This window comes from Cupressus sempervirens, chromosome 9 (assembly GCF_028749045.1).
Source record: "Cupressus sempervirens isolate cs-2001-9-10 chromosome 9, ASM2874904v1, whole genome shotgun sequence".
In the NCBI taxonomy this organism is placed as follows: Eukaryota; Viridiplantae; Streptophyta; class Pinopsida; order Cupressales; family Cupressaceae; genus Cupressus; species Cupressus sempervirens.
In genome coordinates this window covers 507,981,038-508,125,216 of record NC_143126.1, presented here as the reverse complement: position 1 = coordinate 508,125,216, position 144,179 = coordinate 507,981,038, and the positions used below count along the sequence as shown (strand labels likewise).

General features: G+C 33.9%; 2 protein-coding genes and 2 pseudogenes across 2 annotated transcripts; all 4 read right to left on the bottom strand.

Moving 5' to 3' along the window:
* Positions 1 to 101,173: 101,173 nt before the first annotated feature.
* On the bottom strand, positions 101,174 to 102,016 carry LOC149539575 (replication protein A 70 kDa DNA-binding subunit A-like). The gene is made up of 2 exons (XM_089802592.1): positions 101,413 to 102,016; positions 101,174 to 101,265 (listed from the first exon to the last, which is right to left on the bottom strand). Exons 1-2 carry the CDS (start codon positions 102,014 to 102,016, stop codon positions 101,174 to 101,176), a joined length of 696 nt encoding a protein of 231 aa, XP_089658718.1.
* A 1,006-nt stretch (positions 102,017 to 103,022) lies between these two features.
* Positions 103,023 to 108,217, bottom strand: LOC149539574 (uncharacterized). Its single transcript, XM_089802591.1, has 4 exons — positions 107,933 to 108,217; positions 107,753 to 107,849; positions 103,398 to 103,408; positions 103,023 to 103,083 (listed from the first exon to the last, which is right to left on the bottom strand). Exons 1-4 carry the CDS (start codon positions 108,157 to 108,159, stop codon positions 103,023 to 103,025), a joined length of 396 nt encoding a protein of 131 aa, XP_089658717.1. The 5' UTR covers positions 108,160 to 108,217.
* Positions 108,218 to 114,334: 6,117 nt separating this feature from the next.
* Positions 114,335 to 115,443, bottom strand: LOC149539573 (uncharacterized; annotated as a pseudogene).
* Positions 115,444 to 123,716: 8,273 nt separating this feature from the next.
* Positions 123,717 to 140,858, bottom strand: LOC149539572 (uncharacterized; annotated as a pseudogene).
* Between the last annotated feature and the right edge of the window lie 3,321 nt (positions 140,859 to 144,179).

The window sequence follows — 144,179 nt, the reverse complement described above, 5'->3', positions numbered from 1 at the left end:
TTCCTATAACCAGTTTCCACTGCCATTCTGAAAGTGAAAAGAGCATCAATAGCCTCTACTTTATAGCTAGTTGAATGACCAATAGGGATCACCACAACATTTACCACTCTACTATAATGGTCCCTCAAGACTCCTCCACACCCAACTCTTCCAACATCCCCTTTAGTTGAACCATCAAAATTAGCTTTTAGCCAACCCAAAGGAGGAAACTGCCAAATCACACCCTCTCTGTGGTCATTGTGTTTAGTCCTATTTCTTGTTATTTTCATTGGGTTGCTAATATGCACATTATCAATATTTTTATTTTGAGATATAAAGTTTTCTTTGATTGCCTTGGTAATATTCTTGCCCAAACCCATTCAAAATCTTCTTTATTTCTGAATATTCTATTGTTCCTTTCTTTCTAGATGCCCCAATATAGATGAGGAGAGAGATATTCTACAAGAAACCAATATTAGAGCTTCTCATAGGACATTTCCAATTCTAAAAATAATCAACAATATTACTAGGTTGGACCCACAAAATATTCCAATATTGGAGGAGGGATCCCCAACCATTATGGTTGTAACTACAATTTATGAAAAGGTGGTATATGTCTTAAGTTTCCATCTTCCATAGAGTCCATCTGCTCACTATATAAATACCTCTTTTTTGCAGATTATCTAGAGTTAAAATGTTATTTTGAAGCATAGTCCAAAAAAAATATTAATTTTAGGGATACAACCTTTCATCTAAGCTCTGGCCCATGGGGGGATTGTCCTTCTCCTAAGATCTAAACACAGATGAAACCTTGAAATAACCACTCGGTTCTATCCCTTGCACCATAGTGTCCTCCATGTTAGGATAAAGATTACATAAATTAAGAGAAATTTGAATACTGAACTATGACAAATATCAACAATATTTACCCAACCATTAATAGTCTAGTAGTTGTCCACATAATCTCCAAAAACCTGTTTACATCTTTCTATAGGAATGATATCCTCAAAGTCATCCAACAAAGGATGATCCAATAACCACACATCTTCCCAACACCTAACCTTTCTTCCATCCCCAACTTTCCACTTACAACCTTTATTTAGAATATATTTAGTCCCTTGAACCACTCCCCAAATAGCAGAGGAATTAGAAATATTAGGGTAGGACATAAAATCAGATAAAGATGAAGCATTATAAAGGTATTTGTATTTCCAGATACAAATCCATTCTTTATCACCATGGTACACCCTCCATCCTTGTTTAGCCAAGAGGTCTTTATTCATACTTCTAATTGATCTGATTCCCAATCCTCCTTCAATCTTGGGTTTACAAACCCTTTCCCAAGCTATCAGAGCCATTCTCTTTTTTTCTTTGGTACCCGACCACAACAAGTTTCTTTGAATTTTGTCAATAGCATCTACAAATTTAGCTAGAATTTTTAAGAGGCTAAGAGCATAGGTAGGGAGACTTTGAAGACAAGCCTTTAGTAAAGTCACTTTGCTTGCCTGACTTAGCATATTTCCTTTCCAACTAGCTTATTTCTTGTTGAGTTTCTCCACTAAATGCCCCCCAAAAGAATTTAGAAGGACTAAACCATAAAGGGAGACCAAGGTAAGTGCTTGAAAAGGAACCTATTGATCAACCCAGAATGTTAGCAATTTTTCGTTGCCTATGAACATGAGTTTTGATAAAAAAAGAGATAACTCTTATCCTAATTAATCAATTACCTAGTGACTGTAGAATATAAATTCAAAACCTTTTAAAGACTCCTTGCCTCCCTAACATCATCTTTTCCCATGAAAATAGTATCATCCACAAATTGTTCATGAGAATAGAGAAGCGGTTGGGAAGTAGGCCTAACACCTTGAATTCCCCCTTTCAAAACCAATCTGCCAATATACCTCCCAAGACTATCATCCAAAATAGTATCATCCAAAATAGTAAAAAGAATAGGAGATAATGGATCACCTTGCCTCAAACCCCTTGATGGTTAAAAAAAGTCAGAAGAACTCCCATTAACTAAGACATGTAGAGAATAAGTAGTAACAAGGTGCATTATAATCATAAGACTTTGCACACTAAAACCAAAGTTTAGTAAAATATTTTGAAGAAAACTCCAGTCAACTCTCTCATATGCTTTCGCCATGTCCACCTTCATCACAAAACCCTACAAGTTAGATAGAGATGAATAATAAATATTTTCATGAACAACAATGATTGAATTTAGAATTTTCCTTCCAAGGATGAAACCATTCTGTTGATCAGAAATCATATGAGGAAGGATAGTCAATAAATGAAGAGTTAGAACTTTAGAAATTATTTTGTAAATTGAATTACATAGACTAATAGGACTAAAATGTTTAGGGGAGTTGGCACCACGCTTCTTTGGGATAAGAAAAAGGAAAGTAGAATTAATCTTCTTTAGCATAATTTTAGCCCCAAAAAATTCTTTCATTGCATCACATACATCTTTACCAACCACTTCCAAAAGCTTCTGGAAGAAAATAATTGGAAACCATCCAAATTAGGTGGTTTATCTCCTTCAAATAAATAGATAGCTTTAAATTTCATCCCTAGAAGGAATAACTATTACCATTTTATTTTGTTCATTAGTAATAACTTGAGGAATAGCTTCAAGGAGCTCCATTTGTCTAGTTTCATCAACATTTGGATCAATAGAGAGGAGGGATGAGAAATAGGAAACCATTTCTCTAGATATTCCTTTTCATTAGTGATTTTATCCCTTCCCCTAGATAGGTTAGAAATACGATTCTTAGCCCTATGTTTCATAATAATAAGATGATTTTTTTTTGTATTTTGATGACCTACTTCAAGCCAGATAGACCTTGATCTCTGCCTTCAAAAGGTTTCTTCTTTAGATATAATATCATGGTACTTTGCCAACTTTCCAATTTCTTCCTTAACCAACCCCTTTGAATAACCATCTAAATGAATTCTATCTTGGATAATTTGGAGCTCAACTTTCAAATTAGATTTACTCTCAAAGATGTCACCAAAAGAATTATTATTCTATTCTTTGACCCCTTTTTTTAACATTCTTGAGTTTATTAGCAACACGAAATAGAGCAAAGCCTTCAATTTTGATATTCCATCACTTTTTTAATAAAGAGATAAAATTTGGATGTTGCATCCATATTTTCTCAAACCTAAATGGAAACTTCTTCCTAGCTTGAAAATGCTAAGCCTTAAATAGAAGTAGAAGGTAGTCAAAGAAAATCTTTAGAATAGCAGAGAGGGTACAAACAAAATCATTATTCCAATCTAGAGAGATAAAGACTTTGTCTAGTCCAGCTTGAATGCAGTCATCTCCAGCTCTTTAATTACTACAAGTAAAATTAATACCTTGGAGGTCCATATCCAGTAATCATTCTTTATTAATTAAATCCATAAGAACCAATCTACCTTCCAATTGGCTAGTATTACCTCCTTTTTTTCCATGTTCATAGAGAGGAACATTAAAACCCCCCAATAGAATCTATTTGCCATTATAATCTAAGCTCTTAAGCTTGGATAGAGAGTCCCAAAACTTTTTTGTAGTATTTTTATTATTAGGAGCATATATATTAACTACATACCCGTAGGTTCCCTAAGATAAATTTTGAATCTTGACTTGAGAACATTTATTTCTTCCACATGACCAATGTACCTCCTAAGGCTCCTTTAGAACTACTAGCCTAAGACCATAGTTATTGAAAGATTTCATACTTTCAACTTTCCATTTCTCCATCTTCATTTCCTGGATCACCATAATATCAAGTTTATGATCCCGAAAAAAAATTCTAACTACATTTCATTTATGGATTCTATTCATCCCCCTTACATTCCAAGATATAATATTCATTGTTTTTTGGGGGTAAAGTCCAGAATAGTCGCTTGCTTTCCATCAAATATATTTTGCATACTTTCTATTTCTCTCTTGTTTTTTATTGTCTTTCTACCTATTTTTCTTGGGGTTCCAACATCTGACTTTAATTTTGGTGAGCACATCTCTAATTTTCTTCATCCAGTAGCTACTCCTATCAAGTCAAGTGATGAAATTTTCTTTTCAACCTTCTTTCTTTGCCCCATTTTCTGTTTTAATTCTTCCTTACCTACTTTGTATTCCATATGGTTAGAAGAACCAAGTTCAAGAACAACCAAGGACATTTCTTAAAAAGAGGTTCCGAAAGAGGGAAATTTCCTCCATCCAAAGAATCCTCCACATAGTTATTCAAGATCTCTTCTAGCTCTCCTTTACCTTCCTCTTAAACTTCTCCTTCCTCAAACTCACCTAGCCCATCCATACTAGCCATTTCCTTATCATTACTCTAATAAATGACTATCTGGTTTTGTATCCTTCCTGATTCCTCATTTTCCTATGTGAAGGATAAAATAATAACCTCTTCATTCATTGTCTTATTTCCTTCATCCTCTTGCATCCCATTCTTATCATCTTTAGTCTAAGAGCTAAGGATTTCTACAATTTTATGTCCTTTAGGTAAAGATTCTCTAGTTAAAACATTAGGTAACCAAACCCTTTTTGAAGCCTTCTTTTCCATAGGTTCCACCTTTTAATTCTTGGTTTATAGTTTCAAAGGACAATTTTTTTGCTCAATGGCCTACTTTCTTATAGAAAAAAAGCATTAAGGAGATCTTCAAAAATAATCTCTTGTGCCCATTTCCCCAATTTTGTGTTAATCTCCACCTTTTGAGGAAGATCCTTCAGATGTTCAAATTTAACATAGATCCTAGAAAACAAAAGTTTGGATCTAGAAGTAGTCATATTATCAATAGTAATAAGCTCTTCAGAGGATCCAAATATCCCTTTAAAACTATCTTCATGCCAAAACTCCAGAGGGAGTCCCAAGACTCTTACCCACACAGGAGTAGTAAGAAATAATGCATCTAAGAGGTCCATATTAGGTTCCCATTTTTTTTTATTTTTAAGGAACTATTGCCAAATAACCATGGTCCACCACATAAGACCATATTCAGGTCCTCCTTCCAACACAATGTAAATAAAAAGGAGAAACAACATTTTGGACATCAAAGTAATGTCAACCTGACCTAAAGGGCCCATTTCCTTTTAATCATATTTCTTAAGGCTTTAATATTTGGTCAGGCCCCCATAAATTTCCCAATTAGGGTTAAGTCCATAGAATAAATATAAAAAACCAACTATCGAGTCTAGGACAAAAATTTGGAACTCATTTTTTTCCCAACATGATTTTAACCACTTTCTTTGTCCAACTTCATCTGTCTCCTTCTTTTTCTCCTCATCACATGATCCCTTGATATTCTTATAAACCATAGAGGAAGGGTCTCCCTTTTCAATATTCTCGAGTGTGTCCCTTAGAGGGGCTAGGAGAATGGTCAAAGGATCAAACTAAAGAAATTTAGAATCCCCATGCCTAACCAAAGCCCAACAATTTTTTTTCTTCTTCTTGCTCCCAGAATCCACCTAAAGTAGCATTCTCAATATTTCCATTACCAATATCTGCATCCACATTTCTTGCAACTCCATCGTCAACCCTCATAGCCAAATGCCCACCCAAAACTTCTACCATTCCTACAAACTAACCAAGCATCTTTCATTCCAACTATTACCCATAAGGTACAACAATTGCATTCTTTATTACTAAGAATTGAATGGATATAATGATATAAATTTTAATGGTGAAAATTAATATTAATCCTAATGATTATGATCATATGTATGAGGCTATTGAAATCAATCATGATTTATCTACCAAATTTTCATAAATGTTATTCCAAGATCATAGTAATAAACGTATTCATCATTAGAGCACAATCCTTGTTTGGAAATTGTGATGGCCCCATTCATCATGCTTGCCATTAATCCTCTTGAATTTTTCCCACCTTCTTTATTAAATGATGATCACTATGGGTGGGGAAGTAATATTATTGACTAGCTCCTTTTTCATGATAGATTATTTCATGCATTTTCTTATTTTTTAATGTGTTTCCCTATGATATGTTTCTTGTTACATGTTTTATTTAAATTTCTCTAGATGATCCATGTTTTTCAACAAATGCAAGGCGATAAAGGGATTGATCATATAATCACATAATTCTATTTTTGTCTCAATTATTCTATATGTTGTGTAAATTTTATTTCGTACATGTTATTTTTTTTAATGTTTCTTTATGCTGTTTGATTGGGGACAATGCAAAGTGGTAGCAACAATCTATTTCTTTTTGGTACCCAATTTCTAACCCAAAATTACTTTTTTGTATATATCTTATGTGTTCTATTTCTCTCATAGTTCTACTATTTTTGGGGTTAATGCCAATTCAATTTGTAATAATTTTTGACATACATGAGGTATTGATCATCATATTGACACTAGATTTAGTAGATCCCTTTGTGCTCTTTTTTTTGTCAAGTGTTTTATTTCCTTATTTTGTCCTTTCTTATGAAATATCATAGTGGAAATGTATTTTGGATGCATGTATGCTCCATTAAAGGATATTTCAATTAGTTTAATATGATGGCATACACTCCACTCCGCATTACACATTTCAAACACACACACACACACACACACACACACACACACACACACACACAACAAGTCACCACTTTCTCCTATTCATTTTTTAGTGGGTTCAATTGGAGAAAATGATTTCCTTAGACCTAATCCTCCTATGGAAAATTTATTGGTGGACAATTTTTCACTTGGTTATCCTTTTGATTTATTTACTAGCATAAATGCAACTTGTTAGACTATCAATTCCTTCTTTTACACATATTTATCTCTTTACATGATTGATTGTTAGTCAAACCTTAGCCTTTTCACACCCTCTTTATATTTTTCAATTATTTCTTCATTATATCTTTATTTTGGATTTCACGAGGACCTAGGTCACTTGGGGGCTTTTTGTCTTCAACTTTACAAAAAAATTCAATATTTTTGTCTACTTGACTATGAGTGTTGCATACTCCAACCCAAACTTTTATTTTTATTTTGACATCCACTTTTCAATGAGGACCCATGTTCCAATTCTAGTCAACCTATTCCTAGGAATGGGTTAACCCAATTAGCCTAATCCTCTATTTTTCTCATAAATTTGAACCACACAATATTCTTGATGCTAGAGTGGGAAAATCAAAATCATGTCAACTTTCTTTGAACTTTGAGCTCTAACTCTCTTATAGGGGCATATAATAAATCCACTTTAATTGATTTGGATAACACATTATATGAGATCAAATCTTGACCTTGAGTGCAACTTCAAGATCTTTGGATCTGAAATGTACTAAATCATATTTCTAGCACCTGAGAAATTTTTAATGATAATATTTTTAATAGAAGAAATATTATCTTTTGCATTAGAGGCCAAGAAGAGGAAACCCCAACCACATAATAATATCATTCTTTCAAGAACTTGAATATCAAAGTGAATTAATTCCTTATTAGGGAAAGTGACATCAAGCACAACAACATTGGAGACTTGAGGAGTACTTACAAATATGCACATTTTTTAAAGGTGTCTTTGATTTTTCTCAACAATTGAAGATACTAAAAAAACAATAAAGACCCCTTCAATCATCTTCATAGACATCATGACTTTGAGTCCATTTGAGAAGGTATAAGCAATGCATCTTTAGATTTATCCTCTTCCTTGTACCAAAAATATTTTAATTTAGGTTTATTTTGTTTCAATTTTAAGGGTTAATCTAAAAAAAGGTTTGATTATTGAATACTTTCTCAAAACTGTGTTCATGAACATGTGGTTCCATTTGCAAAACAAGATCTAAAAAGCACACAATCTTGGCTACATTTTGAAACTAGGAGTAGTAAAAAGTATAAGGAATAGGTTGAACCATTTATCCTAGTCCCAAATATGTTCACCTAGTCCCTCCATATCAGCACCAATTGAATTTGTGGAACAATGCACCAACTTAAACTAGAAGCACTTAAATTTGATGACGGTTTAGCACCTATATAGTGAGATTTAATGTTAGGCTTGCATTTAATTTTCACTCTTCCCTTTCATTTTATCTCTTTATTTCTTCTAGGAAGAATTAGGGTAGGACCTAATAGATCCTCCTTGGCATTCCTCTTTCATGGTGTAAAGCTTGATGTAGGAAATATCCACTTGGGTCCTCCCTTCTCTTCCTTCAATCACTCAAAATCTCTTTTTTGCTCTAAAATTGAATTTTCTCAAGATTTGCACCCGATTTCCCAAAATCGTGACTTGTTGTGGGATCTTGAGGGGTTCTCAAATATTTTGGGACCTAGTTAGCAAGGACACATTGCGTTCTTGTGAGGAACCCATTTTTTAAGGTTTCCTCCTTTGGCCCTGTATTAGGATTAATCTGAGGTGTTAATTGAAGTCTACAGTTGGCGAAAGAAAGTTTATTCTGAGCCCTTTGTAAGCCCATACATTTTCCTCATATTGCATTCCAAGCATACATGATCTATCATCTAAGAAATAAAACAATCCATTCAAGCATTCAAGCAATTTTCAAAAGCACTTAAGGAGATCCTTTTGAAAGCCATTGGAGACGAGATCTCTTGCATTCAAGGTGGTTTCATGAAGTTCATTTGGGGGTGTTACCATTTATTTATTAGTTATGCCACGACCTTTCAAGATCTAGCCTCCTTCATTGGTGATATTGGATATTATCATCAAGGAAGGGCCTCTACATTCATCCTTCTACCTCCAAATCCTCTTGATCCATTCAATTTGTAAAGTGAGTTCATTACATCTGATTTGAGAATACCCACTATTTTTAGGTGAATTCATGCATTTATTTTACATTTCCAACATGTTAGTTATTTCAATTTCAAGGTTAATTCCTAAACTAGGATTTGACCAAGGGAAAACCCCCCAACATCAAAACAAAACCATTATTCTTGAAAGTTGTGGATCTTGTAAGGAAAAACAAAGCACATATCTAGATACCCTTTAGTATAACTTTAAAGATTTAGAACTTGTTCTGGATTCTGACACTACCAAGCAAGGATGCATTGCAACCCTACCAAGTTGACCCTATTGGCTTAGGTCAACTTTGTTAGAAAGATAAAGGATTTATAGATCTCAAGATGTCACTCTTTTAGGTTCGAGGCACAAACTATTTATTATTTGTAGTTGCACAAAAAGAAAAAAAACTAGATCACATATTCCACATCACTTTTTGAGGTAAGTCATTTATTTTCTTACTTAATTTCAACACTTCTACTTCTACATCATATATATATATATATATATTGTCCTAATTACATTTCATAATTCTTTATACATTAGGGTTTTAAGGGTCTTTCATTCTTTTTCCAATTCCATAATCATTAGATCTTTGATTATATTAGTACTCCATCATTTGGTTAGCACTAATCTTCTTAGATTTGGTTACCTTAGAGTTGAAATTGAATAGATCAATTTTCTTAACTCCTCTTTAAGGTATAAAAAGCTATAAACCCCCCATGAAATGTGAAGTAAATAAGGCCTATTTTGATTTCTTCACATTTTACTTTAGATAAACAATTATTGGGGTTTTATTTCTGATAAAAAATTATCTATTAGATATTTGTCAACCTATGTATGCTAAAGTAAATATTTTCCTCTATTTTGTCCTAAATATTGCATCCATCCATCAATTTTGCATTCATACATCACCTCCTCATATTCATGACAGTAAAGGAACCATTGCATCTACTTGGTGCTTCAATCTCTTTTTGAGCATAAGTGCATCATATTTCTTCCAATCTAATGTAAAAACAAATAGGGCCTAGTTTATTAGCTTATGTGGACTTACATTCCCTCACACCACCCTTATTTTCTATTATGTTACACTTGGTAGCGAGCCTAAAAAAATATTATAATACTCATTTCATATTTTATGGGATAACTCTCAATCTGATTTTTCCCATCTCAACTTTTCCACATAAACTTGGTGTTCTCTTGTGTAGGTTGTTATTTTGTCTATCTTCTTTATGCTACAAATTGTAAGGACTAATTTACTTTTGAAATTAGATTAAGAGTTAAATATATTTGGTTTAACATTGATTCCCTCCCTTCCTAGTCTCAAGGTGCATTCAACAATTTGTATAAAATCAAAGTACCTTCAAAATAATCTTATCACTTGAAGAAAGGTCTAGGATGGAACACCATGGATCTTGCAAGATTCCTAAGTTTAACAAGAAAAACTACTCTTCTAGAATATTTGGATGTAGTCACATTTGGTGTCTATGGGTTATGGTATCTAGAATCTTGTAGATGATCACACTCGCCCCAAAATTCCTTTTAATGCTAAGGTTGGGATTATATTATATGAGAATAATAGAAATGAAAGGAATTTAAAAATCAACAATTATGCTAATATTTAATTCTAGAAGGTGATGAACTCAAAGTTTTCTAAATATGTTTGGGAAAATTTAACTAGTATCTATGAAGAAAACCAAAAGGTAAATCATGTCAAATTTTAGGAGCCCAAGACAATATTTGAGAGCCTAAGAATGACTAAATAAGACAATGTTGAAATCTATATACATCAAGAAAATCAAGTGATAATTGTGTTGATCTCTAAGCCTAAGTTGCCTACTAGTGTCTAACAATTAGTCATTTCCAAGACAATGTTAGATGGTCATCACTACGATTGAGCCATCTAGAGAAGATTGAGCTAGGAAAATATTTGTTTATTTATCAACACATGCTGAGCATTTCAAAGGTTGCCAAGCACACTAGTTGAGACCGAGAAAGAATATAAATCGAGTAATTTAGTTAAGAATGAGAAAAAAAGAAGTTATTTATTACCAAGTGAACATAATATGTGGAGGTTGAGTGACAACATGAATGTTAGTTATGATTGAGTGTCAAAATATTCAAGTGTTGAGTAAACAAGTGTTGACATATGAGTTTGTAATTGCACAAAAACTTATGTAATTCATTCTATCCAACCTCTACATGACATTTAAGGATCAAAGATATAATTCAGGAAGAAATTACACTTTTTGTTAGAAGGTATTTATCCCTAGGCAAACAGATTGACTAATTAGATAATCAGAATGGAAATTGAAAAAAGGATGAAATATGGATCACTGATTCTAATCTAGAACCTTTGAGGATTATCTATTTAGGAAGGGTTCCTAACCTAAAATAAAAAGAAGAGTATGTGAATCATATACAAAAGCATGTATGCAAAGAAAAGAAAAGTGAAGAAGTAAACAAGCTAAGTATAGAGAAAAGGAATTCATATAGTACAACTAGAAGTGAAGGCCAAAAAAAATATATCAGATAAGGAGATCCTATTTTTGGAGAGAGGAGATCCATAGTTAGCTTTCGGAGAAGAACAAAGGGTTAGGTAGTGAATCAGTTCTAATAGACTGAGTGAGGGAAAATCTCTCAATTGAGTGGTTCTCACAAACCTATTTCAAATCTCCTAATAGAGTCCTTACTTAATTTTAAGTGTAAAATCCTTTCATAGGGTAAGACCTAAAAATCTTAAATTCTTTTAATAGAGAAGAACTCTCATAGGGTAGATCATTTGATATGATCAAATTATAACCCTTAAAGGTTAACTTTGTTGTTGCAATAGTGAAGATTTGTGGGTTTCATCCCCACCCTAGTTTCACTTTCATATTGAAGACTTTTTGGTAACCAAAATGATAGTGTTATGTGTTGATGATTTTCATAAATATTATACTTAGATTTATTTTATTTTAGCATTACCTCTTCATCTGTATATGGTATAATATTTGAGAAATGAGATGGATTAGGTGTGAATTGTTTTAGTAGTGAAAAGTGTTATAGATTCAAATTCACCCCCACCCTCCCCCCTACCACACACACACACACACACTCAGTATCTTACTTCCCATTAAAATTTCCAACAATTAGTATTAGATCTTAGCTCTCTTGTAAAATTCTAACAACTCGAGAGGATCAAATCTTGAAGATGGAGGAATACAAGATAGTAAAAATTATTGAGAATTAGATGATTGAAATTGAGATTATATTGCAACAACTTGAAGGAGAAAAATAATAGTTGAGGAAATCCTTAAAGAAGGGGAAAGAAATGGCCATTCAGAAAAATGATACACAATAAAAGGAAGTTGATACACAAGGATTGCTTAATAGTGAGAATACTAATGACAATGATGCAACAATAGTGGCGCTACTAGAGAAGAACAACATTCTAAGTAAAGAAGTCAAAGAACTCAAGAGAGAACAAGAAATTCAATTAGTAAGATTATGTAAAGTGACTAAAGAAAAGAAGAAATTAGAAGAAGAAAAAGCCATGACTGAGGAAGACAAAAGACAAATGACTGTCAAACTTGAAGAAAGATCATTTGAGGTGCAGAAGATCACAAAAAATTAGTTGGACATTATGAACTAATTGCTAATTACAAATTAGGAGTTGAACAGAAAGGACATGGAGATCAAAAATCTGAGATTACAAAGTGACCAAATAAGAAGTGAGTTAAGGTCTAAGAAATAAATAATGGAAAGAATGAACAAAACAAGTGAAGCTATCAAATACTTTGAATAACTAATGAGATCACCAAGGTCATCCAATGATACTTCTAGTCTAGGACATGAAAGTCACTCTTCATCTACTAAGGTAGGAGAGTCATCAAAGAGTGGAGAGCAAATAAATGCAAAATCAAAAGGCAAGCCTACTTGTCATCATTGTGGTAAACTTGGACACATTTCCAACATATACAAGAGAAAAAATGGTATGCAAAACCCTAAACCTAAGTTTATTGGTTACTATTTTAATTTCAAGAAACAAGGAAACCAATCACATGAATGCATATCAAAGAAATGTGATGCACCCACTTCATCTAGATTTAAAATACATTGTTATATCTGTCAGAAATATGGATATAGAGCTCATGAATGTAGATCCAAGGGAAAATCTAACTAGACATCTAAAATGAAAACACATGCACCTAAGTAGGGCAACTCTTACAATTGGGATTACAATGCATGGTATAATTGTCATAATTGTGGATAGTATGGGCACATTCCAAAGAATTGCATAAAGACACATTTCATAGTAGGGTTCACTATAGTGGCAAATAATGACAAAATGATGATTGTTGCCTAGCGACCAACATCAATTTGGTGAAGTTCTTACACATATGCAGGTTGGCACATCACCTCAAGTTTACCAAATATAAGTCAAACCCCTAGGCCCATCACCAAAGGATTTATGTCATTGAATCACATTTTGGAATGAAATAGCCAATCATAAATTTTTTTGGCACATGGAAAATTAAGCACTTTCGCCTATGATTTCCCACGATATTTTTGGATCACCTCAATTCACCCTTGGTTTTAAAAAATGTTTTAGGAGAGGTATGACATTTGCCACCCAAATATATAGACATGTGTGCACACAAATTCAATTTTGCCATCTGTATTATGCATGGCAGTATAATGGATGAACCATATTCGCCTTGGAAATTTCAAAATACATTTTTTATTATGCAAGCTTTGACAAATATTTGGTACACCCTATAATATTACCATAGATTTTGCCACAAAAGAGTGGTATAAATAATTTCATAGATAAGTAGGTTGTCTCAATTCCAATTAGTATTTAGTTGTGAAGTATCAATTTCTCGTATAGTAGAGATCATTGTCGAGTGAGCTGGAAGTGCAATGACTAGATTTTAACCAAAGGTAAGTAACTCAAACCCCTATTTGTCTATTCACTATAATTTTAGGTCATTCTTATATGTAGTAGATACAAGTTTAACTGTTAGTGGTCAATTATCAAATGGGACTACTATAGTAACCAAAGAGACTTAGGAAATCTATATTTTAAAGTGTAGGTTGTACAACCAATGAATACTTTTTAGATAAATATATGTAATAGACTATAGTCAATTGTAAATTTTTGAATAACTTGAATTTTATGGCAGCCTATATTTCTTTAGAGATGTCGAACATGAATAAGGGTAAGAGTCCTACATGTGATGAAAGTCAAGAAAGGTCATCCTAGTGCACTCACACCTTGGCATCATATTTTGGTAGAAATATTAGGAAGCAACATCATCACAACTGCATTTACAAGATTCCAAACCACTACCACTACCAGTTCCATTCACACATATTGAAGAAGTTGACAAACTTGATATATTTGATCACAATGAACTTGAAGAAGATAATAAGGCAAATAGCTAGAGTAGCCAAGATTTGTAGGTCAATAGCCAAAGTAGCTAGAATAATATAATATACTTGGATGATAATTTAGATGGTGATGGTGCATGAATAGGGAAGGGAAAAAGAAAATACAATACAAAAACTAGTGCGAAATCCAACAGAAATCAGCATTGGGATGTATCAATCATGAATTTTCAAATAGAGTGGGCCTTAAAGCATCCTTTCATTGAACTTTTACGCAATCCAAAAGAAGTTGAGCCTCCAATAGAATACAGATGTACGATATGCTCAAGGATAAATAAAAAGGAAAAGAGTTTGCAGCTAAAAATTGATACCATAGGAAACTATATGGGTAAAGTTTATGAGAAGCAAATCATAGATGTAGTGGAAAAATCAATTACAAGATGGAAAACCAAGGAGGAATGTCAACATATTAAGAATGAAAAAATCTTAAAATTTTAGGAGAAGATACAGACATAGCCTACTGAAGTAAAGGGCTCCATGGAATTTCTTACTGGAAAAGCAATGGAAGTTCAAGAAATGGGTAAAGTTCTTCAGTTAAATGTTGTCTTTTATATTTTAAGAAAAGGGTGTGCCATGATAGAGTACCCATCATTGAGTACTTTATTACACTTTACAAAAGTTCATTATCATGTGAGGAGTCACTAATCAATAAACAATAGATGGGAATGGGAAAGTTGTCTTGTTGAGGTTGAAAAGAAAGATATTAGAGAAAAAATTAAAGAATCAAATTTCATTTCATTATCTTTAGATGAGGTGACAACAATAGACAATACTTCCTAGGTATGCATGCATGTCTATACTATACACGATTTTGTCCACCAAACCAATCTTGTAATTGTTAAAATGAAGGATAATTCAATGGTGGAAAACATATCTGAACTGGTAAAGAGTTCCTTGATTGAATATAGAAATATAGATGAAATAACGATTGTCCAAAAGTTGGTAGCAGATGGAGCTTCAATAATGCAAGGCCACAAGAATAGTATTTTCACAAAGTTAAGAGAATTTGTTGCACCTTAAATTGTTGGCATTCACTTCATGGCCCACAGAATGAATCTAGCTTTTGGAATTGTCAACAACTCTCCACAAATATAGAGAATTGAAGTTTTAATCAAAGAGGTCTATAAGAACTTTGGTTGAAGTCCTAAATGATTGAGGTTTGTTGAGGGCCTAACTAATGGGAGAAATTTGCTTAAGGATAATGGTACCAGATGGATCTCTTTGGATGGACCAACTCATCAAGTTTTTTCTAAATATCCATCGTTTGTCTGTATAATGGAATCAACTTGCAATGATCAAGGTGGTCAATGGAAGTATGGTGATCTTCTTGAAAGGTTAAGTAATGTAAAGTCACTCTTAACATTAGCATCCATTCTCCCCATGCTAGAGGAAATGCAAAATATAGTGAAGAAGATCCAACAAAGATATACATATATTACAGAATATAATACACTATGTAAAATAACATGTGTGGCCCTCGATAATCTCTATATAAATTTAGATTCATTTTCTTTGGATGAGAAATTTTTAGGGTGGATGAGAATCACAAATTTGGATAATACTTATAAATTTTTAAAGATTGATGAAAATGGGGAATTATGTGCCAATATATGAGGTGTTGAGATGCCAATGCACTACTATAAAAAGGAAAGAAACCCACACAACAAAAATTAACTATTATAAAGGAAGTGTTTGAACAGATTATTGAGTTTATAATGAATTCTATGAAGAATATTTCTTATAATATTTCCTCAAAAATTAGAGAAAGATTGCCTCAATACAAATTGATTGAATCAATGTGTGTTGCATTTCCCCATTATTGGAGTTTAAGAAGTGCTAAATATTTTTGAGATAAGTTAATGGTTTCGATAGATCAATTTTGCAAAAGAAAAGAAATCAATGGGGTGATTGTAAAAGGAGTTTTAGATGAATCTCATTTGAGAGAGAAGTCACGCCATTTTTCCTATACAATGATGGAACAATATGATCTTATACAAAACCCCAGAGAAGAAGGATCAATAACCAAACTTTGGACAAATCTAGCTCAAAGCGAAGTGTTGTGAGATTCAATATCAAAAAAATTCAAGATTTTTGAATTATGTTTGATCATGATATTGGGATATGTGGAGGAAAAAAGAATTTTCAGTTCTTTGGGGTTCCTAAAATCAAAGGTAAGAAATAAACTAGACCAGAATTTGGAAAGCTGTCTGAGGCTGTATACATCCAAATATGAAATCAATACTTTTCCTTATGAAAGGGCATTAAAATTGTGGACAAGGAAATGCCAAAGAAGAGGTTTGGGCATTGTTTCAAATAATGAGATTAGTAACTTAGGTAATGGTGCTACTACTGGTAGTGGTAGAATTGATGTTGAAGTTGAGGATTACAGTCGGGATGACAAAAAGGTATGCCTATTGGAGAAAACATGGAGCATGATGGACTGTTTGAACTTGAAGCTAAGGAATCAAAAGATTCAGATGATGAGATGATGTGGCAAGTTTAATAGTTATGGTATGACGTGTGTCAATATTGAATTATTATCTAAATCTAATGATGATTCATCTATCATGCATAATAAGTTATATCATTTTGTAAATATCTAATGTCAAACAAACAAGTACATTTTAATTTAGATGATGCCATGATTCATGAATCAAGATTCATTCAAATTTTACCATTGCTATTGTTTTTTATTTGCATTATTATGCTTATATGATACGTTGTTATGGTACAATGACAATCCTTGATAATTTTTGTGAAAATATAGCAAATCAAATGATAAAATTCAATGATTTCAATTTGATAAAGTAAAATTTGAATACCCAATTTCATAATCACGAGTTAAATGTACTAAATTTACAACTATAACATTTAGCAAATGACCTTGAATTCCCTTCTATACAAATATAGAAATAAGGGAGCAACAACAACTTCAGGTTATTTTGTCTCATGGAAAGAGTCTTAGACTCTTAGATTAGCATTAAATTCAATATCAATTACTTTTTCTGCCTTTACATTTGATAGGCCTCTATGTGGTAAGAAAAATAACATTTTAATTCTGCTACATTTATCCTATTCAAGAAATAAAGTTCAAACTTCAAAATCATATTAAACAATTACAAATAGAAATAAAGTAAACACTACAAAGATGATTAAAATCACTTTCCAAGTGTCCCATTATACATACTCTGATGCTTGATGGATGTCTTATGATATGACTAAAGATTTGGTCGACTTTTTAGGATGTTGAAGTCTACTTTGTTTAGTGTTTTAAGATTTGTTACATTATAGTAGATGACCTTTAACTTCGTTAGACTTCCATATTTGGAAGATTTACTTGAAAGTAATGCTACATCCAATGGTGCATGTAGATTCACCAATGGTTTGATGCAATTCAAAATGTCTTTAGGAGTTGAATCCTGAGGAAACTTGACTACTTCAGATATCATTTTAGCCTGCAACTCTTTTTGGTAAGCTTCCCTTCCAACGAATGTCATTGATGAATTACTAGAGCAAGGGGTAGGCAAACCAAAACTTATCATTAATTATTCTCTATCATCCATCTTGGTGAGTTTCTCCCAATTGAGTTCAAATATTCCTCTCCTTCCCTTATACTCTAGCATTTTTTAATGATAGGTAATGTCTTTACTGATGCACTAATGTAGTCATGAACTCCTTGGCTAGCCAAATACCTGTCACAATGTGTGTTGATTATGTGTATAATCTGTCTTGCAGTATTCTCAAGCTTAACAAGGTCATTGTTCTTCTCAATCTACTCTTTAATACTCCCACAAAAATCTCAAAAACTTTGATGCAATTCAAACCGATCACACAACCTATCGGTATTTGCAATCATTCCCCGCCACATTTTTTCTTTAATTAGCTTGATTAAATTTTTTAATTTTTTTTTCATTTGACTCAGAGAAGTTATTCTCCAAGGTTTTGATTGTTTTATTAGCCTTATGTACCTGTTGCACCATTTGTAAAAACTAATTTTTAGTTTGTTTCTTTATTCCTTTTCTTTCTCTTCCCACTATTTTGTTTTTTTTCCTTCTCATTGTCCAATTCCTTATTTCTACTGATTTTATGTCCACTAGACTCCATTTTTTTGAAAATATCTACTACAGATGCTCTTTCATCCTCAAGTTTTTTATTTGTTTCTTGCAATTTTCCCCAAGTTCTTTGATTTTTTCATCGGCTTCCATATTAACATGGTTCAGAGTATCATTGAGTTTCTTATTGCTTTGTTCCAATTCTTCATTCAAAATTTTCATTTTTGCCTCCATATTTTTTGGCTGAGGCTGTGCACTTAGTCCTTGAGAGGAAGCACTTGTAATCCTTTTTTCTATTTCTTTGCACCTGCTATCTGTTGCTTTCTTCTTTTCCTTTGCATTTGCTAGGTCTTCTTTTAACTTTTCAATTGCCTTCTCCAACCCTTCTCTCTCTCTCTCTCTCTCTCTCTCTCTCTCTCTCTCTCTCTCTCCCCACCTTGAATAGTGAATTGTAGAAGATAGAATTGGTATTTTTGGATACACTGACTTTGTCCACATTTTGTATTGTTAAGTTTCAGGATTTGCACCCAATACTGAACTGAAAAAGTTTAGCAATCTTGACCTAACATGGGAATCATTTCACTATGTGAGACATGCAAATGAAATGAGACCTCTAGGTTATGCAAATGAAATGAGACCTCTAGGTTCTAGGCCAAGGAGAGAAACTGCTGAAAGTAAACCTAAAACCTACAACTTAAATCAAGAAAAAGAAGTGATACACCAAAATTGATTACGAAAACTCAATTACACTTGATAGAGAGGACTATATACCTATTTGAAATGCAAGCAAAGAACATATTCCTATAAATATTTGCACAAATAATTTATAATAAGGTTTCAATAATGAAACTACAAAAGGAGGAACATGGACGTCTCACTTTAATCAATTTCACCTTTAAAAACACATATTATAACCTACAAATAAACTTACTTTCCTACAAACAAGTGCTAGAATGAGATAGGAAGATAAGGAATAATGAAAATTCTCAAGTTATTCTATCATATCACTCAAAAATGCACACAAAACTTGCAAAAAGAAAGAAGGCTTAACAGTGAACACAAAAAATAGCATAATCACACTACTGTCACTTGTATTATATTTCCAAAAGATGAATTACAAATTCTGCAACAAATTTTAGGATTTAGAAAAGAAGTCACAAAACTTTCTCATCAAATCAAAACTCTTGAATAATGAGTTACAAAACTTATTAAGTACAAACCCAATTCTTGGGTCGAATGCACAAGAAAAGCCTCAAAATCAGGGCTTAGAAACTTCTAAAAATGAAGTATTTTTCTCATATGACTCCACTAACTCATTATGAAGCCTATGACTCATCTTAAACTACCCAAAAAAGTCTCTAACTGGTCATCAAGACACCCAAACTGACTTGATAAAGACAAATCCGACCCAAAAAGCCTATATTCCCACCTAGAAGAAATCCTAATGTCTGCATAATGACTTTCTTACTTAAAGACTATGACATGAGAATAAAATGACTCATCTTTTTTGCATTTAAAATAGGAAAAATATTTAAATGATTTATAATTTATCATTAAAGACTCTTCCTTTACAATGATCTAATGCAAAAAGAAAACCAAAAAAAAAAACCTTCTTATATTTGCATTTAAATTAACAAAACATTAAAATGATTAATCATTCCAAATATTTTTTTTTAAAAATAAAAACATATGCAAATATAAAACCCTTCTCACAAAAAATCCTAAGATAAAAACATAAACCCCCTTTTTCACAATAAAAACAATAAAATTTTAAAATAAAAAATAAAATCCCATCTCTACTTGTGGACTCCAAAGAATATGAAATGTGAAAAAGGCATAAATGCCTTTGTAAACCTAAAAGAGATATTCATTTTATTTCATTTGGCATTTGGACATGAGGGTTTTCTGGTCTATTTGCTGCCAATGTTTTCTTGCTGGAGCTACCATGGTTATTTGCTAGAAAGGTATGCCATTTTTTGTTTAACAAAAAGTTTTACTATTTCTAGGTCATTATTTTGGCCACCATTGTTGAACTTGAGCTTTGAATTTTGTCTTCACCAGTATAAGCTGTGGGTATTTGTTGGGTACCATTGATGAACTTGCTGAAGAACTTTGAAGGGCTTGTTGTTTTGAGTTTCTATGTCTATTGATGCTATTGGAATCTTCTTCATATTTCCATGTATTTGATAACAACAATCTAGAGTTTTAAAAGCCATCATGAAAGATATTGTTGGAAGTTTATGCTATTGCTTGTATTGTGTTTTGTTGGCCACCATTGTGTTCATGTTAATGTTATTAAAAAATGGATGAGCTTTGACTTTTGTTGCTCCCATTTTACCCAGCCAATTGCAAAATTTGTCTATCTCCTGTACATTGGTATGCAGGAAGAGCACATTCATTGAATTTGTTAATAATCTTATCACTGAAGCAGAACATTCAGGGTAGTACCATTCTCCTATTGGTAGTGTCCTCCCTAACCCAACACAATATGTATGCATTGTCGTATCACATAAATCACAAAGAAGCAAAAGGCTATCATCCTCTCTGCCATTACATTTAGTAAAGAATACATCTTGATAGGGATCCCTAATTGCTTCATTGTCATCATTTTGGCTTGGGTATCAAGCCTGGAAATGACTACATCCAAACTAGAGGCCAATTGCATGTAGTTTAATTGCTCACTGATGAAGTTTTCTACATAGATGTGAGCTCCACGCATGTTTCCTTTCTCTATTTTCTATTTTTAAATGGTTGACATGGTCAGAATCTCTACAAACTCTAACTTGTAGGAATGTCTGGATCTACTTGACAACATATTCCACTTGCATTGCAAGAATTGCTGTTGTGATGAATTCTCCGAGGGAGTCTTGCATAATTGTTAACACATCCACATATTGTTTGTAACTATCCTTCAATTGCTGTTGAAAAACATTAACTATTATGGACTTCATCATTGTACTAGTACAGGTCCAACAAAGTCAAGCCAACTCAATATCTTGCACCACTAGCATGTATAAAGCTTGCCTCGGATGTTTCCATGAAAATCACTCCTAAAAAGTCATCTTTTTCGCATTTGCATTGTGATAAAAGAGCCTAGGCCTTCAATTCAAGAAAATTTTTAGAATTTGGGCTGGTTAAAAGAAAGGAATTTGATGCATCTTTTAAATTTTGTTGTAGTTAGTAGCCTTACTACTTGAACCGTCCTCTCTTCCACTTATGGTTTTTCTTTTGTTACTGTTGTATTGCCTTCCATTTTCATGATATTTGAACTAGCATATTATGGGGTTCGAGCCATGAGTTTGAATGCATTCATAAAGACAAGCTGTGTCTCTTTTGTCTCCTTTGTTAAGTCCATTTGACTATGCAGTAAGATTCAATGGTTCATATCTGTTGAGCATCTTTTGTAAACTTAGCAATCTATCTTTTGCATTTTCTTCATTCAGCCCTTTCCTCAAATTCAATAAGTGCATCTCGGGCTTCTTGTTCCTTCTTTAACAGGGCATTTTTTCCTTTCTTCTCTTAAAGTTGCAACATCTTTTTAATGAGATTGTTATTAAACCCCTTTAAGGGGGATAACTTATCATCTTTGTTCAGAAGAGCAATAGAGTTGTTGCTTGTTGGCACAATTTCTCCATTTTCAGCAAGTGGACATCTATCCCAAGTTTTATTTTTGTCCTAGTATTGATTTCCCTATACCAAAGGTATAAGTATATCTTGGTGTGATAGATTATTTTCTGAGGTCGGAAGGGAAGAATTTTTTATTCTTGTATTTGATGGATTTGATGGATTCCAAGAAGAGATATTATCTTCATAGTATGATAAAAGATTGCCATCTATGCTTAACTCCTTGGTGAGATGAGTAGCTTCATTGCTGAAAACTTGGATTATCTTTCCCAAGGGTATAATAGCAGTGCAAAGCATCTGTATTACCTGCCTTCAACCATTCATGTCCACACACATCCCAAAGCTCTATAAAAATTTCTCTATCTTTTTCATCATTGTTGCTTGTAGATGAAGGACCATTGTAAGTCATGAGCTTAATACCAACTTTACATCCCACTATCTGTTGGATATTGGAAACAGGTACACCATTAACTATGGACTAAACAATTGATGATTTCTCCACACCTTATGTTTGGCAATGTAGTTTGAATGGCTTGCATTTTTTGTATTTTGTTTTGTAAAACTGGTATCCTTACATTATACCATTGTTTTTGTTTTCTCTTTTGATATTCATGCTGCTGTTTTGATATTTGAAAGAGTATTTTGTAAGGTTCGAGCATAGGCTCATGACACTTAGAATACACTTTGCTATTTTTATATGTATTCAGAATAGGAAAAATATGGCATGTGTAGGTATGTAGTTATAAGTGTACAGTCATTGCTTAGATCTTTAAATATCTAACCCCACTCTTTCTTATGCAGGAGAATGAAGATTAAGATCTAACAAATCGAGGGCTGGAAACTATGAGCGAAAACAAAGAAAATTTAACCAGTCAAAGGCTAAAAGGCAATGACTGGTTATTTTTGACTCTTCCTCCTTGTGCTATGTTTTTCTTATTTTAAATATGTATAGAAGTAGTAGTCAGACTCACGGCTTGTGTGAGATTTTCATTTCCAACATTCTTTATATTCATTCCATTCTATGTAAAACTAAAGATTGTACATATTAGTTGTATATTCGAGAAATGAATATTACAAGGACATTCTTTTATGAAATGAATGACATTCATGTATTTTCCTTGTTTGAATACTTAAATTTTACACATGTGCAAAATTTTAGTAACATGTACTTTGGAGAAATCCATAGATAGTGTGCTAACATGAAAATATGATGGATTTATCTCACTCTCTGGTGGATTATTATCTAGCTATGGGAGACAAACAATAATAAACTCCATTATTTCTTTATTGGTGTTATCTATTGGAAATATCCTACTTGATGTAGGTTCTTGAGATCGAACCACCTCAAGTACATCCTTCTTGAATGCCTTATTAATTTTTCTATTCATCTTTGTGGTTTCTTAAAAATTTGATACAAAATTATTGAATTCAAAATTTGGGTCTGCTAATACAATACAATGCTTGAAAGGAGAAAGAGCACTTGCAACATTGTACTTATATCTACCAATGCCTGAGGTTATAATAATTAGATTTTGAGGATTTTCAATACCAATGACATCACCCCTTGCTAATCCTACCCCACCACCACTAAAAACTATAGTTTTTGGACTAATCTGAAGGATCTTTGTTGACGGAGTTGAGACTGGCATTGTACCAGTATCAGTATCCAAAACCTTTAGTTTCTTTGCATACTAAACTTAACTCTAGGGGCAACGATCTTGTCAAATTTTAGTCGCATCATACCTTTTGCAGAGGAAAAAACTTGGGAGGTTATATATCCACTTGGGATGAAAATTTTCTTAGGGTCACCTTTTTTTTGAATCTAATGGGTCATATGACTCATCTTTGATGTTTGGTTTTGACCATTTTTTGGTACATCTGGTACTGGGAGTGGAAACCAATTTCCTTGACCTATTATGTCTAGCCCACCATCACTTGTATAACCCATTTTTTCTATCATATTTTCCCCTATGCTATATTTTCCCCTTGTCTAATAATTAAGTACAACATATTGTCCAATTGTTGTTGAATCAAATGTACTACTACTTGGAGCAGTGGATTTAATGGAACTAGTGGCAGTGCTTGTGGCCATGGATGAAGGATCCTTAAAAACCTCATACTCATTGCCTTCATCAGATGCATCACATTGTGTTATTGCTACATTTGAATGCTCATTATCCCATAATTTGCTAAATGTTTCATCCTCAGGAAAGTATTCAAAATCACAGAGGTGTTTGGTTCACCGAGATTCTTTCTCATTTCCCAAAACACATTAATTTTTTATCGACACCACTTTGCAGTTGCACAATCATGATTTATGGCATCTCGAAGATACTTTTTACTTGGATGATCTACTTTCTAGTAGAAATTATAAGATGTCATGGGCTACACTTTTGCCTTTTATCTATGCAATTCTTTAATTTATGCTAACAATTCATGTATTGAAATCTTTTTTTCATTAGAGCGTTTTTCCTTCTCTATTTTGACCTCTTCCCATGATTCCATATTTTTGATCTTTCAATCAATGGCACACTCTCATGTTGACATTTGCTTGTAGAGTTTCTATTATGTACAAGCTTTGTACCAATTATGTTTAGTGGATCATGCTACCAATGCCTAACAACATCAAATTTAAAAAATACAAAAACTTCTTGTAATACATTAAATGCTCTCCTCTCAAATGTGAACCATCCACATCCAACAAGCAAGGAAGGAAAAATGGCTTTCTTTTGCTGACCATAAAATAATACATTTGTGCTTTCCATCTATTGTACATATTCCAATGCAAATACCCTCTCTATCACATGTATAGGGATTTTGTTGGGTTCTACAACTAAACCATAAAATCTTAATACAATGCACTCTTCCATAAAGTACTAGTCGGCCAATTGAATTTTACTTCCTAATTGAATTAACTATTTATAAGACACATGCAATCTAGGCATTGAAGTGCTTATAATTTTATGATAAAGTGGTGCTCAAAAGAAGTCTATAAAGTGATTGTAGTTCCCTTGGGGATCACCCATCCTAATCATAGTTTTCCATTCGAATATTGGTTTACCAAAATTAAGTCGAAGCTTGTTTATTTCAAAAATTTGATGATGTTTTGATAACAGAACATAGCACAAGTAGGTCATGTATCTAAATGTCTTCTGTGATAGTGGGTCTACCCCTCTTTTAATCATTAACAATTGTTCATTCATGTGATGTACAGTGGGTCTGCCCCTCTTTTAATCATTAACAATTGTTCATTCATGTGATGTACAATGTGTCCAATATAATTATATCTTAGGGGTTTTTTAGACAATGAATATTGAAAATCATTTCCAAAACACTAGCACCCACTTTCTTGTTACTTTTCAAACCTAAACACATTGATAGGTAAGATACAATATCCTAAACCCACCAAAAAAAATATTCAATTCATAAGGAGGCTTATGATCATGAGGCAGATTGAATGCCTCTGCTAATCCTATAATATAACAATGATTTATATCTGAACCTAACCTATCATATGTTTCTACTAGTTTTTCCTAGTCAATGTGGGTTCGGTTTTGTTCTTCAAACCCTAGGTCCAATAGTCTACCAAATTCACTCTATGTGATAGACAAAATTACCTCTTGTGTTTCAATTCACAATTACCTTTATGTTTTCATCATAGTTTTCAGCACAAATTATTACAAATTCTAGACAAGGGAATACTTGAGGGAACTCCAAGTGGGCAATTCCACCAGTCCACATTGCAACTTTGTTTACAGTGGTCCCTATCATGGTGTTCAATTTAATATATTTTGATTCTTTTGTGCATCATTCCACTTATCTTCAATTGCATATCTAATTGCCTTAATACTCCTTCCATATATAACAAGATCCAAAATATCATGGAATTCATCAGTAAAACCTAGCATTTTAACAAGTTTGTGCATGTCAAAAACTAGTTTTTGTGTCCCCTATATTTTCTTTTGGGTTGCAATTCCACTGTTAGTACCACTCCTTTTGTATGTTTTTGTCATCATTGAAAAATTTACAAAATTATACACAAATGAAAATTACAATTTACAGACATGAATAACATTTAAACCCTAAATTGTATTTGTAATTTTTAACTTTTTGTGTTACCTAGCCACTAAAAAGTAAACAATTTAGGCTTACAATGCATGATAAATTAGAAATTAAACCTTGAATTTTATAGCTGATACTAGTTACTAAACTATCAGTAAAAAATGTGTTCAGGAATTAGGATCTTAGTTCTTTCCCAGAAATTTGAAACTATAATTGATAACTATTTTCTATGATGTTGCGAGTTGTCAAAGAAGACTAGGTTTCTGATGCTCACATCTCCACTACCTTTAGTGAATCTTGGTCCTTAGATTGGTAATTTCTGCACATAGTAGAAATCCAAGTTTGAATAATGAAAACTAAACCTTATAATATGCACAAAAGCAAATTACTAGAGCATGTGTTTGACTTTAATTCTAATGTACATTGTACATTGGACAACTACTATTATAATTATTCATGAAACCATAAACATATGACCATTATAGTGTAATTCAGGATTAACTCGAATAGTTATCGCTAATTTATGAAGACTTCTTTTTGAAGACTTATTTTCGATGGAAATTTTGAAACACAAAATAAATCTTGAGAGGTTGATATTTGATGCTCCAATGGTGTTATTCATCAATCTTTACATGTCTCATTACCACACCATAGTCTAGATCAATGTCACATGTCTTCTTTCCATGACATTTGAGAAAGCAAGACTACTCTAGCTGAAATTGGCTTTAAATACGACTAGGGCCATTCAATCTTTGTTAATCGAACAATGTGTATTGCTATAAAGGATTTGGATGCTACAATAGATATTACATCAAGTATGCCACATGTCCTCTTCCCAGGGAATAGGTGAATACAAGTCGACTATTACTGAAATTGGCCCAAAATTCATTTGGAATCATTGATCTAAGCTGATTAAATGGTGGTCGACTTGATTCCATGCCTTGCTTGTCAGTATGATATCCACCATCCTTGTCAAAATTACATGTATGCCACATGTCTTCTCTCTGGATTGATTTGAGAAAATGAGTTGAGTGTTGTCCAAATCGGCCCAAAATACATCTTGAGCCATTGATCCTTGCTCATCCAACAGTAGTGGTGGCATCCCCTTTATTATATTAACACTTGCATCATCATATTAAATTATAATTACAATATTAACTATTATTATATTATAATAAAAATAAGATTCTATTAACACTTATGCATTTGTGCAATGTGCATTGAATTTCAAACTAAACCATTTACATTAAAAAAATATTTATCTTATTTTATGCTTTTGAAGATTCTTAAAATATAATTAACTTTAAGGATCTAATACAATATAGTTAAATTATTCTAATTCATATAGCATACTTAAAGTTTTAATTAAAAAGTGATTACAATATAAATAGTTGAGCATTCTTATATAGCATATTTATTAGTTATTATAGACTAGAGATGACACATGTCTTTTTTTGGTTGCATTTATAAAATATGTTGAGCATTCTGCACATTTGCCTAAAAATAATCTCTAGTCATTAATCTAATTGATCAAATGGTGCTACTATGCACATAGTGATTTCATACTTGATCATGTTTGTCACATGTCTTCTTTCTAGGGATTTTGGAAAAGTTAGGTGGCTATTACTGAATTCAACCCAAAAATCATCTAAAGTCATTGATCTTTGTTCATCCAATGGTTATTGTGGCATGACCTTTTAACTTTATAATATCAGTAACATAATTCTTAAATATATTAGAATATTTTTAATTTTAAAAATGAAATAGTTTTTCAATGATACTTTAAATTTGATTGTAAAATAAGCCTATCCAATGGAGAGCTAACCCTGATTGTAAAAGTAATTATCGACTAAATTGATTTTTAAATGTGAAACCTCAATAATTTAATTTTAATTCAATGTTAAATGTTATATTTTTTTCTTAATAATTTGATAGAAAAATTAGAAAATGACAAAATATTGCATAAGTAAGCATAACAATGGAATACAATTTTATATGGAACTTTGGAAATTTCATTGATATTCATTGTTACTTGAAAATTAAAATCTAAAGTAGAGTCTAGAGATTCTAAAGGTATATATAGTGATTGCAATTTGATAAAACAAAATGGAAAGTGAAACCAAACTTCAGGGGAAAACCCTAGTACTACTATACTAGTTAGTGTAGAAAGCACAAGACTAGACTAAGGTTGTGAATTCTTCTATCCATGGGTTGTACTATGCCACTTTGCGTAGGTTATACTATTTTTAGAGAAATTCCAAGCCAATTTATGCCCATTTCTTATGGTGCTTCAACTGCCCAGCAGTCAAACCCAACAGAAATGGTTGTAGGGACACATTCTGGCTAGGTTCCAAAAGCTTATGGATTTCACTCACCCAAGGGATCCCCACCCCTAATTCTACATGAGCAACAATATCAATGTCATCACCCAAGTATTCTACTTTAAAAGTCTTCCTTAAGAGCAATAAAATGTCGACCCTTTCTTCTTCGAGGTCAAGAAGAGAGGATAGAAAATGGGACGTAATGTTAGTGTTGACATGGTACCTATTCTTATTCTCCAAAAACTGACACCCCAGAACCATTTTCATAGCATGAATAATTTATTTCACAATAGTAGTTGTGGTAGGAACAACCTCATTGTAGATTGACAAGAGGTTTTCATCAGGGACTTCACTTAAAAAGGCCTTATGTTCCTCTTCCAACTTGCATATCAAGTAAAATAGAGTGGCCATATTGGCTACAGAGCAAGACCCGCCACTCTACCAGACTACCACCAAGTAAACTAGAATAGAATTGAACGAGCACTAAAAGTATATACCTATTATAAAACTATTGACTACCAAAAATGAGATGAGCAATGATGAAAGAAGCAACTCAATTGCCCATAAATAAGCTGAGTGGCTACGAAATGGTCTTGACTCCCTACATATTTGTCCATTTAGCTTCTAGTTCATTTATTTTAAATTATTAAATCTTCTTAACTATTCAACATAAATTCAAGTTCGTGCCAAACAAGTTATTATGCATGTGAAGCCGATGGAAGAGGGAATGCCACTAATAGTGACAAAGACATGTATGTACTATCTACTGCAAGTGGTATAGCCTAGAAGGAAATGTTTCACCATTCTAGGGACTTAAACAAGGTCGAGGCTTCATTCTAGATGTTTGGCCAGAAATAAACCTTCAACCATTGATATATTATCATCCGACAACCGATAGTTTGTAAGTGGATGTTACTTGTTACACATGTATGTTGGAGATATAAAATGATATTAGAAACATTTCCAAAAAATCCATTACTACATACATCAATTCCCAATCACATGAGGCATGTGTAGTATGTATTGTGTACTACTACTAACCACTAAGTATTTATTAGAAAGTGAAATTACAATTCACACAAATTTAGAAAGTAAATTTATGATTATTGTAAAATAACTATAGCACAAAAAAACACCATTGTCACTGAAATATCAAATGTCAACAAAAATGGTTTTACTTTATATTCTTTGCATCTAATTTACATTTCATCTTCATATATATACATATATATAGTATACCAATAACAGTGGAGGTTTCCCTCAAAAAGGGAATTAGCAAAGTTTTGAACCATTACATTTCAAAATCATACACTTTCGATAATACGTTTAAAAAAAATAAACTAATGATTCTTCATGTAACATTTTTTTTATCCTTCAAAACATCCCAAAGTGTTGAAGTCCCATAATTGTTTTTCTACTACATCTACAATTTGATCTTCAAAATTAGTAGCGTTGAGACCCATTTCAACAAACATCACTCAGAGGTATGCCTTTTCCATCTCCTTTTCAAGCTCTTTGATGGCGTACCTAGGATTAGCAGAGAAAACTTGTGAAGTTGCAATAAGCCTAGTAGAAAGATCACTTTGTTCCTTATCCTCCTCCACAGACAAATCAAAGTTGACAATAGGGCTTGGATTTTCATCTGACAATCCCTCTTCCATAGGTAGTCCAATTTTTTGGCAACCAACTATTTTTATGATAATGGTAACCACTAAACAATATGTCTACAATTTAAAGAATATGTTTCAAACATATTCCACCATGCCATAAATGCAATAGGACATTCCACATATGTGTCATCCAACCATCTTCACCAATGCATTATATATGTTTTTTCAATAGAAATGAAAAATCTCTTAATCAAATATATATATTTTTCCAATAAATGACAAAAATTTCCTAATGCAATATATATTTTACCAACAAATGGGAAAAATCGCCTAATGTGATATATATATTTTTCCAATGAATGGGAAAAATTGCCATGTACAATATATACCCTTTGTATCAAAGGGACAAAATCGCCTCGATTTTATGAAATTTTGTAATGGTCAAAGAAAATTCACATCCAACATTAAACTTTTCATGACATCAAAAAAAAATTTGCCAATAGAAATTTATTTTTTCAGCCAAAAGTAATGTTGGATTCACCACGAATTTATAAATTTTTTGGGAAGGGGGTTTCTTAAAGTTATCCATATTTTTGATGTAACTATAAGAAATAGTTGAATGGAAACCTAGTTTTTTTAGCTGTCTTAAAGTTGGACAAGTTAGTAAGAACCGCATAACCTAAGTACCATCACCAAACAATGGAAACAATAAATAAAAAGGGAATGTTGAGGTAAATAAAACATGGAAAGAGATATTGCAAGATGGAAGCAATGGATAAAGCAAAGTTGAGATCACCCAATCCAATGGATCAAGTGATCACACCTCATCTAACTGAACAAGAGAAGAAATATAAGATTGTATACCTAATGTGATATCATACACCAATTCCTAACGAGTAACAGTTAAAAGTCCATATCAATGTGAATAAAGAAAAGTCGAGATCACCCAATCCAATGGATTAGATGATCACACCTCATCTAACTAAGAAAGAGAAGGTATGTAGGGATTGTATACCTAATGTAACATCATACACTAATTCCTAATGAGTAATGGTTAAAAGTCCATATCATCATGAATCAAGGCACATTAGGAAAAATCTAAAAGTAGTATTGGGAAATAAAATATGTTTTACTATCAAGTGTCGAGCATGAGTACTATATTTTGAACTGACCAAGCTCTTACAATGACCAAGTTGATGCATAGGTCGAGCGGATTAATATTAACAGAGCATGGTGATAGTGAGTGGGTGTTCTAAAAAAAAGGTGTGAAAGGATGAGACAATTGTTGTGCACCTACTAGAGTACAAATGCATTTATTTCTAACCTAATTGACAAAACTGAAGGTATATATCAAATTGGGCATTCTTTTTCACTTTACCAAGCGAATTCTAGTGCACAAGTGATTCATAGGAAAATTTGGAAACAAAGCAAGAAAATCATTGTGTGCCATTGGTGATTTGTTAGAATTTAGTAAGTGAAACTTTTACCTTCAAGCTATTTTTTTCAGAGGTTATAAAAGATTTTTTTTTTTGAAACTCTAGTTTGAAATGGCATCATCTACAATTGCTAGTGAAATATTGAATGAGAGCAATGCAAAAATCATGAGGAATGATCAATTTCCCCCACCTAATTTTAGGAATGGTTCATATGTTGAAGCAACATAAGACAAAAATGACACTCTATCATTAATTCCACCAAAGATTATGGTAATTCATGTTGTGTGAACTTGTTACATGTGCAAAATCGAAAAAGTTGGAGATTTCAAGCTGAGAGTAGCTTATGAGAATTTTTGTGATAATAGAGTACTAAAGGAGGAACATAAGATTTTTTTTGAGAAACAGCTTACCTATACCCTAGGTTTTCTGAAAGTTTTCAAAGTAGAATGGATAAATATTGTATTGAGTTGTGTTCATGACATGAAGGTATGGTTAGAAGGGGGGTCAATCAAAATTAACAAGGCCATCATATGCAGAGTAATTGGATACCCTACTCTGAACATACCAAAGTCAATAAGCTATGCAATAAGAAATGAAATTAAGGAATCAAAAAAAGTAAGATGAAACAATCGAGCCATTTCAATCGATGGGATTGAAGACCCTAAATTTGAATTTTTAGCAAGAGTAATTGCACATAAGTTTTATCATTCAATCCGATTGAATAATGTTCCATGCATTGTAGTGGACCTAGGTTAAAAATTTATCAAAAATGATCATAGTTATGATCTTGCCGAGCTCCAATTGTAATAATTGACAAAGAATATTGGAGCTATAAGGAAAGTGAAGAACACATTGTGTAAGTCTGAATCTCTATTAGTTTGTATATTTTTCTATGTACAAAATTATTTTCCTACCATCGACATAGTAGCATGGGATAGAAGCAAGCCAACTATGGAGAAAATTAATGACTCTAGATAATTTAGTTAGGAGAAAATTTTGAGGTAATTATGGATAACTATTTTGAGGAGTTCAAGAACAAAATGAGAAATCATATGAGGATTCCTAAATCCATTGTCGATAATTATTTTGATGATATATGTTTCATGGTAGATATAGATTTTGTTTATGCCCAACCTTTTCATGGTTAAGGTTGATGCATTATGAAGCAAATGTTGATGAAGTCACAACAATAGTGACTACACTTTTTTCAAAAGATGTTGATGTGAATGCTGATCCATTCGACACATATGACACAATAAAGGATTAGATGAATGCAAATACAAGTGAGCCCAAGAAAGATAAGAAAAAAAAAAGGAAATTAAATGTGTTGAGGACAAAGATGACAAAGAAGAAGAATATGAAGATACAACTAAGGCCAACAAGTCTAAAGGAAAAGAGCTAGTTGTTGCCAAGCCCAAGGAAACAAAGAAAAAAAGAGTAATAATTGTTGATCTAAAGGTGAAAGAAGATCTCAATAAAGGTGTGCAAAAATTTGACACACACCAAGAGCCTAACAAAGTAATAATAATGAGATCAAAAGACAACCCAACCCCCGACTACCAAATCAGATGTAAGTCTAGTAAAAAGGAAACATACTAGTTTACCTAAGTAGAACATTCCTAAGAGGTCAAAGATAATATTAGTTGTAGTATAGGAGGAAGAAGATGATGAATAAATCAAGTCTAAAAATTTGAGAAAATTTTAGATTGTGCCAAGACCGCCTCCAAAAATTGTGAATAAGTATGTCAAGAGATTACTGAATTGGCAATCTTGACATGATTCAAAGACATCAATTTTGATTCTTTAAATTAAGAAAATCAAGAAAAACTTGAAAATCTTTGATAGAAACGATGATACAATTTAAATGCACACCTATAGAGCTAAGAGAAGGCATTTTAGAAAAAAATTATAATAAGGTTGATTGTAAGTGGAAGTAGGCATTATCCACTGAAAGAAAGATCAGGGAGACCACTTTAGCACAACAATGCCAAATTTAAGGAAGACACATATGTCTATTGCCCTAAAATATGTTGTGAAGAAATTTATGCCTAAGGAGAGGTCTTATAAAACTTTGATAAAAAAATCTCATGAAGTTGAGCAAGAGAGCATAAACATATGGAAGGAAGAATTTTGGTCTCTTAATCCATTAGCTAATAAAGGAGATGAGGAGGAAGAGGAAAGAGATGGAGAAGTCAAGGAAGAAGAGGATGATGGACCAAAAGTTGCAAAAGTTGCTAAGGAAATCAAACATTTAGTGGTAGGGAGTGAACAACAAAGATGTTGTCACAATTGTGAAAATTCCTATTTCATCACCTCATGATCAGAAAGTGTTAATAGAAGAAGACGTCAAAAATGTTGAATATGATGCATCTCTACCTAGCACCTATCTAGTACTACAAAAAATTAAGGATTATCCAAGGATTTAAGGTGCCGAAATTGATAATTGTGATGTTACATCAGTTTTTGTTGATAAAGTGTCAAGCACCAAGGCAAGACTGTCATTGTGTTTCCACAATTTACTTGTATCCAAATCTACCAAATAGTTGAAAAGGTTGTAGAAAAGAAAGAAAAATAAATGACAGACAAAGGAGAGAAACTCAAGGAACAAGAGGCTACCACAAATCTTATACAACTACTGAGTGCCAAGCTAGTTGAGATATTAATGTTGGAATAATGATACATTTGTCATTAGTTACAACACTTATTTGATTCTGAATGCTTACCGAGTTCATCACTTAGTTTACAGTTCATACCGAGCATTCGTTGGTTACCAAGTATGTTCAGCAGTGTTTACCGAGTCAGGAAGGTAAACAAAGGTTTTAGTGTTTACCGAGTCAAAAAGGTAAATGAAGGTTTTAATGTTTACCGAGTCAGAAAGGTAAACAAAGGTTTTAATGTTTACCGAGTCAGGAAGGTAAACGAAGGATTTAGTATTTATCGAGTCAGGAAGGTAAATAAAGGTTTCAGTGATTACCAAGACAGAAAGGTAAAAGAAGTATTCAGTGCTTACCAAGTGAATCGAAGGAGTTAGTTTCTACCGAGTGACACAATGTTTACCGAGTCACCAGTGGTTACCAGAGTGATTAGTATGGACTGAGCCCCTACCTCTACCGAGTGCATGATGATGCCGTGTAATGTAGTGGATGCCGAGTGTCAGAAGGTCACCGAGTGAGTTTGAGGAACCTGAGTTTTCTACTATCTGGCCGACTCAGTAATGTTTTGTCCACTTGTGTTTGTCCAACCTTGTTGCTGTAAATATTGGAATGGTATATATGTAATGTATTGTGCCATTTGCAAATATGATGAAAAAAAAATTAAAAAATGATGAAGAGAAGTAACAGTGAAGTAAGAGCGAATTGAAAGAGAATCAGCAACGGAGTATTCAACAAGGTTATCAAGGAGCAGCAAAGATATATCCATCACATCAAGTGATCATTACATAAGATCTAATCAGCAAACCAGTTGCAAGCAGATCCACTGCTTCATCCTAACATGTGAATCAGTTTTGTAAATCCTTTAACAGGGTAGACTTAACAGTCTTTTGTAAATCTCCTAACAAAGTGCATACTTCATTGTATGTTTGTAAATCCTCTAACAAGGTGGATCTAGCAGTCCTACTTGCTCCTATCAGGGAAGATCACCAGAAGTGATCACTGTAAGCCTTAACCGGCCAACTTTATACTGCAGTATTGAAGTTTCGTGGGCATCATCCCCACCCCAGTTTTACTTTCAATTTGAAAGGTTTCTGGGTCACCAAATCAGTGTGTTAATCTTTTCATGCATACAATAAAGTAGATGAATGAATGGTGAATTTTTTATTATGCTAAATTGGTTTAAATTTTAAAGCTTACTGATTCACCCCTCCCCTCTCAGTAACCTTGTTAGTCCTGAATATTTCCAACAATTAATTGTTACACTTGAACTATAGGTTATGTCTACTCAATAGGAGCATATACATGTATCTAGATCAATTTCAAAGGGTATCCAATTGCAACTATCATTACCTAGTGATACAACCCCTCGATCTCAAATAATGACACACTTAGATGACATGATAGGAGAGTCAATAAGTTTAGATGTGGTAATCACTTTACCCATGTATGACTTAAATAATTTGACATTGGAGTAGATGAAAGAGTCACAAACCTTTATAATCCATAAGGAAAAGAAAAAACAACTGCAAAGAGAGCACAAAAAGAAGTAGGTATTACATAATATTAAAGACATTTTTGTTTATGCATTTGGAATCACTAATGTTAATAGCCAACATCCAATTTTAGATTAGTTGGTGTATATAGTTGACAAAGTTCAAATAGATGATATTGAGACCAATGATAAATTGATGCAATGGTCTAAGAGAAATTTTGAGCACAAAGTTTTGGAGAAAGTCTCTAGAGAAGTTGTACATAGAGAAGTAGAACATTTTAATCTAGTCAAACAAATGGAAGAAATTTTGTAAACTATTCATTCTTTATACATGAAGTTTGTGATGTTGAGTTCGTCACATTAGAGAATAAAAAATCAATAGATATAATTTAGGCTGATATGAAGGCATGTTCATGTTCATTAGGCAAGGATGCAAGTTCAAGATCACCTTCATATAATAAGTTGACATTTGGTTAGCAGATGTTAGCCGAGTTACTAGCTAAAGATAGTGGCATGAGGACCAAATTGATTTCTATTCAATTAATGCTTTTACCACATTTGGAGATTATTCAAAAGGAATTATCTATAGCTTAGTGTCTATTGAAGAAAGGTACACATCTTTAAAATCTTGAGAGCATAATTGATTTAGGTGTCAAGCTAAATATTCATATTCAAGTCATGGAATCCACAAGAGACAGATGGACTAAAGGACTTGAAGCAATTTTGGTTAGTCATCAAATGTATTTTGATAAGTATAAGATAGCCCTAGCACACCCCAAGCCATAAGTGACAAAAACAAGGGGTAAACATACTAAGATATATATCAAAGGGGAAATAAGGGAATAAGGGAAGAAATGTCTAGAAATAACAAGGGGAGATATCCACATGAAAAAGATGGTAAGAAAAATCATAGTATTTTTAGACATGTACATATTGTATAGTAGAGATTATATTTTTGTAGACCAAATTATAGTCTCGTGGGGAGTATTATTTTTTGCATGAAAAGCTATGTCATGAAAAATTGTATTTTCCACTAATGTCAAAGGAGGAAGTTGTTGATCTCTAAGCCTAAGTTTCCTATTAGTGTCTAACACTCAGTCATTTTGAAGGAAATGTTAAATGGTCATGAATGTGACTGAGCCATCTCAAGAAGGACAAGCTACAAAAGGACTTATTTATTTATCAACACATGCCAAGCAAGTCAAAGGTTGTCAAGCACCCCATTTGAGACTGAGAAATCATACAAGCCAAGTAGTTTAGTTGAGACCAAGAAAACAAAAAATTAGTTATTGCTAAGTGAATAGAATATGTGGAACCCGAGTGACAACAAGAATGATAGTTATGATTGAGCATTAGAACATTCAAGTGTTGAGTAAACTAGTATTGGCATATGAGTTTGTAATTGCACAAACACTGAGGTAATTCATTCTAGCCAACCTCTACACAAAATTTAAGGATCGAAGAGATAATTAAGGAGGAAATTATGCATTTTTTAGAAGGTATTGATCCCTAGGAAAATAGATTGACCAATCAAAAAATCAAAATGGAAAATAGAAAAAGGATAAAATATGGATCATTGATCCTAATCAAGAAGCTTTAAGGATTATCTATTTAAGAAGGGTTCCTAACCTCAAATAAGAAGAAGAGTATGTGAATTATATACAGAAGTGTGTATGTAAAGGAAAATGAAGTTAAGAAGCAAACAAGCTAAGTGCAGAGTGAGGGAGTTTAGACAATGTAACCAGAGCAGTGAAGGACAAAACAAAAATATTAGATAAGGAGATTAGATTTTTGGAGAGAGGAGATCCATAATCAACTTTTAGAGAAAATTGAAGGGTCAAGAAATGAATCAGTTCTAATAGATTGAATTAGAGCAAATATCTTAATAGAGTGGTTCTAACAGACCTACATTAAATAAAATTAGTTTATAGGGTAATACCTAATAGTCTTAAACTCTTTTAACAGAGAGGACCCATCATAGGGTAGATCATATGATATGATCAAATTGTAACCCTAACAGGTTAACTTTGTTGTTTCGATGGTGAAGATCTATGGGTTTCATCCCCACCCCAATTTTACTTTCATATTGAAGTGTTTATGGGCAACCAAAACCATTGTGTTATGTATTGATGATTTTCTTGGATGTTATGCTTAGATAGATTTCATTTTAGCATTACCTCTTTATGTTTATATGGTATAATATTTGAGATAGGAGATGGATTAGGTGTGAATTGTTTTAGTGGTGAAAAATATTATAGATTATGATTTTGAACCAAAAGTTTTGCTCTAAAGTTCTAGATGAAAATGAAGTGTTGGTTAAATTACTTTTAAATCTTCCTAAATCCAACTTCTCTAACACATATATTATTGAAGAAAGAAGAGATATAGAAAAATTTGCATTAGATCAGCTCTATAGCTTAATATATTCTTTGAGATGAGGAAGTTTAGGTTGGATAATCATAGAAAGGAAGTTTCATTCAAAGACAATAGGAGAACACAACATGATGATGATGATGATATTTAGTTTTAAAAATAAAAATTTGTAAGGAGACAAAGGAAAGGAACTAGTAAATACAAAGGTAAGTTACCCTTTAATTCTCCAATTGTGAAAGAAATGGCCATAATAAATTTAGGTGTGGGTTTAGAAAAGATAACGATAGAAGTAGAGCTAGTAGAAATGAAAGATAATTAATAAGATAAAAATAGAAGAGATGTACATGTAAGTAGTTTCTATTCCTAATAAGATATTTATTCATCTAAAGGTGATAATAGTGATGATTCAAATTATGAAACATTTTTTATGGCTATAAAAATTGACAAAACTATGGAAATTGAGTAGTCTAAATTTTATGAAGTGATTAAGTGAGTGAAAATTTAGTGATGGTATGGATCACCCTTAATGAAAAATGAGAACCTAATGCATGGGATAATAGTACTAGGTATTCAAATCAAATAACTAGTGAGGGAAAAGAAAGTTCATTAACATTAAATATTGGGATGGTATATTTGTCAAAATTGGTGGAGAAAACTTTTCTCCAAGTCTCTGGGAAATGAGAAGTTACTATTGATGGAAGGAACAAGATTGAAAAATGTTCTCTATGTTAATGGTTTATAATATAATATTTTAAGAATCATTTAGGTGTATACAAAAGGATATAAAATCACATTTCATGAGAATGAGTGTGAAATCAAAAGATGCAACATATGAAGATTAATTAGAAGGAACAAGTGTTGCTGGAAAACTCTATCATCCAATGGTATCCAATGTAGGAATTTTAATGATTTCTTAGAGTAGTGATTGTAGCATAAACTGATGGTGAAAGGTATTTTATGTTTCTTTTAATGATTACTCTAGAATGACATGTGTTGTAGGACACAAATATTAATCCCTAGATAAATTCAAAGAATTAAAGTCTATGGTAAAAAATAAAATAGATATTAAGATTAAATATATGTAGTTCAATAGAGAAGAAAAATTTAAATCAAATGAGTTCTTTTTATTGTTGAAATCATTTCATTAGGAAACATACATAAGTTTCTAGTGGGGTAGTAGAAATGAACATCGTTCAAGAAGTGGCTAGAACAATGTAAAAATATACAAGCTTAATGTGAATTGGAAATAGGCGGTGCATAATATTTTATATATTCTAAATAGGGTACTAGTAAAGTAATGGTATGACTACTCATGAGTTGTGGTATGTGATAGATAATAATGTAAAATATTTCAAAATCTTTGGAAGCAAAGTCTATATTAAACATATTTAAGAATACCTTGAAAATTTTGACCCAATGATTGATGAAGGAATATTTATTATCTATTCCACATCAAAGGCTTGCATATGTTATATAAAAAGACTTAGGTTGATACTTGGAAGAATAAAAGTTAGAGTAGATAAAATTTGGAAATAGATTATAGAAAAACTTGAAGAATAAAAATTAAAAGATGCCCCTTGAACTTTTGAATAATAAAATAAATCAAGCAAAGAAAAAGGATTGGAGGAAGAGATAGATCTTTGGAGGTTAATTTGAAGGAATACAAACAAGCACAATTTCTAAGGAAAGTGAACAAGTGAAAATTTTTCTCTAACAAAATATTGAATCCAAAAATATTTTAAATAATAGTAAGAAGGAAGTATGGTTGAAAAAATGGAAGAATAAATTAATTGTTGCGGTTTCACAACACACACCCCATTTTCAACACACACCCCATTTTGCCTAGAAATAGGGACCCCCTACTTTATTTTTCAACTTTCTAGAACCTTACTCTGGGTTCCAAGTCTTTTTTCTAGTGTTTTTGGTCAAGACTAGGTCCCGATTGGAAAACCTAGACTCCAAGAATCAAAATTCAGCATACCAAGTCATTATTTTGCAAAAAAGAGGTGCACTAGCACACCTCATCATATCGCTAGCATACCAAACTCCAAAAAGGAAGTGCACACTGTAGGAAAGTGTGCAACAGTGTGGTTGCATAGTTGCATGCCTCCCACAACTGCACTAGGTCCTGGGTCTATATAACCTGAGACCCTCCCTTTGCCCCCATTTTTTTTCTTTTTTCTCATCTTTGTAGAGCTTCGAGCACACCACCGCACCTTATTAGGTGTGCCTCCTCTACTTCCTATACCTACACTCAGAGATAACAATGTAAAACATTAAAACCTAAATAAGGTGTGTAGTATCGCGCCTATCAAGGTGCGCTACTGTGCACCTTATTTTTGCTAAAAAAGCTAAAAAATTAAAAAACTTTAAATTGAAAAAAAAAAAAACCTCATTTAAGGTGCACAGTAGCGCACCTCATTAGGTGCGCTACTATGCACCATGAAATAAGAAAATAAACACATTTTATGGTCTTAAGTTATGTGAGGGTGCACATTAGTGCACCCCATATGTCAAAACAATAAAAGGTGCACTAGGCGCACCTATCAAGTGTGCCAAGAGCACCCTTTTTTTTGCACAAAAGGGTCATAAAATTGGTTTTTTGGTGTTTTCAACTAGATTAGGTTTTAGGGTTTGAGTTTATCAAATTTCCTTCAATTCTAAACTAATAGACATCATTTTTATGCAAATTCAATGGCTTCCTCATCATTGTCCCTAGTTGCAAAGATGGTACCAAAGCCCATAGTATTCAATTTTCAAGATGTTCTAACCAAATCATAGTTTCAAGACAACTATTTAGAGATCCAAGACATAGAATTGGTTCACACAAATTTGGGTGCATTCTTGACATTGTGCAATAAACCCATAGAAAGATCACCAATGATATCTGCTATGGGTTTCTCTTGACTAGTTAATGTAGCATCACATCTAGTTTTAGTGCAATCCTCAGAATTGGTCATGACATTAGTAGAGAAATACGTTTCTAAAGAAAGGGTCCTGAACAACATAACTGGAGAGATCATCTTGGACCTCTGACCCAATAATATAGAGAATGTGTTCCATCTTCTAAGAGTAGATAAAATTTATCAAATTGACTTATCACCAAGCCAAGAGATGGTATAGGGAACATATTGATGAAGCTTCTAAGATCATACATTCATCATATCTCATCAAGAAGACATTTCTAGGGTAGAAAGTAGGAAAAGTCAATATGGAAAGAGGATATATGAAGGAAGATATTAGATATTCAATCATTCTCTTGAGCAAAGTCATGGGTTTGCCCACTTCTAGACATTTGAACATATGGATGGTCCATTTCATTAAGACTATCAAGACGAAAAAGATGCCGATTGATTAGGCTTCCATTCTTAGTGAGAACTTGGGTGAGCAGCTAGTAGCAATGAAGAATAATAGAAAATTTTACATGACATCATAATTACTTTACTTGTTAGCCATGAGGGCAAAAATTTTTCTAGGGCTCTATAAGAAGGGTAGCATGTAGGATGCAAACCCATGGCCCTACATTGTATATCCTCAGCTGGTAAAGAAGAAGCTTCTAGAACAAAACAAGGAATATAAGACTGTAAATGATGCTTTTATATTTGAAATAATCTAATTCATAGAAGGGGATTATGCAAAAAGGATGTTAGAGGAGGTAGTTGCTAAGATATCAAAAGTTGGAGCTTACTACATCCAAAATGGAGAATAGGTATGTAATGTTGGGAATAGGAATGGCTATTCCAATAATAGCCATTTTTTGGAATGGGTTTTGAAAATTTACATATTTGAGGGTATCAGGTATAGCTATCAACCCTAAGAAGCTCCCTAGGTATCCCAGTGATAGACTCATTCTACTAGAGATCGCTCGACAACTCTTGTCTACATACAATAGAGTCAAGAAGCAGCACAAAATATGTTGGATATGGCCTATTACTATAAGACCTTTCCATATTTTGAGTGTGAATGGTATCAATATCCCTTAGAATAATATAATTCTCCTTGGCCCTATTTTGATAACATCGGAAGATTGCAACATCTAGCTGGAAAGACATTTCAACATGAGGATGCAATTGAGGATCACTGGATGAATGCAACAAATGACTACAATGTCTGCATAAGGGATCATTGTAGAATGAATTTGTATTTAGAAGAGAGTGCTTTGAAGGTAAAGATTCCATTGAAGATTGTGAAACAAGATATGAATAATCTTCTTGATCCATTGTTCAATAGGGATAAGATTGGTGACTAGCCTATAATGAATGTCGAGATTGATAAGGAAGAGAATTCAAACATTAATCACAATTTGATGCATTACATCAAATTGATGAAGGATTGGATCAAGAGACCTTTCAAAATTGATCCAATTCCTCAAACAGTGGTCTTTCATGTGTAGTCCCACCCAGCCAAAGGTCAAGGAGCTAAGGCCATAGTACCTACTTTTACAACCCAGTCGTTAGTGAGACCCAAGAGAGGACACCAACTTGATAGACCAGTTGAATATTATAGGGCACAAAAGGGTAAAGGAAAGAGGAAGAGAACCCCTTCAAAATAGGCTGAGCCAAGAGAAGAAGCTCCACAAAAGGGAGAATAAAATGTATAAGGGCCAGAGAATGTGGAAGTTGCACAAGCTCAAGATGATCCTCAAGTGCCACTAGCTAAACAAGGCCAAGTAGAAGTGGAAATTAAAGTAAAAGAGGTGTCTCCAACCCAACAAGAGGTACAAGCCTCCCCCTCCACTCCCAAGAAAAGAAAAGTCAAGACTCCTATAAAGAGGAGACAAAAGGTCAATAGAAAAGTGATTCCTTTCCCATCAGTCCCCAAACCTATTCTAGAAGAAGCAGAAGAAGATGATGATGAAGAGGAAGAGGATAATTTACCCTTGAACTAGAGGACTCATCTCACAAGATCTACAGTGTTGGAATGGAGAAGAAGCTCCACAATCACACTGCCATCTATTCTTGAGCAATCCATTCAGACTACAACATCAGAAGATGAAATGCAATAGTGGATACATGAGCAAGATGTGGAGGGCATTGATGTCTTTGAGATGTCAGATTTTGATTTCATGCACATAGGTACTAAATTGATTGGGGATAAGATAAGAGACACTCCCTACTAATCAACCTCAATAGGAGGATTGGAGTCAGCTTCCACCCGAACCACAAGGACCTAAGGTAGCTATATTATCCCCAGTACAAGTCTTATTTTGTGTAGACAAGGGATCAACTACCCCAAAAAAATTCCCAAGACACCAAGGTAAGACTATGGACTCTACACACATAGAGACTCCCAATGTAGATCTTGTACAAAAGGAGAGGACTCTAGAAAGGGGAGATAAGGGAAAGGGCATAGCAAAGCAGACTCCTTCATCCTTAAAGGAAAATCTTCATTAGAGCATATCCCAAGGTGGCAAAGGAAAGAAGTAATATGAAATAAAAATCAACAATTCACCATAGAGGAAAAGGATGGGATGGAATTGATCGAAGTCCTAAGGAAGCTTGAATCACCCCCAAAAGATGCACGAGCATTAGCCTTCATCATGAGTGATCAGAGCTAGTACTTGTTTGCTATCCCTCCTTTGCATTCAAATGTTGAAGAATTGACTCCATGGGATTATCAGATCAAGGAGGTTATTCTTGGGAAACCTACCTTGGATATTGCTAAGTTGATGGTTACAATAGGAATAAAAGAGGTATTCAAGAGCTTAGAACAGGATGGGATAGAATTAATAACACTTTGGTGACAAAATGAGATCTTGAAAGGATATCTAAGAGAAGTTTTTGGTCCCTTAGATCTCACAAACCTTGAAGAAACCTTGAATGCAACAATCGAGAGAAGGGATAGGTGTATAGTACAGTTGGATCCATTTTTGAAGGCTTGTTAGCAATGGCAAGAAAGTTTTGAGGAGAGAGGTGTAAAAATTATATAAGGAAATTTGAAATTGTTACACCATATGTAGAATAATACAAATAGGTTAGTCATCATTTTGAGTCAAGATTTTGGTCTGATAAATGAAGTACATACCTAGAGCAAGGATTTGTAGGCATTATAGGAAATCAAAGGCCAAAGGTATCAGATGTTGATGGAAGTATATATAGTAGAGGAGTTAAAAAAAATAGATGATTAGATGGAGAAAATTGCGAATGGAAATAAAGTAATGGAGACATTATGTGCAAAGATTCTGAAGCTCAAGGATCAAACCCAAGAGCGAATTTTAGAAGGAGAGATGCATTATAGTGATGCATGTTTAGACATTTTTGAGGATGATTCCAGATAGAAATTAATACCAATAGAGGTAGTAGTTGAGCAATTCTAGAAAATTTTTGAGGAAGATGCTAATGATGATGACATTAGGCTAGCATTCTAGACAAATAAGGCACTACTAGAGTTAGATGTAAAACTTAGAGATTTTGTGGAGACCCATATTGAGGTAGGAAACTATAGACAGAAAATGAAAGACAAATATGAAGCCTTAGATTTGCCATATGTGGCCCAAGTTATTGAGATCATTGAGAAATTCAAGGGAAAATACGTAAACATAGCTCTAGTGTAAAGGGGAACAAAACCTAGAAGCTAGAATTTAAATTTTGACACTTGGTGAAATTTTGCATTTTTTTGAACTTGCCTCCAAGGTGCGCTAGTGCACTATTACACCAGGTGTGTAGGTGTGCTTTTGCAATGGTTTTCTAGAAGAATTTTGAAGAAGTCATAGGTGTGCTGATAGTTAACTACTAGTTCTAAATTTATAGCTTTCCATGCATTCTGACTGTAGTTTAACTTTGAGAGATGCATAGTGAAGATGAAGCTTCTATTTTTGGTACTTCTAGACACTCCTACATCAATTGATGGCTCTCTCTTTCTTATTTTCTCATGCTTTCTTTGTTTTAAGACATATAAAAGGCTCATGCATCCATGAAATGATGTAAATATGGATGGAGTCCTACTTAGCACTTGTTAGAGAGTTAGTTTGTACATAAATAGATTTATTTTCTTAGTTTAGAACCATATGATAGCATAAAGATATGTCTCACTCTCAACACAAATTGAATAGAAGATTTCTTATAAATTTAGGAATGTAATATGTATTATAGGCCTCCATTATTTAGATGCATTAATATATGCTATTGGTGCTCACATTTGGAGTGTAGTGATTCTTGCCTAATTGTGTTATATTTTGTGAATGCATGTTCATGAAGTGTAATTGAGCCAATAGTTTTATTGTGTTGTTCTAGTTGTGCGATATTTTAATTTTGGTGTTTGCTACAGGTCCATAAATTCTGTTGACATACTTAGTTCAAGAAGAGATCACCATATTGTTCCTACAAAGCTTTTTGTCTCGCATGAGTGAACTTTTTGTGGCCTTGCAATTTGATGAAAAGTGAAACATCTTATGGTTACTAAATTCCCATCGATGATTGCATCAGTGGAATTAAGGAAGTGCTGCTCCTATTTTCATTGGTTACCTACTGATCTTTTCGAAAGCTTAACTCATAGATGTGCATATCTATGAGTTAAGCTTTCGAAAAGATCAGTAGGTAACCAATGAAAATAGGAGCAATACTTCCTTAATTCCACTGATGCAATTGTCAATGGGAATTCAGTAACCATAAGATGTTTCACTTTTCATCAAATCACAAGGCCACAAAAAGTGCACTCGTGTGAGACAAAAAGCTTTGCATGAACAATATGGTGAACTCTTCTTGAACTAAGTATGTCCATTAGGATTTTAATTTCATGTTATTTTCTTAAACTTCTAGTTACCCTATCTTTGTTGTTTACTTTACTAACCCCTTTTTTAAATTAGGAATTCATATAGTTGCATTATTAGATTGCATTCATCATTAAATAGAAAAATATATTTATTTTTGTCTATTCTTTTGAAATAGCAAACAAATTCTACATCTTATCCAAATTGTTTAACAAACTAGTAAAGGCCTCCTCATGAACACCCACATTTATCTTCAACTAAGTGGGTTCCAGGAGGTCACAAGATCACTTGGAACCTTGGAGCTAATCCTAGATCAGCTTTTCAAGAGAGGAGTTCAAAAGGATTCCTACTGTTAAGCATCGTGTAAAATGACAGCTCAATAGAAGTGGCGCTAAAGGAGGGCCCTTAACTTTCAAAATAGAAGAAAATTTTTGCAAAGTTCAAAATGCTACATTTTTTACAAGTTCAAATTTTTTTCTAAGTTCTTGAGCTTTCGAGGTGAATTGTTTCTTAGGGGCACTAAATTTTGAGGTGTGCTTTTTCTAGAATTGATGTAAGCTAAAGGATCTTGATCTAGAATCCCCATTTTAGCAAGCTTTAAGATGTTCACCAAGTGCACATGAGTTCCTCAAGCTTAGCCATTTTTACAAGCCCCAAAGTGACAAAGGAATACCTCAGATTCTACCACTTCCATTCAACATTTCATCATCTTCTTCAGTTCCACCTTTGCAACAACCATCCATTATTCCATGAAACCCTCCAATGGCCCTTTTTGTAAACGCTATAGACTCAAAAATCAACTTGGTAGGTGTACTCAATGACCTTCCTAAGAATCCTCAGAAGTTTTGCCTAAGGTTCATTTATAATGAGACACGAACTGTTGAAGATCACATTAAAGTATTCAAAGAAATTTGCAAGTGGAAGTAGATTGCTAACAAAAATGTGGTTCTTCATTTATTCCCTTACTCTTCGGTGGAGGTTGCCTTTAATCAGTATGTTAATTGGCCACCTGGATGCATTGGAGATTGGGATACTTTCAAAAAAAAATTCCTAGAACAATTTAAAACTTTCATCAACCCAAATGTCATAGATGAACAATTCATATCAATCAAAAGAGACCTAGTTGAGATGGTTTCATGCTTCAACCATCACTTTCATATGGCATACCACAAGTTAGAAATGCCATACAATATACTAGTTGAAGCTGCTATTCAAATTTATTTGAATGCTATGGACCATCTCACTACTATTTTTCTAAGAAGACTTCCTATAGCATATATCGACACATTGGACGAAGTCTTCACAGAAGTGATTATCTTCACTAAGCAAGCCAATCCTAATGGAGGAGGATTGATGCTTCCAGCTCAAGCTATTGCAATGATGCCAACATGTCCTATTAGAGCACATATGATGCCTAGCCAATTCATACCTATGAATCTAGTTCCATTACAATAGGCACTTGCTTCGTAAAACCCTACCTTAACATATCCAAGGTATGAACCTCCAAAAGTTTCTTTCTTCAAGCAAAAGGCAGCATCTTTGGCTAAGGTAGACAATAGTTTTGCCTCCGAGTTTGGTCAAATGAAGAAGACCATGTCATAGATGAACAATGAGCTGACTTGCTTGAGGTTGTCACAAGGACAAAATAACAACTTTTAAAGAAACAATTCTGGTCCTTACAACTACAACAACTATGGTTAGAACTATAACAAGAATTTCAGCGAAAACAACAATATTAGGAATGACAATGCAGGAAACAATAATGGAGGAAACAACTTCAATCCTCCCAATCATAATAATGGCTTCCAAAGACAAAATTGACAATGGAACATTCATTCGAACAATGGAAGCATTCCTATAGATAAAAATAACAATAATGGTCAGTATGTAGATGTTAACTAGTATGACGATGGTCAAAATGCATCTAACAATAATGGTTCATATTTAAATGGAAACCAAGAGATGAATCTAAATTCACAAGTGAATGACAATGTCCCTCCTACACAATTTAATACCATGCTGCTAGAATCTTATGATTCTACGTAGAATATGTAGGTGGAACAATCACCCAATGAAGAATTTTGTTTTCCATTTAATCAGGAACCAAACATTCAGCCTGAAGAGATGTTTTCTTTTTGCAATGACAATCAAAATACTTACAATCTGTAAAGTAGAAAAGAACCTATGATAGATGGAATTCCTCTAGCACTACAACCAACTCCTCCTAATCTGAGAGCAAGTAACAATCCAGTACCAATTAGGCCACCGTATGGAGGACAAAAAAATTAGAATCAAGGAAATGTTCCAACAATCTTGAAAAATTTTGGTTGGTCTACTGAAAAGTATAGTGCAATAGAAGACTTAAAACAAATAGAGGCCAACATGTCCATGTTTGACATGTTGTAGAACTATCCACATCAATGAGAAGCACTGATGAAGACGATTGATCATACAAAGGTACCCCAAAATATGAATAATGTCTCTCAAAAGATAGTATCTCAACAAGTCAATGCTTTAGAGGCAATGCCAAATCTATTTAAAGACAAGGTTGAGGTGCCCTCATTTCTACTTAGCATAAGGATATATGGGAAGAATCTTCATAATTTCCTAATTGATTTAGGAGCCTCTTGTAATGTTGTGCCACTATTAATAGCACAAAGGCTAGGAGTCACTCTTTAGCACTCTAATCAGATAGTGATACAGTTGGGTATAATAGAGGTAAAAGTCATTGGGGTGTTGAAAGATGTTCGGATATAGTTGATAGTTGACCCCCAAATCCAAGATATCATTGATATACATGTAGTTGATATTCCTAAAACATATGGACTACTACTAAGCAGAGAATGGATGAAATGCCTAAGAGGATGGTTTTCTACGGATTTTATTTAGTTATGGTTACCTTGATAAGGGTTGAACAATCAAATTAAGATAGATGTAGAGTTGAAGTTTAAAAAATGATTATAGAATACAATGCCCTGAATGAAGTGGCATTCTTACAATCTGATTTGGGCTCTTACAAATTGATGGCATTTGATACAACTTCAAATAAAATAATAGATAATTAGAATGAAAGTGCTAAGATTTTAATCCAAAAGTCGAAGATCATGACATAATTCATAGACAACATAGTGGCCAATTTACAATGTTTAGGAGAAGAAGCTAACCCCAATATTTTTCTTCTCCTAGGATTTTGTTGATTACATAAAGTTAGCCATTCAGAGTTTGAATGTTCATTGTGCCAAGAAGTGTTCACTAAGGTATTAACACAAGTGATGGAAGTGAAGACTAGTAACATTCCAAAAGTTGAACCCACAAAAAAAAAGTCCTATAAACAAATCTAAATCTATGGAAAAAGAAATTGAGGATCTAAATGCATCATATAGTGATACCACTTCAGATGGTGGAGGCCTGTCTTCTCCCTCACTAGGAATGATCAAAGTTCAAAGAAGAAGATGGTACATAATAGGTCAAGGATGAACTTTAGTAGTCATCCATCCTAAAGACAAAATGGATGAAATTATAGAATTGATAAGGGAAATTTAGGACAAACAAGAAATATGTACAATTTTGGTGTCAAGAACTAACAAAAGAAAATCATCAAGTCCACCATGTGAAAGACTATAGTGGATTCCCAAGAAACAATCCTTTCAGCCCCAAGTGAAACAAAAGCTAAGGATGAATAAGCATAAGGTTAGAAAACCCAAAGGAGATCCAATTTGGACACTTTTCTTTGATGACTCCAAATGCAAATTAGGAGCTAGAGTAGGTATTGAGTTGATCAACCCAAAAGGTAAGTCTTTCTATGCAGCATATCAAATATAGTTTAGATGTACTAATAATGTTGCAGAATATGAAGCATTGATTCGAGGACTTCTTTTCACATTGGAGAAAGGAATCACAACTCTCATAGTCGAGGGAGATTCTCCATTAGTTATACAACAAGTGAAATTAGTGTACTTCTACAATGATAAGAGGTTGCCTGCTTACAAGAAAAGAATATGGGATCTAATGGATGATTTTGAAGCTTTGAACATAAATTCCATTCCAAGAAGGAAAAACATGGTAGCAGATGCTCTAGCTATTTCAGCTAGTGCATTACAACTAGTCTAATGAAAAAAACTAAAAAGAGTTTTAGTTGAATTGGTTGTTGCCGCATCTATCTTGGACAACATTATAAACTTCAAAGTCTTTCAGGATGAGCAACATATACTAGAATTTATCATATACAATGGCCACTTTAATGGGCAAGAGATTGATGACATTCTAGATGAAAAACCTGAGGATGATGAGCTTGAAGATGAAGATGGGATCTTGAACTTAAAAACAAACAATATTCCTAAGGGAATGGTTGAGTTGGAACAAATTTTTGATCTTGACGAATCAACACTTAATAGAAGAATGGTATAAGAAAAAGGATCGAAGAATGTGATTCGTGCAACTTAGGTACTGATGAAGATCCTAAGATTATTACGCATGATATTCCATTAAAACCAAATGCTAAACCTTTCCACCAAAGGTAAAGACCTATTAATCTTATCATTGAACCATTGATAATGAAAGAAGTTAAGAAATTACTTAATTCCAAGATTATCTTTCCCATTTTTCATTCTATGTGTGTGGCTAATTTGGTTCCTATAGGGGAAAAGACCAAAGAGATTCATCTTTGCATGGATTTTCATAACTTGAACCTCACATCTCAAAAGGATAACTACCCTTTTCCTTCGCTAGATGAGGTTTTACAAATTGTAAATGGCTCAAAGATGATGTCTTTCTTGGATGGATACTCAAGGTATAATCAAGTAATGGTTGATGAAGAAGATAGGCTAAAGACGACCTTCACAACTAAATGGGGAACTTTTGCTTTCAAAAGAATGCCTTTTGGGCTGATAAATGTAGGAGCTACATTTCAACGAGCTATGGACAAAGCTTTTAAGGGATTGATAAACAAGTGTATAGTCATCTATATGGATGACTTAACTATCTTTTCAAAGTATTGAAGCACTCATATTGCTGATTTAAGACAGGTATTCAATAGATGTCATAAATATGGCATATCACTCAATCCTAAGAAATGTTCTTTTGGGGTGACTAAAGGAAAGCTCCTAGGTCATGTCATCTCTAGAGCACGAATCTCCATTGATCTTGATAGAATCAAAGATATTTTGAAGTTGTCAACTCCTCATACTCGAAAAGAACTTAAGTCTTTCTTTGGGAAGATAAATTTCGTGCAAAAAATCATAAGTGGATTTGCAGAGATTGTTCATTCTAGTAATGATTTACTCAAAAAGGGAACTAGAATATAATGGTTTTTGGAGATTAAGAAATCATTTGAGGATATCAAAGTGGCCATTTCCATGGCCCCAATACTAGTGAGTCCTGACTATGGACTACCTTTCAAAATATACTCTTTTGTTTCAAAACACTCATGTGTTGGGATTCTAATGCAGAAGGAAAAGGAAAATGCAAGATCCATATTCGAGCTCTCATTATCAACCATCTTTGAGTCCTTTTGATTATTCACCTTACCCACCAAGAACACCATCCTATAATTAATATTAGCTATCTCATGATACAACCATTTCATGGATCTTAAATTATCCAATAGACCATTCATGGCATTGTTTAGCAAATTTGTCTTAGGCTCTTTATAGGAATTGTTGAGAATCAACATAGAGGGGTCAATTAACTCTCTAAGATCAATTTTTTAGGCTCCTCTCCACCAACCATCAAGTCAATTTTTTCCTTGAAATACCCAACCTCATAGTGTTCATGTCCCATTTTTTCAAAATAGTCTTCCTAATCCTAGGCGAGGTGTCATTCATAGGTGGTGAATAGGGGTATCACTTGTGGCTTAATGATTCTATTCCAAAGGAGAGACATTGGTGTCCTAATTACCCCCACCTCCTAGGGTTTTGTCTTTGTATTGATCTTGGATGAGCTTCAGAGGAGAATATAAAAATTGCTTGTCGCTTTCACTTCCCAACATCTTCTTCTATTTTTGCTAGAAGACATGCCTTATTTCTTCCTACAGGTGGAAACCTCTTCATTCTCTATATCTAATCCCAACCTTCATCATCATAATCATCATCAAATTAGATGACTACCTTCATCTATCTCTTAGCCATAGGAATCTTGGAATTCTTCCTTACAAGGATCACATTCTTCTATTTTTTCTTAGCAATCTTCCCATGTCTCTTCCTATTGGAACCCACCTCCTCATATTCATTCTCCATAACTTTTTCCCCTTAATTATACTCCTCATTAGAGGATATAGCCACCTTACCTTGAGTTTTAGCCAAATAAACTTGAGATTGTTTCTTGACATAACTCATAGGGGCTTTGGAAGAACACATGTTTCCCTTTCTCTTAGTAATGGGGCCTTAATGTACTTTGAGTGCATACCCTTGCCATCTTTAGTATCTGAGAAATCCTTTGAATCCTCAAATTTCCTCATTGTCTTCCTCTAAAATACCCTTTTCTCCAATAAACTTCCCCACAAAGTAAGCCCTAATATGCCTATAAATATGTAATATAAGGTCATCACAAAGATGCAGGTTAGAAAGTTCCTTTTTCCTAATACCATTGATACTAGCAATCAAAGAGGAGTAAAAATAGAATGGAATGGAAATTTTGATCCCATGCCTAAAGTAGTTTAGAATGGAAAAGCGATGGGAACACACTGTTGTAAACCTTCCATCCAAAGTAACATAATATACAATAGCACGGAAGACAAAATGTCATAGCTTCTTAATGCACTTCAGTTGGAAATAATTTTTACCTAATACTTTTATTAGGGCTTCACTTTCACCTAGCTTCTTAGGGAAGTCCTCAATGGAAGCACCAAAAAAATTCTAGTTCTTGTAAAATTTTCTACCCACAATAGGAATGCTTGTCACTTTGGAGATGGATTCCTACATAACAATGACACTCCCTCCCACATTTGACATACTGTCATCCCAATTTCTCATTAGAAACTTGGTGACTTCAAGCTTACCCCCATGTGATCTCTCCATAAATGGATTCAAGCTTCCCTTTTGCAAAATCTTTGACAACTTAGTCCTCCTTCACTATTTATCACAATTTGAAGGTTCTCATCTTTTGTGCTTCCCACCAATACTTCCTCCCTACAACTCACTCACCAGTCCTCTACCATAGGAAAGGAAAGTAAAAACACCAAAATCCAAAAATTGGTAAGTGTAAATAAAATCTAAGGTTCTCAAAACCACCCTAAATATGTGCAGATAAAAGATAAAATCAATGCTCTTCCCTTCCTTAAAATCTCATGGGCTCCTCATAATAAAAAAAAAAATCCCTTCTAAGTACTATGTTCATCATTATTTTTAAATCCTTTTCTCATTTGTTAAATCATAGTTGATGCTTGACATGACTATGGTAGGAAAATTCACCTCACCCTACTAGATCATCTTTTGGTTGATCTTCATAGCAACATTAGCCATAGAGATAGTTGTCATATTTGACTCCTGATACAATTGAGAGATATAATACTTGTCCATAGTTCTTAGGATATTTACAAGTTCCTTTATGACATTATCAATAGTCCATGAGGGAATAGATATTCCCTTAAGACAAATTATAATTTTCAAATAATCACCCTCCAAACATAGCTTAATAATACCATAATCTTTGGCTAATTTGGTTATTTAGAGAGAAACTATGACCTCTAAAAAATGGTTAGTCTGGATTCCCAATGGAAGTACCACTACAACCAGGCAATGACCAAATTGGTTTCTTATCACTCTCCCACATGTAACCATCTAGAGATTACCCTTAGTTACAACATCAAAATTTTCCTTGCACCAATCACCCTAAGGAAAAGACCATGTACTCTTCGTCCACCTTATATTATGGGATTGATATTAAACATGGTCTCAATGACTTTCTTAAGATTAGGAAATCCAACTCCCTTAGAGTCAAGATTGTCCTAGATAATATTTTAAATCTTAGAAAAGACCACCTTTGAGGGAGAATGTTTATCTTTGAATATCCTATTATTCCTCTTCTTCCATATATCACAAAGAATATGAGGGGGAACTAAGGCCCACAAGCTTTTAACTCCTTAGAGGAATTGAAAGGGAAGAACCATTGGGTAAATTAACTAGTAATGCTAGTTGGGAATATCTAGAAGTTATTGAGCTTATCCATAAAGAGAGACCAAATCTCTCTAGAAAATGGGCAATGAATGAAGAGGTGAATAAAAAAGTTAGCATCAAAACAACATAGGATACACATATTAGGAATACATAAGCCCCTTTTACATAGATTTTCAATAGTGAGAATTTTATTTTGAAGGAGGATCTTGAATAAAAAATGTTCACTTTTCAAATAAGAGAAGAGTTCCAACACTTAGCCCAATATGGAGTGTCCTCCTGATCTATAGACATCACTTGATACATGGAAGCCACTGAAAAGGGTCCAGAGGTTGAGGTAGCTTAAACCAAAACATATTCCTTATTGACTAAGATAATTAAAGAAAGAATAGTCATCAAAGGATGAAGCAAAGGGGATACCTCACAAATTTTATCTCAAGAATATCTCATCCAATATAATTCCACCCTTCTACCAAATTTGGTCACACACAAATCCTTCCAATTAGAGAAAACTTCATGGTTTTCCAACACCCCAATTCGAAGTTAGTTATCCTCCTAGAAGTAAATAATCTCCCCATTATCTAGCTTCCATTTGATATCCTTGGAAGCAATATTTCTAGCTTTAAGGATACCGTTCCAAATGAAAGAGTCATTTGAGATATTATTGGAGAATAGGAAATCCTAAAAGGGAGGATTATTGAAAATATATTTAGAAGCCAAAATATTCCTCCACTCTCTATTACTCTAGAAAATTCTCCAAACCTTTTCAGCCATAAGAGTCTAGTTAAAAATTCTTATCTTCCTAAATCCTAATCCACCCCTATTATGGGGAGGAAAATCTTTTTCCAAGGAGATCACAATGAGTCTTTTATGGTCATTAGCCCTACACTATAAGAACCATTTTTTAATCCTTTCAATGGCATCAACAATTTAGAAGGAATGTGAAAGAGGTGAAGAGCATTAGTTGGGAAAAATTTGGAGACTAGATTTAAGAAGTTGAACCTTACCTTCCTGGCTAAGAATAATACCTTTCCAACCTACTAATTTCTTATTAAATGTATCAATTAAGTAGTTCTAGAAAGAAAATGACAGTTTTACGAAAAAGGAAGCCCAAGATACGTTAAAGGAAACTCTAAAATGTCACATCCTACAAAGACAGCTATCCTCTTTTGTCTCTCCATAGGGGTATTGATAAAGAATAGGGAACTCTTCTCCTAGTTAATCATTTGACCAGTCATTGAGCTATAGTAGTTAAAAATCTCTTTCATGTTTTTAGCTTCCTTGATGGAAGTGTTCCTTCATAGAATGGTATCATCCACAAACTGCTAATGGTAAAAGGTTATATCATCAGAGGTAGATATGATACCTTCCAGACTTCCCAAATTAATGTCATCCAAGATCAATCTACCAAGACATTCAGTCACAATGACAAAAAGGACAGGGGAGAGAGGATCACCCTGTCTTAAACCCCTAGAAGTTTAATAGAAAGAAGATAGAGAGCCCTTAACCTTCAAAGTCATAGATGCAAAGGAAGCCAATTGAAGAATCATCTTACATGATTTCTTATCAAAATGAAATGCAAAAAGCACCTTGAGTAAAAATTTGATCCAACCATATCATAAGCTTCAGATAGATCTAGTTTGAGAAGAAAGCCTTGATTTTGAGAAGCCTTTAGAGAGTGATTGACTTCATGCACCGAAATGATGGAATCCAAAATCTACTTACCAAGGGTAAATCCAAATTGTTGATGAGAAATGATAAAAGGAAGGAGATCTAGGAGTCTGAGAGTGAGAACCTTTGATACAATTTTATAGAAGGACTTGCACAAGCTAATAGGATGACAGTTGTCCAAAGAATTAACACTAGCCACTTTGGGTATCAGAACCAGGAAAGTCACATTGATTTATTTTAAGATATTTTTGGAAACAAAAAATTCTTCAACAATCTTAACCAAATCTTCCTTGATTATATACTAGAAATGTTGGAAGAATAACATGAGGAACCCATCAAGTTTAGGGGCTTTATCACCTTCAAAGAAAAAATGAGATTTCTCCACTTCTTCCACCAAAAGGATAACACATTAAATTTTATTGTGCCCTATAATAATAATAGAGGGGTTATTTCTCAAGAGTCTCCTCTAGTTCTCAAAAGATAGATTAGGATCAACAAAGAGTAAATTAGAAAAATAAATTCTTAGCTTCAAGGATAATTTCACCTTCTTCACTCATGACTTTTTCATTTTCGACGAGTTTAGAGATTCTATTAGCAACATGGTGTTTGAGAGTGGTAAGGTTTAAAAACTTGGTTATCCTATCTCCCTCTCTAAACCATATAAATTTGGATCTATGCTTCCAAAAAGATCCTCCTTAGAAATGATATCATGGTAAGATGAGAGAAAAACCTTTTCTTTGGACGGTCTCACTATCATATCTAGAGTGCCAAATTTCATCCTAAATTTGATTGATTTCCATCAAGATCCCTAATTTAGTCATGAATAAGTTATCAAAAATTAGTCTTGTTCCAAGACTTGATTTTGTTTTTAAAATTCCTTAGCTTCTTGGAAACTTTGAACATAGTAGTTCCATATATACAAAATGTCCATAACTCTTGAATATTACCCCTTAAGGTTAGATGACTAGGCCATATTTTTTTCAAATCTAAATAGAAAGTTCCTTTTCCTATCTAGAGGGTCAAGGACTGAGGAAATTGGTGTGTGATCCAAACCTACTCTCGCCAAAGAAGATAGGGAACAAGAAAATAAAGACAACCAATCCACATAGATCACATTCCTATCCAATATAACATGAATATATTCCTCCCCTAGTCTTCTATTGGACCAAGTGAGCTCAAAACCTAGAAGATCCAAAGCAATAAGGGAAAGATCATTGATGAAATTCATAAGATCTATTCTACTATCCATATCAACATTTGAACCACCCTTTTTTCATGACTCTTAAGGGGAGCATTGAAATCCTCCATTATAATCCATCTATTTTTTTTAATCACATCATTAATATTTTTAATTCTTTCCCAATATCTAGTGCTCCCCCTTACAATTTAAAGCATACAAATTTAAAAAGTTCCAAGTGTCACCATCTCTAACATGACTAAAATTAACTGTCATTATAATATATTCTTTATAGGGAGTCTCATCTTTATTTTTTGATATATTCCACAAAAGAATGAGACCTCTTGATGCCCCCTCTGAGTTGGAACTAGCCACCACCAAATTCTTGCAAAATTTGAGATTCTCCACTTTATCCTTAGTCATATTTTTTTCTTGATTCAGAAAAATATCAGACTCATGGTCTCTAATAAGGTTCTTCAAAACATCCTTTGTATATAGTCCATTAAGACTACAAACATTCCATGATATCACTTTCATTTTTCTTTTTCTTTTGAGAGCAAGTCTCCTAGATGATCAAATGGATCTCATCCACTATATTCTTTTATGCTTCTTCTTCTCTAACCATGATTTCCTTTTTCCTTCTTATGGTTTTTGGTCTTTCTCCCACATCTACTTTAATTATTCTTCTAGCCCCACATAGAGAAGTTGGTGATGGATGTCTATTGTTCTTTTTCTTTGTTTTCTTCTTGGATACAATTTCCCAATCCTCCTTATTACATGCATCCTCACCTTTGCACTATGAAAATAGAAACTCCATATTTTTAGTCAAGAGATTAGCCTTCTTGCCTTTTGTAGACTCAAAATATAGCATCTCATAATGACCCAAAATATTGCATGGTTGAGTATCCATAAAGGGAGAGTAATAGATGTAGCACTTTCTAGAAACTCCAAATTTCCCCTTCCTCTAAAGACTGGTTTCCAACCAATTTAGTGATCACATAAATATTTTTTAAATCTGCTAGGGTGGAATTTGACTATCCACCCTCTTCCATAATCTGCATTCCTTCATCCTTTTTTTAACCCCCATTAGATATGGGGTCCTCCTTACTACCTAGACTAATGTTTCCTATTTCCTGAATAATAGGGACAATCTCTTTCCATAAAGAATCAATGGTCTTATTTGTGTTGGGTCCTTCCACATGGACTTCATTTTTCTTATCATCTTCCTTCCCCTATTTCTCTAAAGCATTCTCTTTCTTTATCAACTCTTTCTTTTGTGATTTGTTTGCTTTCTCTTTCGCAATGACAGGGCACACCTTAGTTATATGCGCTGCCTTCTTGCAATGAAAAAATGCAAATTGAAAATTTTCATAATCTATTTTTTTGTAGCCATTTGTCAAGCTTTGAATGGATTTCAATGACCTTTGGCATATCTAGGTATTGTTTCATCCCAACACATATCTTGGCATACATAAGTCTTCTATAGGACATCATCATCAAATGAATAGAAAGTAGAAAACCAAAAGAATTGGTAATTCCATTAAAGATATCCTCATACTAGAATTCTAGGGGAAGTTATGGAAGCCTCACCTATATAGGGGCTTGGATCAAGAAGGAATCATTCTAGTCCAGATTGGATGACCACTTTTGAAGGGAAAGATAGGAATTACCAATTGCCTAAGGTCTAGCACAAAAAAACATTATGAAGTCCTCCTAGTAGGAAATGGAGAAGGAAAAAAACCCCTTCGCCATTGCATAAATCTCCACTTGACCATTCAGGTCCCATTTCTCTAGAAAATGATCTAACAAAATAAATGTTAAGCATAGGACTTTCAAACATACTAACCAATTTTTTTTCCATAAGTCCAATGTTATTATGAATAAGCACGTCAAGGACCATGATCACAAACTTCCCCTTCTCCTTCTCTTAAACATCTTTATTATTTGAAAAGCTAGATTTCCCTATCAGTTCAGCACTAAAAAGACTTGGCCATGGTTTCATCCATATGGTTGATATATTATTAAAATATTTCAATATTCATGGTTTCTTCCATATTCCCATCATGTATTATAATACAACTCATAAATATTGTAAATTATATAATGATGCATTCAAGGAAAAAAAACTCCATATGGTATCATTTTCTAAGAGAAAATTCTTGATAGAAGGAATTCATAGTGGCGTATGTACTTGTTCGAAATCTAATAGGGAAACTAAGATACTGGGGGGGTGAATTGGGTTCTATAAAACTTTAATACTTCAAACATGAACCATATTTGATGTCTTCACATAAACCCTCATTAAACCTTAACCTTATGGCAAAGAAATCATTCACTACAATATAAAATCATATCTAACATCTAATTACATGAATAAAAGTCAAAAAAACATAAATCACTTGACACAAATATTTGGTAATGCAAAAACCCTCCAAGATGAATGTAAAACTATGGTGGGGATGACACCCACAAAGATCTTCACTACTACATCAATAAAGTGTGCATGTTAAGGCAATAATGTTTGATCACTTCTGATGATCTACCCTATGAGAGTTCTTCCCTATTAAAGGCTTACAAAATTTTTAGGTTTACCTTGTTAAAGGATTTTACGTCACAACTAAGTGAGTATTATCTTAAGATATTTACAAAGGTCTTTTAGAACCACTTTGTTAAGAGAATTTAACCCTGAAACACTTGTTAGAATGTATCTATTGTTGATCCTTTGATATGCACTTCAACGCTGATAACATATCTCCTTTATCCAATGTAATATCATCTCTTTGTGATTGATCTTCAATAATTCTGCTCTAAATTGTTCACTGCACTGCTTGGTTGCAATTCCTGATTCACCTTCAACTTTATATGCATCAAAATTCTCAATACCATATACTCAAATTAGGTCTAAAACCCCTATTAAATGGTTTTTTGGTGATACTTCTAGACCACAATCAAGGATCTTGATTCATCCCTTTTTCCCATTGGTCCTTGCAATTTTTTGATTGGTTAATAATCTTTCATAGGGATTGATGATCTTATATTGGACATGTAATTAGCTCCTTGATCTATAAAACATGCTTCTAGCTTGATAAAAATGGTTTACATAATGTTATCTAACATTCCAAATAAATATATCAAGCTATTTTACTTGACACATATAGCTTATTGGTGCTCAACACAAACTAATTCTTCATGTTGTCCCTTAGTCTTAACTATACTTGACTTCAATTGTTTACTAAAAAATAATTGGCAACCATTGGAGTACTCGGTGACCTATGAATTTCACAGTAGTAGCTACTACTTGACACTTAACTAAATTATGGATAAGGATTCAAAGAATTACTTCACCTATATAGAATAACTTCATTGTAGTGATGACCGACCAATCCTTCCTTGTGAATGACTAAGTGTTTGGCACTAATAGACAACTTTGCCTCAGGGATCAACAATCTCTCCCTTTAGCATTAGTGGAAAATAAAACTTTACATTGCATTACTTTAGCATAAGTACTCCCCCTTAGGATATAATGCATGATTGTAACTTGGTCTATACACAGACTTCTACACTTGCATTTTTCAAAATATTCTATAGAATATTTTTGTATACACATCTATCTATGAGCATTAGACTTACTAACTCCTTATGACTCCAAAAAACCACAAAATTTTAAATTATCAATACATATGGCTTTGTTCTTCTTTTCATACCTTTGATCATGCATATCTTCATCCATTCCCCCTTATTTTTGTCATAGATCCTACTAGGGAGTAGGAGTCAAACCATACTTGTCCAAAAATGGGATGCGAATCTACAAAATCATTTCTAATGTGTTTTCCCATGAAGTCCTTATTGACTATAATTCTTGGGTTTTAGTTTCTAATTTTTTTTCTAGATCAACCATTTTATCTTCTATAAAAAGATTAGGATCACTCTTTACTATCTCTCTAGCAGTCTGCAAATGTCTCTACATTACCTCCAAGTGAGGTATCAATATGGCTTGAATTGATATGAGCCATGTCTTATTTTATTTTCTTCTGTCTATAACTCAACTTGTCTCCCTTGCAAAAATATCAATTTATGAATTTGAACTTAGCTAGAACTTGCATCCATGTTCAGTGTGTTTGCACTATACTACAAATCAACTTCATTTTTTATCCATTTGTGCTCTTATTTATTTTGTAAATAGGGAAATATCACATAAATTTCCTGAATAATATATGTACATTTTGTACTACCTTCTCCAACTTTTCTACAAGTTTAGAAAATTCTACCTATCTTACATTAATCTTTGTTACAATCTTTGCCATCACCTTTTTCTCAAACTTTCTTTCAAACCATTGCATAAGTATTTTATTTGTGTTAATGTTTGGATTATCTAATTTCTTCACTATTTGAACCAATTTTTCAATGATTGGAGATTTCTCATTCAAGATATTAACAATAATTGCATCAAGGAATATGTCATTGATCTCATATAATACCTCTTTTTTTCCTCTTCACATTTCTTCTCACCTTGTCTTTCTTGCTAATAGCTTATGAGTGTCATCATTTGATCATAAGTTAAGTTGTTTGTGTCCCTATTAGGAATCATAATTATTTCATCTAGTGTGACAGGTTTTCCTTTTATTGATTGAGGTGAGTGTTTCTCCTTCTCCTTCAACCTCTTTCGCTTGGAGTCTAGTGTGTTGGAGCTTGACACAGTTACTGGTAAACTTTGTGTTGGAACCCCAAGACTAGATTTGTGTGATCTTGATATCATCCCAATTGTCCTTCTCACATCTCATGTCTTGTTCTCATTTAAACTTGTAATTAAACCTATATTCTACACAAATTCATCTTGTTTTTCCTTGATTGCAACTATTTGGAGTTGACTATTTGAACTTAGATGGCTTGCCTCCTTACGTCCCTCAATTTGAGGTCCTAAGGCTGGTGATCTTTCACTTGTAGTAGATTCATCTACTTTAACATTCTAGCTCTCATCTTTCTTTGTAACTCCTTCTCTACCCTTTGTGGATTCATTTGTCTATGTGGTGTATCTTGCATTAGCTAGCACACTTTGTTGCTTGGCAATGCCAACCTGTACATTACCCTGACTAACAACTATACTAATATAGCAACATAAGTAGATGAAGGTTCAACCAATCAATTTTCCACTTGTGTTTCAATCTTTGCATAATCCTATATTTGCACTAAAATGGGGTTAGGATCTATCAACTTTGCATGGGATGGCAACAACATAGACTTGATATGAAATTGGCTCACACTTTGTTGTTTTTTATTTTTTATGACTTCCTTAATAGGAATGGTGTCAGGTTTTTTGGAGTTCTTTCTGGTAAAGAACGTATCAAGTGGATTTAAACCTGATACCGAGAAACAAAGACAAAGACAAGCCTAAGGATGAGCTAAATCCTATATTCAACAAGGCCGAATCTCAATTCTAGACCAATTTAACAGAGTCATTAGGACTCACTTCACTTTAGGCTCTGCTAAGCCGAGGTGGGCAAACCTAAGGGATTTATCTTTTTAACTTGATTTTCTTCTATGCAAGATTGTCCCTTATAGTAGAAAGGGTCAATCTTCTTCTACAATTTGCTGACAAACTTCCTGATTGCAGTAGCTAATTACAACCAAGGAAAGTAACAACAAATAAGCCATGACCTACACTTCTAATTCTTCAAAACATAAAATGGGAAATTGATATTCATTTAAAATTTTGATCTCTCCATAACCCGGATATGCAACAACAGAGAACATGTAACCTCTAAGCTGACCAGTCCCTTATCCATTGGGCATTAACTAAACCTTAACATACAGATGGATATCCTAATATACTCGTATATTCAGAGTTATGGTGAAATCCTTCTGGTGTAACCTGCAACCCTGTCAATGTAAACAAGCATTTATATGGATCTTTGTTCCACTAGCAAGTTTATCCAAACATACAACCCTTTAGGACTGCAATTGAGTTCAAGCTCTTCATTTTCAAACACAAAAGATTGCAAATAATAGAAGCAAGAGATGAGAATCAGAATGAAACTAAAAGAAATGAAACTCTTGCATTAATTTCCTTGGAAACAATACATTATTTGTAAATCAAAACTCAGAAAATACACAATGAATGACTATATAATATGAAATGCCTCACAAGAAATACACTACTACTATTCATAATAGAAAAATACTAAGAAAATTGGTATCACAGTAATGGGAAAGGATTTCAAACAGACTAGAACCACAAATTAGTTGCACTGTAATGAAAAATATCCAAAAATTGGAACCCTTACCAAGAGCAGAATAGGAAGACATATAGGAGAGAAGATATTTCAAAATCTGGAAGGTGAATTTGACATGTGTACCCTTTGAAATAATCTTCAATCTGAAGTTTGCTGAAACTAAACTTCCTCATCTACCTACAACCAAAAACCATAAATGATGCCAAAATATCTAATATATCTCCCCTTTGATCTGCAAAATATCTCATGGAGAAAATATCAGGAATTCATCACAAACTGTAATGAAGCTCCAAAATATGATCTTAACATGTCACTTCTGCTTTGCCAGGCAATTCAACTTGTGTTGTTGCCAAAAAATATAATTGCTCCCAACTGCATTAAAAACCATCAATTAATTTGCTGAAGAAATCATAGATGATGAAATTATGTCCAAAACTGATTGCAATTTCATTTGCAACATTAAATTTCCAAATTTCAGTACTATGAAGTCTTCAAAATCAAAAAACCTCCTGTAACTGCTTCTGGTTGATACCTGCTCAATATCTGACTACAAAAATGGAAAATTCATTCTTTTCTAGTTCCAATGGTATATTACACTATACATTTCGGACAAAAAAAGTCCCCTTGAGACCACTTCAAAATTCTCGCTCCCAGACTGAACCATAGCATTTAAAATGAAAATTTTAAAAAGTTATGTAGTCAAACTATATAAAACTTTAAAAATAATTCAAATCTTTAAAAACATTTGAAATTCTAAGCGTTGGAGAATCTTTATGAATTTTGTTTTATTTCATATTTCATTTTCTCTTTGCCACTTGTCCATTTTTTATTTGTTGAAATGCCTAGGCAGGCCCCACTTGCATATTACATAACATTTGAAATATTTGAACTTTATCTCATTATCTTACTATTGAAATCTTCTTTCTTCGATCACATGATAAGCTTTTAATATATAATGAATATATTAATCCTTCCTTCCCATCGTAACATCTCCACATAAAAAACCAACCCCTCTGATCCTACGACATTATATAGACCACATTAATTTATATTTAATATATTAATATTTTTAAACTCCCCTCATAGCATCTCGGCACTCAAATTCGACCCCTTCGATCTTACGATTTTCGTGACATTGTAGTGCAATGAAAATCATCACCTGATCCTACGGCAGTTGGAGCATTGCAAGACTTCAAAAATTATGCCCCGATCCCACAATAATCGTCGGATCGGGGCCCTTTAATTTTCCACCTACAACTCTACAAAACTGTCGTAACATCACATAACATGCAAGACCAGCCCCTCGATCTTACGATCGATCAAAACCACGTTGACTATGCATGTTTTCTGACCAGATGGGGCCCTCTAACAAGCTTCACGCCTGTCCACTAGCATGGGCTCTTTTGGAAACAATTTCTACGTGCAGCCTTTGTTTAAAACATCATTAAATACCTTCACGTATCCAATGTGGGATAATACTGAAAGTGATTCTTTTCCTCATTTACATGCTTGTTGAATCTTTGGCTGTGGTGGATGCATGTTCAGTGTATGCTCTTGTTCTTGCTTGGTGTAGAGATCCCATACGTGGTCTTCCTCTCGTGTAGTGCCTTCAAACTTTGCGTGGACCTTCCTCATTCATGTGCGCTAAGTCTTCCCAGCAGGCATAGACGTGGGTCTTCCCTGTTCTTTACTACCTTGCTTCAAAAACATGGGTTGCTGCTTTTGCTGTGCGTGAGCTATGAAAATGATGGTGTCTCCAGCATTGTGAAGCTCCTCCATCCCAAAACTCCTGCCAAATCGTGAGATGCCAACGTTTACTTGCCATGGACCAAGCATTCACATTTTATTTTGTTGCCTCCTTGGTTGCAGCTGAGAACATTGCTCATGGATCTGCTCTATGTTTTTTGTTTTAAAAAGGCCCCTTCCTTTCAACGTGGGTGTAGGTTGAGCCTGTAGATGCTTTATTTTCCCTTTGAATGCAACGGCAATGTCCATTTTGCTTGCCATGGGCTGCCCCCTTTATGCACATGGATTGCCTTGATGGCGTAGACCTTCCATATTATGGTGATCATCTATTTTACGTTGGAATTTTCTCCTTCCTCAATCCTCAAGAAGTTGTGGACGTATCTTATTCCATGGTTTTCTTTGTTTTCTCTAGCCGTATTTTAATGCCCCACTGTGATCATGGGTCTTTTGTAACGCCCCGTCAAAGGATCCAAAAGAATTAACCTAAAGTTTCACTAAGTTTACTAAACATTTTTTTTTTTTTAAAGTAAGAAAGTATCACATACACATCAAACACATAGTAGCGGAAGCAATAACATGTGATCATCGACAAACATACATTGCAAGTTACATTTCTTAAAGATCCCAAGACGTTGAGTCACGTTTAAATTTAATTAAATCTAAGTCTAACAACTATCACATACATATGAAAGAATAATCAGAAAGTCCCATGTCCATAATATACATTTGTTCCGAATGCCTCTCGGCAAATTAATTCGAAATGCTCAATCATCCACTGTACAAGTCACAGGGTATGAAAGGCTTAAAAGAATATACATATGTAAAGATCAAGATACAACATCCTCAAATCCATGATACAAAGTACAGTAAAAATATATGAAAACTATTCACCATACATGATACATCCATACATCCATAATGATAAAACATCTATCATAAAATCTAACCATCCATCATAATAATCTAAGAACATAGTGAAGGTAAATGCCAATCACGAAAACTCCAGCCACAGTGACCACGGAGCGGATCTCAATGGTAAGAGTAAAAGCACTACCACCCGACCGCGTGGAACCTAAATGGTCCACTCCCACCACGCTGAGGAGATAGTCTCAAGTCCCAAATAGGATAACAAAACCTATAATCATAAATACTCTCTAAGTCCAGGAAATCCTATAAGTATGCTAACTCAAGGGTTCCTAAAAAGATCGACATCTAAATCCCAGAGGTACCACAAGATCCATAGGAAACCTAAAATGCAAGCGGGAAAGTGTCATCGCAAAAGTCATGTAGAAGTTACCCGAGCAATCCCTTAGGAATCCCGGGTCCCTACTGATCCTGCGGCCACTAGTATCCTCTCGTACTAACGAGGCCTACTATGGAATACAAGGTCGTAACCAAGCGTCCTCTCTACCCCATCCTAGCCTGTACTAGCACTCAAGGCATGGGAGAGAACATACAATTATATTGTTAGGTTCATTTTCTCTCATTTAGTGTAAATGTTTTCACTTATTAAAAATGACTTACAATGGGTTTTTCAAAGCAGCCTCTTAGGGCTCCGACCCCCATTGCAAGCCACTTCCCGACTCTACACATAGATAACCTACCCTAGGCTCATGAAATCATAAATCAAAGAATCATAATAAAACCACCTCATTCCTATACAAGCAACTGAAAAACATCATAAAAGATAATCCACAAAATTACATCAGTTCTTCATGAGCAACAGATAATATCAAATAATAATCATATGATCACGACAGTTCTCTATCAGCAACTGAAGGCATCAATGATAAGTCACAAAATCCAATGGTTCTCTAATGAGCAACCAGAAAGTATCTCAATAGTAAATTACAATACTGATCGAAGACTCCAAATGGTCAAGTCAACACATGACATCATCAAGAACATAACAAACATTTTAGTCTAAGCAACCAGAAGGTAATACAAGTATAACTGATCGAGACTCAGAAATGGTTATCAAATATAACTGATCGAGACTCAAAAATGGTTAAGTTAGGTATCTCAAATACATACACCTCAGCTTCACACAAGGAAACTGGAAAGCAATAACAAACAGTAAATACATCCATCATAGAGCATACTATCACATTACCTTGGTTGGTTTGAAAAGATCGAGAACAAATCATCCTAGCCTCATATTCACAAACCCCAAGCCTTTGGTAACATCCTAAACTGGTCAAAGCTAAACCAACCCCATAACACTCAAAGCATAGACAATATATAGAAAACATCATAGTCTCACAATTGGTTTTGATTTGAAAACATACAGATGAGTTAAACAATAAGGTTTCAGTTTTCAGTGTTTATATTCAAGTAAAAAGTTTTATAGTTCAATTTGATTGATAATATACTATTGAGTTAATGTGAGATTTCCATTTCCAGTTGAACGTATGTTTTAAACAGATAGAATCCATAGTTCACCTTTACAAATTATCCCGTTCCTAACTCCAAATGAAACACTTAATTACCCCTAGTTGATTTTAAGTCAAAGTCCTAAAACAATCTAAGGGTAATATTTAAATTAATAATAATACTTGTTGATCTTTGATTATAATGATCTACACTTTCATTAAAAATAGTATTATAATATTAAACTTGCTTAAACAAATTTTTGATTTAATTAAATCTTAATTTAAATCAAACTTTAAATAAAGATTAATTAATAATACATAAAGGACCATATTACATTTATTAATAATTTATTTATTTATAAAATTATTAATAAATATTAATAAAATTTCAATATAATTTAAAATTTAATAAAGTTTAAATTAAATAATAATTATATTAATTAAAACAATTTTAAAACCTTTTTTTTAAAAAATGATTAATAAAAAAAATTAAATCGTTTTTATTTTCTTTTTAAAAAAAATATTGGTGTGTTTAAAGGCCCGCCGGCCTGCCATACCTTGCGGCCGCAGGTGTTACTGCTGTCGCAGGCAACAGTACCACCTGCCGCGACAGCGTGGGTGTGGGGCATGGGAAGTGGTGGCCCCGCCCCACTCCAATATATTTTATATATTTTTTTTTTTGTTTTAAATTTTTATCATTATTTTAAAAACAAATTAAGTTTTATTTTTAATTAGTTTTGTTTAATTTTATTAAAACAATTTCCTCCAAAGGATATATATATATATATATATATATATATATATATATATATATATATATATATATATATATATATATATATATATATATATATATATATATATATATAAATCTAGAATTTTCAATTTCAAAACAAAACCCTTACCAAATTAAGTCTTAATTTCTTAATCTAGAAAACAAGGGTTCTAATAACTCTTCCAGTCTCCATGGATATAGAAATTATTGAAGAGCAATTAATAAATTCACAATATTGAAAAGTTAAAACTTTCATCATAGAGAATTCAGATCTACAAACTCCAGGCACGAGGAAGACAGGAAAGGATAATTGCGTATTTAATGGATAATCAAAAACACAAGACCCTACCTGATCCTAATGCTATTATGCAATCTCTAGGAACTGTATGAGAATTTGCTCTTCTCAATAACCTTCCTCTGGAAAACTTTCTTGGTATCAGCCTTCTGAAATTTGCTTCCAAAAATTGTCTCCCAAAAATTCCCGTCCAAATTCGTCTATCCCAAAAATGAACCCCCAAAGTTGTGATAAACAATTTCTCCTCAAATCGGGGCACTAATTGTGCGTTTACCCGAGAAGACTCTTTGCACAACTCAGTTAACTCTAAATTAACCTTTATTATCTTTTCTTATTCTTTTGCATTCAACTTTCATGCACATTAAGTTGAATTATTAAATAACTTTATTTAATATTCCACTTAACTTCTATTCTTAATTAATTTATTACTTTAATCTTATGTGCACTTTTAAGAAATTAAAATAACATTATTAATTTCTATAATTTAATCTTTTAATTTAATTCTCATATTTAAACTCATGCTTAGATCATGCAATCTAGAATTCTTAATAATTTAATATCTTTCAACTTTTAATTTATTTTAGAACTTAATTGATAACATATTTAATTAATTTAAATAACAATAATATTTAGCATTTATTTAAAAATGAACTCCAAATATATTATTATTAAATTAAATAAATATTACTCTGTTCTAAATTCATCTTTGAATTTTAATCTCCAAATTTAATTCTTTTATTTAATTAATTAATTAATTAAATATAAAGATATCATAATGATTCTCTATTAAATTAAATCATTAATTAATCTTTTTAATTAGACTTAATTAATAGAAAATACACCAAGGACTCATAAAGCAACATACGAAAGCCCATCATAGAAAGATACATACCAAATCAAACAAAAAGGGTTATAATCACGAAATTACATCATTTGATGCATTCGGAGGGTATTTAACTCAGATACTTGTCCTAATTATCAATTAGGACAATTGGCTAAAGGGTTTAGGAATTGGACTTAAGAGTTTATCTCCCCTCTCTTACCATTGAGACAGTGCGATAGGGTACGCTCATCCTGACAATTCAGGGAAGTCGATACCCGATACCTGCAACCTGCATAAAATCCACGCATGTGCAAACACAATATTCTAAGCTAAACAGACAATGGCAGGAAGTGGTGCATCGTGTAGATCTCGACTAGCAGGTGACTACGACTCCCTTCCTTAACCATATCAGAAACACCATACATAAATAAAACAACACGCACACCATACACATGCAGTATGGGGTAAGTATCCATAAGAAGCACATGGAATAATAAACCATCTAACTAATCATCATCGATAACTGAAACCATTGAATAATCATCATACATGCATGAAATGTAGAGTACCAAGTAATCTCATCATATAATAAACTGAGTGTAAACATCATCTGATAATCTCTAAAATAATAATACTAATCATCAAACATAAATTGGCCTAAAAGAGTTTGGCAATGATATCAGAAATGTAGTTCGAAAATGTAAACTAGGGCAGGCACTACATCTTTGCCCTTTTTCTTTACGTGATGTGTCTCTATTTATCTCATTTTATCTTTTATGCATTCAAATAATTTGAATCATGATAACATTTATTTGTTATTCACAATCACCCATGCCTGAATAAATTAGTTGGACCCCAAAACGAGTCTGGCTAAAAAAAATTTTTCTTTCAAACAACTGACATCCTCATATTTATTCCATGACCCATTGTAATGATTGGAATTTAAAACGATCACTAGAACATCACTTTAAAACTCCATTTTGATCATTTTCGCACCACTGTGAAATTTGTGTCTGGAGGCCCGTCAACTGGCCTTAAAACTGATTCAATCAAGTAACCAGGCCACGAAAATCAGCATGAGTATCTAATCCTACATGCTCTACCATACTGAAAATTCTCAGCCCATGATGAATTCCTGGTCAAAAGATTTTAATCGCCGAACATCCATACTTCTATTATCCTGCAGGCAAACAGTGTTAAAAAACATAAACTGGGCTTGGGTTTGGCATTATAAACTGGGTTATTGATCACTTGGGGTTCTGAAAACCAGGGTATAGGTTCTTTGCCATGAGGAGAATATAATTCTATGGTTTGGGCTCATGATGAATCACAAGACGCATTTGGAAAATTTTTGAAAACAGGCACTTGGAAATTTAAACTGGGAAATGTGTCAAATAGTAATTTTTGGTAAACGGACGGACATAAGAAAGCATCCAGATGGATTCGTCATGACTTGAGAATTGGCATACTTCAAGGATTTCCAGGACACAAAATGATGGTAAAATTTTTTTAGGCTTACCAATCATAGAATCAAAGTTATAACATGTCGAACAGGGGTACAGAGCAATCTAGATACCTTAGCCATAACAAAACAATATAAACTGAGATTTTAATCATGTTAGCAAATTGATCAAATGGCTTTGTCATGATCTCAAAATTGGAAAATATGAAGTGTCTAACCCCTGGAATATGATGCAAAATGAATTTTCTTATTTGGGTCAACTGGTCAAAAGTTATAACTTGTCAAACAGGGCTACCCGAAAATATGAACAATATGCAGATGTATGAAAACAGTAAATTGCCAACTTTGATGGGTTCGAAACCTAGTCAAATGGATTTGAAATGACTTGAAACCTAGAACATAGGTTCTTTGGTGACCATACTAAATATCCTCAAAGTGTTGAATCATGAAACATAACCAGGTGAAAGATATTCAAAGGCAAACTAGGCTCTCTATCGCTGTTTGGCACGGGCAGAATTGTGAATTTTGACATTAGCTCAAAATGGGACTTCACCGAATGATTCAGAATGGAAAAATATCATTGTGGATCACATGCATATATCAAATGAAAGGTGTTAATCCACTCAAACACCATCTAGGCCTCAAACTGACAACCAACTACATATGCATAAAAAGCATCTATAGGGCATTGATTCTTCAAAATTTTCAATACCTGATTGAAAATTGACCATGCAATTTTCAGTCCCAACAAGTTTCATCATCAATAGTCATAGTTTTTGTCTTCCCTTCACTTAGTTGTACTAGGTTATTATAGGTATCAACAATATTAACTTGTCCATCATCAAAATATCCAGTGCTGTCTAGCTCAACTTTTTCTTGGTCATCCTTTTCTTCCTTATCCTTTTTGTTTTCATCAACAAGCATCAACCCATAAACCTTCTTCCACAAAATTTTTCTCTCTTCAACAACACTCTCTATATTGTTTTCCAATATCAAATATGCTCTTCTCTTTAGTACAAAATTATTTGAGTATTCTTTCAAAGATAAACATATCTTACTTTCATTTAATTTCAGAATAATATGAGCTAATATGGATTCCCTTATTAGTTTTTCAATGGTTAGAAAAAACTTCCACTTCCCATTGATATTATTTTACAATTATCAAGGAATCAATTTCTCTAAATCTATAGGTATATACTTTAAATTTACCATCATAACTATAACAACCTCTTCTACTTTGATCCTATCTTCTTTGCTCGATTTTTCATATTTAATTTAATGAAAATTTTAAAATCCTATAGTATTTCTAAGGTCATTACACACTTCATCAATGTTTTTAGGCTCTTTGTGTAGCACCACCTTAAATTGATGCAAGTCCTCTAACTCGATCCTTTTAGTTTCATCCTCTTCATAATCTTTTTGCACAATGAGCTTTCTTCTTTATTTCTTTTCTTCTTTGCTTGGTTTAGCTTCGACTTCATAGTGGACTTCATATTTTTTGTTCTTATAACCAATGCAGGCTTGACGATCTTCATAATTCCTTTCTTCTAGGGCTTAGCAACTTTAGTAGTTTCCATTGTTCTCTTCCTTGTGACCCTTGGCAGTATAGGTGTGGCCTTTGTTACTAATTTCTTGAGATTCTTCTTTACATTAGGTTTGGCAATAATAAAAATTTTCCCTTCTTAGCATGTGGCTTGGTAGCCACTATCTGCTTACCTTTCCCTTAACCATCTTCTTCTTGATCATCATCACTGCTAGTTACATCCTCTCCTTTTGCTTTAGTAATCTGTAGAGACATCTCTTGCTCAACTCCTCCTAGAGCTTTCTCCATATTTTGAATCATCATTTTCCTCTTCTTGTTTAGCTTAGGTTCTTTAATATAACTATTATTCTCATGTTAGTTGAAACATATCTTTCGAATGACTTGGCATTCTTATGAACTTCTTCTGCTAATAAAGTTATTATTGTTATAGTAACTTTATCAATATTCACCTCATAAGGTAGAGGTCTCAACCATGCAACCCTAGGTAGAACTGCTTGTGCATAGGTAAATCTGGTGTCTACCAAGGAGCATATATCATCATAGTATTGGTCTACTAGCGATTGAGGTATCTTAGGCCTATTTTTTTATTTTTCTCTTAAACTCCTCAAAATAGCCATCCGTAACAATGTCAAAATTATCACCAATTTGGCTTATAAATTCATTGATTTGATAGGTAACAGGCCTAGTTTTGTTCCAGACTAAATTACCAATAGTAGGAAGCATGTTTTTCACATTAAAAAAAATGAAAACTAATAATGAGCCAAATTCACACATTGTGTTCTTTTCCTTTCTTATGCTCTCCAAATTCTTTGCAAGTTGGGTGAGTTGGAGCTTGGCTAGGTCATAACTATGATCCTTCTTTACAATTTTCCAACCCTTGTCCATTGCAACACAAAGAACACTCCTTGGTCTTCTGGATTGATAAAATTTGTGTTCCATTATCCTCACTACAATGTTTATCTCAGGATATTTGATGGTAGAGATAGACATTACTCACTTATTCCACTTAGCCAAAATATTGGCTTTGATTTCTTCCCTTCATTGATATCGAATGGTCTTAACCCTATCCTTAACAGGGTATCCTGAGACATGGTGAATTATATTCTTAGTGATCTTTATTGTTCCATTCTATAGCCATAGCTTCATGTCAAGAACATGGATCAAAACAACCTTGATCCATTCCATCTTGAAATTCCTTGAAAATTCAGGGCATGAGTCAACCTTTTCTTGGAAACCATTTTGTTTTCTTCCTTCAACTGACTATTTTCACATAACTTTTCATATGCAACCCTTATCTCAAAATAGCCAACCTCTCATATCTTGCACATATAGCATGATATCACAATGTGAATCATGATCACTCTTGGTGGAATTGATTATAGGGAACCCAAAGAATCACCCTTCATCATGATTCTTGGATATATTTGAATTTTGGTAGAGGACGTGCATCATTTCTAACTAATTGAGCATCACTTACTTGTAGTTCCATCTTCTTCTCAAATTTAGATGCACTTGATTCCATTACATCTCAATTTAGGGTATGAGCCAAGTCTTATGCATATTTTGACCTCAACAATTTGTTCACAAATAATTCTTGTAGCCAAAGGCATGCACTAGAATCCAAATCAAACTTACTTAGATGATTAGAAAATTCTTCATCTCTTTTTGCTCTATGAAAATTGGAATGTGAAAAAAATGACTTACAAAATTTGCTATATAGTACCGAAATTCAAATTTAGGGCCTTATCAATACTCTGTACAAATAATAGGTGAGATACAGTTGCCTCAGCCAATACATGATAACTTGGTTATCATATTACAAAACTCTCATTTTCTTGATCAATGCCACATCTCATTCATATCTTACATTATGGCTTGATCTCTTTAGGATTTCAACATTGACACTTAGACATCACTAGATTTTCACCTCAGTACAAAAATGCATTGCAAACTTCAAACCTCACAGTTGACCTTATGCATCTAATATCATATTGATTTAGACTTCTATTCAAACAATCTTAGGAACTAATTTGTGATTTAGTAAATTAAAGTTAGTTCCATACATACGTCTTTTCTTAGTTTGAGGTTGGGGAATCACCTAATCCATTGGATTGGGTGATCACAACTTCACCATTTGAAATACTCTCTCCTTCAGTTTTCTTTTTCCATGTCTAATTTATTTGGCTTCTCACTTCTCTAGTATTGACCTTTTCCTTTCTATTATTTTCTTAAACTTTAGGTGTTGATACTCAGTTCAAGTAGTCTCTACTTAGGTAGCTGACCTTATGAAATTTGAAACATACTAGTCCAAAAAAATTCCATTTCTAGATCTTCCTCTCAGATACATATCCTTGCACATTTTTCTACAATGTGTCCTTACTTTCCACAAAATTAACAATTCACCCTAGTATTGTAATCCCAATTTATAATATTACCTTGCCTAGGTGCTTTGCCTAGACTTTTAGGTGTTCATTTATTATTTTCTTTAGATATGCAATCTTGTTTCTTATGACCATATTATTGACATGTGTAACCATAGCCTTCAAATCTAGATGTAGCTTGTGTCTTGTTGATCTTTGATCTACATTCATGTGCTTGGTTCCACACTTATCACAATTGAAACAATTACCATTAAACTTGGTTTTGGGATTTGACTTACCAATTTTACTCCTACAAACATTTGTTGCATGGCCCAGGGTTTCCATAGTGATAGCATGTAGGCTTCTTGTTCTTTGGTTTTGTAGTCACATTCCTTTGTTCTCCTTGCTTTAATGACTCATTTTTTGACACATGATAGGAACTCAGTATAGCCTAGTCCAAACGTGTCTCGAGTTCTCCTTGATGTATTTATATGTTAATTAAGAAATCTTATAGCCTTATTAGGTTTAATCATCATTTCCATGATCTCTTTCTCACCTCTCAATTCACTCTTCAATTGATTATTCCTAGATATCATATTTTCAATCTCTTCCACCTTTCTAGAAATATCATGATTAGCATTTAGTAATTGATTCACCATGTTGAGTTGATTGTGAGTCAACCTTTGTACCTCATTGATCCTTTCATCAAGACCTGTAGTTGCCTCTTGTCTTCATCAAACATTTCCTTATCTTCTTGAGACTTTTTCTTTTGTTCAATCAATTCACATAGCCTTATTGATTATATCCCATGTTCTCTTTTCAATTCCCTTACTTCTTCATTTAGAATGTTGTTCTTCTCCAATAGATTTTCTATTGCTACATCAAATTCACTACATCTGCCTTTATCAAATGATTCCTCAACAATTTCTTCTTTGTATTGTGTGTCATTTTGTTGAATTGCCTTATCCTTCCTTCTCTTCAAGGATTTCCTCAATATCTCCTTTGTGGTCTTGACTTGTTCAAATGCAAGCTAAAGATCAAGCTTGTGATTTTTAGTGATTTTTCCTAGTTTTTAGGCTTCCATTTTCCACGATCTTTAGCTCCCAAGTGGTTAGAATTTTATCAAGAGTACACATCTCTAATACCAATTGTTGGAAATCTAATGGGGAAAGTAAGATACTGAAAAGGGGGTGAATCAAGATCTATAAAACTTTAATACCTCAAACATGAATCATATTTGATGTCCTCAAATAAACTCTCATTAAACTTAAACATTATGTTAAAGAAATCATTCACTACAATATAATATCAGATCTAACATCTAATTGCATTAATAAAACTCACAAACACATAAAACACTTGAAAAAAATATGTGGTAACACAAAAACCCTCCAAGGTGAAGGTAAAACTATGGTGGGGATGACACCCACAAAGATCTTCAATACTGCAATAATAAAGTGTGCTTGTTAAGGCAGTAACATTTGATCATTTTTGATGATCTACAATGTGAGGGATATCCTCTATTAAAGGATTACATGACTATTATTCCTACCTTGATTTAAGGGTTTAACATCACAACTAAGTGAGTACTATGTTAAGAGATTTACAAAAGTCTATTAGAACCACTCTGTTAAGAGATTTTAACCCTGAAACACATGTTATAATGTATTAGTACCTAATCCTTCAGTATACACTTCAATGTTGATAACATATCTCCTCTATCCAATGTAATATCACCTCTCTATGATTGATCTTCAATAACTCTTCTCTAGATTGTTTGCTACACTGATCAATCGCATTGCCTGATTCACCTTCAACTTCGCATGCATCCAAATTTTTAATACCATACACTCTAATTAGGTATAAAACCCTCCTTAAATAATTATTTGGAAAAGCTTCTAGATCACATTCAATGATTTGGATTCATCCCTTTTATCACTTGGTCCTTGCAATTTTCTAATCAATTAATCATCTCTCATAGGGATTTATGATTGTCTATTGGATATGTAATCATCTCCTTGATTAGGTCCTCAATCTTTGAAACACGCTTCCATCTTGACAAAAATGGTTTACATAAGATTTGTGTCATTCCAAAATATATATATCAAACTATCCAAAATATATATATCAAACTATCTTAGTTAGCACATATTGCTTACTGGTGCTTGGACCAAAATGATTCTTCATGTTATCCATCAATCTTAAGTATACCTGACTTCAACTATTTACTAAAAAACTTAGCAACTATTGGAGTACTTTGTAACCTCTAACTTTCTTGACACTTAACTGAAATATGGACAAGTGTTCAACACATTACTTAGCATGTATAGGTTGGCTTAGTCACAATGATGACCGACCCATCTTTCCTTATGAATCACTACGTGTTTGGTACTAATAGAAAACTTTTCCTTAGTGATCAATAGTACTTATAAAGGATCATATTTTAGATTTCCAATAGATGCATTTAATTATCTTAAGCATAAGTTAATGCCCATCCTAACTATATGCATAAGTTGATGCATCTTTCTAAAGTATAAATTCAAGGTATATACTCATCTCTTGGATTGATGTGATTAATTCTCTCAAGAGGAGAGTGAAATTAGGTTGAAGGAGCATTTAAACAATCTAGAAGGAAATATGAATAAGAAGAGAGATATATTTATACAATGCAACATATGGATACAATCAATGTCTTTTGTCTATGTTCTCAAATAGAGTGACGAAAGTGGGAGTTTGATTAAGAATAATATAATGCTGAATTATATGGTATTGACATAAATTTAAAAGAGGGATATTGTTAACATCATGTGGTGTCATTGATGTTGGCCTATTAACTTGCAATATGTGTTGAGGTCATTAAAGATTAAGGTGCTTGAGAACTATTGATAGTTGATAATATTTCTTATATGTATTGATATGGAGGGAAAGAAAAATGCATGAACAAAGTTGCTAATATGGGAAGAGAGAAAATTGAATAATATAGAAGGAAAGAACATTTATTTTTATGGTATAGAATGAGAGAACATTGCATGATATATAACTAGATAACATTACTGTTAGAAATGTTTACAATAACTTGGGGGGGGGGGGGGTGGGGGCATGGGGGTGGATGAATTAGTTACTTAAATTCCTTAAGTACCAGCTCAAAAATCAAACATAAACATTCACTATTATTCTTATCATGTTGTAACCTGGTCTCTAATAAATATTGATTTTCAAAATTAGTAATAGTTCGCAGTCCTATTGTACCAAACTTTGATGAATATAAACATGTAAATGTAAAATATCATAATGTTGGTATCTCTACCTATTTTTGTATATTAATGTTAAACACTTAGTCATTTACTAGGAAGAGTCAGAAGGTCATTATTGTAACCAAGCTACTTTATATAGGTCAAGTCTTGTACATAAGTATGTGTGTATCGAGCCCTATAGGAGCCTAGTAAGTGTGTGGTCACCAAGTATTTTCTATACAAGCCAAGATCAACACCTACTAACTAGTTCAAGAATATAAGTGTTGAGTTACATAGTACATGCTGAGCATAATACAGACTGAGAAACAACAATGTCAAGTATTAGGAAATAGTAAGTGTTGAGCCATGCAGAGCATAAATAAAAGTTAGCAATGATACTTATTTTGAGGTAAATTGTTTTCAAGCCGATGAGGAAGGAATATTTAATATTTGTAGAGGTTGTTATAGAGTGGTGCAAAGCACCTAGACCACTCAACAACACTTAGAGCATCCAATAGAGATATGAGGATAGACAATGGAGGTCTAAAGACATGGAAGAATGCAAAGGGCAAGAATGGTTACATACAACTCAATTACAAGATTTTGGAACCTATCATGATTTCCAAAGTCACATAGATCATTAAAAGTTTTAGAAATGTCTTTAAGACCAAATTTTTTTTGTAAGAGGGACCAATAGAGTCCTTGGTTTAAATTGGAATATTTAGAGTTAGTAAAGGTGTAGGAAAGTTTAATAATAATGAGAGATCAAATTTAGTAAATTTTAGTGGGCTTTGGGTCAAAAGAATTGAATCAATTGTAAGTTGGAATTTTGAATTTCAAAGTCCAATGGCTAGTTTAGGATTTGGAGGGAAGTTGTTATTATTTTAAAAAGCATTAAATCTTCAATCCAACCGATGAGAGTTGGTTGAAATAGTTTGGGAAGTTATTTTTAAACTTTTTATATATGCGAAAGTCTCTGTTAGAAAGAGACAATTGGGTGTACAGACTGGTGAAGACAACAACAATAAAAAACTATTACCTTTTTGCAATTTGAGTTCCATCTTTTGAATCTTAGATTGGTTTGAATTTGCAAATGCATTGATAGGGGCTTCTTATATATATTAATAGCTGATGTTTTTCACATTGTACTAAGATTGTTGTCACTCTAGTTGTAGTTACAACAATTATTCTATATTCTAACTTGCAGTAGTTATGGACAATGTGGATCATTCCATGAATTTTTAGGCCAAATATTAATGGAATGACAGTTTATAACTTGTATTACAGAACTAACTAACATTTCATATACAACATTGAGTGAAGAAAAGTCATGCACAATCAAAATGGTGGAAAATTATAATGAAATTGAGTGCTAAAGTATAGCAGTGCCTAATCTAGCCAAACAAAGGGTATGTTTTTTGTTTATGAACATTATAAGATGTTCATTAGATGGTGAAACCATCTTCAATTTGTTGTAGGAGAGTGAAAAATTGAGAGAGTGAGGAAGCCCTAGATTCCAAGGGTTTGAGAGCATAGTTAGGGGTTTTTGACATTACAGAATACCAAGGTCTAATTTCTTTTGGAATTAAGCATTTGAGGACATGAGAAGATACTATCCAGGAGTTGGGGTTGATAGGAGATCATCGGGGGGTACTTCCTTTGTTAATTTGCCTAATTTTGTGCATTAAAATAGGGCATCTATTATAGATAATGGGTTTGGTCCAAAGAAGTCATATTAAAGCTTTTGATACATTGAGGAACTCCATAAAGGGTGTTTGAAAATATCATCTTATTTAGTGCCTTCATAAAAGATAGAGTTATTCCCATTTCAAGTATGTAGCAGGGTTAGTAGGTAGAATATTGGGCTTTTGGATTTAGTTTGAAGAGATTTTGTGAAGTGAGGGTATGGAATTATAATTGAATCTAAGTCCTTGAAAGTCTATAAAACCAAATACATCATTGTGTAGTGTTATGAAGTCATTAGCAAGTAAGGTTCTTGAAGCATTTGAGGTGATTGATAGGCCCAAGTACCTAAAACCTCTAAAATTATAAGCTCTTATTGTGTTTTTGAATACCACCACCCCTACCTATTTCATCACAGAGAGTTTTATGCATTTATGATGTAGATCACAAATCCCTATGTTTTGTGATCAAAAATTTAGATGAAGAGGCAAAATATGGAAGCATCTAGAATATTCTTTATGGAACTCTTTAAATAAATAAGGTTTAAACCTACAATATAGAGACAAGGAGAAAAGATCACATGAGGAAGGAAGTAATACGTAAATGGTGAAGTGAAGGATTGAGATCAGATCAAAATTCAGAGGAAGTGTTATGTTATCTCTTAGCAAAGCAAGTGACCTAATCAAAGCAGAGAAGGGGATGAAAAGTTTTATCAGATCAGAAGAGAGGATCAGTTTTGCAAAGAGAAGACTCAAAATTTGTAATGCCCCACATGAAGATCCTTGGAACAAGGATTCAACGCGAGCCAAGATTTTTATTTTTAAAGTAATGATGCACACAAAAATCAACATATGAGGATCAATAAGATTGCAATGGAAGACTTAACAAACAATCCCAACATCCAACGAATCTCCAAACACCACTACCAAATTGATACTCTCAAATCAAAGTCAAAATTCAAAGATGATAATAGAACATGAAATCTTGGATCTGTCAAAGCATGGAAACACAAGCAACTCAAAAGGGTACTCAAATCACCAAAATTTATTCTGTGAAGAACAACAAAGAGGCCCCCTATTTTTTGTGCGAGAGAATCCCATCAGGTAGTTCATGAGGAAGTACCCTTCCACATGAGAAAGTGCAACAAGCCATGTGAGGAGATACCTCTTGTGTGAGGATACACTTGGTTTAGTAGCCAAATTACACTGCACTGGTGACAAGGTTCACGTGAGGAATTACAATGAAGCACATGAAGAAATGCAAGCTTGTGCACAAGGAAACACCAAGTCTTGTGCAGGAAAGTATACAATCTCACACAAGGATTCATAACAATAAGACAGGTAAACACAAGATGAGAAGATAGAGAAAACAATTCCTCCGCACTAGGGAGTATTGGATCCAAAAATTGAGGCTTAGACACCCAAAAGCAATAAATGAAAGATAGAAACTATATCTCACCATCAGGAAAATAGCAATAAAGGAAATGTACTGAAACAAACATCATAATGAACAAACATAACAAAACTAATGTGTGGTTCCTCCTAACCACAATAACATCATGAGACCTTGAAGGTCCTAGCCATCCCTGACACTTAACATCCCAAACTACTAACTAGATAGTTAGAGTTGTATTATGAGGGCATTAGTACTAAAGCGTAATAACATCATAAGAAAAAGGAAATCTAGCATGCTAACAAGTGAAGAAATAGGTATTCCAACTAATTGAAACAAATGATTTAAACATATGCTAAAATCAATATAGGACTCAATGGGTAACTATATAGGGACTCACTGCATGGAGAGTCACTAAGCATCAAAAAGCCCAAGCTAGATAGCATATGGTTCAACTTCCCAACGGAAGGCTCTCACACTATGTCCTCAAACTTAATTGAGTGCTCACACATTTTATTATCTTAGGTTCTATTCCCACCTAGTATTTTATTTAGTCATCACTTGATTAAAACTTCCTCTGCCAACCCTCTGGGCACAATGATCACCAGGCTATAAGATAGAAGCCCCCCCCCCCCCCCCCCCCCCCCCCCCATGGTGCTACCCTACCCTACCAATGCTCATCAATCGATGAGTGCCCATAGGCATGCATATTCCAAAACCAACCTTAAATGATCATAACTCCCAGAAATACCATGAATGATTAGGCCTCGTAAGTCACCCAACAAATACATGCACACATGCTCATGTGTGGTGCACCACCATCACAAAGATCATAACACAAGGGTAGAATGAGAAAATAAGAAAAATAACACTCAATCAATACCACGCTCAGGAGGATGGATGTAACATGCATCCCAATACACTATAAAAGTGTAACAATGGTATTACTAACATCCTACAAATGATCTAGGTCCATGACCAACATCATGCCAAGAAAACCTTCGAAAATTGGGTGGCATGCAAATCAAGGTAAAAACCCCAAAACTCAAAAACTTTGAAATGAAAAATCATTTGGTCTTAAGGCACAAAAGCCATGAAAATCCAATAAAATTTAGGTTTAGACACCATATATATACAAAAATGACTAGCATAATGGTGCAAAACCCCAAACCCTCTTCTTGAAAAATAGGAAAAGATTCATACCCAACCAACTGGGTAGAACCAACAATCAAAAACAAAGGGGAACACTAGTTCTCAGCCTCCTAACATAAAAATCCTAGAAATAGAAATAGAAACAGAGATGAAATACAAAAATGGGAGAGCCCTACTTGATAGCCAAAAGGGAAAAAAAAAGAATCAACACAATAAGATAAATAACTTGCAGAAGTTGCCGAAAGTCATGAAAAAACAAGGCCTCCCCGAGTTGGATCCAATGAGACTGATGTCACAAAGATCTCGCTCCCATAGCTCTCACAACAAACAAAAATACAATCCTCTAGAAGAGGATTTTGGAAAAAGCTCTCAAATTCTTAGTTTTCAAAAGTGATTGGAATTCATCTATCACAAAGCTACCAAAAATTAGATTTAATAAAAATAAAGCCCAAAAACCCAAAATTATAGAAATTCCTTAATAACCTTCACAACAATGTGAACCTCTAAATGCACAGACAGGTTTACAGGTCTAATCACATAATACAAATGAGTTTGGATTTAATCAAATCACCAAAAGGTTTAAATTAAACACTTAAACAAAATATGTCAACCATACAGGGATGACAATGGTTAAATATGAACAGTTGAATCACTAACTCTATGTGCCACTACCAAGGATATAAATCATGCACACTAAAATACATGATCAAATGCATTTGCATATAATAACATAGCCAAAAAAATAAATGTATTAAATACCTAATTTTACCATTTATTCAAATATATTGAAATAATCCATTTACAACACTCACATTCACATAAAGCATAACAACGAAAGAATGAAGTAAATAACCGTAGGATTAAATCCAACATGTAAACATGATCAGAGATATGTCTAAATACTAGATAACCATATATCATCATAAAACATACTACCATCTCAAAATGACATCATCATGCAAATATGATCAACTAAACAACATAGTAATCTAATATCTATGATACTACAATGGAAGTATAGCATCTAATGCCCAGGTTATCTCAAATGTAAAACATAACATGAGTAACAAGTATCTCTCAGCTTAAAATAAACAAGGTATAGACACAAACATGAGAGGCACTACATCCTCCCCCACTAGGCATAAGGTTATTCCTAGAAGCTTATAAAAAGATAGGGGTAGAAATCTCTCAATTGTGTAGCATCTTCCCAAGTAGCAGAGATCTCATCACTTAGGTCCCACTAGACCCTTGCCTACTCTATGTCCTAACTTCTCAAAGTAAGTCTTTGATGTTGAAGGATACGAATGGGCTCCAAAGAAAGTTTCCCCTCCTCCACCTGTAAGGAATCCTAATCAAGAACATGGGTCACATAGGGAATATACTATCTCAAATTAAAAATATGGAAAACATCATGGATGCATGATAAGCTAGGTGGCAATGCTGGTCAATAAGCATTAGGACCAATCCTCTTGAGGATCTCAAACAGTTTAACAAATGTGGCACCAACTTAGAGCCTTTCCCATAGTGGATGGGGCTCTTCCTTAGATGCACTCTCAAAAACACCTTGTCACCAATAGAAAAGTGATGATCCAACCTATGGGAATCCGCATACTACTTTTTCTTGTCTTTAGAAGCAACCAAATGCTCTCTAATATGAACAATCTGCTACTCTATATCTTGAAGCATCTCTAGACCTAGAAGTCCTCGGTCCTCTAAATGATCCCAACTCAAAGGAGTATGACATGGTCTACTATACAATGCCTAAAAAGATGACATGCCAAGAGAACTATGATACTTATTGTTATATGCAAACTGAACAAGGTACAAATAATCCTCCCACTTTACCTATCTATCCATAACATACATGTGAAGTGTATCTTCTAGAACCTAGTTCACTCTCTATGTCTAATCATCAGTCTCTAGGTGATATGCCAAACTAAAATTGAGTTGCATGCATAAAGCATGTTGGAAAGACATCCACAATGCTGAAATAAACATTGAATTTCTATCCAAAATGATCTAACAAGGATCCCTTGCAAACAAATAATATCCACCAAGAAAATATGTGCTACCAAAGAAGTTGTGTAGGATGTCCTCATGGGTGATAAATGTGCTACCTTGGAAACCTTTTCCACTATCACCATGATACAATTATGTCATTGTGATGACATAGGCAACCCTATGATAAAATTGGTAGATATTATATCTCATTTCCACTCTAGAATGGCATGCGGCTATAAAAGACTTGCCAGATATTGATGCTCTACCTTCACTCTCTGGAACTTGAGACATCTAGCAACAAAATCAGCAACATTTTACCTCATCCCTACCCAAAATTACAACTATTTAAGGTCGGCATGCATATTTTCAACAACGGGATGTGCAAAATACAATGCATGATGTGCTTTTGACAAAACCACCGTACAAAGATCACCTGACACTAGTACATAGATCTGCCCCAAGTGTCACAGTAGTCCATCAAACTCAAGAAAGAAACCTAAAAATCTCCCCTCAAGGGTACATCTAGACTCAATCTCCACTCTCACCACCTAATACCATGTGTCACTAGGAAAATCCTCCAAGATATGGCCTCACAAATCCATTCCCAATGACAAGACTGATATCTCATGTCACCTCCTACTCAAAGAATTTGTAATGAAATTCTCCTTCCCTTTAATGTAGTGAACATGAAAGTCATATTCACATAGAAACTCCATCTAGCAACATAGTCATCCATTCAAGTTTTCCTGAGTAAAGATATATTGCAAGCTTCTATGATCACTATGCAACTCAAACCTATGTCCTAAAAGGAAATGCCTCCAATGAACAAGAGAATACACCATAGCCACATTTTCCATATCATGAGTGTGGTAGTTGAGATCATGATCCTTGAGTTCTCTAGACTCATAAGAAATTACTCAACCATCCTGCATCAACACCGTACCCACACCTTCCAATGAAGCATCTATGCAAACTATGAAATCACCTATAGGATTGGACACTGTAAGGATTGATGCACTAATCTAACACTCCTTAAGAGCAATAAATGATGTGTCACACTGGTCTGACCAAACATACTCCTTCCCTTTTCGTTGAAGAGAAGTGATGGAATGAGCCACTCATGAGAAATATATCACAAAGTGATGGTAATAACTTGCCAATCCCATGAAACTATGAACCTCAAAAAAATTAGCAGGTACCAACCAATCCATGATAAATAGGATTTTCTTTGGATCCACTATAATATGATCACCTATGATGATAGGCCCCAAATACTTCACATTTGACTGGAAGAATCCACATTTACCCAAGTTTCCATACAATTGGTGATCTCTTAAACATTGCAACACTTGGCATAAATGGATCAATATGTCATCCAAGAATACTATGAAACACTAGTTGAGGTACATGCAAAATACTCCATTCATCAAACTCCAAACACTGATGGCACATTAGTTAACCCAAAGGGTACAATTGTGAACTCATAATGTCCATATTGTGTGTGATTTTTTTTTTGATGAATATCAACCTCCTAAATACAAAGGTGATGGTATCCCAACTTAAGATCAAGCCTCAAGAACACTTGTGCTCCCTTCATCTAATTAAACAAGTCATCTATCCTTGGCAAAGGATACCAGTTCTTCACTATCACCTTATTCAATTATCGGTAGTCAATAAGTAAATGCAATTATCTGTATTTCTTCTTCACAAAGATGACTGGTTCACCCCACAGGGATACACTAGGATGAATGTGGCCCTTGGCCAACACTTCCTCCAACTATAATCTAAGATCACTCAACTCCTGAGTAGTCATGTGGTAAGGAGCTAGTGAAATCAGCTTTGATCTTGGTATGAGATCGATCCAAAAATCAATGTTACACTATGGTGACATACATAGTATCTCATTAGGAAACACATTTGTATACTCACAAAGGAGTGGGTGAGCATCAAGTGTCACCATATGGCTCTTCGCTTCCTTAAGATCACTGACAAAAGCACTCAACATTTGACATCCCTTCTATACACTCTGATGTGAAGTGAGACTGGTCTCTAGACCCCTAAAAGTTCCACTTGTCCACCTATTCCATCAACACATTAAACTAACTTACAGTGACAATCTATATTCTCTTGATGGGCAGCTAACCAATCCATGCCCAACACAATTCCATACAATCCTAGTAGTAGGATGTAAATATCCACCATGGTGGTGAAGGTACCTAAGTTCAAACTACAACTACTAACTAAGGAGTCGACAACCACCTTGGACCTTGTGGCTAACTCAACTTGCCACCTATTGACCTAGCATGCTGCCACTAGCCCACATTATTGAACAAGAGATGGTGAAATAAAAGAATTTGAAGCACCTGATTCAAATAATACTAAAGATAAAATAGCATCCAATGTACCTATAGCCTCAACTATGGTACCTTGATGCTCAACTTAATGGTTATCAAATGCTGCAAAGATTCGATGTCTTCTACCTACATCACCCATAATAGGCTCTAATCTAGCTGCACCTTTTCTAGGCCCTATAGATGGTTTAATAGCATATTTCATGCTTTATGGCCAAGATGGCCACAAGAGAAACATTCTCTTGGAAATTTGGAACTATTCTCACAATCACCCTAGGTGGCACTAGAATATTGTGCACTACACTTGCTAGAGTTCTGCTAACCACTCTAAGGGGGGTGATTCTATTTAGACTTTTGGCCATAGCTCTAGTCATCTCCTTTCATCAGTGAGGCACTTGAATTATGTCCACCCTTGGTCAAAAACCCTTTCTAATTCTTATGACAATATCCACCTTAAGAGGGTGTTGAATGGGTTCAGCCCTTTCCTAAGGACTGAGTAAATTGAGCATACTACCCTAAATTTTGTGCACTATTTCTCTGAGAGCCTAATTTTCCACTAAACCCCCTAGCCATTTTGCTCTCAAGAACTCTTTCCTTCTCTATGGTAAGTGCAAGCATTCTCGATTGGTGAACACAGACATCCCTAATGATAGAGTCCCTAAGGCCCCTAACAAAATGATGTGTGAGGAGTGCCTCATCATGACGGTAACTCAAATACTACCTCAACCCAAAGAATTGCTTCTCGTATTGATTCATGTACATATTGGTTGCTTTAGATCATAAAATTCATCAGTATAGGCCTCACGGTACTGTGGAGAAAGGAATTTTTCTCTAAACCTCTCCTCAAAGATCTCCCAAGTGAGATCTACCACATTGATATGGAGCTTCTCACTCTCCATATCACAAAAAATAGATCCATGATCTCTCAACTATGTGATAGCACACAGGCATCCACATTGCTTCTATAAGGTAATAAGGAAAATCAACATCCCATACCTAGTAATCAGGTCTTGGCCTTGAGCCCTATCCCTTGGCCATCTAACAATGTTGGTTTAGATCTTTGAAATTCTTACATCATCTCTACCTAGGTGAAGTCATCATCATCATTCCAACCATGACCCCTCCATCAGTGCCCTCTACCTCTAGGTGGTTTATGAGAACATTCACATTCATGCTCCTCCTCTCTATGCCCAGACATGTGGGAATCTCCATGATTAGATTCTACTTCCTGACCCTAGTCGCATTGGTTTTCCTCTATATGAGGTCCCAATAGAGCTATGATCTCTTGCAACAAGGGCATCAATGCCCCAATGCCACCTTGATCATTGTTACCTTGTTCTCCCGCATCAACTTGATGTTCTTCTTCTTGGTGCTCTTCTTCATGGTTATTTCATCAGTTGCTACCCCAACCACTAGGTCTATGTGCAAGAGGCATCACTACGGAATCACTAGATAAGGGTCAGAAATATACATCATAATCATAGAGTCACAAGAATGAACCGAAATGAGATATCATAATAAGTAAACATAAGATAACAACATACACACTAAAAAAACTAACACCATGGAATCATAACACAAAGATCCCAATGTTGCAACATGTGTTTTGATACCAGATGTAATGCCCTGCTTGAAGATCAATAAAAGTCAATATTTTTTTTAAAAAAAGAATCGATGCATACAAAAATCAACATATGAGGATAAAAACATCACAATGGAAGACTTAATAAAAAATCCTAGCATCCAACGAATCTCCAAATGCCTAACACTCTCAAATGGAAGAGGCCCCCTATTTTTTGTGTGAGAGAATCCCAATAGATAGTTTTTCACAAGGAAGTACCCTTCCATGCAAGAAAGTGCAAAAAGTCACATGAGGATTTTCCTCTCACACAAGGATGTGCTTGGTTCAGTAGCCAAATTATATTTCACTAGTGTTGAGGTTTGCACAAGGAAGTACAAGGAAGCACATGGAGAAATGCAAGCTTATGCATGAGGAAATGCCAAGTATCACATAGGAGAGTGTATAATCTTGCATTAGGAATCCTACACACACACCGAGGAGTACTAAATCCACAAATTGAGGCTTAGACACTTGAACACAAAAATTGCAAGACAAAAACTACATCTAACCATTAGGAATATAGTAGTAAAGGAAATGTACTAAAAGCAACATTGAATAAATTAACATAAAAAAAATCATGTGTGGTTCCTCCCAACCATAATAACATCATGAGACCTCGAAGGTCCTAGTCACCCATGCATTTAACATCCCAAACTACCAACTAGATAGTCAAATTTGTCTTATGAGGGTGTCACTACTAAAGTGTAATAACATCATAAGAACAAGGAAATATAACATGCTAACAAGTAAAGAAAGAGATATTCCAACTAATCAAAATAAATCATCTCAAAATATGCTAATCATTAATATAGGAATGCATCAAATAAACTAACATAATCTAAACATGATATCCAAGCATTCCAATGAAAGCATAAATTACAAGGAAGCATAATCCAGATAAATTGAAATACCAAGTGAACATCAAGCATCAGTTGCACTGGAACAATAGAGCATCTTTGTACACCTGTCCCTAGTAGTGGTATAGGTAGCTAAGCCTCCCAACCATGTGAAACCCATAGGTCCACTCCCACCATGCTAATGGAGATAATGATCCAACCACAAACACACATAAAGAAAACATCTATGGTTAACACTTATGCTAGATAGTAAAGATGATTGAAACCAAGATCATGAGATAATGCAAGTACTACAGGTCCTGGTCAAACACTCAATGGGTAACTATGTAGGGACTAGTTGCATGGAGAGTCTCTTGGCATCAAAAAGCCCAAGCTAGATATTGTGTGGTTCAACATCTCAATAGAAGGCTCTTGCATTGTGTCTTCAAACTTAATCAGGTGCTCACACATTTTATTATCTCAAGTTTTATTGCCACCCAATATTTTCTTCAATTATCACTTGGTTAAAACTTTCTTTGCCAACCCTTTGGGCACAATAATCACTAGGCTAGGAGATAGAAGCCCCCTCCATGGTGCTATCCTACCCTACCCATGCTTATCCAAGGATGAGTTCCCATAAGCATGCATATTTCCAAACCAACTCCAAATGATCATAACTACCAAAAATAAAATGGAAGATCAAGCCTTGAAAGTCACCCAAAAATGCATGTGCATGTGCTTGTGTGTGGTGCAACACCATCATGAAGAACATAACACAAGGGTTGAATGAGAATAGAAATTAAAAAATACTCAACTAAAACCAACCTTGGGAGGATGAATATGGCATGTATCCCAATACAATATGAAACTGAAACAATGGTCTAACTAACATCCTATAGATGATTTAGGTCCATGAACAACATCATGCCAAGAAAACTTGAGAAAAATGGGTGGCACGCAAATTGAGGTAAAAACCCAAAACTCAAAAACCATGAAATAAAAACCCATCTAGTCTTAAGGCACAAAAGCCACAAAAATCCAATAAAATTTATTTTTAGACATCATATGAAAAAATTACCAGCCTAACAGTGTGAAACCCAAACCCTCTTCCCAAACAATAGGAAAATGTTCATACTCAACCAACTGGGCAAAACCAGCAATCAAAAATGGAGGGGAATGCTAGTTCTCAGCCTCCTAACTTACAATCACTAGAAACATAAGTAGAAAAAGAGCTAAAATAAAAAAATGGGAGAGCCTCATTTGATAGCCAAAAGGGCAAAAATAGGAATCAACACAATAAAATAAATAACTTGCAGAAGCTATCAAAAGTCATGGCAAAACAAGGTCTCTCCAAGCTAGATCCAACGAGACCAATCTTGTTAAGATCCCATGCCCATAGCTCTCACAACAAATAGAAATGCAATCCTTCATAAGAGGATTTTGGAAAAAGCTCTTAAATTCTTAATTTCCAAAAGTGAGAAGTGAGGAATTAATTTCCTCTTTGGATACTTATTCACCTTTTGGGTGAATAATGGATTAGGGAAAATAACTAGGTAACTGTTAAACCCTAAATCAACCCAAATAAAAATAGGCTATTCCAAGTAATTGGAATTCATCTATGGAAAAGCTGCCAAAAAATAAATTAAATTAAAACAAAGCTTGAAAAACTAAAATCATAGAAATTCATTAATAACCTTCACGATAATACAAACCTTTGAAAGCATAGACATGTTCATAGGTCTAATCACATAATGTAAATGAGTCCAAATTTAATTAAATCACCAGAAGGTTTAAATTAAACACTTAAATAAGATATGTCGATCATACAAGGACAACATTCATTAAATATGAACAACCAAATCACTAACTCCATGTGCCACTGCTAGGGATATAAATCATGAACAATCAAGTGCAATTGCATATAATAATATAGCCAAAGCAATAACTACATTAAATACCTAATTTAACCATTTATTCAAATATACTAAAATAATCCATTTACAATACTCATGTTTGCATAAAGCATAACAAAGAAAGAATGAAGTGAATAACCATAGCATTAAATCCACCACATAAATATGATCAAAGATATGTCTAAAAACTGGATAATCAGATATCATCACAAAGTATACTGTAATCGCAAAATGGCATCATCATGCAAATATGATCAACTAAACAACATAGTAATCTAACATCTAAGATACTAAAATTAAAGTATAACATCTAATGCTTAGGTCATCTCAAATGTAAAACATAACATGAGTCACAAGTATCTCTTAGCTCAAAATAAACAAGGTACATATTGCAAACATGAGAGGCACTACAAAATTAGCTTACAAAGAATACCAAGAGTGAGGTATTGAAACAGTTCTAATCAACTTGAATCAAGATAAATCTCTTAATAGAGTGGTCTTAATAGATCTTTGCAAATCTCCTAACAAAGTTCTTACTTTATTTTAAGTGTTAAATCCTTTAACAAGGTGAGACTTAACAATATCAAATGCTTTTAATAGGGCAGACCCTTCATAGGATAGATCATATTTTATGATCAAACATTGTAACCCTAACAGGTTAGCTTTATTACTGCACTGATGAATATTTGTGGGTGGCATCCCCACCCCAATTTTACCTTCACCTTGGAGGGTTTCTAGGTAACAAATATTATGTAATGTGTTTATTTTCATGCATGTGATAGATTAGATTCACATGTTATAGTAAGTTTAGTATTACAATTTTTACATGCACAAGACTACTAGTGAATGTGTGAATGAATTTTTGAAAAGTAAAAGTGCTTAAGATTTTGATTCACCCCCCACTAAATTCCTTGTTATCCTATTTATAACTCCATAAGTCAACAATTGGTATGAGAGCATTGGTTCTCTAAGAAAATCTTAATCACTTGGAGATTAGATCTTTGAGATGGAGGCTTTTAAACTGGACAACGTTATTGGCAATCAAGTGATTGACATCCAACTCATACTGCAAAAATTTGAGAAAGAAAGACAATATTTGAATAAATCACTAAAAAGAAGAAAGAAATTGACTATCTAGGATAAACAATTTTCCTATGAAGAAGTTAAGATTGAAGGATTGTTTGAATCAATCAATCCAAATTATTAATAATCTATAGATCTACTTGAAAAGAACAAACTCTTGAATGAAGAAATAAGAGGTGTAAAAAGAGAACATGAAATCCAATTAGTGAGATTTTTTGAAGTGGCTGAGAAAAAGAAGAAAGCTAAAGAAGACAGGGCTATGGTTGAGGAAGACAAAAGAATAATGGTTACTAGATTTGAAGAAAGGATATCAGATGTGTAGAAGCTCACTAGCACTCACTTGGACATGATGGATCAACTGATTCTTAAAAATAAGGAATTGAATCATAAGTATGTGGAAATAGCAAATCTCAAATCATAGAATGATATACTAAAGAATTAACTCTAAACTAAGAAAGAATCTATGGAGAGATTCAACAAACCAAAGGAAGATATGAAATACTTTAAAGAACTTATGAAATCATCAAGTAGTACTGATGGGTTGGGACATTCATACATTGAGCAAGGAGAATCATCTAGGAATGGAGAAATGAGGAATGCAAAGTCAAGGGAAAAACCAACATGTTATCACTTTTGAAAACTTGGTCATACTACAGAAATTTGTCAAAGAAAATATGGTATGCAAAATCCTTAACTTAAATTTAATGGTTACTATTTTTACTACAAGAAAATAGGGAATCAAATACATGAGTGTAGGTCAATAATTATGAATGCATCTGCTACACCTAGATTTGAAGGACATTGCTACAACTTTCAAAAGTATGAGCATAAAGCATATGAATGTAGATCTCAAAAAAAACCTTATTGGGCAAATAAGAGGCAAAATTATGCACTTAACAATGCATATTCCAAATGTCACAAGTTTGGACATATAAACAATAATTGGAGGACTCAACTACAATCAAAAATCAAACAAAAGACAAAGGTAAAGGTAAAGTAGACATTGAACAAATAAATAAGGAAATGAGTCAAAAAAGAAAAGAAAAAGTAGAAGATCAAAATAGTGGAGCAAATGGAGTTGAGGTAACCCAATCCAATGGAGAAGGTGATCATGTCATCTTGAACTAAGAAAGAAATGTATGGAACTATATATTTAATTAATCTATCATACATCAGTTCCTTACATGAAATGTGCCAAAATTCATATTTGCATATATGAAGATGCATAAGAATAGATTTGTAAAAGGATGTTGAAAATCTGGAAAAAATGTATATGTTGACCGAGCATTGCAACATGGACCAAGCACTTCAAAAGAAAACTTTTATAGAGGTTTAGTAATATATATGGAAGAGATTGAGTTGAAAAGTAAAGACCTAGTTCAAAGACATAAAAGTTAACTAAGACAACTAGCTTCCACCTGCCTAAGTACACAACATTAGTAGAGACCCTAAATCGATTGAAATAAGGTATATATCAAATTTTGGAGATGGTATCTCACACCTTACATATAGGTTTCAAGAGCACGGAGAAATTTTGAAATTTGAGTGACTAGCAAAAGATTTCAAGAGCAATTTGGATGATAAGCTTGAACAAGTGAAGATCTAAACTATGCCAAGTAATCTAGAGGAGAAAGAAAAGACTTCAAACCCCGACAAATAAAATGGAAACTTCATCTACTATAGAAATGAGTCAAGAGATTAGTAAAATCTAATTGATGAAGAGTGATTCTTGTCCTCAACAAAAGTTTTGTGCTATTCCATAAATTGCAATGAAAGGAGATTGAATGGATTTGTTATCCTCAATACTACCCCAAGTTATTATGATCCATGATGTAAGGAGTTGTTATATGTGTAAGATTAGAAAAGTGGGAGATTATGAGATAAGGGAATCATATGAGAACTTATGCAATGAAGGAAACTTGAAGGATGAATTTAAAGTCATTGAAAGGAAAGGGTTAGCTTGTGACCTTGAATTTCCAAGGAATTTCAAGATTAAATGGATTAAAATTGTTCTAAGCAGAACCCATGATATGAAGTTTTGGTTATAGAATAGACCTATGGAAATCATGAAGAAAATGATTCATGGGGTTATATGCTATCCAACCCTAGATAAGAAGAAAACCATGCAATGCTTGAGCCGAGAGGAAGTTGAGGAAAACATAGGAGTTGAGTGGAATGGATGAGGTTTGTCCATTACAAACATTTCTGATCCACTAATCAAATTTTTTGTGAGAGTTATAGCTCACAAAATTTACCCATCTATTAGACTAAATAGTATGGTGTGTATGGTAGTAGATCAAGCATGGTAGATAGTGATGAAATATCATGAATATGATCTTGTCGAGCTTCAAAGACTACAATTAGTAGAGAATCTATCATCTATTAGAAAAGAAAAGAACTCAATGTGTAAGTTTGGATCCCTTGTTATATGTATTTTCTTTTATATCCAAAAATATTCTCCTAGCATTGGCTATCTTATTTGGGAAAAAAATAAACTAGAGACAAGAAAAACAAGCAAATAAATTACTCAATTAGGAGAAAATTTTAAAAATGTCATGGATACTTACTTTGAGGAATTCAAGCAAAGAATGAAGATGAGGATGGGAATACCTAAAGAATTGGTTACAAGGTATTACAATGACATATTTTTTCTTGTAGATATAGATAATACATTTGTACATGTGGTGAATTCAAGGAAGGTGCGGTTACAATATTTTGATTACAAAATTGATAGTGATTTAGTGAATGCAAACATTGTTGCACTATTGAGAGAAGAAATAGACACTGAGGTTGAAACTTTTGGAAAACATGAGGAAGCTAAGACTATAATAACTATGAATATTAAGATATCTTCTAAGGAGAAGAAAAGGAAAAGAATGATTGAAGACCTAGACACAAAACTAGACATCCTAAGCAAGGAAAAGGAACCTTTGCATATTACACAAGGTCTTGGAGAGGATTAAGAAAAGAATAGTGGTGATGAGAAAGAGGAAGAAGAAGAAGGAAACAAGGGTAAAGCCCCATTTATTGCCACTCTACCTAGTAAGAAGGATAAAAGAACTGAAAAGAAGAAAGTATTGAGATCCCTTTCTCCTCCACCACTAGCTAGGCCAATAACTAGGGTAGTTGCTAGTGCCAAGAAGATTGCAAAATAACGAGTAGTAGAGACTATTGAGCCTAGTGCATCTAAACCAAAGAGAAGGAGATTGGTCAAAGGACCACACAAAGTCTATTGATGAGGTATGTGTAGATCTTAGAAGATCTTCAAAATTATCTAGTTTTATATTTGTAAACTATGCTACAATGGATAATTCTAATAGAACCAAAATAGAGGAGGCTTTGGTAGATATGATTGCAAATCATAAGCTAGCTCCAAGTGAACTTGACAAGAAAATACACATGGATTTATATGATAGACTATAAAGAAGATGGCAGCAAGTAAAAAAAGAAGAGAAAAAGATAAGAACTGACACTATAGTCAAAGTTATGCCTGATCTATCCCCATATTAGCAAGAAACATTTTTGGCAAAATATAGGAAAAGATTCATTCCTAAGTATAGAATTTTTTTAATTTTACAAAATAAAATGGAAGTTGTAACATATCAAGATGAATTACTATGGGAAAGCATTTTTTCGTTATCCACCAAGGGAGTAGATATAGAGAAAGGAACTGAGACTATGATCATTGAAGATGATCACAGTAGTGGAGAAAGTTCAAGTGTATCGAGTATGCAAGGCATCATGTCACCAGTATATGCCAACACCCTTGACAATCCAGACATCAAGAAATTAAGGCTCACATGCAATGAGGTAGAATTTGAGATAAAGGACACAAGTTTAGATAGTCAAATTGTTTTAGCACCTCACATTGAGGAAAATAAAGATATGAGTAGATTTGAACTGAGTGCAACCATTGCTAGCTTGAGCATAGATACAAACACTACTGAGTGGTGAAACTCCCTCACCAAATCCTAAAGAAGTGCCAAGTAGCAACACTCCTCCAAGTAGACAAAAAGAAATAATAGATAGCTCACTAGATATTGAAGTTATTGGAATTTTTTAGAATAACCTAGAGGGGGTGAATCATTTATCCAAGGTCCAAATGTACAAATAAAACCATATCATGCATGCATCCATTAGATTATCCAATACCTTAATTTAGTAGGTCACTATCCTAGGCCAAAATAAATTTGCAAAAATGTAAACATGAAATATTACAAACTCATTCACACAATTTGACACAAGGATTTTACATGGAAACCCAATATGGGAAAAACTAGTAGTAACATGATACCCAATTTCACTCTTCTGAAGTGATGCCCTATTAAAGGTTATAATACACAATACTAAATGTGACCTAGTTAAAGAATCTTAATCACCCTATTAGGAGTGAGCCTTGTTAGAGGACTTTAGAACATTCTATTAGAATGTCACCCGATTAAAGGATTTACTCATGACCATGTTATTTTATGGTGACTAATCAGGGAAGTATTGTATCTACTTTATAATTATTTGTGGTTGACATGTTGTAATTAATTATAACCCTAAAGTAGAAAAAAATACTTGTATAAAAGGGCTTAGGGTTAGGTATCTTTTATAATGTGTGATGTAAAAATTTCTTCTTGTAGCGGTATTGAGTTGTAAGGGATTACAGATTGTAATCAAGTTGTAATCACTAGATCATAACAATATTGGACTTATTGTTTGGTGGGTGTAGCCTAGGGATTGGTTGAACCATGTGGTATCCTAAAAAGTAGTATCAAAGAAAGATTTTTTTTTCAGTTATCCTCTAGAGGAAAGTCTCATAGTTGAGTGGGAGTGATGGTAGATGAGGGCAAGCTAAAGGTTAACAAGTTTAAGGGGTAGAACTTTTAGTTATGGAAAATGCAAATGGAGGACTATCTTTATTAAAAGGATTTATGGAATCCATTGGAAGGAAAAGCCAAGAAATAGGGAAATATGGAAGATGAGGATTGGGAGATTCTAGATAGAAGGGCACTTGAAAGTATTCAATTATGCATGGCACCATCGATGACATTTAACATTACAAAAGAAAAGATGACAGAGCAGTTAATGCAAAGCCTAGCAAAATTGTATGAAAAAACCTTTGCTTCAAATAAGGTATTTCTCATGAAGCGTTTATTTAATATGAAGATGGCTGAAGGTGGATTTGTTGTGGATCATTTAAACAAGTTTAATAATATTACTAGTTAGTTATGTTTTGTGAGTATTAATTTTGATGAAGAAATTAAGGCTCTCTTAATTTTGTGTTCTTTTCCTGAAAGTTGGAATGGCTTGGTAATGGTTGTGAATAAATATGTTTCTATATCTAAAGCCCTAAAATTTGATGATGTGATTGGTGTTATTTTGAGTGATGAAACTCATAGGAAAAACTCAAGTGGATCTATATTAGGAAGTGCTTTGAATACACAAAGAAAAGGAAAAATGACTAAGAGAGGAAATCATTATAGAAATCATGGGAAATCAAAAGGAAAGTCAAAGGGAAAGAGATCTCAATCCAGAGGATTGAGAGATTGTTGGTACTATAGTAAACTAGGGCATAAGAAGAAAGATTGTTGGGCTCAAAAGAACAATGAAGGAGATAAGCTAGAAGGGAACAAGGAGGCAAATGTGGTATGTAACAAATCTAAAGAGGATTCTTTGCTTCTTTCTTTAGAAAGTGTAGATGATTCATGGGTTTTCAGATACTAGGGCTTTATTTCATGCTACACTTCACAGAGGTTATTTTATTTATTATGTCCAAGGGGACTTTGGGCTTATTTATTTGGGGGATAATGAACCATGTCAGATTGTTGGAAAGGGAAAAGTTAAGATAAAATTTTAGAATGAGAATCATTGGCTACTACATGAGATAAGACATGTCCCAAGGATGAGTAGGAATTTAATTTCAACAGAAAAACTCAATAAAGAGGGTTGTGTAGTTACTATTAATGATAAAAATTGGAACGTTTTAAAAGGTTCCCTTGTAGTAGAAAAAGGTGTGAAAGTAGGCACCTTGTATCTTTGTACAAGGCATATTGTTACTTATACTTTGATTATTTCAGAGAAAGATGAATGTTCAAGAACAATTGTTGTAGTTGAGTAGGGAGAACAAACAAATATTGTAAGGTTTTGATACAATGTTATGGCACCACAAAAATTGGGCACATGAGTGAGAAAGTTATTAAATTACTTCATTCAAAGAAAGTTCTACCAGGTTTAAAATGTGTTAATATGGATTTCTATGAAAGTTGTGTGTATGGAAAACAAAAGAGAGTGATTTTTGTGAAGAGTGGGAAGGAAAAGAAAAGTGAGAGAGATTAGAGCTTGTGCATATGGATGTATGGGGACCAGCTTGAGTATCTTCCCTTGGTGGCTCTCATTATTATGTTACATTTATTGATGATGTAACTAGAAAATTATAGGTTTATTTCCTTAGAAAAAAATCTGATGTATTTGAAAAATTTAAGAAATGGAAATGCTTGGTTGAAAATGAGACTGGTAAGAAATTAAAATGTCTCAGATATGATAATGATGGTGAGTATTGCAGTCATCATTTTGAAGATTATTTCTCCACTAATGGTATTTGTAAACAAAAAATTGTTCTAAGGACTCCATAGGAAAATGGAGTGGTTGAATGCATGAATAGGATTTGAGGTCAAAGGTAAGGAGAAATTAGTGTGTAGATTGAAGAAAAAATTATATGGCTTGAAGCAAGCACCTCGGCAATGATATCTCAAATTTGATAGCTTTATGCATGAGCATGGATATAGCAGGTGTCATTTAGATCATTGTATTTACTTTAAGAGGTTGGATGATGACAACTACATTATTTGATGTTTATATGTTGATGATATGCTTGTAGCTGGGTCTAACCTGGATCACATTAAGGGTCTGAAACATCATTTAGCACATTCATTTGCTATGAAGGATTTGGGGGCTACAAAACAAGTCCTTGGTATGAAATTTTGTAGAGATAGGAAGAACAAAAAATTAACATTATGTCAAGTTAATTATATTGAGAAGGTGTTGTCCAAGGTACCTTATGCTTCAGCTATACGAATCTTGATGTATGCTATTGTATGTGCAAGGCCAGATATTGTATATGCAATGGGAGTTATTAGCAGGTATATGAGTCATCTAGGAATTGAGCATTGGAATGCATTAAAATGGATTATCAGATATTTGAAAGGAAAATCCATCAAGTATTTACATTTTTGGGGCTCTACTATTGATTTATAAGGCTATGTTGACTTAGATTTGGTGGGGGATATTGACACTAGGTGGAGAACTATAGCCTATGTATTTACTATTGGTGGGGCAGCAATGAGCTAGATTTCTTAGTTCCAAAAGGTTTATGTTTTATCCACTATAGAGGTAAAGTATGTTGTTGCTACAAAGGCAGCCAAGGAGATGATATGGTTTTAGTTCTTCCTGGAAGAATTAGGACACCCTTAAAAAGATAATTATTTGTTTACAGATAGTCAAAGTGTCATTCATTTTGTGAAGAATTTTTCTCTACATTCAAAGACAAAACACATACATTTGTGGTACCATTTCATATAGTCAATTTTGGGTGATGGATAGTTAAAGGTGGACAAGATACATACAGATGAAAATCTAGTGGATATGTTTATAAAGGTAGTGACAAGGGAGAAGCTAAACTTCTCTTCAGCTTTGGTTGATCTTCTAAACTGAACAGAATAAAAGAACAGTAGAATCTAGGGTGGTTTGATCTAGTGGGAGCCTCATGGAGTAGCAAAATAACTACAAGATCAGTCTTCAAGTGGGAGATTGTTGTTTAGTGGAGCCTAATCAGTCCCCAAGTGGGATATTTTTAGTTTTTGGTGACTAATCAAGGAATTATTGTACATACTTCAGAATTGTTTGTGGCTAACATGTTGTAATTAATTACAACCCTAAAGCGGAAAAAAAAAAAACTTGTATAAAAGGGCTTAGGGTTAGGTATTTTTTATAATGTGTGATGCAAAAAATTACTTCTTGTGGTAGTATTGAGCTATAAGGGATTACAAATAGTAATTAGGTTGTAATCATTGGATTGTAATAATATTGGACTTCTTGTTTGGTGGATGTAGCCCAGGGATTGGTTGAACCACATTAAATCTTGGTTTCTTGTGTTATCTTCAGTGTGACTTATTAGTTTTTAATATTGTTACATTTTCTTGTAATTATTATTGCTATATGTGGTTAATCCTAATAGACTATTAGGTCAACCTTAATCCAAAGGATTTATCCAGACTGATAAATTTGTTAGAAATTAATAGAAGGACTTGATCTGATAGTAAAATACAACTCACTTGCAGATTATAGATCTCTGGTTCAGTCCTCCATTCTACTTGGCATTCATACTCTTCATCTCTAACAACTTGTTCACCCTTCAAGCATTCAACCTCTTAATCCTTCTTCCTTTGTATGTCAATTGCAATCTCTTCTATTTAGCCACCATATGAAGCAACACCCTAGACTTCTTGTCTTCCTTAGGTTCTCACACATGAAATCCTTTGCTTCTGGCATGCTATCTCTATAAATAGAGAATTTAAATCTTTTTTCATTTAACCACAATTTTCCATTTTATGGTTAGGTAATATTCAATTAATCTACCCACTTTTCCATTTTAGTCCCTCTAGAAACTTCTACAATCTTCCTTAAATTTGCCTCAAAATAGTTTATCTTGAATTTTGTGCTGCCGACTCATCATACTTATCTTTGAAATGCTTCACATAATTAAGAAAATCAAATTAGTTGGCTTAGATTAATTAAATCTTCAATTTAACACTTTTTTTTGTCACTCAACATCTACACTGTTCACTCACAAATAACAGTCTTCTGATGCTTGGCCATTACTGGGTTGTTCGACATCAACTACATCTTCTCAACTCGATCACCACTTTTATTTCCTTGATGCTCAACACTTACTAAATTTTACTAATTCTTGACACATTTTAACTTTTCTACTCGGCATACACTATTTGCTTGGCTAAGCTTGGCATATACTTTTTATGAAAACACTTCTTCTTGGCTTAGCTATAGTAACCATTTACTTTAGTCTTAATTAGATCAATAATACATAATATCATTAATACCTTGGTCCTAGTGCTCCTATTATCCACTAAATATCTCAAACTTTCTCTAGTTATCTTCTCTTTTCAAATCCTCTTCATCAATCAAACAAATGATAGCATTCAGACCAAAAAGCAATTATCTCACCAGCAAGTAGAATTTTTGACATCATTGAAAAAATAATGATTGTTCCTTGATAGGTTCTACACTTCCAACAATCTCTTTTTGGTAGAAGTCAATTTGGATGAAATAATTGAGATACCCCAATTAGATTTGGCAAATCTTACACTAATACATTTGGCATCGATTTGCGATGGCCAAGTGTCAAAATTGTGACGAAAATGTATCGCCACTGCGATAGCATCAGACGTTGTTGGTTTTTAGTTGCAAATTAAGACGTCTATTCTTCGACGTCGCAATTTTGACGCCTATCCGTCGCAAGCTCAACATTCTATCCCATCATTTCTCCCGTCGCAATGGATGTGGTTCCCGTCGCAATTTTGAAGTCTTCACAACGCATTGCGATGGGGTGGCGTCGGCATCTGCCCAGGGGTTCGTTGAGGTGGGAGCCTTTACAGTTCTTCTATGGGCATCGCACTTGCGACGTCCATAGAAACTTCCAATGGTGCTAGTGGCATGGTAGTGCTGCTGTTGACGCCACTAGCCGTCGCAATGTTTGCGAATGTGTCGCAATTGCGATGCAAAATCATCAATTGCGACTGCGTCTCTATGCACGCGACGCTTATTTTGTCGCAATGCACGTGTGGATGTCGTAATTGCGATGTCGGTGGTTAGCAATATGGCGGGGCCACTATGGCAGCGATGCCAACTGCCGTCGCCACCACAGTGGCCCCGCCACAAGCATCATCTTCAGATGCTAGCTCTAGCAATGTGTTCACAGTCATGTCGAGCAGTTATATTGCTCCTTCATCAAATGTGGTTGCCCATAGCTCCCTAGTGTGGTCTTGCAATTATAGGCAGACCATGTAGCTATAATTGCATTCTGTAAATTGCTTGTCGCATTTTTTACCATTCCATTCTTCATTTGCATTTTCAGACAACTTTTTATTGCATTGATTTCCTGACACTTGGTTGGGGCAAGCCGGGTAGGATAGCTTGTCTGTGTTGACCTCTATAATGGTTGCTTTCACGATGCACTTTATAGCACAATTAGAACGCACTGTTTGATCATGTATGTCATGAATTGTCATTCTCAATACTGCAGGAGGTTGTGGGGCGTAGCTAATCGATGGCTCACCATTGTCCTTAACATTTTCATCGAACCATGACTTTAACTCCACTGTCTCTGGAATTTGGAGATTGATCATCAGTTGTGTATTACCTGTCGTGTTGAGTACTCTTCCATTGAACTCAGTAACACGGCCTCCCTTAACCACTAGAACTATAGTGTCTTGCAAGTAGTAGCTTTGTTGTAATTCACTGCCCACTTGCTTGGTTGTTGAGCCCCAAAGCGTCAGATCAATGGGCCTACGAGTCATATCAAGCAATTGGATGGCGCACCGAGGAACTTCCATTCCATTTTCTCTTCTTATCGTGGAGGTTGGTTGTACACATATTGTTTGCCGATGCCTTGTTGTTGCTCCCTTGGCTAGTGTTGGAGATGGTAACGACATCCTCTTGATCTTCTGACTCCATTACGCAGCTAAATGAAATATATATTCTCACCTTTTTGCTACCCATGCTTCTAGAATTTATACTTTTTACTATAACATTGTAATTCTCATAAGGTGTAGCTTGCTAAAGAATCACCAGTATGAGGATGAAGCTTCATGGGTTGTGCCAATAGAGATATATACAAGCTTGCTTTAATTTATATCAATAACCAAGTGTCAAATTAAATCATAGTAACATGAATCAGACATTGAAGTTAGTGAATTACAGGACCATACTATCTTAAACAGAAGAACAAAACACACACATCATTATATGTAAAATCAAGCTTGTTACAATTAAAGAATAAAAATGGAATTTGAATAAGATGATGAGATGCTAATTAATTACAAAACACCTAAAGCAAATTTTGCAATGCAAAATATGAAGTTCAATGAAGTGGCTCATACACCCGCCTATGTAGATGTAATTTATCCGAACTTTAATGGATCCCATCAGAAAGACCCTAGTGTGAAACAACAGCTCACTTGGAGGTCACGCAATCTGACACAGCCACCAGTAAAGATAGGCAAACTGAATTTCCCAGCCATCACAAGCAGCAGCGTGAGGATTTCAGGGCAGAATGGTTTTGGTATAAGTTTTCAGAGGCTGACAACCTCAAGGATCCTGCAGAATAATGATGTAGAAGGGTGGATTGGTAGAACTAAACAATCCAAGAGACGAATACCTACAACAACTAAATTTAGGCCAGTGAAGGCATGGAACAATATTACACAACCCTAACTAGATATTGTCAATGTTTTCATTATTTGACTGCTCAAGGTTAAAGAGCACAGAAGAGATAAGGAACACAAACTCAATAGTAAAATCGAGACTCCAAATCTATAACAAATTTGTACACCAGTATTAAATAGGGACGAAGGCTAAAAATCCAAATTTCACAACAGAAGAAGCTATCAAACCAAATCAAAACACCATAGAGCATGGAATTGCATAATGGCATTTTACCTAAATCACCGAAGAGAACTCCAAACACTGTTGTCCACCTCTCATACCGTCATCCCAGTTCCTGTAAGAGGTAACAAAGAATGATATAAGCAAAGTTATTGAGAAGCAAAAAACATTCATTCTTTCCAAATGACAGCAATCACACTTATCTATTCTAAATTTTATTAGTTCTTTAAATCCACTTGCTGCACAATCTTCGCAGAAGCAATTCCGTTTAGTAGTATGGATTGCAAGAACTTGCAATCTCTAAGAGAACTCTTTGGAAAGATCCATAAAAATATTTAACATGAGTATGTTTGTGTAGGTTCTAAAGCTGAGTATCCCACAAATTTGATAATTTTTTGAAATGAGCCACTATTACTTTCCAATCAATACACTGCAGAAACCTGCAATGAAATGCAAGTTATCTAAAGCAGAAAAAAATTCTTGTGGAAGAGCTACCTTAACAATTTAGACAAAATGGGTATTAGCAAAATTCTGATCCAACCAGAACCCAATGCATTAATTACATAGTTACAAGCAAACCATCCAAATAGTCAGATATATGGTTTTTAATATCCAATCTCAATTGCCAAATTTTTTTTTGAGGCAGGTTATTAAGAGATTTAGTTTTCATCAAATCAAAACCAAGCACATGGATGAACTACTCGTTAACCCCAACCATGCACATTGTTATTTATAAATTAAATGTATTTTGTAGTATTTGGGGTTGATAGGCATGTAGCATCTTACATCCTCCCAAAATCAATAGCGTATTGTTGCCCACATTTATGCTAACATGTCACAGAAACCAACCAATATCAATGTAGAAATAGCCAAAGAAAACCAGGCCCTTATTGGCACAATTTGTGTGGCAAGTAAAGGAATTGGGGATTAAGCTGCACAAAATATGGCAGAATAAAAATACAATGTCCATGTAAGATTTGGGGTTTTGATGAAATAGTTCTTATTGCTAGGAGATGGGACCAAACTGACGTGGAAGTAGCCATTGATGATGTTGAAAAAAATTGTTGTTTAATTTGAGCAGCTGCCAAAGAATGTGGGCATACCAGCCAAAAATAAATTACACCTCGGCTTATAGATCTTAGACCACAAGAATGGATCCATTCACCGTTGTGATTGGTGGGGAGGAGCAGAATATTGTTGTATGTGTCAAGAGGGCTTCCATTGGTAAAACATTATTCTTCTTTAGGCATATAGTAAACACATTTGTTAGAAGAGTCTCATCCCTTTCGGCGGGGTGGTCTTCTTGGGAAGTTTAGTTGGGCAGACTTTAGAAAATTGCATCCTAAATTGAGCTTGCAGATTGATTAAGGTATGGATAGAGACAATGCTATGAGCCTATGGCTTGCCATAACACAATTTTTGTAATAATTTGAAGCCTGATTAAAAGGCCAGACCATCCAAGTAACATGTCAAACTGCGAGGAATTGGAGGTTCAAGCTGGAAGGAATCACCAAATGTTTTGAATGGCCTGCAGGGGAAGTATAAGTGTGCCACTTATAAACTTGAGGACTTGTTTGATCACCTATATGTCATAATGCTCCAATTAACAACCACTCAACAAAACACTACAACACAGGAACAATTTTTTTTTTTTTCTTTGACAATCATTAATAACATTTCCAACATTCCTCTTCTAGGGTTGATGAAGTTAATGACACAGGAATTATCTCATCATGCAATCACTAAATTAATGCATTCGGAAGAATAGCTCTGAATTTTTTCTTAAGTCATCCAATGAGATTCTAGAATGATTTCATGATAGTAGCACTACCCCTCAACTTCCTATGAATGTAATGGAAGTTTGAACCTCTTTTGTAAGAATATGCCGGTTCAGCATTGTGATAACATTCTTTGAAGGACGAGGATAGTTTTCCATGAGTATCTTGGGGATGTTTCTCTTATCTAGCGATTTAGGACAATTTATTAGATCCTCAAACAAATGAGTAATGGAAATACATGCACTTCCATTTGTATTCTTTCAATCATATTCTAATCAAATCTTTCAAAACCACTCTTGAAAAATAACATCCTCTTTGCTTTATTCACCATAATAACATTAAATTCCCTATAATAGATTTTTTCATCTCAAAATTGACAATAGCAGAAGCTTCAACTTAAAATTTGGTTGTCTCCCCTCTTAATCTACAACAAATTTTGTAACATAAAATTCAGTCCACTGCATCATCATGCACCGGTGTTCCTAGCATAATACTAGGTGTACGCTATGAAACACCATACTTATCAAACATAGATCCCTTATGAAGCATTGGATCACATAAGTAAATTGAGCTATCTCAACCAAGTATTGGCTTATGGCTTTGGAAAATCAATGTAGGTTCTTTGGCCTACATATTGAAGGCTTGGATGAAGATTTAATGGACAATTTTATTTGGCTTTTTTAAGGAAATGGTATTTGAACTCATAAGAAATTAGAGTGGTGATCTCTTATGAAGCGTTGGAGTTTATGAGTGTATCACAACCTATATGGAGAATTAACACACATTCATGTGTTTTGGGGTAGGGTGGTTATTTGAGTATATATCTTATGTTTCTTTTCTCCTCTTGTTTTCTCTTATCTCAACACTCTTCTTAATTTTTATAGATTTGGTTTTGTTGCATTATTATCTTCAACGGTCTAAGGAGGAGTTCATTATATTTTCTTCTAGTATCAATAAAGTAAATATCAAATGTCTTACATGAGGAAGTACAAACAACTTAGATAAGTATTACTTTCAACTAGCCAAAAACTATTGTTATTGACACAAAAATTTCTTGTGCATTAACAAGTTATAAGTTTTTTTAATGTTGTGATGTTGCTATCAGGATTCAATTGTGTAGTTTTCGGTCAAACTCATTGGTCTATGTTTATGAGTAGTGTTTCACAATAACTTCTCTCATTAGAATGAATAGAACACTAAATACTCATTGCATCTAGGTTTGCTCACGGAGGTGAAGCGTTGGGCTTTCTCGAGATGTTACCCACCCAAGCACCACTCCAACCCAAATGTTCTTAACCATGGAATTTTTTAAAGGTTAATGTCATGCTCAAAAATCAAGGCTAAAGCACACAATTTTTAAAAAAAAAGGTAATAACAAGTATCTTATTGAGCTTCACTTTGTTTCGAGAATAGTTTAATATTCTCTACTAAACAGAGCCAACCACGTGAAGGTGGAAGCTCATTTGGCCCCACCCCCCTCCCCCTAACATCACTCTACATTCCCCGTTAACATCTAACATTCATTCATTCTTTCAACCATTAATAAAATGTAACATTCAATCAATATCACATGATAACATTCATTAACACATTAGATTTGTTAACATGCAACATTCATCAATATTCTACATTAACACATAATTCATGAACATTCATTAGCACATAATTAAATTCATTGAGACATAAAATACAGTCATTATCAATTAAGGTATGTAGTGACAATCATTTCTTTTTTTTCTTTCTATTTCTTTTTCCTATGTAAGCTCTAAGAGGAGCATCCGTGTCATCATCAATTCCCCCCTCATCAGTTGTTCTTTTCTCTGTTCTTGATGATCTCAAATTCCTATGTTGTTGCAAAGGGGGGTCCTCTGCAATAACAAATAAAAGAGTTAAATTAAAAATAATTTATTATAATTGTTGCAAGTATTTAATTATTTTAAATAACATAACTGTGTCTCTTTACCTGATCTGACCACATCATTTTGTCTGGACTCAACGTCAACACGGTCATGAACATCGACCCCTCAATCCTCTACAGCTGCTATACAAAATGTTACGTTAATCCAAACACCAATTGCAATTACATATAAAAAAATTAATAGCAAATGTATACCTCCACCACTGGGATGCACATCATGCGAACCTTCGACATCCACAGATTGTGTAGAAGGATTGTCAGGCTACATTCCAACATCCTACGCATTGTTATCATTGCTTGCTTAAAACAGATATACTCACTTTATATTGGAACTTAACATCGAATAGACTAATTGGTAAAGTATTCAATTTGAAATAAATTTCATTTAGCTTATTTACCCGTGGCTCAGATGCATCAGTATTAGAACCTTCCACACTAATTTCAGCTCGTAGCTATTCAACCACGGCTCTATAGCCTTGTTGGAAGCCAATTCTCTTATCGTCTTCTGTGAGGCATCTCTTGAACTCTGAGCCCTGCATTTTTACGTGGTATGGTGAATTTTACTTTCATTGTTTCATCAATCAATGGAGGGTAGTTAAAATATCAACAGCAAATCATCTATATCCATCACAATATAATAGGAGAAAAATTGAGCAATTTTGATGGAGCAATCTACTATATAAATGTTGCGTGTTTGTATGCTTTGCTTGTATCAACATATTTTCTCCAAATTCTTAAGTTGGGTAAGAGTTAGTTCAGGTCTTTGGAAATAAAAATGGCTGCAAGTGCTACTGCATTCCCTCATTCTTTCAATCACTGCCTTTATTCTCAACTATTGGAGGAAAATTCAGTCAAGGGTGAGATTTTAAATAATGTCATATTAGTGAATCACAAGTTTTCTTCACTAATCTAGATTGCAGAGTCTTGACTTCAATTGTTGAATTGTTTATATTGAATATGAAAATCCACTACTATTATTATATTCTATTGACCTATTTATAATTGATGAGCTAAATAAGGGAGTCCTAGCATTTCCCTTCACATTCTATAAAAAAATTGATACATTTTTGTCATTTACTAATACTTACAACTCTTGCTTGAAGTTTCAAAAAACCACCAGAGCCGAGCTTGTGTGTCTCGTGCTTTTCTAGTCTTGCCTTTGTTGCCTTTGATGTGTCAGGCAATCTATGAAAAGTTTGAAATATGTTAGATAGTATAAATATGGAGGTTAATTAGTACATAATTAGATTCTCAACAGTATCACATACCTTGTTGTACTCTCCACTGGTGTAATATTATTTTTCTTGTCAGCTTTATACTTTCCATCCAAAATCAGAGCCTGCCACTCAGCCTCAGGAACATAGGGCGGACGCTCGTACCTGGGGTTATCCCATAAATTTTTTCTATACTGGTCCCTAATATACTTCAAACATAAACCAGCTTTTTCAAGGAGCTTGTTTCTCTCGAATGCACGAGGTCCAAAGAGTTGGGTCATGCTCTCTATAAGATCATCCTTCAACGGTTTGTGTTGGTGATTCCACCTTTTAAGTAAAAAAAAACATGTTAGACTCATAAATGAAGTGAAGCAACCTTTAATATAGTTCAAGAAATGGATGAAAAGGAAAACTATTATAGCAATGATATGAAATCAAAATAGTGGTTTGGGGTTTTAGTTAGGATATGATGTTCCACTAGGTACGCATGGTGGGCCCAAATATTTGCAAACACTCATCACCAAGTTTTCTCCAAAAAAGATCATTCCGTACAAAACAATCATGGGATCATTAGTCGATGAAGAGTGATCAAAAACTAAATTACTATTATATCACTATAGAATAATAATAATAACTTTAAAGTACCTGGAACTTTGGCTACTTTTAATGGAATGCCTTCATCGTCACTGACGATCAATGTGACATCCTTCACCGTTCCTGTACTAGGAACATAGGAACATCCAAGAAATGATGTTGCAGGTCCTATTGCAAAAAGTTTCATAAGTTTCATAAGTCTTTGTCACGATCGAAGTATAAAATAACAAATGATAATTGATGTTATAAAGTTGTAAAAAAGAAACTGTTTGTTGTTGTCATAAGAGAGAAAAAGAGGGATTTGTGTACCAGCAGATGGTGCAACAGTCGATGCATGTAAGCTGTGTGTTGCTGACTCAGCAGTCAAAAAGAGATTTTTGGTTGTCCTGGATGGAGGCGACATCATCGTAGGATTCAATTGATGTGAAGCTGAAGAATAAAATTGTTAGAGCATGCATAAATATAGAACGCGTGGACTAGCATGGACAAGATTGTTAGAGCATTAAAAAAAAGGATTGTTCAAGCATGTATTATCAATGATTATGATCATTCCTATATATATTCGGTGGAAAATAGAAGTGGGGAATGGAACATACGATCTACCTGAACCACCTGCAGCACCCTCATCATGGGAACGGGGCTCAAAATCAAGCAAAAAACTCTGTAAAGACAACGCATCCATATTTTAATTAATGCCATAAAAGAGCATAACATAAAAACCATTATTGAACTCTTGTTATAATTAAAAATTTCATTAATACTTACTTTTAAGGACTCAGACGTGTGCAACAATTCAGATGCCCTATCTTTTATTTGTTGAGTCATAGGCTTTATGGTTGCCAAACGTAGAATTTCTTTGCTAATTTTCTTTAAATTAATTTTAATCGAACCAATCGGGTCATCAGTCTCTGCTAAATCAATATAGAAAGGGTCCTCCTCAGGGGGGGCTTGCTGAGGGACTGCAGGTTCCTTTCCCTCCCTCCGACCACTAGCCCTCTGTGACAAAAATAGTATTAGTATTATCAAAATTACTCCAAAACAATAAAGAAAACAACATTAAAAAAATAACATTTTGCTTCTATCTAGTTTGCACATTTACAAATGAGTTTTACCTGCTCATGTGTAGATGAGTCGGGAGCATCGTCAGCATCCCCTCCGGGCGGTTGCTCCATATTGTGCCACTGTGTCAAAGATGAAGTATAAAAATGTTAGCCAAAAATTTATTGACTAAATGGTATGTTGGAGTCATTGATTAGAAGTTGGTTTAATAGTATGTACCACCCCCATGATAGTAGCCTCGTTTGTATCTATGCGGTTCAAATTGTAATCAATAAGAAGCTCTTCCCCTGCACGTATTGATTTTATCGCACAGATGAATACACGATTTCCCTCACGCACCTCAAATATGCAATTGGGTTGCTTTATAGTTGACCCAGGTCGTGTACTATTTATAAAACCTGCAATATTCCCTGTTGCTTTTGGCCTTCCATCAATGTATGTAGCCACACTTTTACTTTGATTATTGTCTTGTTGTTGTATATAATTTGCCGAGAGGGCATACCTACGCATACTTTTTTTATATTTAACAATATGCATCCAACTTTTGTAATCGTAACATGGTCCAACATACTCCATCAATTCAAAAACTTTTTTGTAAGACACCTTTATGTCGTCCATAGAAACTAGGCCCAAACCATGTAGTGATGATGGTGCTATGTGATATATCCTCTCATTAACACAAAAATTAGTGTTTATTGGAGAAGGTTCCTTGGGTACCCAATGTTTCTGTAGATGTTGGTACCTCAAGGACACCTCGATGTCGCCTTCTATCTCATCATCATAAGAACATGACCCCCCTTGAGCGAGAAAAAATTTCATGCATTTATTGAATTTCCTTCTATTCCTTTGACCTCTAGTTAATCTCCTTGTTCTAGATAAACTGCATGTCTCACTTTCCTCTTCTATTCCTATATTTCCCTCACTCGAGGAAGACACTTCTGAAGAATACCTATTCGCTGGTACCTGCAAATGGGAGAGATCTTAGAAGACATCAATCTTACTATTGATAAGTTTATTAAATAGACTGTCTATAAGGAGTATTGACTTATACCTATCGATCCATGAGACTGTGCAGGATGCTCCTGAAAGGGGTTCAATTTCCTGCAAATGTAATTCAATTATCGTGAGCATAATCACATCATAATCATAATCACATCCATCATTAGCATCACATAAAAATTAAAAACATTAAAAGGTACACAATAAAACACTTAAATCAGGCTCACATTATAAGCCTACTAGGGAAGTAGGCCTAGTGAAGGGCTAAAACTGGGTTTTTGTATCAGCTAATGAGTTGAGGGCTTAGTCACCTTGGGGACATGCTATTTGAAGTTGTTTGATGTGTGTGGAGGTGGAGGAAACACCTAGACTAAAGCCACTTGCATAACATTTTGAAATTCAGTTAGATATTTTATATTAATTAAGATAACTGTAATTTCTTCCAAAACCCATTATAATAATTTTAAAATGCATTACTGGTTTCTTTTTACTTACCGTGTAAATCCCATAGATCCAAATACATGTACTGAAATAAGTTTTCTAGTTTTAGTTTGTAAATCAACATACTGATACAATGTTATTCCTATTCTAAAATGAAATGTTAGAGATACTTGAATTATTAACCAACAAATTGGGTAAGCACTTATATTATGTTTTCCCTATGAATTTTATTTTAGGTACAACTCCCTTTTATAGATATTTAATGAATTCCCTTTTCTAAACTAAACACTTACAAATGCTTTTGACTTGAAAGAAAAAGGCTCAATACATTCACGCAGTATTCTATTTGTATTTGAAACTTGTAGCTTTTAAATAGATAATGAATAAACTATGTAACCATATATATAAGACAAATATATTTCTATCAAGAAATGAATATTAAATAGATTAAGGATTGATGGCATACCTCTAAATTCCATCATCATCATTCTCATCATCATCATCATCATCATCATCATCGTCCTCGTCATCATCATCATTGTCGTTATCATCATCCTCCTCGCCATCGTCGTCGTCATCGTTGTCGTCGTCATCGTCATCATCAACATCATCATCAACATCAACATCATCTTCATCATCATCATCAGTAGCAGCATCATCGTCATCATCTTCTTCTTCTTCTTCATGAAAATTTGTGTCAGGAACATCATCCAATAACTATCGATCGTGATCACCGTCTACATCATCTTCTACTTCTTCGGTATCTTCTTCTTCCATCGCATTATGCTTTATTGGCCTTCCTCTTAGTTCATGTCTAACAAAAAATGACCAACCCAGTTTATGTGGAAACTCTGAGTAAAATACCTACTCACATTGGCTTGGAAGAACATAAGGCTCATCCCCAACTGGCTCAAATGACCTTGTATTAACCATTGTAAATCCATTATCATGTTCAATAACAGTTCTATCAGGATCATTTGGATTAAGTCGTAGCCTGTACTATTTGACAACGAAGAGTACTAATTTGAAGGAACTAAAGTCACACTCAATTATCTCATCCAAAATGCCATAGTATCTATTTTCAGACTCTTGAGGATGTAAGTCATTTCTGGATGAAATATTAGTCACTTGAAAGACTGCAGTTATTCCTGAATCACAAGTTTTATTCGTGTCATCCAACACTTTGACGCAAAATTTCTGACCATTACAGAACATAGCCTTGTGGTGTTTAACCTGCAATAATATGTGAAACATATCAAAATTATTGTATCGTGAGTTGATAAACATACGGGTGATTAATAAATTTGTACGTACCTAGAAATCTCTTGAACCACATGCTAAATCTATTTCCCTTTGCGTAACATTGGAATCTCCATTACGATGAGCTTCTTTAACCAATGAAGATACACCTTCCCATGTTAATGTGCGACCAGAATGTTGACATCGTTCAATCCATACCGTCATCCAATCAAGATTGTTTGCAATATACAAATGTAGTTGTTAGAAGTTGTAATCTTTCCTTGGTGTATTTATAAACCAAGGTTAGAACTCCTTTCTTTATTGTTATAATATATTAGGATATAAGCCAAGGTATCCTAATATATTTCTTTTTTGTCCTTTTTCCACTACATCTTATTTTGTCATCTAGTGGAATATGTGAGGACAAATACTCATTATAATTTCTAATTTTAGATTATTCCTCCTTAAGAGGAATCTCACACTTGGCCTCACACACTTATGAATGGTGGCATTCATAGACATGGGAGTTACATTCTAACTCCTCTCTCTCATCTCTATTTAAGAGATGACCCTCTTCTCTCATTTAACAATGAGGTTTCTTCCTCTTCTCAAATATTGTATGAGCATTGCTCTCTATCTCTCTCTCTCTTCCTTCTTAGGCTTTTCATGCCTCATTCATAATGTCACAAGGGGTTTTCTTTGCTTTCCCTTTTCCAAATATCTTGTCTCATGGTGTTGGATCTTGAAACTTTCTCTCTCCTATTCTATGGTAATATCTTTTCATGCATTTACTCACTTAGATTCTTTCCTGGTATTGCTTATTTACAGATTTCTCTTTCCATTTCTAACATGGTATCAGAGCAGTTTAATCTTTTTTTTGAGTGTTTGCATGAAGGTACGATTCGAAGGAGACTCTTGAGAAAGATTTCACTAATTTCTTCTTTAATCTTTTTAAGATGGAAGAAATTGAATTTTTTTTTTGGATTTGGCTGGTTTACCGTCAAACCCGATTAACTTTTGTGTGCTCTAATTTGTGCAGGTTACTTCTTATTTTATATTAGTTTTTCATCTAACCCCCTTTGGCAGGCTTGCTGCCAAAAGGTTTTCCTATCTAGATATCTTTTTTACTATGATCTAATCTCTTCCCAACTGCATATTGGATTCTGATGTGTTTGACAATGGGTGCGATATATTTTGAAGGTTTTATTACCATATCCACATCTCTAAAACTTGGCTCTGTAAGTTTGTTTTAATTCGGTCAAGACCGGAATGATGGAACTGTTCCTTTACTCCTTTAAGGATCACAGGATAGCCACTCAGAACTAGCGTTGTGGCTATACCAGAGCCCATTAAACCCCCACCAACAACAGGAACTTTTCTTATTTTTCTTGGCTTTAAACCTATATCTGTTACTTCAGGAACCTTTGAGGTTGACCGTTGGGCAAAGAAGATGTGAATCAATGCATGTGCAGTGTTCGACTTAATAAGCTCTTGAAAAGAACTTGCTTCCTTGCGCAAATTAGCCACCATTTCCCCAAATCGAGTGGGACTGCATTTTAAATCACAATGTCCAAAACTCGATTGCATCAGCCAAACTTTCGATAACGAAAGAAATATGTATCTCAATGTGCTAAACCTTAAAGAACTTAAAACCACTACAACGTCTAAATCCTACAAAAATCAATAAACCTTGATTTTTCAAACATTTTCTCTGCCATCTAAAATTAATGGCTTCTATGGGACTTCATTTTTTCCCTAACCTAAATTACTCCATAAAACTCTTCAGAAGTTTCTCTTCACTACAGAGTTCTACAATTAGGGGTTCTTCAGCATTTCTTTGTACCCATAAAACATTGTTTTTATTTCATTTTGTAATCTTTCGTCCTTCTTCTGCATTGTTCCCTCATGTTATACGATCTCATCAAACGGTGTGGTGCAAGACTACATCAGGGTTAGGGTATTCCCTGTTGAACAACCCGTCCCCAAACTGGAGCAACAGGCCTCCCAGGGAGATGATTCTTCTGGATGGATGCGATTATGAGCACTGGCTTATTGTTATGGAGTTCCCTAAGGATCCCAAGCCCTCCAAGGATGAGATGGTGGTAAGATCATGTAGATCATTGGTTAAATTGGTCCCATGTTAAAACCAAAACCAGGATCAAACCTTTGAGTGTACCTATCAGAATTGCGATCATAATCAGGGTCCTTGCGATCTGTCTTCCTGTCACAAAAAAATTGCAACCCTATTGTTTGTCTTTACCTTGCTAACAGATTCCCTCTCTCCTTTTAATTTTTTTATCCTACCATTTCCAGATGAGCAGTCAGATGGACTTTTCACATGATTACTTCGAAAGTCATCCAACTAGGTTTCTCCTTGCTTAATGTAAGAACGGAGCAACATTGCCAATTCTCAAATGTAGTAGATTCCTCCTCAGCAGATCTACCTGCCAAGTTAGGATTATTCATGCTAAAGATCTGTGCACGAGCTTTATTGTACTCCTCTTTCCTTTCCTCAACACTTTTAGAATGGTTCAGTTTTGAAGAATTCATACCAGTATTACCACTGCTATGAGAATTTTTATGTGGTCTCTGTTTAATTGCAACCTTAACAGAAAGGTTCTTTTCATACTGTGGAAGATTCACTGGAATATTGGCTAGTCTAATGGGTGGATACCTAGTCTCATTAGTCTTGAAAACAATGATCTTAGTCCCAGATGCATCCAAAGAAACACTGTCTGTAACCACCATTGACTGCAAACCATAGTGTTGAGCAAGGCGATGCGCTGCGAGTCTAAGGTAGGAGGTGGGTAATTGGAAAAACTCAAGCTGTTGCTGGCGTGGATTTTGAATAAACCTTTCAACATCCTGTTCAATTCGTAGAACAGACAAACGCTCCCGAGGGTTCTGAATTGCTTCTCTGAGAAAAAGATCCACCTGATTTATGCGCTCCTCAAGGTTGGAATTCTTTAAGCCGTTACTAGCATTAATGTCGATGTCATTTTCATGCCAAACTTAGAATGTTTTCAGAGTCTGAGAATTTTTCAATCTTCCTCTAAAAATGGGTATGATACAAAAGTTTGAAATAATTTTTTTTTCCCTGGTGCATTGAACTCTGAGTCCACCGGGTCCATAAATGGTCTTCATAAGCACTTTATCGCGAGCTTTTCACGTGGCAGATGCCCTATGAATGGAGGCTCGTTCAGTGCGAGAATTCGCACAAATGTGAATGGCATGTTATTGTGTTTGTTAGTTTCAACAGTTCATTTATGAGTTTTTTGTTTTATCAACGAAATACTGTGTTTAGAAGTGCTTAATTTGGAGACTACCGAAGCCGCCAAAAGAAGGATGACTAAGCTCAAGAATTTGATTTAATGGGGGATGCTAAATTTAGGCAGCCTGTTTTTTCATGCAAGATTCTTTTTCTTTTTTTAGCTCTTGATAGGAGTATCATTTACTTTTATTATTACCTCTTGTCAACCTATTTTTGACAGGTAATCATTCATTGTCAGACAAGTGCAATATTCTATTTTAAATCTCTCTTACTCATTCAAGCTTTTATTCAAACTTTTTTTAGAAAAGTTTTTTAACTCATTTTAGTATATTCTTATCTGCCAGATCTAAACTCTATCATTAATTACTAAATTTTTTTTAGTTATATCTTTCTTAATGTTTTATTTCAAAAAATTCTTTTTGAATCACTTCCAATCTTGAAGGCATAGTATGAGAAAAATGGGGAGATCTTGTCTTGCCCCATGACTTTATGTTCTTATTACTTTGAGGTTATATTTTTGAACCAAGGTAAATACTGTGACTTTCCAAAATATTAAGTATGGAAAGGTGATTATTTTCTTTAACCAATCTATTTTCGTATACTTATTTGAGTATATATGGGGGCCCACATATATGCCCAAATAAATATATAATTTATGACTATAATGATTCAAAAATTAATATATACCTTTGCAAAATGAATTAACTACTCATGTTTACCCTCAATGGAGTTTTATACCTTATATCTATATTTAGTTGATCTTCCTTAAATCATTTTACTTAATTCTGATTGGATTATGAGTAATCTTACACATTTGCCTTCATTTTGATATTTTGATGTGCCCATAGCTGCACTTTTTATGCTTTTATAGAATTGTTCTATGCCCATGTTGGCACTTTATGGTTTTATACCATTGATCTATATGATTTAAATGATATTTTGAGTTGCATAGGGAGCAATTTTTTTTCAAGGTTAACTATGTAGGACCCCTCAGTATAACTGATACATAGTTTCCTTATCTGGCCCATGGAGTATCCCTCCATCCTATATTGGTATGCACTCATTTTTTATGGAGTTTCCCTCCATGTTGTTCCATTTTTGTTCCTCCATGAAGAGGATGCTATTATTGGAGTTTTTCCTCCAAATTCAGATGATTTGATCCAATTTGAAGGCAATATGTTGTTATATCCTCATAATCCATTCTTTTGATTATCCTAACAAATCATGATTGTTCTAATTTGATCAGAATGTCTCTCTTTTTACTTTATTTTCATATATTAATGTAATAATGATCTGCATACTTTATTGCTTAGATCATGAGTCATGCATGTTATGGATTGATCACCCATTAACTTGCAGTGGGATGATTCATTAAGTGGACTGTCTATATCCACATGATTGATGCAATTTTGGTGCATGTATCATTAGTTGGCCTTGTCTGTGGTCATTTGTGCATTAGTATAATATTCTTTTCATGAGAGCATTAATCAAGCTTTTTACTCAATTTGTCCTTGTTGACAATTTTTTGAACATATAATTTATCTTGATATCAGGTTATCTCCATTGTTTTGTGGTAACATGTTTTATTTTCCTCTATTTCCCTATGAGACTTTTATTATCCTTATTCAAAAGGATTTAAAATTTTCATTTCTAACAATTTGCATATATGATGGCATTCTACTTGTGGATATTTGTCTTGTTTTTCTTTTTTTCAGGTGATCCATCAAGGAACCTTCTTGGTTTTCCACATATGAAGATGTGTCTATGCTTCCACATTCAAAGGACTCATGTACTTCTCTTGGATCTATAAATGTTCCATATGGCTTCAAGACAATCAAATTACTTCATATTGAAGATTAAGTTGCAGATTTTTGTAAATTATGGGTTTAATACCCTTTGATGTAATTACCCCAAGTAAAGATTAAAGGGGGGTGTTAGAAGTTGTAATCTTTCCTTGGTGTATTTATAAACCAAGGTTAGAACTCCTTTCTTTATTGTTATAATATATTAGGATATAAGCCAAGGTATCCTAATATATTTCTTTTTTGTCCTTTTTTCACTACATCTTATTTTGTCATCTAGTGGAATATGTGAGGACAAATACTTATTGTAATTTCTAATTTTAGATTATTCCTCCTTAAGAGGAATCTCACACTTGGCCTCACACACTTATGAATGGTGGCATTCATAGACATGGGAGTTACATTCTAACTCCTCTCTCTCATCTCTATTTAAGAGATGACCCTCTTCTCTCATTTAACAATGAGGTTTCTTCCTCTTCTCAAATATTGTATGAGCATTGCTCTCTATCTCTCTCTCTCTTCCTTCTTAGGCTTTTCATGCCTCATTCATAATGTCACAAGGGGTTTTCTTTGCTTTCCCCTTTCCAAATATCTTGTCTCATAGTGTTGGATCTTGAAGCTTTCTCTCTCCTATTCTATGGTAATATCTTTTCATGCATTTACTCACTTATATTCTTTCCTAGTATTGCTTATTTACAGATTTCTTTTTCCATTTCTAACAGTAGTGCATCCCACTCTCGAGCACTTGTACAAAAAAAAAAAATAGACAACTTACAAACGATTTATTTTGAAGATTAAGAAATAATTTATTACAATAACATCTTATAATTTATTACCTCTCACTTTCCTAAATGTACCTTTCCCCATCAAGTACTCCCCTTCTAATTTTTTAAAAGGCTCGAGATCCCAAATGTGATCTACATGGATATTTGATGCAAACTTAGGAAGATATTCAGTAATGTACACCATAATCTGGTATACCATATATCCCTCTACCATAGAACCCTCAGGATGTGCTCTTTGTTGAACCAAAGCCTTCAAAGATTTCAAATGCCTCTCAACCATCCACATTGACCTAGTGTGTACAAGTCCACACAATTCAATCTCCTCAACTAGGTGTATGAGGTAGTGTTCTTGTGCATTGAAAAAAGTTGGAGGTAGACACTTTTTCATTTCACATAGTAAATGAGGAATTCTTCTCTTCCAATAGTTTATATCTTCTTTATGTATTTCTTTAGATGACAACCACCTACATTAAGACATTCAAGTCACAAAAAATATATAGATATGAGACTTTACAAAATAATATACAATAGATTACATAGCAAGAAAAAAAAATCACGAATATAATAAATATATACAACAAATTGAACAAATATTACTGCTTACCTCATATATTTTCCAAGATCGTATATCACTTGTTTGATGTTATTGTTGAAGTGCTCTAGGAGAGATAGAGGAAGCACGTACTGCAGTAATTATAAACCAATCATTTCATTGTTTTCTAACATAACATAACGAACAATTCACGTAGTTTATGAATATATTGTAAATACAGAAGAACATAACTTACCTTGATGAAAGTATGCCAATCATGCGTTTTGAGCCCTGGCTCAAATTCACTTTTTTTTTATGTGAGATTGTTTATGTTCGTAGAAAATCCTATGGGAAATCAAATTTTTCGTATGACTTCTTTTATGGCATCACTTGGCTGCTCTATTAATAACCATGGAAGGGCACTTATATTAATCTGATCTTCGTTGCTATTTGAGTGAATGAAATTTTTCAATGCATGATTGGATTCATGTATGTCATTACAAATTTTGACAATTTTTTCTTTGTCACGCCTTCCATCGAATATTTTCCACAATGTCTCTGTTATATTCTTTCCAATATGCATAGTATCAAACAAATGCACAATTTGTAAGTGCTCGTAGTAGGGCAACCTACTAAATTGTCTGGGATAGCTTTTTAGTCCATTTGGAAGGTTGTCAGTATTGCCTTGATGACCTTCACGATCATCAATTACACAATTAGTCAACAAAAATCACAATAGAAATATATAAATTACAAACATAAACCATTAGGTGGAATGGAAATACCTCGACGATTAATTCTATTATATTCCAACTTCCATAGGTGAGGTGTCATTCTTCGTGGCTTTGATGTAGTCTCTTCTTTCCCATTGAAAAGATTTTTTTCCGTACTTTGATACTTATGATTCCTGTGGAGGAAGTGTCTACACTCATCAAACACCTGCTTTCCTAAACTTTTTGAATGACGAGATTTCATCTTTGGACCACAAACTGGACATGCAAATTTTCCCTTTGTTTGAAGATCTACAAGATAATGATGTAATTGGATTATTAAATATGTTGATTTTTATAATTAGAATTATTGTGTGCAACTTGAATTCACTATAACATACCACAAAAATGTGTTAGCCCTGGGGCATCATGTATTGTCCATGCAAGTATTGCATAGAATTGAAATTGTCTTTGTTGTATTGGTCTAGACACATCATACATAGTGACACCGTTCCATAACTCCACCAACTCGTCGATAAAAGGCTCAATATATACATTCATATCTTTTACTTGATATTTACCTACTTGAATGAACAGTAACATTACATAGTTATTGTGACCGTTTTACTGCAATATTTGTAAGTACGTGTAAATTAATAACTATCAAATGATAAGATACCTGGAACAATCATTTCCAACATAATGTGCTCCCTCTTTATTGACATCCACGGAGGAATGTTATTTTTGATAACAAAAACAGGCCACATTGAGTAAACAGATCTCATCTCTCCAAATGGATTGACACCGTCCGCTGCCAATGAAAGCCTGAGATTACGAGGTTCTTCTTTGAAGTGTTGCCACTTTTCCCCTATGTGCATAAATGCTAAACCATCTGCAGGGATTCGAATAATGTCATCTCGACTTCTATTGCGTGCATGATAATCCATAAATTGAGCCAAGCTACTACACCTGAATAATTGTCGCATCCGTGGAATAATGGGGATGTAACAAAGAACCTCTTGAGGCACCTTTTTTGTTAGTTGATCTGTTCGATATCTACTCGTATGACATACAGGGCATTGTGTTGCAAATTCATGTTCTTTATAATATATAATATGATCATTGGGACAAGCATGTATTGCTTCATACTCCATTCCAATATCTTTCATAACAGCAGTTAATTATCGATATGAGCGAGGTAGAATATTTGATGATGGTAATAGAAACTCGCCTATCAATCTACAACAACAAATATAAGTTTTTAATATAAACAATATTAGTGGTACATTATTCACCCTTTGTTAACTATAAAGACATATATTACATACCTTAACATACGTGACATTGTTATGTTGGATAAACCATTCATAACCTTCAAGTTCAACAACAACAATACAACAGAGAGAAGAGTTGTTTGGGAGTCTTTGTATAGGGGCTCGTATGCCTTCTGAAGTAGAGGTACATCAAGGCTATCATCATCATCATGATCAGATACGCTTGGACTAGATGTGTCATGGATCAATGTATTTATACCATCCTCTGCAATTGTGTTTTCTGGCGCATGATCGTTATCTTCCATGGGATCATTATCTTCACCTTGGATATTTGCACCTCCATGTTCCTCCACTTCGAAAACCATATTCTTTGGATTGTTGTGGTTCATATCATGTACTTCCCTGGGAAGATCAACCTATATATAATTGATTAACATAAATAAACCATGATCATCAACTCATCATCAAGTGATTTCATATCTATATAAATTGTTAAAATGATATAATGAACGACTTACCAGTGGATGATAGTCATGCCCCCCTTCAATGTGACCATTCTCCCTAGAATGTCTCTTAACTATTTTGATTAGCAGTCTTCTACAGTTTAAGCCCTTACAAATATTTCAAGGACAATAACATTTTCCATCACCTTTTCTTTTCAAGTTAGACCACAATCTAGCGATTGTCTCCCTGTTTTGTTCTTCACTTATATTATCTGACATGATCATTCTTTCCAGGAAGCAAAAATCGAGCTATGAAAACTTCAGTCTACAACTTTCACAAACTAAGAAAAACTATTGAAAGTACACAAATCTTCTTAGACCTAGCTAAATACTTTAATATTTTAAAAATACTTTCTTTGACTTTATTCCTAAGATTATTTGTAAAACTTTGACCAACTGCCTGGAGGTCTTATTTCAAGAGACCTTACAACATTAAGCCATTAAAAGAAATTTCAAAACATATAAGCTAAAAGTCTAGTTAAAATATACATTAGAATTAAAAAAAAAACAATTTTCATACTCGAGTGCGTGGCTATAACTCATGCAACAGCCTTCTTGCTTAGTTGTAGAAGCTCTCCAGCAATCAAATTATACAAACTACAAGGCCTAACAAAAATTTGAAAACATATAAGCTACAAGTCTAGTTAAAATATACATTAGATTAGATTCAACAATAGCAAGCAATGTTATTCAGAATTAGATTCAATAAACCTTAGCAGTGTAAATAGCCATCTCCTCTAAACTGGACTCCAGACACGAGGGGGCATTCACATACTCTTCCCCTAAAGGTATCCTGAAGAACAAAAGCCACTATTCTTGAGTTTGTGAATTGCACCTTGAGATGAATGAAGCTTAAAGGGAATGAAAATTGTTTTCATACATTTAAATCAGGATGTAATATTTATTCATAACTATATACCTTGCAAGTACTTAAAATTGTTGTAAGGAACTTAAGCAATTTTTAATTTAACAAAGTTTTTGCTAAGCCCACATTTGCCAACTATGTAAGGAACTTCATATGATGCTGCAAGGAATGTGTTGATGAAGCCAAAAAATGTGATTTTTTGATGAATCACTAATTGCCAACATTCATGATTATGTAATTGTGAAGGACATGTCTAAATTGTATCTACTCTGATTTACAATCAATTTTCATCCTATCACTGTGAAAAATGGTAGTGTGATGTTGCTTGTATTAAAAAAGGGATGTTGCTTGTCAATCTTAATGAGGGTACTAACCCCAAATCCCTATAAGGGACATTGCCTCTTGACCCTTTTAGGTGCTCCATCCCTAAACCTGTGCCAACGATTGTCCCCAAATCAACCCTTGCTAACCACCATCCCCAAATCAAGATCCTAGGTCCCACCCTTCCCAAGACTCTAAAGGAATATAGAATTTTTTGCAACTTTGTACTTAGTTTTTAGGTTGACTTCATACAAAGGAAATTGTAATTGAAAACTATCAACAATTAGTTATCATTTATGTAGTGTGTAGTATGTATTGTGCAATACAATTTAATCAAATACAATATGTACATAAATAAGAAAAAATGTATCTCATAGTTTATGGAATAAGCTTTCATTTTATTTTATTTTTGTATCTCTATTCTATAAAACCATGTTTTGTTAATTTTTTCATCTTTATTTTACGTGTGTTGAAAATATTATTTTCTCTTGATTGATTCGTGATAGTTTGATAATTTCTGAATCTTTTGGTTTGCCTTTTTTTTACTAAGAAGATTTTTACTACTATGGTAGATAGTAGGAAACCACTGCAAACTTTCATTTACATAAAATATAATGCCATGATCAATAATGTTACAAGCTCTTTTAAAAAGAGAGAATTACAATTAACTCTTGAAATGAGCTGGCCTAGTACAATTAACTTTATCAATGTGCTGGACTATTAAAATTTTGATTGGAATTACACGATATAACAATGCACTTGCAGTTTGGTCTATTGCAAATTGACCACTGTTTCCAGAAGAATATGTTGCATTTTATTCCATTACACAGAATATGATACTATGAGCCTGCATTCCCTTCCAAAAACTGCACTGTATTATGGCTATGGAACACAACTCAGGAATTTGACTTCAATTCTTTTGGCATCTTTGCTGCTCTTGTAGAAAAAAATGATATTGCAAATATATAACCATGCAGCTCAAGACAAAATTGTAAACCTGCTATATTATAAAACCTGTTGCAACCATACAAACTCAACAAGAGAATCATCCATAGGACAATGCAGGGTTTTTGTGCCTCCTACCAACATTCCTCAGGGTGAACTAAAGAAATAACCAACTCAGATCACCTTGAAAAAAGAAGCGACTAGGTTACCCCCAAATTTTCTCAACAATTGGGTTGCTACCATCAAGCAAACCCATAGTTAAAGAAAGTGGTCAGACCAACCATCGACTAGAAAGCATACAACAACACCATCAATGACTACCCAAAAATCAGATCCTATATGGACAAACAAACATCATCCATCTATCTGCAAAAAGATGCTATAGATGAGACAGTGTAAGTTGGATATAAAGAGGAAATGTTCCACTTGGAGCCAAATTGAGGGCCAAGTAATATTTACACATTAGAAAACTAGATACAAAACATATATAAACAAGTGCCATGTTGAAATATCTATATTTCTCAACCCATGTAGTGAACATCACTCATTGCTCCTTTCAGGCTTTTTGTCAACCAAATGGCTATTTCTCTTGGGGAGACTTTACCACGTCCAAAAGGCCTCAAAACTATGCCAAGTTCTTCTAGTCTCTGCTGTTGGAGTAATTGTGCACTAAGCTCTAGCAAGCCTTCAAGAGCTTTTGCTCTTTGTTGATATGATTTAAGATCTATTCCTCCTTTTACTCGTTTTTGAGAATAATCAGAATCTCTACTAGAGGTTGAGGTTGTCTTAAGGTGCTGATCTGCAATATGATGGCTAGTAACAGTTGTCCCCATGGGAACTAATAGGACATCTAGATCATTATTGTCTGCATCTAAAAATGAATTCACACCTGTTCTTCCTTGCAGCAAGCTGCTCACAGTTCCTCTCTCTGACTCAGCTTGATCTATACCAACTCGAAAAGCACTATGTCTAATTACATGAATAACATCATTGAAGGCTGGTTTCATGTGAACAGAAGCAGGAGCTTTTGCATTGATCTGGATCGTGCACTTCTCCTGTGTTCTATCACAGTTTGCATCATCCCTATCTGAACCTAAGCTTGATGAGGTGGACCTTTCTAAACACAATCCATATGAGCTACTCTCTGCTCTCAAATGACAACTTTCTTCTCTAGGAATGTCTAAGCGAGTACCCTTAACACGTTGTTTTGCAGCGGGCAAAAAATTTTCAAAAGGGGCTATGGAGAACTTTGCAATTCGATCAAGTCTAGGTGCATTAACTGATACATCAGAAGACTGCATAGCTCAAAGCCCTGAATATTTTTTTCTGTCAGAATACCACAAAGTGGCAGCTTTAGAAACATAAGGTGACTCAGTAGTCGCATCTTCTGGACTAAGGTTTGATCTCTCAGTGAGTGCTTCAATTCTTCCAAATGAAGATGCTGATGAGCGTGAAGTAAAGAAGATTTTCATGGCCTAGGTGTTATACATTCATTGTTAACAGCTTTTACTTTAGGTGTTCCATTCTAAGGACTGTTAGTAATGAATGTAGTCTGTGAAACTGATGGCTTTTTTGGTAGGGGCAGGGAGGCCCTACGACTAGAAATACCTGGAGTTGAACCTGGTACATAAGATGGATGTTGAGATTGTTTTGTGTGTGAATATTCTCCATTGGAGATGCTAATTTTATACATAATATTTTCTCTAGCTCGGTAGATTAGCGCTGGGCCCCAACTGTTACACGTCGGGCGAAACTATTACACGTTAGGGCAGTTTAGGGGCTTGGTGGGAGGACCTGCCTGTAGGTAGATTATGCTTGGTGGGAGGGCCTACCTGTAGGTAGATTAGTGCTTGGTGGCCCTCTCATAAAAAATTCGGTGTAGAGATATATGGCTCTACAGGGTGGGGGGGGCCGGTGCAGAGGAAGATTAGTCAAGGTAGGTAGCGGAAAGAAACAAAGAAAGTTATGGCATTGCAATGGACAGAACGAAAGAAAGCTAGGCCGATCCAAAGAATTTGGTAGGAATGGAACGTAGGAATGGCCCGACCCATGGAAGATTTCTTTTTACCCCCCTCCTTGTGAATGCCCTAACTTCTTCTTGCTTCCCACCGGGTAAACTAATCAACTGTGCATTTTTACACTGGACCTTACCTAGGGGTTCAGGATATACAGTGGTTCAACTAATCTAGCTCGAGCATGCTTTCTGGTTGTTTACCTTCTAGAACACCCCGACTGCGACATTTAGTTTAGTCATTTAGTTAGTTAGTTATCGGTTGGGGCTTCGACTGGGAGGAATAAGTTGCTGGGTGGGACCGCAACATGTCAGGCCTCCCTGAGCCGAAAAGAAGGAACATAAAGGTCCAACTGCACTGTCAACTAAGTACAGGAATGCAAGTTCTCCATAGGGTAGCTATCAAATTTATGACTCAAGTTAAAATTACAGTTAAGATAACAAAAGAAAATTGTAGAAATAATAAGAATTTGGAACTTACAGATTGCCTGCCTTGAGTAAGATGTGCCTTCTTTACAGAATCTATTTTTACTCTGGGAGTGGGAAAAACTCGATCAGGGGTCTGAGGGCTTCCCACTCCAATAATCTCTTTTGCAAGTCACTTTTTTGCATTTGCAGGAGAGCTTTTCTTATGAACCATGGGGTGCTTTACTTCTTTATTTCTATCTACAAGACTTTTCAAATTTTCTGCAAGAAAGCTATGGCCACAATGCCTATCCAATGGAACATCCTCTGAACACAAATTTGATTCCTCTGGTTCTTGCATAGCTAAATATTTATTTTAAAAAACCTACTTGGAAGATTTTGGTAATTCCTTTCCTGTGTATGACCATGTACCTTCACTTCCAATGTTATGTGAAATGTTATCCTGCAATGCGCCTTTCCTTTCAGAAGAACCCTGTGTCGCATGATTTCATTCAAATGAGGGTTTTTGGCTTTTTTTTTTCTCTTATATCTCGCTGGCATCATAATTGCGACGTCTGCCGTCACAATTGCGATGACATCGGGCTAAAATTGAAAAAAAAAAGCCAAAACCACATTACCTTTTCTTGTCATCGCAAATTGACTCCTAATGTATTAGTATTACATTGGAGAAAAAAATTGTTACAAGAAATTCTAGCAAAAAGGAAAAGGCAAGAAGAGCTACAAAGAGAGAAAAAAAAAAAGTAGGTACTATACGATGTTAAAAATATTTTTGTTGAAGCTTTTGACATACAAAATTTTGATGATGAAGCCCCAACTATTACCCAACTTGTAAATATTGTTCAACAAGTCAATGTTGGTAATAAAGAATCCAATAAGAAATTAATGGATTGGTTAGCAAGAAGGTTTGAGAATAAGGTTGTGAAAAAAATTTCAATAACAATTGCTGAGCAAAAAATTCAATTACAAGAATGTGTACATATTATGACAAAACTTATGTAAAAAGTACAACATTTTGTCAAATATGCCAAGATTCAAAAATGACATCTAGGCACAAATACACTAGATTCAAGCTAAGATATAGAGATCCATCAATATTATTTCACAGTCAATAGCATCTAGTAGAGACCACTACAATAAGTTATTGAATTCTCAAAGTACATTGGTTGAGCTTTAGATAGCTACCAGCAACATGAGATCTAAATTGATCTCTATTCAAGTGATTTTGATACATCATCTAAAGGTCATGCAAAGGGAGATGAAATCATCCTAGGACCTTATCAAAGAAGATCACAATCTCTCAGTGGTTGATAGCTTAGCTGACTTAGCTACATGATTACTGTTGTAGAATCACATTTTGGAGGCAACAAGAACCACATGGGATCATGTATTATCCATAATCACCCAAGTTCATCAGACATTCATTCAAAAATAAGGGGGAATTTTTATTTTATAAAGTAGAGTATGTGGATTTGTATTCATTTCTAAATTCTTTATTCATTATTCATTATTGGTATAAATCATAATATTTAGGGGGAGTACTCATATCAGATTTTATTTGTAGCAATGTAATCATGACAAAGTTTTTTTTACCACTAATGTCAAAGGGGGGTATTGTTGGTATCTCTACCTATTATTGTCTATTAGTGTTAAACACTTAGTCATTTACTAGGCAAAGTCAAACAGTCATCACTACGACTGAGTTACTCTATATAGGTCGAGTTAGGTACATAAATATGTTTGTACTGAGCTTTATAGGAGCTAAGTAAGTGTATGGTCACCAAGTATTTTCTATACAAGCCGACCTCAACACTTACAGAGTAGTGCAAGCATATAAGTGCGAAGTTACAGTAGGAGCCAAGCACAATACCTACCAAGCAATAGCAATGTCAAGTATCAAAAAATAGTAAGTTTTGAGCAATGCAAAGCATACATTAAAGTTAGCAATGATACAAATTTTGAGGTAAACCATTTTCAATTTGACATGGAAGGAACATTTAATATTTGTAGTGGTTTTTATAGAGAGTTTTACACATTTATGATGTGGATCACATATCCCTATGTTTTGTGATCAATGATTCAGATGAAGGGGGAAAATATGGAAGCATCAAGAATACTCTTTATGGAACTCTTTAAATAAAGAAGATTTTAACCTAAAATATAGAGACAAGGAGAAAAGATCGCATGAGGAAGGAAGTGATATGTGGATGGTGAAGTGAAAGATTAAGATTAAATTAGAAGTTAGAGGAAGTACTTTGTTATCTCTTAGTAGAGAAAGTGACTTAATCAAAGTAGTGAAGGGGAAGAAAAATTTTATTAGATCAGAAGAGAGGATCATTTTTGCAAAGAGAAGACTCAAAATTAGTTTATAGAGCATATTGAGAGTCAGTTATTGAATCAATTCTAATCAACTTGAATCAAAGTAAATCTCTTAATAGAGTGGTCTTAATAGATCTTTGTAAATATCTTTACAGAGTCCTTACTTTAATGCAAGTGTTAAATCCTATAACAAGGTGAGACCTAGTAGTCTCAAGTGCTTTTAACAAGGTAGACCCCCACAAGTTAGATTATATTTTATAATCAAACATTGTAACCCTAATAGGTTAACATTATTACTATACTAGTGAGGATTTGTAGGTGTCATCCCCACCCCAAATTTACCTTCATCCTGGAGGCTTTCTTGGTAACAAATATTGTGTTGTGTGTTTGTTTTCATGCATTTTATAGAATAGATTTACATGTTACTACAAGTTTACTATTACAAGTTTTACATGCACAAGACTAATGGTGAATGTTTGAATGAATTGTTGAAAAGTAAAAGTGTTGAAGATTCGGATTCATCCCAACTCCCTCTCAGTATCTTGTTCTTATGGTTTGTGGTCTAAATCATCAAGTTCACTATATTTGTATGTCTTCCTTCTTTTCTAGAAACTTCTCGTTTATCGAATTTGATCTTAGGTATTCCACCTAATACTTTGCTTGAATTTAATAATCCAACTCATTAATCTTATCCTTAACAGAATTTCCATATCCCAAGAAATCAACTAAGTTAGTTGGAAATCATAATTCCTCAAATGCATTCAAACTATTGTTACCTGACAATCACTAAATTCTGACACTCAGTCATCACTTAATCACTCGATCATTGGAGAAATTCTTGGCTTGACATCAACTAGCTTTCTCAATAAACACTAGATTTTCTTGGCACTTATTGTGCCTCATTTGACACTAGAATCACTCGAAATTACTCTATTTCTTAGTTAAGATTTACATCAATGATATAAACAATTGTTTTTTCTTATCAGAGTCTAACTAATTAAATGTCCATTGTAACTTCCTTTTTATAACTCAACCTTTCATCAAGGTAATATTTTTATGATAAATCTCTAAAATCCTCATCATCAATTGAGATAGATATGACATTTAGATCAAACAACAACATGTCTCATCAATGAAAAAACAATAATTGTTCCAATTGTAGTTTCCAAAAATATCCCTTTTTGGCATTGATGGAAACACCTCAATACATCTTACAATATAGGAATATGATCTCCCTCTTTGTTACCATGCAATCCACAAGATTTTCACTATGAGTAGATAAAAAAATATCCTTGGTTTCATTCTAATTATCATCTCTACAATTTCATAAAACTATCTTTATCATATGATTCTCTCTTTCATGTTTCTCTCCCTCAGAGGTTTATCTCTCTCTTTGGTAATTCTCTCCCTCATTTTTATTTAATGATTCTCTCTTTCTTTAGTAAATCTCTCCCACTTTGACAACAATTCCAAAGACACTTAGCATTCTTGGCTTCAATTACTTCATACATCTAGATTATGAAGATATTTGCATGTCTGGTTGAATTCTGTCATCTTTCTTATGTTGGTCATCTTCTTAACTTCATGACCTTAGGAATATCCTAAAGTAGAATTATTTTTCATCATTGTGTAAAGTATTCTTATTAGCATATTTGATGCAGTGCACCTTAACTCCTTAAGTTTCTTTGTGTAGGGGAATCACCCCTAACTTGCCTCTAAGATATTCATGAGCATCTGTAGGTAAGGCTTTAGTAAATATGTTAGCAATTTGTTCTTTGGTGTTACCATATTCTAACTTTACTTCTTTGTCTTGAACTTGTTCTCTCAAGTAATGATACTTGATAGAAATGTGCTTGGTCTTAGTATGCATCACTAGATTCTTTGATATATTGATAGCATGTGTGTTATCACAATAGATAACCACTGGTTCTATATTTTATTCTTTCATTCCCTTCAAGAATTATTTGATCCACATAATTTTTGAGAAGTTCATTGTAGCTACAACATACTCAAATTCAACTATTGATTGGGAAATACAATTTTATTTCTTGCGTGTCTATGACACCAATCTCTTTCCTAGAAAGAATACACCTCCACTAGTGTTTTTTCTATCATCAACATTTTCTGCCTAATTAGAGTTAGTGAATACATTTAGTTCAAACCTATCACTTCTATTGTAATATAATCCATAGTCTTTTGTACCTTTCAAATATCTCAATATCATTTTCACTGTCATCATGTGATTCTCTATAGAATTTTCTAAAAATTTAGCAATTATACCAATAGCTAATGCAATACCTAGTCTGTTATGAATAACATATTAAAATTTTCTAATCATTGATCTATATAGTGTCTAGTTCACATCAACAGATTCATCATTTTTAGATAACTTATGTCTTGTAGATAGGTGTGTTCATTGGTCTTGATTCTTCCATTTCAAAAAAAATTAGTATCTTCTTGATATATTTGGACTGAGTAATGAAAATACTAGATTTCATTTGATATACAATTTGATTTCACCAAACATTGACATTTCAAATTCCTTCTTCATTTCATCGGAAAATGATTTACATAATGCTTATTTTCCTCCAAATATTATGTCATCAACAATGATTTTAGGAAATCGTACCTCATTTTTCTTTCCAGTCTTCAAATATAGATTATTGTTATCATTTTTCCTTTCAAAACCAATCTTCACCAAGTAATTGTGTAGTCTTTCATAACATGTTGTTGGAGTTTATTTCAATCCATATAGAGATTTGTTCATTTACATACCATATTCTTCTTGTTTGAGTCTACAAATCCTTCTTGTTGTCCTATGTACACTTCTTCCTCAAGTATGCCATTCAAAAATATGGATTTGACATCCATTTTATATACCTTAAATTTTTTGTAGGCTGAGAATACAAGCAAAGTTTTGAATCCTTCAAATCTTGCCACATGAGCATAAGTTTCTCCATAGTCAATTCCTTCTTCTTGAGCATATCCTTTGCATACTAGTCTTTCCTTGTTCCTTATTACTTCACCATTTTCATTTAGCTTATTCCTTAAAACCCACTATCTTCTAATAACATTTTTATCTTTTAGTCTTGGTACTAGGATCAAAGTATTGTTCTTCTCAATTCATTCAATTTCTTCATTCCTTGCCTGAATCCAATCTTCATTGTCTAGAGCATTCTTCACTTATTTGGGCTCAAATTCACAAACTAAGCATGTATCATCTTTGAATACTTTCCTTTTCATAACACTTGATTCAACATCACCAATTATTTGTTTAGGTTTGTGATGTCTTCTTACAAACTTGGCTAGCACATGTGGTTTCCTTCTATGTTCTTCAATAGGTTCATCTTGAATGATAATCTCAAGCTCATTAAATCTTTCTTTTTCAAGTTCAAGTCTAGAATTTGCATGCTTGGCATTGTCTCTCTAATGGTTGGAATTTCCTATCTATGACTCAACATCTTCAACCTATTACTTAGCACCTATTATTTGTTTCTTGGCAACCTATTGTTGCACCTCAACATTCCCTATCTAGTAGGAAATTGTAGCTTCATTTGTTTGTTCAGCAGGAGTGCTTGAATCATCATCATCCACATAAATGAATGAGTTGTAATCTTCAAGTTCTTCTTTACATGTAAGATCATTTCTTTCTACAAATTCATCAACTTTCACATTTGCACTTTCCACAACCTTTTTAGTGTTAGAGTTCAAGCACTTATAAGCATTACTCTTAGTGGAATATCCTAAGAATATACCTTCATCACTTTTTGTATCCAATTTTCCATTCCTATTATCTTTAAATATTATAATTTTCTTCCAAAGATCTTGAAATATTTCACATTAGGAGAATATCCATACCATAGTTTAAAAGGTGTAGCATTTGTACCTTTCTTTACTTGTACTCGATTCAGGGTATAGACAACAGTGCTAATAGCTTCTCTCCAATATTTATCTAATACATTTTTCTCCATCATAAATGTTCTTGCATAATCCATTATTGATCTATTCCTCCTTTCAGCTATCCCATTATAAGGAGGGGTCCTTGGTGTTGACACCCATCTTTTAATTCCTCTATCATTACAGTATGTATTGAACTCATTGGAAATGAATTCACCACCTCTGTCAAATCTTAAACACTTCAAACTCTTCCCTATTTCCTTTTTAACTCTGGACAAATACTATTTGAATAACTAAAAAGCATCAAATTTAACTTTAAGAAATATCATAGTCATCATCCTAGAATAGTCATCAACAAATAGAATGAAATACTTATCTTTATAGTACCTTTGAACATCAATAGGTCCACATAGGTTAGTATGAACCGATTCTAGAATATCACCAGAAGTTTATATTTTTATCTTGAAACTAAACTTGGTCATTTTTCTCAATTGACATTGTTTACACATAGCATTGTCAGGTTTTTTCCAATTGAAGCAACCCTCTTATTTTCTTCATTTTACTAATAGTTGTCAAATTATACAAATTCACATGACATAACCCTTTTTTTCATGACCAAACATCTTCTTATTATGCAAACAAACATGTCTCATTAGATAAATCTAGGTAGAACAGGTTACCTCTTGTCTACTCGCCACTTCTGATTAGCTTACCATCAACATCATATATCTTGGCCTTTCTATGATGGAATTAAACTATATATCCTAATTTGCTTAGCTATGAAACACTCAACAAATTATAGTTAATTCCTTGAACCTAGTATACATTGTCACATTTGATCATATTAGTCAGTTGAATAGTACCTTTACCTTTCACAACACATGGAATATCATTACCAAATTTAACACATCCACATTTGTATGGCCCAATATCCTCAATTTTTTTTTTTATATCACCAGTCATATGGTTAGAGTAGCCACTATCAATTATCCATATATAACTCTTGTTCACCTAAGAGATTAATGTAGTTTTCTCATCTTCATCAGAATCTTCTTTCATGGCAACATAGACAATTTCATCATCATTACTTCCAGATTCAATATTAGTTTCTTCTTCAATAATATAACAATATTTCTTAACTTTTTCATCCTTGTTCTTTTTGTAATCTTGGTCATTTCTTCTTCCTTTGTACATTCTTTCCTTTCTTTCATCCCTATCTTTTCTTTCAGGACATCTAGTATGAAAAACCTTGTTGCTTGAAAAGCAAATAATGGGTAATTTACCTTTGTATTTACCTGTGCCTCTTCCAAACTTTTTTGAAATAAGGGCTTCAAATTCATCAAGCTCATCATCAGAACTGTTACTATCAATCTTCACATTTTTTCCTTTTCTTTTGCTAAGAACCAATTGTGACTTAAAAGCATATTCAATAGTAGTAGGTACGTAGTTAACAAAATTAGACATGTCAAATGTAATAATTCTACCAATTACACCTTCTAAGGTCAAAGTATTACTTGAACTGCATCTCAACTCTTGTATTGCAGAAACTCTAATGGCATATATAGGGAGTAGGGTCCTCAATACCTTTCTTATCATTGTTTCATCTTTAATTGTTCCAATTGCTCCTTGAATAGCATTGAAAACTTCCTTGATTCTTATGCAATACTATACTATATTCTCACCTTCCATGATTCTCATTTCATCAAATTTACCTCTCAAACTTTCTAATTTGGCTCTCAAAACATTTTCATCTCCTCCATATATGATCTTCAGTTTGTCCCACATCTTCTTTAAATAGTCACATTCTTTTATGTAATCAAACTCAGCATTGCTTAGGGCTAAGGCAATCTCAAACATTCCCTAATTGTGTTCTTTTTGTTTTGTTTTAGTTAATCAGTTGTTAGCAGAGTAGTTGTTATCTTTGCATACTCATTGTCAACAAAGTTTATAGTAGCATCACCTATACTAGATATATGCAACCTCATCAAGTTTTTCCATGTAGAAAAGTTCTCCTTGTTCAACTTTGGTACCTCTCTTTTGCAAGTCATGATGTTTAGCTTTAAGTACCTTTAAACTTCTCTCTATAAGCACAAAGATCTTATACCAATTTATAGAAATGTTTAGAATAACTAGGAGGGTGGAGGAGGTGAATTAGTTACTCAATGTCCTTAAGTATCATTTGAACAATAAAACATAAACATTTGTTGTTCTACTTATCTTGTCGTAACTCGATCTCTACTATATAATGATTAACAAAACTACTACTAGTTCACTATCCAATTATAACAGACTTTGTTGAGTGAAAACATGTAAATGTAAAACATCATAAGACATTCATTACAAGTTTGACACTAGGATTTTACATGGAAACCCAACTTAGGAAAAACCACAAGCAACATGTCCCCACATTTTCACTCTTTCAAAGTGAGTTATGTTAGGAGGCAACCTTGTTAAAGGTTACAATACACACTGTTAAATATGACCTAGTTAGAGGATTTAATCACCTTGTTATGAGTGGCGTTGTCAAAGTAATTTGATCATTTCATTTAAAATGTCACCTTGCTAAAGGATTTACATAGACTATTAAGTCCTTCAATGACTATTAGGTCAACCTTTGATTAAAAGGATTTCAATACAAATTGTTTACAATTATTAGAAAGAAAATAGTAGGGTTTTGATCTATATGTTTATAACTCACTTTTTTAGGTTTAGATCATTGTTTAGCTCATGTGTTGATTCATTAATAAGTCCCCTTTTTCAACTATGTCTCGTCACTCACTTGGAAACCCTTCAAGAATTCATCCCTCTTCACATTAAGCCTTCTACTTATATACACTTATCAACTTTAGCAACATTTGTGCAAGTATTCCTTTTTCTTTGTTCTCACACTTACACACTTGTGTTCACCCTTGTGTGTCTATATTCCACCTTTCTCTATGCACTTCTTCTCTAAAATTAGGCTCTATACCTCCTTAAATAGTTTTTAAAAAATTGTCATTTTCCATGATCATTGTAGATCTTAGCGTTTGTGATCTGGTTCATTAGGTTCATTTTATCTATATGCCTTCCTTCTTTTCTAGAAACTTCTCATTTGTTGAATTTGATCTTAGGTATTCTATCTAATCCTCTCCTTGAATTTATTGATCTAACTCATTAATCTTATCTTCAACACAGTTTCTGTTATAATTCTTTAGAATAACTGAGAGGTGGGAGAGTGAATCAGTTATTCAAGGTCCAATGCCACCTCTTTGTTTTTTTTTCAATCCTCAATAGCACATAACTGAAACTATCATGCATGTAATTTGAACATTTAAACAACTATGAAAAGTAGAAATGCATCACCATAACACTGAGAATTTGATAACCCAGAAACCCTCTAGGAATAAGAAGGAAAAACTGGGGTGGGGATGATACCCACAAAATAACTGCGCAATTGATTTCAACCATTTCTAATAGTCTGCCCTGTTAAAGGCTATAACACATTATTAAATGTGACCTTGTTAGAGGATTTCACCATACTATTAAGAATGGGCCTGGTTAAAGTACTTTGGAACATTCACTTAGAATGTCACCCTATTAAAAGATTTATAACATGGCTATTAAACCAACCTAAGTTCATAGGATTTATCTTAACTATTACAATTGCTAGAGAGTAACAACAATGGCTTTTGATCTAATACAACTTACAACATATCTTGCAGATTACAAATCACACTTCAATTCAATCCTTTGCTTGGCTTTAATCACTTCAGATCTGTCAGCTTGTCATCTCAAGCTTCATCACCTTGAGTCTTCTTACTCATTATACCAATGCAATCATATCTGTGGTCACCTATTGAAGTAGAGTATATGTGCTCTCTTTTACCTTAGCACCTTCTTCAGTACTTCATGATTTCATGTTTGACCACCTCTCCTTTGCTTTGTGACCTTATGACTCCTTAAATAGAAATCTGGAATACCTTTCTTGCTCAATTCTCCCTTTCCAACTTTAGGGTTTCGATAGATTAGGTAAGATACAATGTATATATCCCATATCTTGCTCTTATCTCAAAACTTCATCTAGAATCCAATTGGTTTTGTTAGAAATAGTTTACATAGTGTTATGTGCCACTAGCTCATCATTATTATCTTCTATTTGATTCACAGAATTCTAGATAACAACTATGTTGGCTCAAATCTGGCAAATCTTTGATTTTCAAAATAATGCAACAACTCAGCATTATTGATTTACTGATGCTCGGTACCCTCTGTATTACTCGGCTCCTATATTCTACTCAGCATCTGGTCTTCACTCAGTACTTGATATTTACTCAGCACTTGAAGATCACTCGACACTTGATATTTACTCGGCACTTGAAGATCACTCAGCACCTCTAAAGGTGAAACTAAGAATCTGTTTGCAACTAACTAGCTTGCTCGGCACTCTCTTATGAACTTAGTTAGGCTATACAAATGACTTAGCTAAACCTTACATCTTTGATATGTCTTGGTGTGTCTATCCTCTGTGTCTTAGAGTATGTCATCAATACACTATTTCATCAACAGCTTAGCTGATCTTTATATTTCATTACAAAATCATAACTTCAACCTTTCTCTAGGTACTCTAGTTACATCTTATTGATTTCCACCTCCTTGTCAATCAACCAACTTATAGTATTTGGACCACTAAAGCAATTATCATTCCTGCAAGTAGCAAGTTTGACATCAATGACAAAAAAATGATTGAAAACATTCTTTATCAATTCCATTACTCCTCAATCATGAGCTTTTCAATTATTTCCAACAATCTCCCTCTTTGGCATTGATGGAAAATCAAATTGATCACTTGATCAACTTAGTTACCACCAAACTCATGAGCTTTTCCCTCTTTCATGTATATCTCCCTCATAAGTATCTCCCTCTTACTTTGTATTGATGATCAGTTTCCTGATATTTCTCCCTCTTTCACATAAATGCCAAAGATGTAGCATCTTTAACATGTGAAATATAAGCTTTGCATCCCATGTTTTCTCCCTTTGTCACCATGCTTGTGACTGATTTGGAATTCTTGCTCCTGCTATCATCCTCTACATCATTCTTCTAATATTTCAATGATTCGTTCCTATTGATGTAGGGCAGCTTCTTTGTTGCTTTAAACTGCTTGAGTTAGGGGTATTACCCCCAACTTGCCTCTAAGATATCCATAAGCATCCTTGGGCAATGGTTTGGTGAAGATATATGTAGTTTGTTCCTTTGTTCTCTGACATAATGATACTTGATTGCAATATGCTTTGTTTTTGCATGCATTACTGGATTCTTGGATATGTTTATAGCACTTGTATTATCACAATACAATATCACAGGTTTAGTTACCTCTTCTTTCATTCCTTTAAATAGATGTGTGAGCCACACAATGTTTGTGCAATTGACTGTTGCTGCCACATATTTTGATTCTGCAGTGGACTGAGATGTGCATGTTTGCTTCTTGCTAGTCCAAGTAACTAGTCTTTTACCTAAAAATAATGCTCCTCCACTTGTGTTTTTTCTGTCATCAATGTTGCCTCCCCAATCTGCATCTGTGTATGCATTGAGCTCAAAATTTTCATTCTTTTTATAATATAAGCCAAAATCATCAGTTCCTTTGAGATACCTCATTATTCTTTTTACTGCTATGAGATTATTCTCTTTATGATTTGTAGAGAATATAGCCACTATTTTGACTGCTAATGCTATGTCTAGTTTGCTATGTACAACATATTGTAGCTTTCCAATCATGGATCTATACATTTTTTGATTAACTTTAGCTTATACATCATTTTTGGATAGTTTGTGTCCTATTGCCATAGGTGTGCTTACTGGTTTGGAGTCTTCCAATCCAAACATTTTAAGTATCTCTTTGATGTACTTTTATTGTGTCATAAATATACCATGTTTTAGTTGATGTACTTGCAAACCAGCAAAAAAATTGATTTCTCCAAACATAGACATCTCAAACTCATGTTTCATTTTTTCTGCAAAACTTTTACAAAGCACTTCCTTTCCTCCAAACACTATGTCATCCACAAAGATTTCAAATACAATAATATCCTTACCTTCTTCAGATTTGATGTACATGTTGCTGTTATCATCAGTTCTTTCAAATCCTATTTGCACTAGATACTTGTGAAGTCTCTCATACCATGCTCTAGGTGCTTGTTTCAGAGCATAGAGTGCTTTATGTAGTTTAAAACCATATCCCTATTATTTTCATCAAAAAATCCCTCTGGTTGTTCAATATAGACTTCCTCTTCTAATATACCATTTAGAAAAGCAGACTTTACATCCATCTAATAGACTTTAAAACCTTTATATGCAGCATATGCAAGTAAAGTTCTTACTCCTTCCATTCTTGAAACAGGGGCAAATGTTTCCCCATAGTCCAATCCTTTTTCTTGAGCATAACTCTTACATACTAGTCTAGCTTTGTTTCTAGTAATCTCTCCATTCTCATATAGCTTGTTTCTTAATACCCACTTGCTGCCAATCACATTCTTGTCAACTGGTCTGGGAACCAAACTCCTGGTTTTGTTCTTCTTTATTTGATCAATCTCTTCTTCCATAGCTTTATACCAATCACCATCTTGTAATGTATCATACACTGTCTTAGGTTCAAATTTTCTTAACAGACATGATTCATTTCTTAGTCTATTCCTTATCATTGGTCTTGCATCTTTGTCACCAATTATTTGTTCAGCAAGGTGATGCCTCTTCACATATTTGGACAATCTTGGTTCTGTTGTTGTTTCCATATTTGATCTTTCAAATTCAGGATCACTATGCACTTCGTTGTCAGGTAATTCTACATCTCTGTCATGTGTACTAACTTTAGAGTCAGAATGAGCATTTTCTTCATTTTGTAACTCAACTTCTAAATGTAGCTCGACATTCACTGGTTGTGACTTGGCTAAGATTAAAGTTTTCTGTTGAATCCCAATTTGATTGATAGTATCCTCGTCAATAGGCATTCCTTCATAAGAATATAAAAAGGTTCTGTAGTCATCCATTTTCTTTAGTTTTTCTACTTGGACATCTGCATGCTCATCAAAGTTTACATTTTCACTTTCCACAATTTTGCCAGTGTTAGTATTTAAACACTTGTATGCTTTACTTCTAGTGGAGTAACCAAGGAATATGCCTTCATCACTTTTTGCATCAAATTTTCTATTTCTAGCATCTTTAAGGATAAAGCATTTGCAACCAAATACTTTGAAATGCTTTACATTGGGTGAGTGACCATACCATAGTTCAAAAGGTGTTGCATTAGGACCTTTACTGACTTGTACTTGGTTTAGTGTATGAACAGTCGCACTTATAGCTTCTCTCCAATATTTTAGAGCAATAGTCTTTTCCATCATTAATGTTCTGGCATAGTCAATCACAAATCTATTTCTTCTCTCAGAAATTCCATTTTGTGGGGGAGTTCTAGGAGCTAATGTTTGTCTCTTGATTCCTTTGTCTTTGCAAAATATCTCAAATTCATTTGATGTGAATTCGCCACCTCTATCTGATCTCAGGCTTTTCAAATTTTTTCCTGTTTCTTTTTCAACTCTAGCCACATACCACTTAAACATTTGAAAAGCATTATATTTTTGGTTTAAGAACATAATAGTCATCATCCTACAATAGTCATCAACAAACAACATTATATATTTATCTCCTTTGTAGCTTTGTACTTCTATTGGACCACATAAGTCAGTATGGACTAACTCAAGTACTTCTTTAGCTGTATAGTTTTTACTCTTGAAATTTGATTTGGTCATCTTCCCTAGCTAACATTGTTTGTACATGATATTGTTAGGTTTCTTTAGTTTAGGTAAACCTTTGACTTTCTTCATTTCACTAATATTGACCAGATTATCAAAGTTGACATGACATAACCTTCTATGCCATAACCACACATCATCAAATTTTGCAACAAGATAGGAAGTATTTTCCATATCAAGATAAAATAGATTACTTCTTGTTTGATCTCCTTTTCCTATCAATTTACCATCAGTATAATAGATTTTTGCAGTTTTATTCCCAAATTCTACTTTGCAACCTACATTGCCTAACTGTGAGACACTTAGCAAATTATAGTTTAGTCCTTCAAAATAGTATGCATTATCACATGAGATTTTCTTTGTAAGCTTAATGGAACCTTTTCCTTTGATTTGACATGGAGCATCATTACCAAATCTAACACTATTTCCATCATATTGAGTAAAGTTAACAAACTTACTTTTGTCTCCTATCATGTGATGTGAACATCCGCTGTCTATGATCCATCTTTCATTCTTGTTCATACATGTTACCAATGTTGTAAGCTCTTCTTCATCAGATTGGTCCTTCATGGCCACATAAATGACTTCATCGTCATTATCATCATAATCCTCTTCAACAATATAGCACTTCTTGCCTTTGTCTTTATAATCTCTCTTATCATCTTCTCTTCTATTTTCTTACTTGTTACCTTCCTTGTATTCCTTTTTCTCTGTACACCTTGTAGAAATATGTCCTACTTCATTGCAATTGAAACAAAAGATAGGCAGCTTACCTTTGAATTTTCCTTTCCCTCTGTGAAATTTTCTAGCTAGTAAAGCTTCCAATTGTTCCACATCTTCCTCATCAGTGCAACTGTCATTGGATACATATTTCATCTTTCTTCCCTTCTTTGATTTCACCTGATCGGCATCTTTCAGTGATAGCTTTCCCTTGAAAGCAAATTCAACATTCTCAGGTCTGTAGTTGTCAAAGTTAGATAACTCAAATGCAGTGAGTCTACCCACTATAACTTCAAAACTTAGATTGTTTCCTGGCACACATCTTAGCTCTTGTATAGTTGATACTCTAATAGCATAGATAGGGAGTAAGGTTCTAAAAAACTTACTATTAATAGTATCATCATCTAATTGACCACTCAAACATCTTATTGCACTTACCACTTCCTTTATTCTAGCGGCATACTCAACAACACTCTCACCTTCTTCCATTTTCATATCATCAAACTTTCCTCTCAGACTTTCTCTTTTTGCTCTTTGGACATTCTGATCTCCTCCATAAATGTTTGATAGGGCTTTCCACATCTTGAATGCAGTGTCACATATTTTGACGTCATCAAATTGAGCATAGTTGAGTGCAGAAGCAATTTCCAGCATTGTCTGATTGTGTTCCTATTTATTTTTTAAATCTTCTACAATAAGAGTACCAGTTGGATCAACATGTTCAGTAATAATTGAATTTTGGGCATAATCTCCTATGGATCCAAGATGTAACTTCATCAAGCTTTGCCATGCAACAAAGTTGTCTTTGTTGAGCTTGGGAACTTCTCTCTTAGGCATTTTGATCTTTTCTGCTTCGAGTCCTTCTAAACTAAGTCATCAGCAAGGCTCTGATACTAATTGTTATAATTCTTTAGAATAATTGAGAGGGAGGGGTGAATCAGTTATTCAAGGTCCAATGCCACCTCTTTGTTTTTTTCAATCCTCAATAGCACATAACTGAAACTATCATGCATGTAATTTGAACATTTAAACAACTATGAAAAGTAGACATGCATCACACCATAACACTGATAATTTGATAACCCAGAAACGCTCTAGGAATAAGAAGGAAAAACTAGGGTGGGGATGATACCCACAAAATAATTGTGCAATTGATTTCAACCACTTTTGATAGTCTGCCTTGTTAAAGGCCTACCCTGTTAAAGGCTATAACACATTGTTAAATATGACCTTGTTAGAGGATTTCACCATACTGTTAGGAATGGGCCTGGTTAAAGGACTTTGGAACATTCACTTAGAATGTCACCCTGTTAAAGGATTTATAACATGGCTATTAAACCAACCTAAGTTCATAGGATTTATCTTAACTATTACAATTGCTAGAGAGTAACAACAATGGCTTTTGATCTAATACAACTTACAACATATCTTGCAAATTACCGATCACACTTCAATTCAATCCTTTGCTTGGATTTAATCACTTCAGATCTATTAGATTATCATCTCAAGCTTCATCACCTTGAGTCTTCTTACTCATCATACCAATGCAATCATATCTATGGTCACCTATTGAAGCAGAGTATCTATGCTCTCTTTTACCTTAGCACCTTCTTCAGTACTTCATGATTTCATGTTTGACCACCTCTCCTTCTTTGCTTTGTGACCTTATGACTCCTTAAATAGAAATTTGGAATACCTTTCCCACTTGATTCTCCCTTTCCAACTTTAGGGTTTCTATAGATTAGGTAAGATACAATGTATCTATCCCATATCCCTCTCTTATCTCAAAACTTCGCCTAGAATCCAATTATTTTTGTCAGAAACGGTTTACATAGTGTTCTTTGCTACCAGCTCATCATTCTTATCTTCTATCTAATTCAGAGAATTCTAGATAACAACCATGTCGGCTCAAATTTGGCGAATCTTCAATTTTCAAAATAATGCAACAACTCGGCATTATTGATTTACTGATGCTCGGCACCCTTTGTATTATTCAGCTCCTATATTATGCTCAGCATTTGATCTTTGCTCAGCACTTGATATTTACTCAGCACTTAAAGATCACTCGACACACTCTAAAGGTGAACTTGCTTAGCTTCAACTAAGAATCTGTTCGGCACTAACTAGCTTGCTTGGCACTCTCTTATGAACTTAGTTAGGCTATACAAATGGCTTAGCTAAACCTTACATCTTTGATATGTCTTAGTGTGTCTATCCTCTATGTCTTAGAGTATGTCATCAATACAATATTTCATCAATGGCTTAGCTGATCCTTATACTTCATTACAACATCATAACTTCAACCTTTCTCTAGGTACTTTAGTTACATCTTATTGATTGCCACCCCCTTGTCAATCAACCAACTTATAGTATTTGGACCACTAAAGCAATTGTCATTCTTGCAAGTAGCATGTTTGACATCAATGACAAAATAATGATTGAAAAAATTCTTTATCAGTTCCATTACTCCTCAATCATGAGATTTTCAATTATTTCCAATAGTTTCCATATCTAAAGAAATCAACTAAGTCAGTTGGAAATCATAATTCCTTAAATTCATTCAAAATATTGTTACTCAAAAAATACTAATTTTTGGCACTCAGTCATCACTTAATCACTTGGTCATTGAAGAACTTCTTGGATCAACATCAAATAGCTTTCTCGATCAATATTGGTGCTCGGTCAATGCTAAATTTTCTTGGCAATTACTGTGGCTCAGTTGACACTAGTATCACTTGACAATACACTATTTCTTAGTTAATCTTTACATCAATGATATAAATAATCACTTTGTCTTATCAAAGTCTAACTACTCAAATGCCCATTATAACTTCCTTTTCATAACTCAACCTTTCCTCAAGGTGCTATTGTTATGATAAATCTCTCAAATCCTCTTTATCAATCAAGATAGATATGATATTTAGATCAGACAGCAACATGTCTCATCAATAGATTTGACATCAATGAAACAAAACTTTTTCCAATTATAGTTTCTAACAATTACATGATACGGAAGGAAAGAACATTTGTTAACCTTCTCTTGGTTTTGGATGTGATAGTGGAGATTATATACTTTGAGATAAGACAACAAAATTTTCTACATTCATCTACCTTGGATAATGTTATTTTAAAATTCAAACACATTGTGTATGATTTGTGTTCATTGCACTTCTATATTTTCTTGTCCTTAGTATTGCATGTAATATATTTGGAGTTTATGGTTGACTTATAGTTTGGTTATTTATTAGAATTGGTCTAGGGAATGCTTTACATTCGTATGTGTTAATGTTACAAATACTACACTTTAGAGGACATATTTATAGTATTCCAATAAAAGATATGGTAAGTAATTATACAAAAAAAAAATCCCAAACCCAAAAGTGTTGGTCTTAGATTGGTTTTGACAATCGAGTGTCAACACACTTAAGAAATTTCTAAGTCAATGTTGAGTATAATGTAGATGCCAAGCTACAATATGTGTCGAGTTATAAATTCAACAAGTGTCGAGTGACAATTGATGTCGAGTTAGTATATGTGCCGAGAAAAGTATTCATGCCAAGAAAGATAAAGTTACTATAGGATTTGAGCAAGATAGAATCCCTATATGAGCCGAGCATTAGCAATCAATAAGTGTTAAAAAATACAAAATCAGCATATGAGTTTGTGCCTCTACAAACTCAGATGTAAACCATTTTTGAGCCAACTAAACATGAATCTCAAAGGATCTAAAAGATAAGATCAAATATATTACATTACCTATGCAATCAGCATGCAACCAATCAGAAAAATGGAGAGAGCATGCAACCAATT

What these genes read in the sequence shown, in the direction of transcription:
- LOC149539575 (XM_089802592.1), bottom strand. Translation starts at nt 102,016, where the DNA reads ATGTCGTTACCATCTCCAACACTAGCCAAGGGAGCAACAACAAGGCAT. An exon ending in TGCAAATGAAGAATGGAATG is followed by an intron (nt 101,266 to 101,412) that starts GTAAAAAATGCG and finishes ACACATTGCTAG; the next exon opens with AGCTAGCATCTGAAGATGAT.
- LOC149539574 (XM_089802591.1), bottom strand. Translation starts at nt 108,159, where the DNA reads ATGACCCAACTCTTTGGACCTCGTGCATTCGAGAGAAACAAGCTCCTT. An exon ending in CCAGTGGAGAGTACAACAAG is followed by an intron (nt 107,850 to 107,932) that starts GTATGTGATACT and finishes AACTTTTCATAG; the next exon opens with ATTGCCTGACACATCAAAGG.